This window comes from Peromyscus maniculatus, chromosome 4 (assembly GCF_049852395.1).
Source record: "Peromyscus maniculatus bairdii isolate BWxNUB_F1_BW_parent chromosome 4, HU_Pman_BW_mat_3.1, whole genome shotgun sequence".
Classification (NCBI taxonomy): domain Eukaryota; kingdom Metazoa; phylum Chordata; class Mammalia; order Rodentia; family Cricetidae; genus Peromyscus; species Peromyscus maniculatus.
Window position 1 is genome coordinate 49,489,893 of NC_134855.1, and position 142,895 is coordinate 49,632,787.

A 142,895-nucleotide genomic window follows, 5' to 3' on the forward strand; every position below is an offset into this window, starting at 1 on the left:
AAGGGCATGTTCCTACCTGAGGATCCTAGTTGGAGTGGGTATACTGCAGATGGCATTGAGTGTTGGGTCTCTCTCCTTCAATTCATCATTTCCTGGAAGCATCTGCTACTTTATGGTGGGTTCTGAGTAAGATTCCTTTGGAAGTGCCCCACAGACTAGACAGATGGTTGAAAATTTATCCAGGTTTTCTGGGGGTACAGTAACAACTGCGGTGTCTCTTCTGTGGGGCTGTGGGGCGATGCTTGGGGGAAGGGCGCTTAGTCCAGTCTTGGGGGTGTGGCATGGCTCTGGGAAGGTTTTCCATACAAAGTGACTTCTGAGTAAGTGTAAGGTGGCACGTGGTGATTGTGTGTCTTCTAGGCAGAGGCCCCAGTGTGTGGAAAGCCCCCAGAAGAAGGCAAAGAAAATCTGGTTCCTTCAGAGAAGTGGCAAGGCGGCACAGTGGAACTCCCCAAGATGGCGGTTGCTTGGCTCAGAAGAGAGTCACTCAAGGCAGTCATAGCTGTCAAATGGTTACATTCTCTGCTGGGGGAGAGCCCTTTGTCCCCAGTTGCCTACTCAGGCACAGTCAGCCAGTTGGGAGCCAGCATGAATCTGTATCAGTGTCTTCTCACAGTGAAGGGAATTCTTAAAAGCCAAGAGCTCAAGGTACTTAAGTTTTCATCCTATTTTTATTCACTGTGAAAATGGAAGGGAGGTGTTGTTGTTGATGCTATTGCTAAAGTATCATTATAGGATTCAAAGAAAAAAGGCAAAGGCTGAGTAATTGTTTATGTGATTATTTATGGCTTCTTATCTAAGATCAAAAACTTTTTAGGCCCCCTGAAGGAAAAGGGAAGTGGTTGTTTCCTGTACATAAACTTGCTTCGTCACAATCGACAATTTGAAGACCATAATAAGCAGTATAGGACGTGATGGCTTTTCCCCTTGGAAAGGGGTAACTCTTTTAAAAAGACCTCTGGCAGAGCTATTTGGTTTTGATGGGGCCCAGGTTCCCTCCCTGTGACCATCTTGGTGCTGAAATCTCTTAACGGAAGTTAAGTTTTGCTTGTTTTTGATGCTGGTGGAGGTTCAGTCCTTAGTACAGGAAAACGGGGTCTTAGGATTCTGGGAGGCTGATGAGAAAGAGCAGATTGCTCTGAAGCAAATGTCAGCCTGACTCCACATCCAGTCTCTCAGGCTGGGTCTTGTGGGAACTGCGTTCTGAGACAGTGGTAAGGGTTAAAGTTCAGCAGTGCAACATGGACTGGGTTTGAAGTTCAAGGGTTTGGGAGGCAAGCTCCCCCTCCCCTCCCCTCCCTCCCCCCACACCCAGATCCAGAGCTGCGGTGGAAGGATGAGAAAGTGACAGAGAAGAGGGGACAGGAAGTCCTACACGACCTTAGCTCATCTCTTCAGGCTGCTTTTCTGCTCAGCTCTCTGGCCATAGGCAACTGGGGACAAAAGGCTCTCCCTCTGCAGAGGATTTAACCATGTGACAGTGGGTGACTGTGGTGAGTGACTCACCTCCGAGCCAAGCATCCACCATCTTGGGGCGTTCCACTGCGCTCCCTTGCTAACAATCATCCCAGCCGGGCTGGTTGACACCTCAGCCTGTAGGTGCCGAGTAGGAAGGGATGAGATTTTTCTCCTGAGTGTCCAGCTACTCCCTGCTGCTTGCCCAGGCCGCATGTGCCCTGGCGGGTTAGCGCGTAGAGGACCAGGGATGATTCCATCTCTGTGGCTACAGAGATGCCCTCATCTCTGTGTGATTCAGCCTGTGGGGTTGGGGGGGGGGAAGGCCCCCACTCCTGTAATCCCTCACCTAGACTATGTAAGAAAGCTCAACAAACTCATTGGTTCTCCAGAATGACCTTTGACAGAATTGTGCCTCAGTTTACCTTTGGAACTTTGAAGTGGGGCAGATGCTGCTCTGTTTCCCCCAGGGAAGGAATTTTAGCAACAATGATGGACTAGAACCCTCTCAACTATGAGAAGTCTTTGGATTAAAACACACTGTCCAACATGAGCAGTAGCTCCAATGATTTCATTTTGAGTATTTAAACTTTCACATCTCCCCAAGCCAGACAAACCTGCTGTTGTCTTTTCTTATTTTAAATTTTTAGCCAGGCATGGTGGTCCATGCCTTTGATCAGCACTTGGGAGGCAGAGGCAGGCAGATCTCTGTTGAGGTGAGTTCCAGAATAGCCAGTGAGTATAGAGAGAGACTCCGAAAAAAAAATTTTTTTTTTCTTTTTTAAATATTTTAGGTTGATTTGTTCTATTTTATGTGTTTGAACATTTTGTTTGTTTGTTTGTTTGTTTTTGTTTTTTTGAGACAGGATCTGTCTGTGTAGACTTGGCTGTCCTGGAATTCACTCTGTAGACCAGGCTGGCCTCAAACTAGACCAGATGTCCTCCTGCCTCTGCCTCCTGAGTGCTGGGATTAAAGGTGTGCACCACCACTGCCCAGCTGTGTATGAGCATTTTACCTGCATATATGCATGCACCTAATAGCCATGGAGGCCAGAAGAGGACAATGGATCCTATTGTTGGTTTTTTTACTCTTGGGGGGCCCACCACCCAGCTCCCAAATAAATCCCTGGAAACTTATTTTTACTTATAAATGCCCAGCCCTAGCTTGGCTTATTTCTTGCCAGCTTTTCTTAAATTATCACATCTATCTTTGCCTCTGGGCTTTTACCTTTCTCTATTCTACATATCTTTCTTTCCTTCTTACTCTGTGGCTGGCTGTATGGCTGGGTGGCTGGGTGGCTGGCCCCTGGCCTCCTCCTCTCCTTCTCATTTTCTCCCTCCTCCCTCCTCTCTCTTCTTTCTTCTTTTCTTGAGCCTAGATTTCTCCTTCTATTTATTCTCTCTATCTGGCAGCTCCACCTATTTGTCTCTCCTGCCTAGCTATTTACTAGACTAATCAGGTGTTTTAGACAGACAAAATAGCACAGCTTTACAGAGTTAAGTAAATGCAACATAAAAGGATGCAGCACATCTTTGCATCATTAAACAAATATTCCACAGCATAAACAAATGTAACACATCTTAAATAATATTCTACAACAGGATCCCTTGGAACTGGAGATACAGACAACTGTGAGCTGCCATGTCGTTGCTGGGAACTGAATCTAGGTCCTCTGCAAGAGCAGTAAGTGCTATTAACCCCACACTCTGTATATCTTAAGCTGGTTTATTCTACATAGCTTTCCTGTGGGAAGTAAGGACCAAAAACATGACCTGTCAATGTGAGGGATAAATATTTGTCATGTAAGTACTGATAGATATAGACAGTTGTGTTTGGGGAAAGAAAGAGTCATTTTATCATGGAGAATAATAGAGATTACTATTAAAAGAAGAAAAGAAGTCGGGTGGTGGTGGTGGCACATGCCTTTAATTCCAGCCCTGGGAGGCAGAGGCAGGTGGATCTCTGTGAGTTCAAGGCCAGCCTGGTCTACACAAAGAAACCATGTCTCGAAAAAAAAAAACCCAAAAACAAAAAGAAAAGAATTTTATGTATTTGAATAATTCAAAATAGTTGCCTTAATATTTGGCATCATTTACATACACTTATAATATTTATAACTTCAGAAATATATATTTGCAATTTGAATGTTATGGTATTGTCAAATGTGCTGTGTAGTAAAGTTTATTTTACAAGTGCATCAAGGTACAAGGCTCAATTCTGGAGGGCCTTTGTGAAACCACCTTATATTGTTCAGTTGGGTTAGCTGACCATATTGTTCAGTTGGGTTAGCTGCTCCATGTTGTTCAGTTGGGTTAGCTGCTCCATGTTGTTCAGTTGGGTTAACTGACCATATTGTTCAGTTGGGTTAGCTGACCCATATTGTTTAGTTGGGTTAGCTGCTTCATATTGTTCAGTTGGGTTAGCTGATCTATGTTGTTCAGTTGGGTTAGCTGATCTATGTTGTTCAGTTGGGTTAGCTGATCTATGTTGTTCAGTTGGGTTAGCTGCTTCATATTGTTCAGTTGGGTTAGCTGATCTATGTTGTTCAGTTGGGTTAGCTACTCCATGTTGTTCAGTTGGGTTAGCTGATCTATGTTGTTCAGTTGGGTTAGCTGCTCCATGTTGTTCAGTTGGGTTAGCTGACCCATATTGTTCAGTTGATGTTTTAACAGATTTTTAGAGAAAAAGAAAAAGAAAAACAACAACAACAGAGGGAGGAGTTCTGTCCTGATTGACAGGAGCCTGCTCCCCTGGGTCCTTCTAAGACATAAGAAGCAGCTCTCATGAAAAGAGCCATACAGTGAGAGGCACAAGACGTCCAGTTGGCTGTGTCCGGCTTCGTAATAGGTTTCTAATTCCTGGAAATTCACGTCAACTCTTTTCCTCCTGTACAAAATAGAAATAATGGTAATACCTGGCCATCCATCAAACAAAATGAGCTAATGAGCAGGAAGAACTATTACACACACACACACACACACACACACACACACACACACACACACACGAGGATGCTCTGTTTCATTCTACTGTCCCATTCCGTGAATGGTAACTACTCATCATGGCTTCAGGAAGGAAAAAAGAGCTAAAGAACTGATACAGGACTCAGGAGGATAAGAAGGTAAACAAAATATAAATTAAACACCCTAGAGCTGGCTATGGTGGAACATGCCTTTAATCCCAGCACTCAGGAGGCAGGGGCAGGCAGATCTCTGTGAGTTAGAGGCCAGCCTGGTCTATAGAGTGAGTTCCAGGACAGCCAGGGCTACACAGAGAAACTGTCTAAAAAAAAAAAAACCCAAACCGAAATGAAACAAGACACCCTAGACAACACATACAATCAGATTTAAACCCAATGACATGTAATTTGGATTAGCAATAAAATTTTTCTTTTTCTTTTTCTCTAAAAAGCTGTTAAAACATCAAAAATGGGGGTTGGCAGGATGGCTCAGCAGGTAAGGGTGTTTACAAGCCCAAGGCCCAGATTCAATCCCCGGAACTCCCATGGTGGAAGGAACCACTCCAGAAGCTGCCCTCTGATTTCCATGCAAGTGCTGTGCCCCCTCCCACCATAAATAAATGTCAAAACAATTTTTAGTTGCTGAAATGGCCAATAAAGGAAGGCTCTGGTTCCTCCCTGGGAGCCTTCAAAACAAGAATGGTGCTACCTTAGAGCATGTCGTCCTCAGTGCGGTATGAACAACACAGAGCCGAGGGATAAGAAATACATGGACGATGCTTGGTGCAACTTGAAGCATTCCTTCCGGGGACCACAGAATCCTGAGACTCACATTGGAGCCCCACTCACCCTCTGGATGCATTAGAGGGAAAAGACATCCCTTCACCGTTTTCTTGTTCCTTCGTCAGTTCAGGTGTTTTGTGGCATTTCTGCCCAGGCTGAGGACCATGGAAGTCATTTGCTTCGGGACTAGCCAAACACACAACTATGTTCTCAAAAACACCTGGGTGCTCCATTCCTGCTGTGGTCAACGATTCCATCCCAGCGCCATCTAGAGTGTTATATGGGCCCAGGGAACACATCTAGAAGTTAAAGTCTTGACGTCAGTGGGGTGTGGCTTAGAGATTCCTGGTATATGTTTGGCGTGAAACCCGAAACACTGAAACATAAGGATAACACTTAACTTGGTTGTCTTCCAGATCCCGGAAAACGTGACCAGGCCCTTCAAAATGGCCAAATGCAGACCCTGTCCAGGAAGACAACGAATGGTCTTCCCAAAGGGCCCTACCTGCTGCAGCTGTTCTGGAATGTGCCTGAATAGACACCATGCATTAAACCTAGTTTCCAGTCACAAGAGAGCTGCGAGTCTGCGGCTGAGCACAGACCTACGACATGCTTGCCAATCTGGCTCTCAGTCAGCCTGCCTTACTGTTACTGTTGTAGCCTTATCCTCCTTTGGCTGTGGGAAGCCGAGTCCAGGCCCAGAGAATGCACTGGTGGACCTTCTAGTTTCCAATGGTAATCCTTGAGTCAGACCCATTCCTGAAACGGCACTGCTATTTCTTAGATTTCTTTCCCATCTGGTGATACCGTAGCTTGGAGCATGTACTATTTTTCCAGCCTTCTTCGTTGGCGAGTCTGTCTTTGTGTGGAGCCAGCAGGGAACATGGCAGGCGTAGGAGGGAGTTTCTGTTGTAACTGTCTATTTTTAGTGGCTCATAAACTCAGTATTCCTTGGCCTGAAGCGGCACACGCTTGGTGTCAGCCCAAAGGGGAAGTCACTTTGGAAAGTTTGAGAAAAATCCTCTCCATGATTGCTTGGGCTGGGGAAGGGAGACAGAAATAAGTGGACTTTGGGAAAACCAGGTCTGTAACTTTGGGTCCGTGTGGAAGTGGCTTCTGGAACCATACGGAGGATTTTCTATCAGAACCCAGGTAGAGGAGAAGCCACTGGACCGAATATGTAGGATGCTCTTTAATAGGCTACCTTCTAGCTGGGCATGATGTCGCACGTCTTTAATCCCAGGACTCAGGGAGGTAGAGGCAGGCGGATCTCTGTGAGCTCAAATCCAGCCTGGTCTATAGAAGGAGTTCCAGGACAGCCAGGGCTACACAAAAAAAAAAAAAAAAAAAAAAAAAAAAAAAAAAAAAAATCTGTCTTGAAAAACAGAAAACAAAACAAAACAAAACAAAAAGGCTGCCTTCTGGTCCCAGGAAAGAGGCAGCACAGAGTTGGAGGTGGGAGTTGATACCTGGGCTGTCAACTGGCTACCTGTGATTAAAAAAAAAAGACAAAGAACTGGATCCAAACGTAAGCAGCTTAAGCTCTTCCTAATTGTGTGACCTCCGCGGCAGAGCCGATTCTTCCCGGGGTTCTGTCGGCGTCTCTGTCAAATGAAGCAATGCTTCTCTTAGCTCAAATTCAGGCTTCAGATGAAAGTACTTGGATAATTTGGGGAAATTGTGTTCGTGTTTTATAGACGTTGCTGGCAAGCGGTCCCAGAGACCCAAGCACAGGTTCTTCTTGAAGTCCTTATGTGGGAGAACAGAAAAGTGCAGTTTGAGAGTGCAGATATATGGAGGAGTTCATGTTTCTGAAGGATGGAGGAGCAGGAGCCATCGAAACAAAAATGAGTTTCAGCAGGAGGTCCACGTCGGTTTCCAGAAGTGAAGCTACATGTCTATTAAAGCAAAGGAAAACCAAGCTGAACCCTGTCTTCCCTAAGTGAACAAGAAGTCATTTGTTTACTTATTCATCTATTTATTTCTCCAACTAATATTTATTGAGTACCCACAAGCGGACAGGTTTCCTCCTTGGAATGGAAAAGGATACGCTTGGGGAAAGGCAGACGTGAAGAGAGACCGCTGGTGGGCTGTCTTCTCACAGAAGGCCCTAGAGTATGGAGGAGCAGAGTGACCCGGGAGGATGCCAGGATGGAGACTGAAACAGCTGGCCGGGTGCCATCCCACCTACACCATTATGTCCTCTGTTCCCATGGGAAGCTCTGCGTTCCCACACGGCCTCAGCCAGGAAGGTCAGTGTGGACACATCTGTGTGTGGCAGGGTGTGGCTGATAAGCGCCAGCTGCAGGACCCTGCTTGGCCCGAAGTACAACCTTCTCCATATCAGCTACAGATATCAGCAAAATGGCAGACTGTTCCTGAACCTGACCGGGGCCAGCTCCTGAGAAGGAGAGAAGAGAAGAGTGACCAGGTTTCGTGGCACCCAGGCTCCCCAGACCTGGTGTCAGGAACAGTGCAGCCGGAAGTAGTGGAGGAGAGGCTTGGCCCCAGCAGGGAGGAATATCTATTCCTTCTTCTTTTTCAAACTATAATTATCAACACATCTTAGTTATATAAATGAGATGGACTCACTGTCACACACACACACACACACACACACTACACTGCACATCACTCACTATGATAGTCCAACATGCACATCTGTCACACATCCATCATGTCCTTCCTCCTTCCAACCTTCCTCCTTCCCATCCTCCTACCCCACTCCCTTTCCCATTCCCTGGTAATCTCTCTTTTTGAGGTCATCTTTTTGAGGGCTGGAAGAAATACCTATACTTTCACTAAACAGAGGAAATAATAACAAAACTTTGGTGTGTGTGTGTGTGTGTGTGTGTGTGTGTGTGTGTGTGTGTGTGTGTGTATAAAATCTGTACATATTAGAATTCCCCTTTTCCTTCAGAGTTTCTCTGAGGTGGTGCTCAAGCAGCTGGTCCATGAACAACACTTTGAATAACTAGGTTTTACTTTAGTCTTTCCTGGGAATGAAAGTTATCATGAAACAAGCTGGAGCAAGGGTAACATCTCAGTGCAGACAGCAAAAGAAGGTCATGTGCCCCTAGGGAGTTTTGTTTTGTTTGTTTGTTTGTTTTGTTTTTTTATCCTCTGCCCCCACTCCCATAGACTAGGGAGCAGGTTTGAAACAAAGAATCAAGACCCGGCAGGTCTATCCTCTATTCACTAATGTGTAGGTCAGAGTCACCACAATGCTTCCGCTCATGGGGACTGGTCTAAGATGCAGCAGGTACGTGGGAGGTGGAACAGAGGACATTGATGGTGCTTAGGGGTTGCTTCTTGTGGTCTCTAAGGGCAGCTCTACCTGACCCTTCTGGAGCTTTTTTCTTTTGGGAAAGCAAATGACGCTTCATTGCTTAAACCAGTGGTTTTCAGTCTGGTTGGCCACTGGAGTCTGATACAGGTGCCCCTTAGGTGTGTGTTGCTGGAGGGCTTCTCTCCAGGCTCCACCAAGCCCCATAGTCCCACAATCCACGTATAAAATAATCACTCAGACACTTATATTATTTATAAACTGTATGGCCATGGCAGGCTTCTTGCTAACTGTTCTTTTATCTTAAATTAACCCATTTCTATAAATCTATACCTTGCCACGTCGCTTGTGGCTTACCGGCGTCTTTACATGCTGCTTCTCCTGGCGGTGGCTGCTGTGTCTCTCCCTCCTTCTTCCTGTTTCCCCAATTCTCCTCTCTCCTTGTCCCACCTATACTTCCTGTCTGGTCACTGGCCATCAGTGTTTTATTTATATAGAATGATATCCACAGCAGGTGTGGACTTTGATTGGGCGGTCCACGGTTGGACTCAGATTTAGGTCACCTTTAAAGGTCCCTGGGTGGTCCTGATATGCTGCTGAGATGGACTCCTGTTGACTTAAGCTCATTCGAGCTAGCAGTCCATCATGAGGACAAGGAGGCCATGAGGCGGTCCTCAGTGAGTTCTCAGGAACCATTTACGTGGGAGAGAGGCAGCCTGGGTGGGAGGCTGGGGTGGAGGAGAGTTGGGGGACAGTGCTCCAGCTTCAGCAACTTCCGCTCCCAACAACCAGTCATCAGATGGTGACCTCTGAATTACGGGCAGTGCTCTGTCTTGTTTCGGTTTTTTAGTTGAGGTTGTAAGGTTAGTTCTTATTCCAGACTATGTGTTCCTTATGGGTAGGGCTGGATCCGATACCTCTTTCATTTCTTCCAAAGTACCAGCCACTGTGTGTGTGCTTCTGCTGGCATCCCCAGACGCAAGTGATTGATGGGCATCCAAGCATGTGCCACAGTGGGTTGGCCTCGTCTTTCAGATCTGTGTCTTTGCTCCTCCCTCCCAGCTGATAAAAGAATCTTTAAGGCAGTTAGTTCACTGGGTTCTCAGCATGTGTTTGGGAGGAGGGGGAAAGAGGATCCACCAACTGCTTATTTTATAGTTCAGACCCACTTCTTAGTCAAGGGTGCGTGGAATGTGCCAAGAGGGGGGATCTAGGGGTTCACGAACTCTCTTGCCACTTCAGGGTTAACAGCTTGTTCTCATGAAAGAGAAATAACTGCTAGTTATTTTTTTTCCCCCTCAAGTTCAGGCCCTTTCTCAGAAATGCAGTTGCCTGTGGAAAACTGACACTCCCTCACAAGTCCTCAACAGCTGTCAGCCCCAGAGCAATAATAATTACCCTCAGCTTTCTTGCCGAATTCCAGTGATGGTCCCTGCCAGGGGCAGGGAACAGATGCGATGATGCGCCAGGAGCTTCCCCACGCTCTCTGGGTGGTATCCTCTCCCTGTCCCTCAGGAGGACAGGCCCTGGGCCGCTTCCAGGCAGACCTTCTGCAGTGAGTATGTGTGAGGCATCCCGTGGCGTAGGTGGGTGTAGATAGATAGAGCCCAAGGCGAGTCACGGGGTGGCTTTCCCAGAGCGCAGAGAGACTCAAGCACAATAAGGAGCGGACTGATGGTCAATAGACATTTGCTTTGTCAGGAGAAATATGTACCTGGGAGTTCATTAAGATACAGAAAATCTGCACAAGCACAAAATGCTTTCAGTGTGTGTGTGTGTGTGTGTGTGTGTGTGTGTGTGTGTGTGTGTGTGTGTGTGTGTGTTTGGCCAGGGTGGGTGCTACAGCATACTAAGAGGTTGTCTGTGACAAGCAAGGAACCCAGAGTTTCACCATGGTCTTCCAAACTTAGGTTGCTGCTATATGTAATCTGGGACACCTCAGTTGGCTTCTTTGGGCCTTACATTTCCCGTGACTGGGTACCTACCTTCCTCTAGCAAAATTTTTACAGTCCACCCAATTATTCATTAGTGAAGGTCAGTAACCCTCAAGTGACATTGTGTGGGGAACTAATTACAGTGATTGGAAAAAATGGTAGGGGGCACTTTCCAAGTGACTTGAACCTACGCAGATGCCAATTCTTTTATTTCATGGAGATTTGGCAGAAAGAAAAGGCTAATTGGGAAGAAATCGTGGCCTCCTAGGTGTAAGCTTGGCATATGAAATGACTTTCCCCTTGGCTTAGTGAGATTAGTGAGATAGAGAATTCATTTCCTAACTCATTGGGGAGTTTCTGTTCCTACCCCTGTTTTTCCCTGATCCGGAGGTCACAGGGACAGAGATGGGCCAGTCAAGCCCAGAGGGTGCTTATTGCACTAGGTACATAGACATGCCTGGCCAGAATGTCCCTCCCGGGTCATTCCAGAGAGGAAGGATCTAGCCAGTTCTCCCCAGCTGGCTCTGAAATCCGTTGCCTCGGTGATTGATTTTGCCATCTGACTCCAGTGGACATGCATGCCAGGAGTAATAGAGACATCTTTCAAGAGTGTGATAATCCCACTTCCTGGAAGGGTTTCCAAACACCCCTCTTCACACTTGTACACTTGGCTATAGATCCTTGTGTTAATAGTCTGAAAACATCCCTCAGTGTTATAATAACATGGGCTTCTACATTTTTCTAGAATGTGAAGGATCTAGAAACCATGGTTTATATATACCTTGCTTCCACAGTATTGACATTTGTGTATACCTCTCTGTTGCCATGTATCATTTTATATATATATATATATATATATGTATGTATTTGTGTATGTATATACGTATATATATATATATGATTTCTTTTAGTTCTTGAGATTATAATTACGTCATTTCACCCTTCCCTTTCCTCCCTCCAAACCTTCCCATATTCCCTCCTTGCTATCTTTCCAGTTCATGGCATCTTTTTCATTAATTGTTTTACACATACACACACACACACACACACACACACACACACACACACACACACACACGCACACAAATAGTTAGCCCTGAAAACATACATACAGGTAACAATATATAGCCTGAACAGGTTTGACTTGTGTATATAGTATACATTTTAAAAATTATTGTATTTTTAATTATGTATATGTGTGTGGGTATGTGCAGGTGAGTGCAGGCACCTATGGAGGCCAGAAGAGGGAGTCAGATTCCTCAAGCTGGAGTTACAGGTGGTTGTGCACCATCTGACATGGGTGATGGGAACCAGTGTGGGTCCCCTGAAACAGCAGTATACTCTCTTATATGACCCCATATAGTCCAATAGCAGGTAGTCCCTAACTTCCAGTGGTTCAACTGAGCATGGTTCTGATCTTCAACTGTAAGACAGTATGAAGGCATACCCATACCATTCTACTTTCACTGTTAATACAGTATTTAATAAATTATATTAGATATTCAAAACCTTATCATACAACAGACTTTGTATGGGACAATTTTGTCCAACTGTAGACTCAATGTTCTAAGGCTAAGCTAGGCGAGGCTAAACAATCTTCTCGTAGGTTAAGTGGATTGGATGCAATTTTGACTTAAAGATGGCTCAACTTAACGATGATTTTACTGGCACACATCTCCATCACAAGTGGAGGAACATCTGTTTGTATTTGTGTTCTTCTCACTTAGTAACTATCAGAAGGGCCAGAACAGCGCCTTACTTACCCTGATGCACTTGGCCCTTAACAGTGGGAAGTTCTTAGCATGCTGCAAGTATGTTGTTGGAATGGTCGCTTGCATGGACAACATCACAGACTTTTAGTCATTCTCCAGGAAAAGTGAGACCACTGAGAGTCAAATATAAAGAACTGTGAGGTTAATAACTTAAGACAGCAATAAGGGACAAATATTTGACTGCATCCTTAGAGCCGGAGTTAACTTTTGTTGCTAGAATAATAATAATTTTGATGAAATTAGCTTTGTGTCTTACAAATAAGTTTTCAAAGCTTTCTGTGTTGAAGTAATCTTACAATGCTTAAACTGTGTGTGCACTATCTACTATAAATATTTAATAAAAAAACAAGTTTCATAATAAATAGAGTAAATGTAAATACCTTTTAACTTTTTGAATTTTATTATATCAAACCAAGCTGTGTCTTTTTTTGTTTTTGTTTTTTTGTTTTTGGGTTTTCAAGATAGGCTTTCTCTGTGTAGCTTTGGAGCCTGTCTTGGAATTCACTCTGTAAACCAGGCTGGCCTCGAACTCACAGAGATCCGCCTGCCTCTGCCTCCCAAGTGCTGAGATTAAAGGCATGTGCCACCACCACCTGGCAAGCTGTGTCTTTTAATGAGTTAACACACACACCATGTAGCACATGAATGTTAGCATTTTTATTTTTCCATATAGATGACAGTGGTATTCAGCATATATCACAGAAAATTCCAAGAAGCCCTCTACCTTCTCCTAAATCAAATGTGAATAAAAACCAATTTGTGAAAACTTATCTAATTAATATACAGGAAATTTTCTTGTACCTAAAACCTTTGTAGTCTTTAAAAAAAAAAAACTGTGAATGATACTTTAGTCATTTTATTTATAATTGAAACTCTGGGAATTCAGAACTAATGTCCTTGTTTGTGGGATTCTTACACACATCAGAAACCATTTTGGCCTTTGTGAGCAATGTTGTTTCTTGGTGCTCTGTCTAAACCAACCTTTATGAGCTAGCTGGCTGAGGTCCAATTTCACAAGGATCCTCTTACCTACAATTTCACTTGGGAAGACCAAATTCTCAAGGATGGGCTCATGTACAGCAGTCAGGGTGCTCCTTCTGATCATTTTTGCCTATTTTTCATACTGCTTTTTCAAGTTGGCTTAGGTAGAAATCACCTCAGAGCAAAGCAATAACATCTACATGCTTCCCAATGAACTTTTTTTTTTTCAGTTCCCGCACTAGCTAGACCTAGATTTTTCTGGAAAGATTCTAGCTGGTACAAAAATTGCGATCACTTCCAGATCACCACCAATGTCAATTCGCTTGGTCACAGTGATGCCGAGCTCCTGCCAGCTGTTTCATGGTCTTTAAATAATTCCTTGACATAGTAAGGTAAGAAGCAAGGGCTGTTGGGGTGACTCAGTGCATAAAGATGCTTCCCACTGACCCCGCCGAGTTACAGCCCTAGAACCCCCAGGGGGGTTGTGTCCTCTCTACTGAGTTAAAACAGAGCAAGCAACAGTACCTAGCGTAAGATCAAAACCCAGCGAGGGAGCAGATAGGGTTCCTGTCTGCTGCTCCAGGGTGTGCAAATGTCTTGAAGCTCTGGAATGCTTCCGCCTTAATTCACATGTGTAATGGATTGTGGACAGGGCATGCCTGCAGACGTATTCTCCCCTGACTTGGAAGGGCTGCTCCCTCTTCTGTTAGCCCGTGGGGGTGGCACTACCTGGCACCTCACATCTCCTGGCTCAGTTCTTTACAAGTGGATTGATTCATGCCGGTCTCCCCCCAGAACCTTGAGTTTCTTCATGCAGGGATGTTGCCCTGCTGTTTCTCCCTAGTACGAAGCAGGTGCCTGGCCTGGACTTGCCCAATAAATGGAATAAAAGAAGAAATTGGGCAATGTTTTTGGCTCAGGTAAAATATTTCTGGAAGACACTTTTTTTTTTTTACAGTGTTTTTGTTAGCATGAACTTTGTGCCAGAAATTCTTTAATAAGCCAAAACTGAATGCTCTCTGTGAAAGCTAACTAGGCCCATCTTAACAATATTTCTATTTGTGAGAGTCCGGCATATATAGGATCTGGCCATATAAGGGAGTCTTTAGTCACTGAGCAGAACGCCTGTCACTTGAAACCATTATTTTGGTGGCTGAAAGCTTTTGTTGACTCCATCGGGACCTTTTGGACAGACTTCAGCCCAAGCGAAAAGGAGAATTAGCTCACAGAGCAGGGAAATCCAGGAGCCCTTCATTTTCCCCCGATGGAGTCAATAATTGATGCGGCGCACAACGACCTGCTTTGCAAGCCAGGTAAAGAATGCTTCTGCAGCAACTGCCCCTGAGGACAGCTGACTGCTGGGCTGTGAGTGCATCACAGGCCTGAAGGGACGAGGGGACCTCCAGCAGGCCTGGTCACCATCCTGCACTGGCAGCATAGGAAAGAAAAGAAAGAGTCGCATGCACCTGGCCTGTGTATTCCGCCTTTACCCCAGGAGAGAAAGGCTCCCTCCTGGACAAATGCAGCAAGCTCTAGGAGTGAAGAGGACCATCCGTTCCGCTGTATTGTTCTGCTGCCCTGGACAGCAATCAATCTCCCTAAGTCATCTTCACACATCACTCATGAGCACATCCCTGGTGTAGTTTCTGTTGTCCAAACTGTAGGAAATCTTTCCTGGGGCAATTTGCTTTCTTAGTTCTCACCCTCTCCTGGGCTTGCTTTTCCTTAGTTACTAGTCTCTCCCTTTTCATCCTTGACTCCCTTGCTGGTTTTCATCTGGGTAGTAGCAGCATCATTGTGCGTGCGTGCGTGCGTGCGTGTGTGTGTGTGTGTGTGTGTGTGTGTGTGTGTGTGTGTTATTTTGAGCTGTGGCTATCTTCACTAGTCACTTTTGTGGGGCCTGCTTCTGACAAGCCCCCGATGCACGTGACCTGGGTGTTTCCTAGGGGTGTCTGGCCAAGGAAAGCTGCGTCCCTAGGATGTGTCCAGGGCTTTCAAATCACTGAACATCTGCTTCTGCTTCTGCTGCTGTCTCTGTCCAAAAGGCCTTTGTCTTTCCAGGTTCTACATGCCCCGGAGTGTCTCACCAGGCCTCACTTCCTCCAGGAAGCTCCCTTGTCTTGCACTGGCCTAGAGACAGTACAGCCATTTATGGGGCTGTGAGTAAGGAGGGAGTCAGGTCCAGCTGCACAGTGGACAGTCATGAGTGTCACCTGTGCTTTGAACCCCCCTCTGAGCCCCATTGTATCCAAATGAATACCTGTTGGCCGCTGACCGGTTTTTGTTTTGTTTTGTTTTTAAATCACGCACCTGCTGGCTTTGTTGCTATCCTCCTAATGAGGAGACTGCTAGAAAAGAAGGATCTTTTCAGCTCTCTTCCCAGTGTCTGGGGCATAGGCTGCCTCTAGGGGAGTGTCCCTTGAGCTTATCCTCAGGTCCCTGCTGTCCCCAGCACACGTATCTTTTAGTGCCCCATTGCTATCTGTGGGTACCCCTCACTTCCTCTTTACATTGTGAAGTTCCTGTAGTGACTGACTGTGCTTTTATTAATTCCTGTTACCAGTCACCTAATCCAATGCCTGGCAGATGCAGTTGGCGCTCACTACGTGTATAGAAGACCTGTACACTTACACCTCTCTAAAAGTCTTTTGAGTGGAAGCTTATTACACGCCCCATTGTTTGTATCTCCCGAAGAGCTCGGCTTTTCTAATATTAATGAAAACCACATGACCTTAGTCAACACTTGGCCTGGATGTTCCTTAAATATCCTCGGGTTCCAGACGATTAAGTAGCACAACTGAACTTCCTGCTCTTAAGATTAGGAGAACACACCCAGAGTGGATGAACACAGTCTGGGTGTCCCCAGTATCCCACAGTCCTGTTATATCCTGAGTTATGTCTTGCTGGAGACTGGAAAGAGACTCTGAGCTCAAACCTCTGAGTGGTGATACCTGTGAATGGCGCCGTGTTTGATCCAGGAATGGGGATACAGTGGCATCAGGTCCACACTGGTGAAGAGCTAGAAATGGGAACCCAAGAGGAGGATCCAGAAGAGAGCAGAAACCAGAGAGTGCCCTGGAAGGGGATGCTAGGAAGGTCACTGCAGACAATGGATGCTGTGAGAGCCTTGTCACTGACTCTCGATGTCACCTGAGTTGTGGGAGTGGGGAGATCGTCTGGGACAGAAAGTAGCTTGCCCTCTTAGCTACCTGCAGCGGCAGGCAGAGGACATCCTCAGACACACCGCAGGTGGCCGAGGACTGGCATAGCTCTCTACACCCTTGGCTGCCCTCAGGGCTGTCTTTGCAGGACAAGATGGAGGTTGACACTGTCCTGCTCTCAACAGCAGAGACTCCTCCTCACTTGGGATGTGGCTGAATCTGTTTCACACACTCTGGCGAAACATGTCACTTGCAGTGCTGCTAAGGGTCCCAGCTCGCACAAGCTCTAGTCACCTGGCAGCCATCCCTGCCCACGAAGTGGCTAGCACTGATAACCTGGCCTGTTACAGAGAGGACTGGATTGAACTCGTGCAAGGAAGAAACGTGTCCAGGCCTCTTATTTCTCAAGCAGAAGTTGTAAGTATGGGGAGAGCAGACTCAGGCCACCTTCCTCTCGGAAGGGGATGCTTTCATTTCCAGGCAGCTTACGTCAGCATAGAAGATGAGGCTTTGATAAAACAATGTCTTTATTTCCTATGTATATTTCTTTGTTCCCAAAAGAGCGCTAATGTGTTTTCATGTCAGGTTCAAAGAAGAGATTGTCCTGGAAAAACCGCAGCTCCTTTGGAAGGGCAACCAGGACATGAAACTCTTCCACCAACTCCTCTCTCTGCTAAGCTGAGAACAGGGCTTCCTGAGCCAGGGCAAGCTCTCTGGCTCAGGTGGTTTTTAATTAAAGCAATTTCTATTCAGAGAATGTGCACACAGGCCCAACCAAAATCAATGAAGTCAAAAGAGGAAACAGAAATGAAAATGTAACCAAGAGGCATTTACATGGAAGGGCAAAATAATTTTTAAAATTTAATCCTTGTTTAAAACATTTGTGTACGCAGTATCATTTTTTTGGCCCAAATGTGAACTAGATTACACATTGTTTATAATGCCTGCCTCTCCAGTGCTCTTTGCCTACAAAATATTATTTTTCTTATATTTAAATTAGTGTGCAGTCTGAGTGCCTAAGAGAACACAAAGTTATCTGCAACCCAATGGGAACTGGGTATTAATAGGATCCCCCCAGTTCCCCCACGCCCCGAAAAAGTGCCTTCGTCTGGGCATTTCCATGCAGTTTGCTGGCATATAAATATAACCCCACATTCTTTTATGAAATACATAAATGCAATAAAATAGTTGCTTTGGTTCTTTTCTGGAGGCAGAGGGAGAAAAAAAAATGTCAAGTTCTCATTGTTCAGTGTTCCTAACAAGCCCCTTTTGTATGGCTGGTATGACTTTCCCGCACAAAGTTCTTAAGTGCAGATAATAGCTTAAAAGGCTATCTGAACTCATTCTGTTATGCAGATGAAAGAAAGTCTTTAAAATTAATCTATGGCATCTCCGAAGAAAAAAGAAGGCAGTCATCCAACTCATTTCCTTGGGCCAAAGCAGTGAGCAAAGAGAACAAAAATGCCTGCGTTCCAGAGCCCCACACACCAAGGGTCTGACAGGGCACCAGCAGGGATTAGTGACCAGATTTCCCACTCTGACCTGTCACTGTTTGGAGAGGGGCACGGCCCACTGTCATTCAACGTCATCACCGAACAAAAAGTTAATGATGACATTTGATGGAACCAACACAAGTGTAATGCTTGACAGCCAGATGCATCGCTGTTCGGTAACACATTATTTTATGTGATACAAATATTGAAGGGAAATAAAATAATTCCATCTTTAAAAAAAATACCGTTAGAGTGTCTACACCAAGGGAAGCAACCGAGAAACTATGTGGGTCACATGAGGATGAGTGTCCTGGGATATAGGCAGGCATGACACTCTAAGGTAGCCATGTCACCTGTCAGAATGCATCTCCAGATATTTATATTATGACAATTATTACGTTAAGAAAATTGAGTGCATGTATTACTAAAATAAGTGAGTTAAAAACTTTCTTAGCAAATGACATCATTTAAAATGGCTCTGTTCACTAATGGCATTTGAGTGAAAAGGACTATCAGTACCCAGTTCCCAGAACGAATAAGCATCCGGAGGGATCAGTTATGTAATAACTATGCAAATCAATACTGTTTCTATATGAAGAAATAAAGTATAACAAAATAAAGATCCATCCATAGAATCTCTCTCCTCTCTCTCTCCCTCTCCATACTTATTCAGTGTTATGCCCCAATTTGATAGGGTTAGGACTGAGAGCCAGGGCACGATGATTCCAGCCTCATGAAAGGGATTAGTGGCCTTAGAAAAGAGACCCCAGGGAACCCATTGGTGCTTTCTACTCTGGGAGGAGGCACTGCCTGGGAGTGACAAGTTCTCACCAGATGTTGAACTTGCTAATGCCTTGGTCTGGAATTTCTAGCTTCTAGAAAAAGAAATTTCTGTTGTACGTAAGCCACCTGGTCTACAGTATTTTTACAGTATGTTTGTTTCAGAACTCTGAATGAGACCAAGACTAAGGAATGGATATGCTAAGCCTAGACGTGGGTAAAAAGCAATTATTTTGTTCCTTATTCTGTTACTTATTTCTGCTTTTTTTTTGGGGGGGGTGCTGTAATAGGAAATTTAAATACATGGGAAAATGCATACTATGTTTGCACTGTAAGGCTGTATTACTATTAAGTCAACTTCTCGAGTTAAGCTTTCATTGTTTTGTTGTGTATCTTTTAGACAGGGTCTCACTATGTAATCTTGGCTGCCCTGGAACTCACAGAGACCCACGTGACTCTGCCTTCTGAGTACAGGGATGGAAAGAAAGCCTGTGTCAGCATGCCCAGCTAAGCTTTGATTTTTAACACCTTGCTAATAAAAAAGCCCATAAGATTTTTAGGAATAACATTCTAGCATGCATCTGTAAACAAAATCCATATCTAAGAAAGTGCTGAGACGAAATGGAATCGCTCATGCAGGAGGCCCCCAGGTTTAAAATGCACTGTAACATTACTTTGTTTTCAATACCCTGATGTTCTCTCTCTTTTACTATTTATCTGTTTTTATGTATACAAGTGTTTTGCCTGCATGTATTTCTATGCACCACACGCATGCCTGGTGCACAGGTCCTCTGGGAGAGCACCAGTGCTCTTAACTGCTGAGCCATCTCTCCAGCCCCCTCAACAAGAGTCTCTTACAGAAGTAGATTAATTGGATGCTACCCCTAACATCTGCACTGTGCCTAGAATGTAAACAGCAAGTACTTAATGTTTGCTGAGTAACTAAATGAGTATATGAAATGTGTGCATTTAAAAAGAGAACTGATATTAGGAAAATCTATAAGCTTTAAATCTCTGATTGAAAGTCATCGAGGAGACTCCGAAAGACAAGTACTGCATGTTCTATCCCACATGCAGTTCCCAGCTTCTGATTGTTATAGATGAGGATTTATGTGGGTGTGAGTGTGAGCGGAGGCCAAGAAACTAGAAAGGGCCTATGAAATAAGGGGGAAATCTTAAAGAGAGAGGGGTGGGGAGGATAATAGAACACATATGATAGAAAAATGAAAGAGAAAATGCTGGGACCCAGGGGTGTAATGAGGGGAGGTGACCAGGGAGGTTGGCGAGAATCAACCAAAACGCCCAACCACTGAACTAGTTTGCAACTGCCCCTGCTAGGAAACTGGTTACTATGTTTAGTAATGAAAAATAAATTTTAGGTGACTGAGGAGAAGGCCTAGAGGTTAAAACACTTGGCAAGGGTGAGGACCTGAGTTCAGATCCCCAGAACCCACGGAAAATACTGGGTGGGCTTGGCAGCCTTCTTAACATCAGAGCTTCCAAGGCAGAGACAGAGGATCCCCAGAACAAGCTGGCTGGACTATCCACATCTGTATGGTGAGCTCTGGGTTTGGGAGACCTTGCCTCAGAGAATAAGCTGGAAGAGTGTCCAAAATGATTCCTGACATCAGCCTCCAGTTTCCATATGCATGCACATGCAAATACACTCAAAGGAGTGTGCCCACACACATGCAGAATGCACACACACACACACGTACACGTAGAATAATAAAAATATGTATTTTTTAAATTTGCTGAGTGCCTCTAACCCAGCTACTTAGGAAGAAAATACCTTTAAGTAGTTAACATCTCTTAAATAGAATCAAATCCCACCTAATGTTCCTCAGTGTTCCTCAGGTTTGATCAATTTATAGAATGCTTTTAATGAAAAAAAAATCTGATTAGCCCACATGACAATTCAAATTGTTTTATGGACAACATTATTTAAATATAAACATAAAACTGGTTACGTATCTCTTGGTTTTTGACTCTTGGATACAATACCAAAATCTCTCTTAAATATTCCTAACTTTAGGATCAGTAGATTGAATGAGCAACACCTAACTGTAAAGCATGGTTCTGTGTAATCTAAATTGCTGGTGCGGGGCTGAACAATAGGAAGTTGTGTTCACTTTGCATTTCAGCTGGCGATTCGAGTCTTTTGATCTGGAATATGATGGGCCATTACTGCACTCTTCCTTGTTGTCAAGGCTGATGTTCTGTTTTTATCTACTGATGGGCTGTGTTCGTTGTCTGGTCGATTTAGCATGTCCGGTATACAACGCTGTGTACAATGTGGCATCGACGGTTTAACACAATCTCCTTTGAAACACAAATGTGGATAATGAACTCCAGGCAGCATATGGTTACAAGCTGGTCATCCCGATGGCCTAGAACGTTCGTGGATTACTTTTCTTAGATCACCATCCAAAGGCAAGGCCCAGGTTTACTTTTTTTTTTTTTCTCATTCATTCAGAATGTATTCATCTCAGTTTGAGAAATGCCACTCTGCCTTATTTGAAGTCGTAATTGTTTGTTGGTTTTTGTTTAAATATAGTAGCAGAAACTAGGGAACCTTTTGTAGTTGTTCCAAACGAGACTTGGAGATGTGATCTGTATTTCAGTACCAGTCCTTGGCACTGCTGGTCCTGTTGGGACAGGCACTGCCGACACTATTCTATAGGAGCATCTACTGAGGTGACAGACAGCAGTACCTCAGGGCATCGTGACAGTGCTGACGGAATTCAGGTCAGAGGTCAAAACTGTGCCCAAGAAGGTGAATTAGTAAAATAACTGAAGCTGGTCAGCCTTTAATTTGCTAACTGTCCTTTTGACTTTAACCTTTTTCTTTTCTCTTTTCTTCTTCTTTTGGGCAGGACCAAACTCATTCCTATCTTGGGCCACAGTGAGAAGAGGGTCATCTGGGACTTGTGCTAAGTGCGTTCTCTCTGCACCTCACCCCCACAGGCCCTATTCAACTGCAGGGGTCTAAAGAGAAACTGATAATGGGAGATGAAGAGAGCCAAGCCCTCTTCTAATTACAGGCCCACAAGAGGCAAATGCTTACCGTGGGAAGCTTCTGGTCTTTCCCGAGTACAGCTGTCCCTCAGCGGCCTGTGGAGCCCTGCAGATAAACAGCACCTGGGGATACATTGCCTCAGCTGTGGCATGTGGAGGCACAACCCTCAGGTATCTGGGTGGGAACTCGTCTTAGTCAGAGAGAGACTGGCGAGATTGTTTTTTCAGATCACACCGAGTTCTAGCCACCTCCCTAAATAGCAAGAAAACTTCGCCTTAGCCATAGTTACAATTCTAGCCAAAGGAAGAATACAGGCCACCAGAGAGGCTGTGCAAAATCAATTGGTGAGTGTTAAATAAGATGATAAAGAGTACTAAATATATACGCTTCCCCCGTGCGTAAGGCTCTTCGGCAACTCAGCAGACAGGAACCGGCAAAACATTTTCACGGCTCTTACTGGTAACATGGCCAAGAGCTAGAGGCCTGCTTTTACATGATCAGGTTGGAGCTGTCTGCAGGCAGGGCTGGCTTACCTGCAGAAGCCTCACCACTTCATCCTCTTCCTGTACTTATTGCTTGTGTTTTTAGGCTTCCCAAAGTGGGGTTTAATATACGGTAAGGGAGAAGTTTGACTTACCATGTCTAGCAAGGAGTCTTTTGATATTAGTCAAAGCTGGAGAGCCAAATATTTATAAATATGTCCTGACATGCACAAAAGGGAGGGTGTAAACCTAAACTGCCAACGATGCTTATCTCAAGGAAGTCGTACTGGACAGGGTAGAAAATGTCACTTTCTGTTTTATATACTTCTATTGTCCAGGTTTCTTTGTTTAATAATGAATATGTGACTCATACCTTACAAAGCAACATGGGTTTCCTTTAAAGTAATTTTATTTACTTATAAAAAACTAAACTGGGTCCACACTCATACCATCAGTAGATAAGACTCGAGGAACATTAGAATAAGTTGATTTGAGTTGATGGATGTTAGGAGGGACCAGAGGAAACAGATTATGCAACCCAGGTAGACTCTGTCTACAAACAGGAAGGCTGATTTTTTTATGTTCCTTTTCATCTGACCCCCTGGGTTGAGAAGTATTATGGTACATTACCTGGCAAGGCACTCGGTCGCTGTGCCCTGTGGAAGCAGGTAATTCAGCGTTAGTGACGAGGCCCCAAACGCTGGCCAGGAGTTGCTTACCCTTCACCAAGCATCAGCTCTGCAGCTTTCTGGTTTCTGGACAGAGGCGTCTATGGTGGTGGTCGACTGCAGACCCAATGGGCTCTAGGGGTTGGCAGCTACTTCCATCGTGACTGGGTTTTCTGGGGGAGACATCTGCTGAGATGAAGGAGACAGACTGTCTGGTCCTCAGTCTGCTCATCATTCTTTATGGGCCTCAGTTTCCTCAAGGCAACACACACAACACTGAGCTTTGTCTTATCTCTACAGCCTCTTGTAGCATAAAACCCCTGTGACCTCTAGAATCCCTAAGTCAAAAGTTTTAGGCTGTGAGTATCATACAATTCCTTTGTCATCCAAACAAACAAACAAACAAACAAAAACAAATTAGATACAATAACAGGTAGATGGATAGTTACAGCTATCTATCTTATGTATAGCATGTTATACAGGGATGGATATGGGAGAGCTGACAGAAACGGCGTACTTCGCGTTTCTCCTGAAACAAACACAGACTTTGGTACAAGTTTCTGCTTCCTGCTTCATCCTGGAGACAAGGCTGCCACTAGGTCTCTCTTCACTAGCAATAGTTGAGAAGTAAGGATCCAGCCACTCAATTTCCCTCAAATTACACCTCAGCTGTATGTGACCTCCAGTACTTCTGAACTGTGTGACTTGAGGGACTTTTAAACTCCTGATACCCCCCACACCTCTAATGTATAAGATGAGACCACCAATAATAGTACAGTATATAGTACAGGACATTGTGAAGGTTTTAAAATCCATTAATTTACAATGTAAAGTGTTTTGAACAGAATCTACTATGCAGAAAATACCCCACAGATATTTGTGTTTATTGTCATAGTTGATTTCAAATCTTTTTCTTTTCTGTAGAGATGGGACTCAAACCCAGGGCTGTGTGTGATCAGCATGCACTCTACCACTGAGTTCCAGTCATATTTCTTAAACTAGTTTAGGTGGGATTCTGTGAATTTGATAATAGAGTGTTCTTTGTTGAGAAAATACAGATGGATTGCTTGTGCTATTAAAAAAAAAGGAGGGGGGGGTCTCATTATAAAGTTTGGGCTCAAAGTCTTAACCCGGCTGTCTCAGTCTCCTAGGTGTTGGGTTTAAAAAATGGACCGCCACATCTGCTCTCTTGCACTACCTTCTGTGTGTGCTATATACCTGTGCATTCAAGTGTGTGCATGTGCATGTATGCTATGTACCTATGTACTCCCACGTGTGAATGTGCATGTGTGCGATGTACTCATGTATTCCCACATGTGCGTGTGCACATGGAAGTCAATGGCAGGTGTCTTCCTCGATTGTTGTCCACCTTAATTTTTGAGACATGGTCTCTCGCTGAACCTGGAGCCAACCAAATTGGTAAGAACAGCTGGCCAGTAAGCTCCCGGGATCCTCCTGTCTCTGCCTCGCCAGAGCTAGAACTGCAGGTGCATGGTACCGTGCCCAGGTTCTATGTGGGTTCCAGGGACCTGCAGTTAGGTCATCACGCTTGTGGGGCAAGCCCTTTGTCAACTGAGATGTCTCCCCATCCCTCCCACACCACTTTCCTCCAATCTCTGTGACCCTCATTCTATTATGAAAAGAAATTAGACCAGCTCTTATGCCAAGGTCTCTCCAGAACCACACTGATAATTTCCATCAGATTCATATAGCTATTTGCGACTTTCCTGCTATGAATATTTGCAACTGCCTGGGATCACATTGGGAGCAATGGCGTGGGTTTTTGTTGCCTTCCAGAGTAGTTAGAGACTTAATTTAATTTATTCCAGTTCAAATGTCCTTAATTCAATATGAAATATTTTACAAAGCCAATGTTTTGAATCTCGTAGTGATTTCATTCTTTGTACACACACACACACACACACACACACACACACACACACACACACACACACACTCATTACTTTTAGATACAGTGACTTGAAGCTGTCAGGTTAGTTTATTGGTGGGAAAGTCTGTGCCAAAATAGATACAACATGAATTCTTGGATTCAAGTTCACCGGCTGTCGACAGTTTACTCAACAATGAAATGTGGTGTGTCTAGTGGTCAACTTGGGCTCAGCTGTACAAGTGCTGCTCCCCGGTCCTGTCCCACTGAGTATATTCGTCTTACAGAGGACACCCAGCAGATCCCCGTTGATACTCAGGCAGCCAATCTGAACTAGTGATAAACATTTTGATTAGCGAGAAATGTTTTCACATTTGCTTATTTCAAGGACACGTGCTTCCCCCTTCTCATGGAACAACAACAACAAAAAAGGCAAGGCAAATATTATCAGCCCCACTCACTTCCACTTGTGGCTTCAGCTAGTGCACAGGGCCAGAACATGTCCTAAATTAACACAGCATTCTAAGTGCATTGCCCGGTGCCAGGGAGTGACGGGAAATTGGCATTCCTGGTGGAACTGTGGTGAATATTCATTCATTTTTCCACTTGGAAGCTAAGCATGTGCAATTCAAGAGACTGAAAACGAGAGGAACTCCAGCACTGTAGCCTCCTTGACTTTCCTGTCTTGAGAGAGTGAAATTCATATTCTAAACTGGGTGCTTTTGTAGATGCATGTAAGTGAAAAATAGAACTGAGAGTAAGTCCACTTTTCCGTGATAATCTGGGTAACACATTACAGACAAACAGCTCATGGGTAGACGATCCTGGATTGTACTTCCATCACTATTTTAGGGGCTGTAGGAATTTGGGTAAGTTCTTTGTTCATTTCTTCTTAGTATGCCAATTTCAAAATGATTGCCGGGATCTCCTTAGAAATACAGAGTATTGGGGAAATAGAAGGAAATTGAGTAACCTAAAGAGGCACTTTCTCATGATAAAATGCTGAAGTTGGAGCTTGGACAGTAACACAGCCCCCCCACCCCGGGGGGGGGGGGACCAGCAGTTCATTCCTCTGGTAGAGTTGCTCCCTGGAAGTGAATGGGCTTGGCTTTATATATCCAACTGTTCCGCACAAATGAACCAAACTGGGAATCAGTTGGAGTCAGTGAAGCTGAACACAACTCCAGCTATTGTCTCCATGGCTCCCACGGAACCCTTGTGCCAAACTGATTAGATTTACAGTTCATTCGATAAACTGGTCTGCTCATGGCACAGAAGGCGGAGAACCCTTTCACAAAATGAAGCTAGGGCTGGAGAGGGGAAAACACACAATTCATTTAATGAAGACGGAGGCTTCTGTGGGGATCATTGAGGTTTTTCGAAAGGCTGTCCCATGCTGGGAATCCTTGGTTTCTGTGATGAAATGACATGGGAGGATTTGCCTTTTTGTTTACTACTAAGTCTGCAATGGCAACTTAATACTTTGTAATCACATGTGTGCATGCATAGGCGCGCGCGCGCGCGTGTGTGTGTGTGTGTGTGTGTGTGTGTGTGTGTGTGTGTGTGTGCTGCATGCCTGTGTTTGTGTGAGTACAAATGTGTGTGAATGCATGTGGAGAACAGAGTTTGGAGTTAACTGTTTTCCTTTGGCCGTCCTGGAATTCATGAGGTAGCCCAGGCTGGCGGTAAGTCACAGAGATCCACTTGCCTTTGCCTCAGAAGCATGGGGATTAAAGGTGTATGTCACCACACCCAGTTTGTCCATCTTACTTGTCCAGACAGGGTTTTCACTGGACCTTGAGTTAGGCTGGTAATGGACTTCAGGGATTTACCTGTCAACAGTCTGTTTTGGCACTAGGGTTACGGATATATGCCATAATACCCAGATTTTATGGGAGTACTGGGAATTCAAAATAAGGGCTGTATGTTTGTGCAGCAAGAGCTTTACCGGATGAACCATCTTGCCAGCATGTCATCGTGGGTGTGTTTGACTTGGATACAACCAAGGACAAGAAGGGACCCTTTGAAAATGAAGCGGGTTGGGTAGCACTGGGTGGGTCTGTGGAAGGCATCACCAACCACACAACGAGGCACACAGTTGCATTTGTCTCCAGCTCTCTCACCCAGCCTTATGCTAGAGACTGAGGGAGACTGAACAAGACCTACCCCACTGGCACAGGCTTTGGATCTATTAGTCAGGCAGCCATGACATCACCACCCCAAAACTCTTTCTAGTCACTTTTTATAAATGATGTCATTTCTCAGAGAGAATAGTTCAACAGCTCAGTCTACTAGCCTAGCACTGTGGACTTAATCCCTCCGTGAAGAAGGCAGAGGAAGTGGCCAGTGGAGCAGAGGCTGAGACCCTCCCACAGAGAAGAGGCCCTGATGGGAACATTGCACACATCTGTTTTGGTTATCCACTGAAACGACAATAATTTTATTAATACCTATAATTCTGCGGGTCTGAGATTCAGATAGGGTCTGGCTGGGTAATTCATCTGCTCCATTTAGTGTCAGCCATGGTTACTCAGTGGTATTTAGCTGGTAGCTAGGCAAGCTTGTGGGGTCCAAGATAGCTCCAGTTCACTGCCAGGATCCTGGCATGAACAAGTGGTTGGCTGTGCTCAGTGGCCCTCTCTCTTTCCATATAGTTCACATCTGCTCAACCATGGCAAGCGGACCTCTTAGCTGATGGCTCCGAGTATGAGTCAGTGTTCCAGAAGTGCTGGGAGTGAGTTATAAGGCCTTTTACAATGTAAAGTCTCTTCCAGGAGCCGGGTGTAATGGTGCATGCCTTTTATCTCAGCACTCGGGAGGCTGAGGCAGGTACATCTCTGTGAGTTTGAGGCCACCCTGAACTACATAGTAAGTTCCATAACAGCCAGAGCTACATAGTGAGACCCTGTCTTGAAAACAAGAAACAAAAACAAAAAGATAATCTCCTTCACATTCGCTTCTACTGGCCAAGAAAATAACCAATGCCAGTTCAGGTTAAAGAACAGAGTTAGAACTCAGAAGAAGAATGAATAAATATAATCTATGTCTACTTGATTGCTACAAATCTCTTCTTGTGGCCTGAGAAAAAGAATTCAGGACTTTTTTAATCTCTTACCCATTAATGGGAAAAAGACAGAAGGAAATTCTTAAGAATCCTTTACATAGCCCCAAGGGAAAAAGGCATGCTTCTTTTTTCAAAAGATTCTATATTCCTTGCCAGGCTTGGTTTAAGTTTCTCTGGGAACAAAAGCTCTAAATTTGGCTCTGTTGAGGCCCCTCTCCTGACATCATGGCTTTTAATCCCGATAAACACTAAGTACTTAATAATATTTAGTAACATTTGCAAGATCCATTAAGAATACATGACTCAGAGTAACCACACGGCTTTCTAATAGATAACACCCGCTTGGAATTGTTACTATTGGCCTTGAGTAAATCACCAAGAAAATTGAGTTTGGATTCAACGCTGGGACTAACACATTGCCTGCTCTTGTTACCCTTCTTTTGTTTTTGCTTTTTTGTTTTTTCCTTTTTGGTTTTTTCAAGACAGGGTTTCTCTGTGTAGTTTTGGTGCCTGTCCTGGATCTCACTCTGTAGACCAGGCTGGCTTCAAACTCACAGAGATCTGCCTGGCTCTGCCTCCCAAGTGCTGGGATTAAAGGCGTGTGTGCCACCATTGCCTGGCTCTTGTCACCCTTTTCCTCATGGTATACCATCTTATTCCTGTGACCACACTACGGTTTCTCACGACATGGGTCCCCAGAGTTCTGTGTAGACTACAGTTGTGGCTTTGAACATCATATCACCCTGCAGGTGTGAACGGAAGTCCCTTCAGTCTGTCACTGCAGTAGGAAGTCTGGTCTGTAGTGTTCTTCAAGTTCACCAGCCCAGACGTATTGCTCCTGAGACTCATAGCACATCTCTCCCAGGAAGCCTTTCCCAGCTTCCTTCCATTTGGGCCTGTGCAGTGGTGATAGGGACGGGGCAGGATGCAGGGACAGGCCTGATATTTACTGTTGGGTATGGTGATTGGTGAGGGGATGTCTACGGAGTCTATCATTTGAACCATTTCCTTCCTACATGGTGTCTCTACGTCTTCTCTTTGGCTGCTGCGGAGAGAATGCCATATGCCTCACTGGAGCTGGCAGCTTTGTGGGCACTCTGGGGCAGCAGACTCAAGACTGAAACACTGGCCCTCCCAAGATCCTGCTGCTTTGTTCAGCTCTGGATTTGCAGACACAGTGACCCCTTCTCAAGCACCCTCACCTTCTCCACTCCTTCCAAACTCTCCAAACTCTGTGCTAAGAGTGTCCACTCCAGATTAGAGGTCCACTTCCACTTTTTCTAGGCATCTCTGAATTGCTGGCTGGATGATAGCTTCAGAGACCAAGTCCCTAATGGTGCCCAGCTAACGGGCTGACTTGATGCAGGGGCTTTCCACTTCTCTGGGAATTACTGACCTGGGAAGGGACACTATGCCCTTTGGATACAGTTGGTGATGTTCCATTTTAAGTATATAATACAATGGTGATGCATTTCCTAAACCAGACAACTCCGCCACCAACTTCAAAGAAGTTTTAGTGTACGCAAATCTACACAAGAAAAACCCTGTCTCGGAAAACCAAAAAAAAAAAAAAAAGAAAACTCTTAAGTATAATAGTCACTCATTTTTAAAAAAGTCTTGTGTGTTATGTGTATGTACACATGATGTGTGTGGGGACATTCCTGTCACAGAGTGTGTGTGGAGGCCAGAAGACAATTTGGGGACTCAGTTCTTTCTTTTTACCTTCCTGCTGGGGTCCAGGGGCCAAATCCTCAGGTCATCTTGTTTTTGTAGCAAGCACTTTTACGAGTGGGGCCTATCTTCTTGTCTATCTCATAGGCACTCATTTTTAGACATAATTTCTATGTTCTAGCTCAATGTTGGGCACTGTGGATACAAAAATGACTTAAGGGGTCCCTAGTCCCCCCAAAGTGACATTTTTATAGCATGAAGCCACATTAATAGATAAGTCACACCACTCAATAAGAGGTATCCAGCTTGTCTATGATGGCCTGTCCAAGAATGAAGAGTCTGGAGAGATGACCTACTTATTACAGACTTTTCTCTTTGAATTTTTATCTAGGTGGAGAATAACCAGAACACACACGCGCCCCATATCCATACGTGCACAGAACGTTGAAGCAACTTGAATTTTGGAATGTATTTATAAAATAATATATAACAGCATTTCCTGAATTTTAATTATTTTAAAAATTATCAATGAGCCTGGGCGTGGTGACAGCACTCTTGTAATCTCGGCACTGGGAAGGTTCAGGAGGATCATCAATTCAGGGTTAACCTGGGCTATACAGTGAGACCCTGTCTCAAAACACCAACAAAGCAAACCCAGATGGAAATTGCTTATGACCACTAGACCTATCACCAGCTTACTGTAGCCAGCACCTTACCAAGAACTCAGAGAAATAGATGGCATCTGGATTTCTTACAGAGTAGAAATAAGTCAATTCTAAAAGGCCTTCAAACTCAAAGAGGCAACTGTCTCTGTCTCCAGTACTTTACCCCCATGTCAACAGATGAGTCATTGATCCAACCTTCCTGCAACCGACAGCAACCCAGGGTGGGGTGCTTACTTGAGGGAGGGAAGGTTCTAGAACAGCAGAGGGGAAGCTCTCTCTCCTAGGACAGCCCGAGACCGAAAAAGTTCCCTCTTCTAGGATGGTGCACATCCTGTGTGGGCTTCCTCAGTTTATATCCTTCTCTGAGCAGGAAGATAGATGGAAGAGCATGTGTTTATATGCAAACATCCCAATATACCCTGCTGCTGGTGGCCTTTTTTCCCCGTCAGAAAGCACACTGGATGGAAATCACACTTGGGAAGCGGGTACAATTCCATGTTTGGAAGCAGGAAGTGGGTCTCAGTGGACTCTTCGCCTGCCAAGGCTGAAGAGGGACCTGGGGGAGGGGTCTGGGTTATGAAACCAGAACTCAGGAAATCCTGACTCTTAGTTTGGTCAGACCCAGGCAGCGTCTCTCAACGAACGTTCCAGTTTCAATGTTTCTAGACATAATCCGAGGATGGTAGCTTTTGCCTTGAGGAGATGCACCAACTTAGGGGTTTCTATAGATTTTTGTTTGCTTTTGAGACCGTCTCACGTAGCCTAGGCTGCCTTGTTATATAGCCAAGGATGACCTTGAATTCCTGATCCCCCTGCCTCTACCTTCTAGGAGCTAGGATTACAGGCATGCACCACCACGCCCTGACTTCTACAGATTTTTAAATCTAAAATGTGAAATAAGCATCAGTGAGCCACGTTCTCTCCTTTGTCACCAGGGAATGCCCAGAAATGCATCATCTAATATAGAAACGTTTGGCCCTTTGCTTTTGGTCATGTGGTCTAAGACAGCAAAGCCATTGTTATAGGAACATTCTTAGCTAGTCAGTGGCTCAGCTTTCTGCATTCTTCCCTCTTCTCTTTGTTATTTGTTCTGTGGCATCCACAGTACAGACTCCATTGAGTTGACTTTGAATGTTTTGTTAATGTGCCTGTAGAAGAAGTCTGTTAAGTACCTACTGAGAACTCAATTACTCACAAGCAAGTGGCTTGCTTTCCAGATTCAATTTGTTTTTGTTTTTTCTTTTTTTAAATTTCTGATTTTGAGAGAGGGTTTTTTTTTAGCCTAAGAGACCTCACTCTATGCACTGAGGCCAGCCTCGAACCCCTGTTCTTCCTGTCTCTGCCACATGAGTGCTAAGATTTAAGGCCTCTGTCTTTAAGCCCAGCTTCAGATTCAAAGGTTTTGAAGAAACGTTAAGTGTAAGGTCTGATTTCTCTATCTACCCAATAGCATGTTCTTTTAGTAACGTAGGCTTCTTCGATATCTGCAACAATACGTTATTAGTAACATAAATCTCCAATGAAAATATCGATTTTTCAGTTATCCACGAACAATGCATTGCATAAACTCTTCCCCTGACCGACCAGACTGTGAAAAGAGGAAGACCCGGGAGCTGCTCAGAGAAATCCTTCTGCTTTCGTCTCTTTCTCCCACCAGGCCTCCTAGCCAGCTGGTCCCCCGAGTCCTTCGTCTCTCCTGCAGCTATGAAGCGAGTTCAGTGTGCCTTGTTGCTTCTTCAAACACTGGCAAGATGGAAGCTGTCCAGAACCAGACAGAAACACAAGCTCGTTGCTACTCAACCTCAGGCGCTGAGAAACGATGCTTTGACGGGTCTGTGTGCAAGCTCTAACCACAACGGATGGTTTCTACTTAGAGAAAGTTAATGCGGGTCTCAGTGATCTCATGTCTATATTCTCTGTGTTTAACGCCTGCAGCTGAAGAATCTCCTTTTGCTTCCTAGGGCGCTTTCTGCGCCTTCGTTTTCACACTCCTGCTGTATTCAGTGAGCATTTAAGAGTAGATGCTGGGCTACACATCTCCCATACACAATCTCATTTAATTGTCCCACTGTCTGGTAAGGGAAGCATTCTGAACATTTTACAGATTAGAATCCTGAGTCCTAGGGGGCCGGAGGGGTGGGGCAAGGGTTAGCTCTTCCTGCTCTTGTGAAGACTGGGGTTTGGGTCCGAGCACCCACATCAGGTGGTTCACAACCACCTGTAACTCCAGTTCCAGGAGATCTGATGTTCCCTTCTGGACTCCACAGGCACCTCCACACGTGTGGTGCACGTATACTTAAATAAATATAAAGTAAACCTAAACATTTTCTCAAAAAGAAAAGAAAACTGGGGCTGAGAGATGGCTCAGCAGTTAAGGACACTGGCTGCTCTTCCAGAGGCCCTGGGTTCAACTCCTAGCACCCACAAGGCAGCTCACACCTGTCTTTAACTCCAGTTCCAGGGCTTCTGATACTCTCACACAGACATACATGCAATCAAGACACCAATGAACATAAAATAAAAATAAATTATAAAAAAAGAAAGGAAGAAAGAAAGAAAAGAAAAGAAAAGAAAAGAAAAGAAAAGAAAAGAAAAGAAAAGAAAAGAAAAGAAAAGAAAAGAAAACTGAGGCTAAAGAAGTCATCCATCCTAGGCTCTCAGGTGGGCAGAGGTGAGGCTGAGCTGCCCTCCCGGAACTAACACCCACCACAGAGATTGCTGCTTTAAGACTTAACTCACAACCAACCTGTCTTTTACTTTTTTTTCACGGAGCACATTTTTGTAGAAAGAACGTGTTGGTTTGGCTCCGACCCCAACCCAGAGGCTCACGTGTTCGAAGACTTGTTCTGGAGCTGATTCGGTCACTGAGAGGTGAGGGGGTCCTGAGGGTCTGACTTAGTCACTGGGTTAATCCACTGACGGATTCATTATTTGACGGAATTCTTTGGAGGTGATAGAATCCCGTGGGGGTGGGGCCCACACAGAAGTAGGTCCCTGGGGACTTGTCCTTGGCATGCTTTCCTATTCTGGACCCTTCTCTGTCCCACTTCCTGGTCGTCATGAAGTCAAAAGCCCTGCTCCCCGCACCCTTCACCATCACGCTCTGCCTCATCAGAGCCCAGAAACAATGAGGCCAAAAGACTGCGGACTGAAGCCTCTGAACAGTGAACCAAGGTAAGTCCTTCCTCCTCAAGCTGTTTGCTCCAACAGTTTGTCCCAGAGTCAAAAAGCTGACTGACGCAGCAATTATTGCCCTCAATGAATTTAATTTTAAAATAACTCATTTTTAGCTTTTTTCCAGACTTATATGTGACATGAGATGTATTTCTTTCTAATAATGTCTGGGCTGAAGAACCAAGTTTGCCACGTGGAGATCTCATCTCAGAGTTGGTAACTTACTGTTACATTGAATGTGATTCATTTAAGGCTTAAATTTGTTCCTGGCTGGCAAATTGTGACTTCCTGGCTTAGAAAAATTCTCTGGGGTGGGGGAAAAAAAAGAATCTCCTCCTAAAATGGCACCATGAAATAGTCTACAATCTACAACATTTTAATGACCTCATTGTAAGTGAATTAGAAACATTCAAATACAATTTACTTTAAAATAGATCTGGGTGTTAAAATAAGGGACAGCTGGCCGTTGGGATTCTTCTGACTTCAACCAAGGAGAGATATTTGCCCCAGTAAGATACAATGTAATTTAGAAAAATAAAACAACTTAAAAAACATTACAGTTCTGTATGAGAGACAAAACCTCCTAACACATCAAGAGAAAAAAGGCACCAAGGGAAAACTGTCTTTTTCACAAACAAACATCTATCATTGAGAATAGCCTCACTTGAAACCGTTAAATGTCTATTTTGTATTTACAAAGCTATAAGATGGGTCTGAATGCCTGACTAACTCCTGAAAGGCGTCACATCAGAAAACCTGAGCCTGAATGGAGGCTGGCTCTAGGGCAGCATTATGGACATCTTATGTCTCATCAACTCTGTTAACCCTACTATAACAACGCAAGTGTGAGGCAGTTCATTCCTACTGGACAGCTGGGAAAAGGAAGAGATGAAGGGCCATAAGCAGAGGCAGGTTGTGAGGCAAGGACAAGGTCCCCCGGTGCTAACCTCTGACTTATGGCCTCTCCTTGAGGAGCTCCCAGGAAATATAAGCCTGGGTTAAAATATTTCACCAAAATGCAAGGGTTTCTATGTTGCATAAAAGCAGCAAATTGGATATTCTCTGATAGCAAAATGATGCAGGTTCCCAGGAAGTAGAAACAATATTGCATATGGCACAGATTCCCCATGCTTCCCTATGGGTGACCAGTGCTTTAAAATATTTGAAAATTCCTCTACTGTAGTTTTAAAAGAAAATGGCTAATAGTGATATTATTAGGAGGTGCGGCCTTGTTAGAGGAAGTGTGTCACTGTGGGGGTGGGCTTTGAGGTCTCTTTTGCTCAGACTTCCCTCAGTGTGACTGTTAGTCGACGTCCTGTTGCCCACAAGACGTAGCTCTCTCAGCTCCAGCACCACATCTGCCTGCACGCCGCCATGCTCCCGGTCCTGATGATAATGAACTGAACCTCTGAAACTGTAACTGAGCCACCCCAATTAAATGTTTTCTTTATAAGAGTTGCCATGGTCATGGTGTCTCTTCACAGCAATAAAAACCTAAGACGCCTACTAACTGTGAGATATTAAATAAACAAAATTTTTATTTGGCAAGTATATGGGTAAAACCAAGGTACCAGTAAAACTAAGAATTCCAAAACCCTCATTGGAGTGAACATCTCCACTAATAGCGTTCATTGCCTTTCCAGGGAAGGTTTGCATTTTGTAAAATTTTCTTCTAAGATATTATAATTAGATTCTCATATTTCTTTCGGTTTTCTATGCCTTTTTGGAGGTGAGGAGGGGTTGAGGCAGGCTCATGCTATGTAACCCAGGCTGTCTTCCAAGTCATGGGAATCCTCCTGCCTCAGCCTCTTGAGTGCTGGGATTACAGGTGTATTACCATCATACCCAATTTTTTTTTGAGCCTTCATTTAAACAAAGTAGTTTTACCAGGCGACTGGATTTACAGAGCCCCTTCTTGCAATGTGCGCATCTTATTTTCTGTAGACATGCACACACACACACACACACACTGACCTGGATAGTTAGTAAGCCTTTATCACCAGGTTTGCATTCTCATCCTCCTCCTCAAGCCCTGCTCATCTTTCTGTCTTTTTCCCTCAGCCAGCTCTCTTATATAATGCAGGGCTACCTGCTTAGGGAATGGTAGCCCCCACAGTGGGCTGGGTATTCCCACATCAATGAACAATCTGTGACAGACCTTCCTGTCTCAACTTTTTCCCACTAAAACTGTGTGCTTCCTTCCTTATGTTTTTACCTCATAATTTTTAAGGGTCTCGGTTACTTTCATTCCTTTGACCCCAGAGACTGCAATGTCCTCAGAGGGTACAGAACAATCTTTTAACCTCCACTTCATAGTACACTTCTGTAAAATATCCAACTCAGGTTTTGAATGGAAATAATAACTGAGTCTCAAACTGACTGAAAAACCTGGGAATAAGCCAGGCAGTGGTGGCGCACACCTTTAATCCACTTGGGAGGCAGAGGCAGGGGGATCTCTGAGTTTGCGGCCAGCCTGGTCTACAGGGTGAGTTCCAGGACAGCCAGGGCTACACAGAGAAACCCTGTCTTGAAAAACAAAAACAAACACAAAACAAAAACAACAATCACATTGCTGATACTTCCCACTTTACTAGATGGTCATTTCCAACAATTGCTCAGCCTTATCCCGATGTGTCTGTTCAGACTGTGATCTTCAAGACCATCTGTACTTGGATCCATTACCCCCCACTGTGGGCTAGATTTGACTGGAGTTACAGATTGGCAGGAAGTGTACATCTACTGGGCCACTCACTCCGGCAGCTGCCGCCACCATGAAGACCCCAGATGGGGTTCACACAGCTTTCTAAGCAACCTCCCACCTCCAATGCCTGGATGTTGGGTTGGGAAGAAAGGCCACTATCCTGCTTCAGCAGTGTCCAGCCCATTGTGAATGTTACCCTGCCTTGGACAGTTGGTCCTGCCTTGTATCTGGCTCAACACAGCCGGAAGGAGCACACCAGTAAGCAGCAGCTTTCATCCTCTGTCTCTGCTCCAGGTTCCTGTCTGGAGTTCCCTCAGTGATGGACCTGGAAATAGAGGATAAAATAAACCTTTTCCTCCTCAAGTTGCTTTGGGTTAGAGTATTTTACGACAGCAACAGGAAGCAGAGTAGAACCAAGCACCTTCAGCAAATTACTGAAAATCAAGACCCAATGCATAACATGTACGTTTTAAAGAAGAAAACAGATTATATTAAAATACCTAAAAAAGTTCACATTTTTTTTTTTGCTACATTAATATATCTCTTCTTTATTGACATACATCAAGATCTAGCAGAGAGGCTACATGATAACAACTGTAATTCGAGACACCTGCAACAACCAAATGTCCCGGAGGAAACGATCTTTTCTATTGATGATTGAATTGTTGATACATATTCTCCTGCCTTGGTGGTTTACTGTCTACATTCATAATGAAACAAATGCTAAATGTCAGAGGGTAATAAAAACGGGGCACTAACATGTACATTATTACGTTTTCAGTAAAGTCCTGCCTGAGTGTCCCTGAAACAAGTTTTTCCATACTAAAAAAAGAATGCCTCAAAAGTCAACACCTTTCTGGAAGCCCCACCCTATGCCCGGGAGGCACAAGCCTTCAAGCCACCCTCGTGGACCTCAGAGCTGTCTCTCGGCGGTTCTCCTTCTAACGAGACCAGGAAACTTGGGTAAGAAAAGGGGACAACAGCCGAACTCCAGGTCCCCAAATGGAGGACTCAGAGTCAGCAAGGCTGAGTTTCCTATTCCTCCCCCCCCCCCCCCCCCCCCCCGCTCCCCACTATTCATCTGCAAAGAGAATCCCACTTCCTAGGATTGAACGTGATGGACGACTGTGTTTTTAAGTAATAGAGCACTGTCGAAGTGTGCTAGTGCAACGTCTTCGACACTTGGGGGTCCCTGGGGAGCTACTGAGTATACAAGCATCAATCCATCCGCCAGAGCTGAGCACGGTTAGGCGCGTCTTGAACTCCTGGAGAATGGATGAGCCAAGTAAGACTTTGCACATCGGCCCACAGCTCGGGGAACTACCGGCTTCAGGGGACCTGGACCGCACTTCGGGGTTGGGGGGGGGGAAGGGACAGGTAGGAAGACGCCTGGGTAGCATTCCGGGGCTCCGGGACGCAGGGGGCGCTTCCGGGCAGGTGGCGGGACGGTGGGAGGGCGGCCGCGGGGCTCGGCGCTGCGGGACGGGGCGGGGCCGGTTCGGGAAGGTGCCCATGGCGGGCGGGGCCTCGGGCGGGGCGGGGCGGGGCGGGGCCGGCGCCCTCGTCACTTGATAAAACGCCTGAGAGTCTCTAGAGAACAACGGGCTCATTGAGCGGCTGCTGGGAGCTGCGGGCGTGGGGGAGCCGCCGGAGCGGAGAGCGCGAGCCGGCCGGGGGTGGGGCCGCGCGCAGGGGCGACCGAGGCAAAGTGGCCGCAGCGGCGCGCCAGGCAGCCCGGCCCCGGCCCCGAGCCCGCGCGCACTGCGGCCGCTGCAGCTCCTCGCGTCCCTCCCTCCCTCCCTCCCTCCCTTCCCCGCCGCGCGCGCCCATGGCGGTCGCCGGCCAGCTGTGCCTGCTCTACCTGTCCGCGGGGCTTCTGGCCCGTCTGGGCGCAGCCTTCAACCTGGACACCCGCGAGGAGAACGTGATCCGGAAATCGGGGGATCCCGGGAGCCTCTTCGGCTTCTCGCTCGCCATGCACTGGCAGCTGAAGCCGGAGGACAAGCGCCTGTGAGTTGCCCGACTCTTCCCACCCCCACCGGGGCGCCGCGCTGCGCCAGGGGGAGCGAGGGCGCGCCCTGCTGCCTCCCGTCCCGCGTGCCCAGAGCCCATCCGCGGGCCAGCCCTGCCCGGCTCTGCCCTGCCCTGCCCTGCCCGGCCCTGCCCTACCCGCCTGCACTTCTCCGGCCCAAGACTTGCGGGGCTGGGCTAGCCGCGCCCTCCGCGCCCCTGCGCTCTGCGCCTCCGAGGAACGCGGAGAGAGCCGTGGGGGAGACCCCAGGCCGGGCCCCGGGAAACTCCGCCCCCCGTTCTCCCCCGAAGTGCTTTCCGCGGTCCTCCTCTCCGGGCATATTTTTGCACAGACCCCGGCAGGTGGCACGCTTTGCTGAGCCTCACGTGTGCGCCAGGGACGGTGGTGGGACGTTGGGTTGCGGGAAGTCTTCAGGGGGACCCAGGCCTTTCTCAAACTCTCCGATCGTCCTGTCCCGCCTGCCTGGCTCGCGCGCCCCGCGGAAGTTGGGAAGCCACTTTCTCGCTGTCCTGTGTGACTCTCTCTTTGCAGAGTGAGCTCTCCTACTTGCACAGGCTTTTTAAAAAGCACCTGTTCCGCAGGACTCGATCAGCTGTGAAAATAAGCTGCTTCTTAAGAGCGGTGTGCTAGCTCCCCCTCCCAGCTCCCTGATCGCTCCGCAACACCCAAGAATCCATGGGTCCCAGTGCCGGGTGGGCCCCACCGAGGAGTTAGACCACGGTGACCCACCCGAGCAGGGACTTAGCAAAGAAGGTTCGGAAGTGACAGTCGTCCTCCACAAGGGCTGCTTCCACGAGAAAGCGACTGCCTCTCCCTTTTAAACAGTGTTGGCTCCCACATGACCCAGTTCTTTTGACTAGGGAAGGTTTCTGGAGCTTAGTTGCCTGAGTCGCAGTGGGGCTGCATTCTTGATCCCTGCTCCCAAAGCTTGATTCTGACGACAAAAGATCCTCCGCCCCCTCCCAGGCCTTGAGTTGAACCCCGGTCCTTCCAGGACCAGCAGAGCGGAGAGAGCAGAGTGCAGTCAAGGGGGAAGGAGAGGCCAATATGGTTTTAAACCGGAGAAGGCCCTGGTTTCAGCTAGTTAACAGGGAAATGTGTGGACTTCAGGATCCTAAGGCCAGGTTTTTCTGATAACACCTGCTAGGTGAAGCAGAGAAATCTACTGCGGGTGTAATGGTTCCAGGCAGGGACGGGGGTCTGAGTTTTGCAGACCAGACCAGCCTCTGCTTTCTCTGGAAAATAATTGCTGGTAAGCTGCAACTCTGAAGTGAAAGTTGGTTTTTTTTTGGTTAGCTCAATGGATGGCATTTCATGTCTCCAAACACTGCGGCAGACACACATTACCCACCTGGAGGACTTGAACTTGTTGGTATAGGAGTGATTGTGGGTTGACAGAGGGAAAAGCATTCATTCGCTTTGGCATTTTCTCTGTATCAGAGGACACAGAGACTGGCTTCCTGGACAGACATGTCCAAGCAGACATTGTAATGGGGAATAAGTGGAGCAAGAAATGTCCTTGGGATGGAGATTGCAAATCGTGCCTTTAGCCAGGAATCTCTGTTGTCATTAAGGCGAAGCAGCCTCGGGCCTGCTGAAACTTGTCACTGCCTCGGGGCTTCTCTGCTATTACAGCTGCTACAGGTCCTCCTGAGACTGAGGAAGACCTGAGACGGATGCCGTCTAAAAACTCCATGTGGCTGATGGAAGGGAGTCGCTGGCCAGACCCTCAGAGGAGTAGAGACCCACTGAAAGGGGTACTGTGTCAAATCCTAGAACCCAAGGGGCAGAAACTGCATCCCAGGAGGCTGTGAGCTGTGTCTAGTACCTCTCACCCTGTCCTGAAGTATCCCGGGGTCAAGAGTAGCAGAGCCCCTCAAAGGAGTCAGCATACACAGCCCATATCACCCTCAGTCTGCTTTTCTGTAAAAGGATGTGGGTGTAGAAGACAGAGCCAGTGAGACTGATGGGACCCTGGGCCCAGCTTCCAACGCCAGTGGGGACATCTCAGGGGACTGTCTGGTGGGTGGGTGGTGGTGGTGGTGGTGGTAGGGGTGTGGACGAAAGCTGAATTTAGGTTTCTTCTTGGCCATTTATGCTGTTAGTCATCTGCTTGAAGGTGTGGTTTCTTCACCTGTAGAGTGGAGATGTTCCTACTTCATTGGGTGGTTGTGAAAATGGAAAGAACATGCAGACTGCTCAGTGTGTTTCCCTGCCCTGGACATGTGCTGGTTAGATGGGAAAAGTGATGGGGATGCATTTAAAAGTAGAAACTGTGGGCCTACTATGTTAGGTGTGGGGTACTAGAGAGCGTTTTGTGATTCTTAGACTGACTCACATTAAAACCGAAGGCTCTTACTTGGGTAATTAAATATCCCAAACTCTTCGATCACCTTTATGAACTCCAGAGCAACGTAGCTTACCTCAGGCTTAGCGTCATTGCAGAAGCAAACTTCCTGAACAGTGACTTTGAAACAGAGGGTTATGTGAGAATATCAGATAAATGCACAGTTACAGAAAACCTGCCGTAAGTTTTTTTTTCCTCCTCTGTAACTTAAACTTTGTATGGTGCCATCTGTATATTCAGAAACACCTTTAGTTAAGATTTTTAGAGGGAATACCACTGTGTCTGAAAGCCGCCAAACACCTTGGGTATTGCTGCTGAGCTTTGGGGGTGCTCGGATTGGATGAGGTGCTTTAAGCATCATCCAGGTCTCGGAGATAAATTACGGTAGACTCCCAGAGGTGATTAAGCAGAGAGCTGAGTGCCTGGGGTTGGGTATGAATCTTTCCTGGGTAGGTGGTTGAGTCACCTCTAGAGGTGGAAGGTACATGTCGAGGACTGGGTAAATCCATCCCGTGACTCACTCAGCTCTTCTGGGAAGGTGTGGATCTGTGTATGCTCCCAAGGCGGAGCCTGGGAAGAGGTGGGCTCCTGGAGAGAGTCCACTTCACGCCTAATCTTCATTTTCTTCTTTTGGGTTGGTCTTTTGGTCATTGGCTCTCCTTGCTATTTTCCAGAAGCTTCCCAGGGCGCCTGTTACTTCTGTTCTCGCTGGGTGTTGGTTGTTGGTTTTGCTCGACTGTATTTTCTGAGCTGGAGGTCATCTAGTCCATTTGTCCCCTTTATAGGTGAAGAAACAGGTTGTGAAGTGTCTTACCCAGAGTCTTAGAGCTGTGTGAGCAGAATCTTAATCAAAACCTGGATTTGAAGGTGGTATTTCTGGCTCGTGTTTATGCTGTCCGTAAGAGGATAAATCAGAGATGTCCTTCAGATGTAGAGAAACTGGCAAGCCGCTGACTTCTGGAAATGCATTCTAGTGTGTTGATTCATTGAATGGCTTCCCATGTAGGTCAGGGCTGTCTATTTAAGTATCAGTACGTGGACTCTCTTCCTATTCACCCTTATTGCAGCTGGCTGTGGACCAGTGGTGTGACCGTCTCTACCAGGGCTCCGAGGATGTGCACCCCAACACTGGCGTCCTTGTAGTCATTCCCTCCAACAGAGTGCCGGGTGGCTCAGGGCCATCTTCTGAGAACTGCTGTGTCACCTTGAGGCCGGAGATTCAGGAGAAGCAACCACAGTAGGGCAAAGAGACGTAGAGGAAATATTGGGAACAATACATCACTGTTTAAGTCTTTACAGTTGGGAAGTACTGGAAGTCTATGGTCTGTGGATTTAAAGACCTGGATTGAACATATTTCTGTGACCAATATGGCTTATGAATTCTGCATCTTAATTAGAGACAGTGGGGCTAAAACAAAAAAAATACTGTTATTTGTTTACCAGGTATGCATGAAACACTGGTTTGTGCTGAGTCAGCCCATCTTAAAAAAAAAAAAAAAAACAGATCCCAAGAAATATCCTACCCTAGAGCAATTTCTTTATCCCTTGAATGTGGGCAGCACATGTCTGGCAGTTCTGAGGTTTAAAGCTTTATTCATCTTCAGGGGATGATGTAATCTCTAACTGGGTTCTAGGCTCTGTGAGGGCAGGGACCTCAGGCTCCTCTTTGCCAGAGAACACCTAGCTACGCCTTCCAGATACAAAGAGGTTTAACTTGTGAAATCAGCTCTTCCCGCTGAAGGTAGAGAGAGGGAGCAATCTGCTTTGCTCAGGGCTTGGGGTCTGCAGTCTCTGGGGAAAGGGAAGCTATAGGCTTGATGCAAAGAAATAGAAAAGTTCTTATTTTCCATTTTAATGGCTAAGGGTTTTCAGGAGTCATCCCCCCCCCCCCCAATCACGGTTGTCTTTTGCCCTGAAGGCAGATTTTAGAATTTAACCCCCAAAGACCAGCTGCTCTGAGCTGCTGCAGTGGGTGGGTGCACAGGGTTTTTTGCTAAGTTGCCTGTTGTTTGAGTCTAGGCAGCCAGACAACTAGAATCAACCTCCTGAAAGCACCTGGAGACCAAATGGGAATGCCCATGAGGGCACTTGGGGGTTAATTGTGAGGACAGTGAGTGGTGTTGTGTATGTCTAACTCCTTAGGCGCACTGTTGACTACCTGCTCATCCCTTTAGGGGCCAGAGAATGGGAGTCTTGGGTTGGTTGACACTGACTTCAGGCTCTGGGGAGGACTGAGTGCTGTGAGGGGGAGGCCGCCAGCCCCAGTTGGGTTCAGGTGCAGCCCTAGAATCAGATAACTTCAAACCTGGAAGGCACGTAGGGGCTCTTACATGTCTGTTCATCAGGGTAACTCATGGGGGCTCTTCTTTACAATGCAGTCTTCTGGGATTGTCCCAGATCAATGACATCAATGACCCATAGGTGTGACCCTAGATTCTGCTCCCCCAGAACTCTGGGTTTGCACTAGAGATGCCTCCCTTCTTTATTTGGAGGTAGCTTGTGAAGTAGAGAAGAACAGAGCTTAGGGCTAGCTGGAATCACATGTCCTTGGCTGTGTGTAGGATTTTTAACCTCTGTCCCTTTTCTCTTCTGTAATAATAGCAAGTCTAATCTTGGCCGCCTTAGACCAGTTCTGGCCGGAGGAAACACTCTGTGCTTGTGAAATACACCTGGAAACCCAGGTTGTGAGAGGTGAGCAGGGCCAGTCAGGTGGAGTTGGTCTTTAATTTCACACCTGGGACGAGCGTGCGTCCTTCTTTTCGGCTTTGATTCGGCTAGTGTCGGTGTGTTCATTTTCCTTTTCCTTTCACCCAGTTACCTTTTCCTTCCAGGACCGTTACCTTGTCCTGGACTGTGCATCTCAGAAGAGCCCGATCTTGTAGCTGGGAAGCAGTGAATACATCCTCTTGACGTCCCAGAATTCCTAGGAGATGAGCGGGCAGATGTGTGGGGAGGCCTGAAGGGCTCCGGGCGGCCAGGAGACTGCAGAGAACCCTCGGAGGGTGGATTGGGCAGCAAGAGGGTGGGCTCATTAGGAAGGATTGCCCACCGTCTGAGGGCCAGGACTTGTCAAACCTCTGACTGTGACAGCCCTGTCCTCTATTTGGGGTGGGGATCCTGAACCATTTACACTCTTCCTTGCCAGGGCTGATTTATGTTTCAGAGTCCTTCATTCATCATTAATGTTTGGTAGGAAGGAACTTGTGCAAAAAAATGCATCTAATTGTTGTCATCCCAAGGTTGAGGGATGTGTGGGAAAGTGAGGAAGCAGCATTTTCTGAGATTTGTTTGTTAACCTGGCATTCAGCCTTTAAGCAGTGGTCTCTTAGAACTGACGTCAGAGGCTAATTGTGAATGAGTTACGAACGGGGCCAGGTAGATGGGTCTGGTGTCCAACTCAGTCCCCGGCAGCCTAATTGCAGGATGGGATCACCAGCATTTCATCTGCTGCTGTCTGGCTCTTCTCTTTAGATAAATAAGGCAAGATAAACCACTCAACATGGTGATGCTGTGCTGACGTGGTCACAGGGCAGTGACTTTCATGGGAGCCGACCCTGCCGTCCGACTTCTTGCTGTGTTCTGGTGTTTGAATCTCTGGTCGTGTTATTCAATTCCTAGTTGACAGGGCTGTTTCTAAACCTTCACCCAGCAAAAAGATTTCTGAGAAAACTTTCTAAACCAGCTAATGAAGGAAGAAAACTGTTCTGAGTTCAAACACACACACACACACACACACACACACACACACACACACACACCAAAAAAACCCAAACCCATATTGGATAAAATATAAGAAAAACACTTTAGAGAAATATGCCTTCTAAGCCTAAGAGAGTAAAAGGAAAAATAGTACTAGAAGTAATTTGAGAAAGTGACATAGGTTAGTGACATGGAGACTTGATAACTAAAGGAAGCCCAAGGCGTTGCCTATTTACCAAAAATCTACTTTGCTTACTGATATCCGGGTCACCATGGTTTCTTGTTGACAAGCCTGTTCATTGGTACTAAGATTGCCTTAACTATTTGTGTGCCTGAGTGTCAGGTACATATGATAAGCACTTCAGGCCCAGAGGGTAGGATGTCACTAACCATAAGACTCCCAAGTCAAGTCCCAACTTTGCTCTTTTCTTCAGGACATGCTGCCTTTGACTAAGATGAGTCTTCATGGCTCTTATAAATCATCATGCTAGAGGCCCCCAATCAGGTGAACATAGGCAGACCTGTGGACTGGGTCTGAGGAGGTGAGGCTCTTCTGTTTACCCTGTTGTTGAAAGCCTGTCTGCTGCTAATGCATCTGTCAGATGTTGGCCTTAGCCTACGGCTTATAGGGAATGCGATGCTTGTTTCTGTAGAGTGAAGGTGTTGAAGCAGTTTTTCAAAACTACCAAGAGACTGAAGATAGAGAGGAGAGAGAGGTTTGGGCCCGTGGGCATTTAAGATCCAGACTGTACCAGTCAGGATGATGAGGAGGCTACATGAACTTGGAATACAGAGATGGTTCTGAAGCCTTCTGGGCCCTTCCAGAGGCTCAGGAGCAGGGAGTCTGTTTCCAGGGAAGTTGTTTCTAGAAATAGATAGCCCAAAGGTCAGCAGAACACCTTTTAGTATCTGAGAGGCGTCCTAATGCCAAGGACACAGTAAAGGCCATCTCAGATCCCTGTAAGATAAGGATGTTTAGAAAGAGAAGTCCTTTCAAATGCGTGTACTGTGTTTAGAAAGGGCCTAGGGCTGCTGCTGAGAAAGAATTGTGGGCTTTGGAGAGGCACCCTACTACTCAGGGGATACTCCTAGGGGATACACTCTCACACACGTTCACACTCACACACACACACACACATATACACACACACTTACACTATATCTCCAGCTTAGCAGCAACCTCTGAAGACTGACTGAGGAAAAATTTTTTTCAATGCCACAGGATAAGAAAATGAGCTCTGTGAGGTCGTTTTGTGTGTGTGTGTGTGTGTGTGTGTGTGTGTGTGTGTGTGTGTGTGTGAGAGAGAGAGAGAGAGAGAGAGAGAGAGAGAGAGAGAGAGAGAGAGTCTACACATAATGTTGATTCTCATTTGTTTTCTGATTCAGTTTAAAAGACAAGGATTTTATCCTCATTTGAACATGAGACTCGAATGTCCTCTGGACCTGTCAGAAAAATCATAGCCAACGTATGTTGGTTTTCCTATAGCTGTGGTTCGTTCCACTGAAGACTTAGTGTGTATCAGGCACTGTTCTTCTGATGGAGATATTGCAGCAAATAAAACAGACAAACATCCCCGTGTATCTTCTGATGGAGAAGAGAAACAAACAATGTGAGTAGGGGTTTCGTAGGTGTAATAAATGATAAAGTGGAGAAAGGGGGTTAGGAGTGGGCACAGGGTGGGGTGATTGGCAGCGGGTCATCCAGGTGTAAGGTCACTGAGAAGTTGACACTACAGAGGAAGAGCCTCCAAGGGGGAGAGAGGAATGTGGTCAGAGGCAGAGGCACATGTCTGGCATGTTCAGAGAAAGCTGGGGACCACTGGTCTCCTTGGAATCCTATCACGGGGCCTTAGGGATCAGGTCACTCTTGTGAAGCAGGAAGCCATTTAGCATTCTGATACATATTTAAATTGGTTATCTCTGGCTGCTCCAGTGAGTATGGACTAGGTGAAAGCCAGGCTAAAATAGTGATGCTGCAGTGTGCAGCTGCACACCCCTGTAATCCCAGCTCTCAGGAGCTTGAGGCACTACATAGAGAGACCCTGATTCAAAATGACAAAAACAAAACCAAACTCAGAAGCAATACTAATTAGGAGGTGTCTGTCATAATGCATAAGAGGTGACAGCTGGGACCAGGGTGGGAGCAGTAGTGAAGACAGTAAGAAGACAGTTGGAGCTTTCTGCGCTCCCGCTGGCCTAGCGAGCAGGCACGGCCTGGACGTGCAGAACGACGCCGGCGAGTTCGTGGACCTGTACGTGCCGTGGAAATGCTCTGCGAGCAACCGCATTACTGATGCCAAGGACCACGCATCCATCCAGATGAACGTGGCTGAGGTTGACAGGGTCACAGGCTGGTTTAATGGCCAGTTTAAAATCTATGCTATCTGTGGGGCCATTCGAAGGATGGGTGAATCAGATGGCTCTATTCTCCGATTGGCTAAGGCTGATGGAATTGTCTCAAAGAACTTTTGACCAGAAGAGATCGGGGAATATTTGCTATAAATAAAAGTGAGAAAGAAAAAAAAAAAAAAAAGACAGTTGGAGCTGAGCAGGGTGGCACATGCCTGTATTGCTAGTCTCAGCAGGCTGAGGCAGGAGGATTGCACGTTTGCAGCCAGATGGGGCTGCACAGCAAGACAAAAACAACCAACCAAGTCGGTGGATTCTGACTGTGAGTTCAAAGTAGAGTCAGCAGGATCTCACGTGGACAGTGTGTGAGTGAGAGACACAGAGATTAGGAGAGACTGTCCCAGGTTTGTGAGCAGGAACCTGGAAGATGAGGTCGTAGAATGGTGTGGGGAGGATGGAGGGATGGACGGCTTTGAGGGGCAGAACAGGAGTCCAGTTCGGACATGTCAGGCTTGAGATTTCTAGACACACACTTGCAGTTACCGGGAGGCAGTTGGATGACTCCCAAGCTCAGGTGGAAGGTTGGGGTGGTAGCTGGCTGGAGATGAGGAGCCGAGCTGGAGACAGCAGTTTTGCTGTACAGGAGAGCAGAGCCCAGCGGCCTCCAGGAAATGGCATCGCAGGGTTTTTTTGTTTGTTTGTTTGTTTTTTTTTTTTTCAGGTTTGTTGATGATGGACAGAAAAAAAGGGGGGTTAATGCAGGGAGGGCAGCTTGCTGGTGTGATGTCTGCTACTACCAGGGGATCAGGCTGGTGGGGGGATTGGGGGAGGGGGTGGGGGTTGGCCTTGTATTTGGGGCACCAGTGGCAAGAATGGAAAATAGAATGAGAGGCCCAGGGGCCGGTCGGAGGAGGGCTTGGATATCTCAGCAGGTAATTCGTTCATGAGCCTGCTTAGGCAGTACTTGCGTGGATGGTTTTTGTCAACTCGACACCGATCTGCACAGATCTGGGAAGAAGAAATCTCAGTTGAGAAATTGTCTCCATCTGACTGGCCTGTAGGCAAATCTGTAGGACATTTGCTTGATTGATGAGGGAGGGTCCAGCTCACTGTGGGCTGTGCCACCTGTGGCCAGGTGGTCCTGATTTGATGAAGAAAGCAGGCTGAGCAAGCCACAGGGAGCAAGCCAATGAGCATTGTTCTCCATGGCTTCTGCTCCAGTTCCTGCCTGGAGTTCCTGCCCTGTCTCATGTACTACAACCATAAGCTGAAACAAACCGTTCCTCCCCAAGTTGCTTTTGGCCATGGTCTTTATCACAACCAAAAAAGGCAAATTGGGAGGGATACTGGTGGGAGTAAGACCACGTTGGACAGGCTGATGGACACGTTGGTATCTGTTGACCTGTCGTCAGTCATTTGCATCAGGAGTCAACTGCCTCTAGGGTTGTGAGTCCTGGAGCTCTTTGTAAAGTGCCTGTCCTGTGCCGTGAACAGCAGCCTTCTTGTGCTTGCCCTAAAGTGTGGATGGAGCCCCTCTAGAGGGGGAGGTTTGGGGAATCAGGTTGAAGGTTATATGATGCCCTGGGTAGGGCTAGAGGTGGGAGGCGTTTACAGGCAGATGGGAACCATCACATTGTCTGCAGGAAGGGATGATGGGACTTCAAAGATGGGAAAAAAAAATAGGAACACATTAAAAATGTTTGCAGGTCTTCATTTCCGTAGGCTATGCTTGAACCACAGAGAGCCACAGCTTTTATTGAGTTGAATTCCTACAAGACTCGTTTGGGGGGTAGCGAGAACTTCCCCTGCATGGAGGTAGCGGCAGCCACAGCGTCTGGCAGTCTGATGGTTTCTTTAGGCTCAGGGTGTACCCAGGGTGTACGATGGTGGACACATGCCGTGCACATTGTAAAGTGGGTATGGTGACCCTGTGAGGCCAGGCCAGGCCTCGCTTCCCGAGGTAACCAATTTCGCCAGCACTCCTCACTGCCCAGCATCTTAAAAGCCTCCCTGTCCTGGTGTGAGCAACTGCACTCATGCTGTTCTTTTCAAATGACTTGTGACCTGGCTGAGGTGTCAGAGAGGTGGAAAATGAGGACAAACCAGCAGGTTGGGTTCTGTCCTTCTGCCATTTGCTTTTCTTTTTTTCAAGACAGGGTTTCTCTGTGCATCCCTGGCTGTCCTGGAACTTGCTGTGTAGACCAGGCTGGCCTTGAACTCAGAGATCCGCCTGCCTCTGCCTCCTGAGTGCTGGGATTAAAGGCATGAGCCATCACACCCTGCCTCCTACTGTCATTTTTCAACCTCTTCATTGAAATATAAATGGCATGGGCCTTTAGTAATTCAAAAAGAAACAATATCTTCAAATTACATGAATAATCAGGATGTTGGTATCCGTCGTCCTGGATATGACACAAATAAAATATGGACCATCTTCCAGAAGTGACATAGTGTTTCACTGGTTTTATTTTTTAAAGCCTTTGTCATTATAGTGCAGAATGGAATATGTGGATTTTTAAATGGGAAACATGAAGCTTTTTAGTGGCATTTTCAGCTTCTGACGGTCACGTTTGGCTGTCAGCCATGCATGTTCACCTGTCTTCATCATTGGGCCATTGAGTGTTTCCATGAAATGACTGAGAAGCATTGTCCACTCTAACCTCTGTCTGAAGACTGAAGCCAGTGGCAGGAGGTGTAGTAGTAATGAGCCCTGAAGTCGGATGCCTGGGGCCTCATCCGCCTGGCCCACCACCCTAGGCATCCGCCTGCCTTCTGATGGAAATGTCAGTCTTTAGGTCACAACCTAGGCTCTGTAACCATGCCTGAAGAATAATATCTTCGTTCTTAAAATGTCCCCACATGGTGGCCTAGGAGAGAGAGTGCAGGCACACAGGCAGCGTCTCCCTTCCCCTGCTGATGGGCCGAATTCCGCGTGATCGCAGCACTTTGCTCTGCTGAGTGGCGGAATTCCTCAGGTTCACACTGGCCAGCTCTGCTGCTGCTGTGCAGTGTCTGCTCAGAACAGAACGCGGCCTGCTTGTCTTAAACCCTTCTACATGAAAAGTGCTCTGAAAATGTCTTCTGGAGAGATACGGCCACTCTTAGTTTGTGAGCCTCAGAGGAGCAAGGCTTGTTGTTGATTTTGGGTTCAAATCTAATAATATATCCTCAGCTAGGTATTTCTAGGGCCGTTTGAGTTGATTTAATTTCTCATATACATCTCTGACTCCTAGAAAATGGGCTGACCAGATCTTTAACCTGATACTTATACCCCAGTTAAAAGAAGGATACAATGAACCATAAGACAAAAAGGTTTTCACCTTCCCTATTTCTGAGTGTGCAGTTTGCTAGTGTCAAGTATGTTCACACGGTTGTAAACTTCATGTGGCATGCACACATGGCGTACGTGTATGTGCAGAGATGTGTGCCTGTGCATGTTATGTGTAGAGAAAAGAAGTTGATGTGAGTGACTTCTGTCCCTTTACACCTTATGTTTTGGGTCAAGGTCTTACTGAACCCAGAGTTCGCCATTTAATCCAGATTAGCAAGCCACCAGGGTCCGTCTGTTTCCAGCTGGTGTTACTGGAACACACAGCTCCTGGCATTTATGTGAGTGCTGGGGATCAGAACTCAGCTCCTCATGATTGGGCTGCAAGTCCTTTACCCACTGAGCTCTCTCCTAGCTCCCCGACCCGGTACCGTGTGGGATGTTTAGAAGTGACGGATGACCATCACATAATGGCAGAGCTAAACTTTAAATCAGTCAAGGGCGTTGAATTACCTATTATCTGCTACAGAGTCTAATGCAGTGGCAGGAAAATTAAGCTTAGTACATTTATGGTAGAAGTTGGAATTCAGTCTCATCCTTTCCAACCGGTTCTGCCAAGCTGATAAAGGTTGAAGTCGACAGCTGTCACCTGGTCCCACCTGTGGAGGACCCCAGCATCCTTGGAGAAATTAGAAGCCTTCGTCTTAACAAGTTTTTTATTGTGTTAAAGAGAAAACCGCATTGATAAAAAGTCTGGCCGTCTTGGCTGGTTGCTCATACTCCGATACTACACCTTCCTAGCTTGTGGTGGCCGGCTTTAAAATGAAACTGAAATGTGCCTTTGATTGCACACTGAATGCCTAAGCTGGGCTTCAATCAGCAGTGACACGTTCAGGGGTCAGATGTCGAGAGAAAGTCCCTACCTGTTCCGGGGTCGCCAACTGTACTGGCAGCTGTCCCTCGGCAAGGCCATCCTTAGCGGCTAGGCTCTTACTCACCAGCCCCACCCCGCTTCCTTTAGACTGCGCTAATACATTAACCGGGAGGGCCCTCCCTCTCTCTCTTTTGTCCATTGGTTCTCAAGGGCTGATTTCTCAGAAGTTGTTTGGGATCTGTCAGGAAAAAGCATTGAGGGTTCCCAAATGGGAGGCCTCTGAAGACCGGCGGGGAGCTCGGGCATCTGTGTTTTCTTAGAACCTTACCTTGGAGCTTGACACTTGTCGCTCCTCAGAAATGAAAATGCAGCTTAAGACTCGTGCTGCAGCCCAAGGTGCAAGACTCAGGTGCCCTTGTGTGTTGAGCAGGTGTTTTCCAGCACTGTTGCCCAGCTTCGGGGGAGTTTCCTTACCATTAGAATGATCAATCTCCTGCCCAGGTAGTGGGTGCAGTGGGGGCCTGCTCTGAAACGGCACCTCCACCCTTGTTTGATAGATGAAGAAACGGGGCCTTGAGAGTTCTCCAGGCCATCACTCTAGCTCCCGACAGGCCCAACTGTTCCCACAATCCCCTTCACACTGAAAAGGCGTTCCTACCCTTCTTCCCAGTCAGGCCCCGGCCCCACCTCACTCCAGAGCAGAGGCACACTTAGCCTCTGTGCCCTGTCCTTATAAAACACCACCGTCCACACCCCAATCAGCTTCTGTCTCCTTGAGAGTCGTGGAGGTGACGGGCACTTCTTACTTAGGAGCTAGGCTTGGGTTTGTCTTATGATGAGAAGAAATGCAGACGTCCCAAGCGGGTCCTGTTGGTCGGTCACACACCCCGCTCTCTCTTACCTTGCTGATCAGGGAGTCCTCCCCTCCCCACCTGGCTTTGGAGCAGATGAAAGGTGGGTGGGTGCGGCCTCTGACTCAGCGGGTGACTCAGCTCCTCTGGGAAGTGATGACCCAGTCAGCCCAGGCAGTGTCCATGGTTTCCAGAGACAGCTTCGGACTCCACACAAGGACTTGCCATGCTCTGGCTCCCCAAACGGGGGCTCCCTGAATTGTCTGGCTGCCCTAGAAGGGGGAGGTGCGGGAAGGGGCGTTTGTGTTGAGTGTTTATCCGCACTTGAGCTGCTCTCCGGGTGTGTGTTGGGGGCGGGGGCTCAGACTTTGGGGAATTCTCTCTTCCATGCTGGATTGAGCTGCACCTCACCTGGCTGCGGGACGCCATCGGGACGCCCGCCCCTTAAAGCATGGACATTTGTTTTCTCAGTGTCTTTCAAGCCGTGCTTTGCATGTGCACGTCACTGTTAGGACCAGGTTGTCAGCACAGCCTGTGTCGAGCAGGTATGTGTTCATGTGTTCTTAGCTGGTTGTCATGCCTCTAGGATGGGCCGTAAAAATTAATCTTTGACTTTCCTGCCTGCAGTTGACTCTACAGAGATAGCATGTGTAAGCTTGTCTTGTGCAATTACAAGGTGTAACCTCTGTGGACTGTGCCATTTTCTTTGCAAGATTTCCAGCGACTCCTTTGTCTATCCACGGACAGTATATTTTAATTACATTCTTAACTTATTATAGTTGTATGGTACAAAGCGTTTGTAAAGCGAAAGTCATAACTTCTGTGCTCGGCGTCTAGTCACCCTGCTGGTCTTAGAGGTAGCCATTGTTTCACTCACCGGTTCTTGTAAAACATGGCTTGGCTGTGGTTTGACCCCCAAGGGTACTTGTATGGAAAATGTGGTCCTCTGCAGAGTGATGAGGCATCATCTCACTTGATCCTTATAGCCCCTACTAAAAGGTTTAGACCGTTTCAGATAACCCGTGATGGTACTTAGCGGACAGTGCACATGCTCCTGGAACCCCCTTGTGTTAGTGCCCAGCGGACAGTGCACACACTCCTGGAACCCCCTTGTGTGAGTGCCCAGCAGACAGTGCACACGCTCCTGGAACCCCCTTATGTTAGTCCCCAGTGGACAGTGCACACACTCCTGGAACCCCCTTGGTATTTTTGATTATGGTCTTGCTCTACCTGGCTGTTATGGCGCAGATGCCAAGGTGCAGGTTTTCTGGGAATGGTAGCTGTTACAGTCATGTACCACATTATCTCAGTAATAACAGGCCCACAGACAACTTAACTCAGGAAGTATGAGTGAGGAATACTAGGTGTGAAAATGCGGGACCATTTCCATTCTAGTAAATATTGCTCCAGACAGCCTGACTCCCCCTCCGTGTTGCTCTGTCCACTCTTTGCATAGTAAATCCTGACTCCTATCCCCTAGGTCCCCCAGCAGCCCAGCCACTAAAAGGGAAATGACTCTGCAATAGGTAACTCTGGGCTGCTGAACTGGTTCTTAAACCACTCTGGTTCCTAAATAGTTTCTAAACATCCCAGTGCAGTAGAGTAGTAACTAATGTAATAAAAAAAAAAAAAAAGGAAGAAGAGGAAGTTTTAAGCCAGGCAGTGGTGGCGCACACCTTTAATTCCAGCACTCGGAGGCAGAGGCAGGCAGATCTCTGTGAGTTCGAGGCCAGCCTGGTCTACAGAGCGAGTTCCAGGACAGCCAGGGCTACACAGAGAAACCCTGTCTCGGAAAAACAAAGTATTTAATTATTTAGATGCTTTGTTTTTTGTCACGTTTTTGTAGAGTTTAAATTTCTCTTTACAGTATTCTTCTAAATCTAGGTTTACGAGAAATAAGGCCCAGCTGGGGACATAGCAGAGTGGTAGAGCATTTGCCTACTGTGTGCCAAGGCCTGATGCCCAGCATAGCAAAAAAGAAAAATCTGGAACACCCTTTCTGGATTGGTGTTTTGCTTGGTGCCTTCCTGGGTCTTCAGTGCTGGGACTCAATGTCATCTAATCATTCCTCCATTGGGCCTCAGCCTTGTTAATCCAAGATGGCAGCATGCATATTCTGGCCAGGGGGTTGAGAGGGGTGAAGGACAGAGCAAGGGGCACATGCCCACTCTCCCGCCTCTTAAGGAAGGCCCTCAGAAGCAGCCGTGGGCGTCTCATTCGGCAGGACCCAGTGTGGCATGTCCAGTGGGAAAGGGGGGCTTGGAGCAGTTGTCCTGGGCGCCGCGTTATGCCCAGCAAAAAAGGCCCTTTACCGTGGGAAAAAAAGGAACCTGTGCTTGGCCCGGGCCAGCGGCCTCTGGCACAGCTGCAAACCCTGTTGCTTTAGTTATCGCAGTTAGAAAATAAGCTATGTGATCCTATTAATTTCCTTTTTAAAACACTGAAAAATTTGGATTTCCTAAGCTTCTGGAAGGTATTAGAGTGGGCACGACACTCAGCCGGGTGTGAGCTTGTTACATAGACTTTATCTCTTCCTGGTTTTTATTAAAAACATTTTACTGAAGAATGATGGGACTTCGTTATTTCTTCCTTTGCCAATGAAATATGAGCTGTTTGCTAACATCTGCTAAGAAAGCTAACGCTGATTATATTGCTGCTATGTTTTGGCATATATAAAAATGTCCTGGTTGTGATGTACTTGAATATAAAATATTAAAAATGGTGAGTAATTATAATGTAAATATTCCTTTGGTAGATGTTTGCTAGGCAGCCACCATGTATGTATCAAGTGTGAAGGTCACAGGTCCAGTGTATACGGCTTTCCAGTCTGGTTCCTTGAAAGGAAAATTCAGAGGCTGGACTTGTGTAAAGGACAAATGTGATTTGTGAGCTGAGAAGTCAGGTGTCCGATCTCTAGGACATGATTAAATTCCACATTTGACAAGCTCTGGCAGCCACTTTGTGAATGAAATCCCAGGGTTGCTTGGAGACAGTCCTTACAACTGGGGACTTTCCTGGTTTCCCCTTCCTGATTCCAGAAGACAGCATTTTCATTGCAGACCCAGGACAAGGCGTCTTGTTATTCCGAGTTGAACACTTTTCAGCGAATCAGTCGATTTTTGTTTTTAATGAACTGGTTTTATATTTATACATACACTTTTAGGTTTGTGTTGAGTCAAAGTGGAATTCTTGACCACTTTAAATATGGCCAGTGGATATTCTGATGGTATTCCTTTTCCTAGAGATAACCTAAGAAGCAAGTGTTGGTGGTCCAGGGTCACATCAGAAACAGATGCAGGGGTAGAACTCGAACTCTGTCGCTGCCCCCCCCCCCCCCCCCCCCGTCCCCCAGCCCCTTTAATTGTGAGGCGTCAGTGGTTGTGATCTGACTTCATTCCCACCCGGTGTGCCGTCGGGACTTCTGAGCAGGGCGTCGTAGGGAAGTGAAACACATTTGGCCTTGGATGACCCTCAGTACTGAGCTCCATCGATTGCTGTTACTCAGAGACACGCCCGTAGGAAACAGCACAGGTCAGGTAGGAACTGGAACCCCCAGGCTTAGCTGGCACACGTGTCTCGTGGTCACTGGCACCAGGGGCTTGTTCCAGCGTGTTCTTTCAGGGAGACAGAGGAAGGGCTCTTAAGAATTTTTGGAAAGGCCACAACAAAATGACTGGTTTGGTGATGTAAAGACAGGTCATGTCTTGGGGCTCCTGGTGTGTCGGTCATTAGCACTTAGTAGGCCTTAATTATAATCACCTCTTCTAAAGAAATATTCCTTTAAAAGGTTAGTTGGGGTTTTGAGTGATGCTGTCAAACCAAGCTAAAAGCAGTCTAGGGATTTAGAGGTTCAGCGCGAGCTCTGACGTCGCGGGAGTACTGGGCACAGCTCTGTGATGTCATCTGTCCGGCACGTGACTGGGTGGGTTCTTGCCCTCTTTAAACTCGGGTCCACAATAGGGAAGCCGGGAGGTGATAAAACCCGAGGCGCTGAGGTCTGTTGGGGTCAGAGCAGAGCACCCCACCGCCTGCATGGCAAGAACTCGGGAGCAGGACCGCTTGTGTTATTAGTGCAGTCACAGCTCGTTTGCCCTGAGCCGGAGGTGGGCATGCGTTCTCGGTGGGAGGGTCTAGTGTTTGGAAATGGGAGGCTGTGGCTTCGCTCCGTTATCAGCTTCTGCGTAAACATGAAAACACGCTAGGGGTAGACAGATCTGCCCGACCGCAAGTTTTCGCTCATACTTGTCCAACCAGATCAGCCAGTTAATGTAGTTTAAAAGGTTGTTTTTTTTAATTGTTGTTGGCCCTGGAGGTTATTAAAAACCAAGACCAGATTCCTGCCCTCAAGGAGGTGATGGTGAGTTAGGGTGCGGTGGGAGAGATGAGGGTGGGGTGTGGAAGGCAGACTCACAGGTGAGGCCAGTAGCTGCAGCCTGGGGGTGGTTGGAAGAGGCAACGCCTGTGTGTGTGTGTGTGTGTGTGTGTGTGTGTGTGTGTGTGTGTGTGTGTGTGTGTGTGTGTGTGTGAGGGCCGGTGGATAACAGGAAACAAGCAGAGACGCCCCTGCCAGGGTGTGCCTAGGAATTGAAGAGAGCAGGGTGCCCGGGGTAGATGGCAAGGTGTGGCTCCATCATGGAGGGGTTGTTCCCAGTTGTAGCAGGAAGAGTGTGGCTCAGCAGGAAGGGCCTTGGGCCTGCAGGCCTACCCATGTCGGGAATGTCTGCTTGGGTTCTTTATCTGGAAGATGGAGATGGCTACCCTCCGGCGTCTCAGAGATAAGAGTGTCTGTGAACGTTTGTAGTGGTCCAGTGTTCTGCAGATGTGGGTAGTCTGTACATTATTTGGGCTTTCTGCCAGCCATACCCAGAAAAATATAGGGGTGCATAAGCAACGTGGACCTGCATTCATTCCAGATGCCAAGGAAGTGCTCAGGGCCACTCGAGGTACTGTATTCAGGGGATAAGAGTCCCTGCATCGTGGAACTGAGAGCACTCGAGTAGAGGGAAGATGGATAGCATCGTCCCGGGTACTGGTAAAGATGGGATGATTATTCACAGGAAGATGTGGGGGGAGACTGTGGCCAGAGCCATGGAGGAAGGATCCTCTGAGGAGCGGTCGCTTGAGATGTCCTGAGGTATCCAAAGGGGGGGGACAGGAGGACACAATGCAACTCTCAAATCTAAGGCAAGAATGTTCCCAGACTGCAGTGCATCTGAGGCCGGTGGCTTCCTGGACAGGGAAGGTCTGCTCGCCTCAGGCCCTTGGAGCTGGAAGGGCAGGTGAGGGCTGCTTGCTTACAGCCTTCTAGAGGCCACTGTGGAGAGCCTTTGGAGGCCTGTGAGCCGAGAGGGCGGTGGCATTACTTGGCTGTAGGTGCAGGAAGAACAGGGCTTCTCGTGGGTGTAGAGCTGGGGTGGGGCAAAGCTGGAGACAGCCTGACCAGTTCAAATCATTCTGTCAGGTATGAGTCGGTGGCAGCTTGGATCCTCGTCACAGCAAAGCGACCACTGAGAAGGGGCCAGATAATGAGTAAAACACAGACTGTACTGATTGGAGGGGAGCAAGTCAAAGCTGGCCCCTGGCTTTTGTCCCGAGGCTTGGGTAGATAGTATGCCTTTATCAGCACAGGAAGAACACATGGAGACCTGGCTTGAGGAGAAGCCTGGCTTCTGTTTTGGACATTGAGGGGTGCAAAATGGGGGTAATAGGTTTCTGAGTGTCTGAGTATGGGTGTTTGAGAGGAGAGGTCTGGGATGCAAAGTGTAGAAGTGGAGAGGAGCATGGGTGAATGGTTAGCCACAAGAAGGGCCCTAGGAAAAGTCTGTACAATGGAGAGGGTCTGCCAGTGCCAGGCAGGGTGAGGCCCATCTGCAAGTATTTAACACACACACCAGCGCTGATATCCTTCCTCTGTCACCCAGTCTAGCTCTTTTTTTTTTTTTTTTAAAGATTTTCAAGTTCAACTTTAAAAAAAAAAAAAAAAGATTTATGTATATGATCGATCTGTCTGCACATACATCTTTATTCCAGAAGAGGGCACAAGGTCTCATTACAGATGGTTGTAAGCCACCATGTGGCTGCTGGGAAGCGAACTCAAGACCTCTGGAAGAGCAGCCAGTGCTCTTAACCTCTGAGCCATCTCTCCAGCCCCTGGTCTAGTTCTTAATTGAATTGGATTGTGAGGTCCAATTAAACTCTGTAGGGAAGGCCAGGACAGACCTGCAGGTCTCCTGACTCTCCAGCATGGGCTAAACCGTCTCATGGGGCACGGTGGGATGATCAAAGTGGACAGGGTGTTGCCATGACAGCTAGTCGAACTTTGCCTTGGAGGAGGGACAGAGTGGAAAAGGTACTGTCTGTGTGGTACTGTGTGCCACCACTTGAAATACCCGCGGTGAAGCCACACCCTGGCACTCGTTCTCAATGCCATCTTAGCCCAGCTTACCGCTGCTCCAAAGCTTCGTGTGTGTTTCAGGGGGGCCTTAGCACTGCCCTGAGCTCAGCAAATGCCCAGTATGCTGGCATCTTCTTTTCTTTTTTAGGGATACATTTTTTATTTGATTTTGTACATAAACTATGCAAATGCCTTTCTGTAAGTAAAAGGCAACATTTTAGATACAGAGAATTAACTTGGCATAGTTAAGACCAAAAACAGAGAGTATGCATTGCCTCTTGGCCTGGACCACTGCCTGTAGCAGGCCAGCTTTGCCCCATTCTGAGGCAGTGAAGGGGACCCCCTCCCCCCAGCATCTGAACGTATTCGCATAACCAGTTAGATAGTCTAGACATAAAGTCAGTAGGTTTCGAGGTGGGATTTCCATCCTTGTGAAAAGAGGGACATTCTGGTAAAGATTTCTCAGAATTTTAAATCTGTGAATTATTAAAACGACTTTAAAAAAATTGTATAACTTAATTGGTTTAGTGTGTTCCTCATTGAATGTCCTTTGTGTACCAGACACTCAGCTGCGTGCCGGGGGACACAGGAGTGGAGAGCATGTGTGAGCGTGGAGGTGGCCTTCTGGGCAGGGGGAAGGATGGTGGGCAAGTGCTGTCTCCGGCCACCGCAGGGGAGGGAAGGGAAGTGAGAAGTAAGAGGCAGGCACAGGAAGGATGTATGCAAAGAGCTGCAGGATGCGGGAGGATCCTGGAGAAAGAGGAGCCAGTGCAAAGGTCCTGCGCCAGTAGGGAACTGACCGCTGCAGTCTGAGGCAGGCCCGCTGTGGTGGGAGGGGAGAGACTGAGGGCAGGGTCAGCCTGAAGCATGGCCTTTCGAAGGACTGAACCTACAGCGTTTTCCATTCAGGTCATCATCAGAACTCAAATTCTTGGTACCAGAGTGAAACCAATGTGAATCTGAGAAAGGGGCCATTTTAGAGCTTTAGAAAGGGTAGAGTGACTCCCACAGTGCCCGAGTCCTGACTCCCCAAGACTGTGAGTGTGCTCAGTTAGATGCTGTCAGATTCGCTGCCTTCCATTAGGACAGTGACCCAGAAGGGCTCAGTAATTACAGGGAAGGACCTTCATGGTGGGGAAAAGGGGCAGACGAGACTTGAAACTGTGCTGCCGGCCTGCAGATTGAGGGGCCACGAGGCTGGGGTGGGAGGCTTAGGAAATGGGAAGGACGAGATAGTGTGTTTTAAGCCACTTAGCTGCGGGCAGTGTGTTACAGCCCCACAGAAGACAAACGCAGTGTCTCTTTGAATGTGCATGGTAACCTGACTCGTGCATGGTAACCTGACTCGTGCCAAGAGCAGCGAGGGGTAGGTCCGGGTCTATGTGCCACGCCTCACAGTGGTCACTGCGCCATAGTTGAGAGCAGCAATGACTTTTCCCTAGAGGAAAACTCAAGTTTTGCCAATATGTATGTGCATTTAGCTCCCTTTAAGCTGTTTTGAAATGATTTCCTCGGACTGATGAAACAAGACAAACTAACTGGAATCATGCTTGCTGGGGCACAGCCCTGTGCTGTTGGATTATCCTTCTGTGAGGGCAGAGTTCCCACATGTAATCTCAGACCTCCACATAGACAGTTACTAACATGGGGGCAGTCATGGTTTTGTAGCCCCTTTAAAAATAAGAAATGTGGAATCTAGATTAAAAACATGAATATGTACATGTATACAGATGAATGTGTGTATATATGTTGTATATGCACACTCGCACAATTATATAAAAGCAGGAAGGGGGACTGTTTTGAAGGAGGAAAGGGACCCAGGAATAGATAGGGAAGTGTGGATGGGGAATATGACAAGGTAAAAAGACGTATGTATGAAAATGTTAGCATGGAACATTAAAGTTCAAAATAATTCAAAAGTAAAAGTTTAATTAAAAATGTGTATGGTGGCTGGGAAGTCTAATGCGTATGGCTTGGTGTGGGCAAGCTCGAGTGACTTCTTTACTTCCCCCTAGGTGAGAAAGAATTTTGGGGGTGATGGTGAAGGAAATTAATTTTAGAGAAGGGAGTAAAGGCAGAATTTCCCATGAGTCTGACTAGGCTAGTGGTTATGCATACAGACTGTGGCCAGGGGTTGGTGAAGAGGTAGGGTCATTCTTGATAGCCACTGGTCCTTCTGTTGCTGGATTCCTGAAGAGCCTCAGCTGTGGGGAGGGGGGGGGTATGTGTAAGGTCGGTGGAGCTTTGGTGACTAGATAATTTACCCTTGGGTAGTCCAGTCATGAAGAAGCCTGGCCTGAGGGCTCCTGGCAAAGCGCCGCCAGTGCCTGTGAACCCACAGCCAAATTCCACCACACGGTGTGACTTGGGCATGGTGCTCACTTTAGAATAGATGTTGCATGGGGCCCGTGCCACAGCCAGCTTTATGTCTGGGGCTGGACTGACCTGACCATCACTAGTCTTCAGCCTGGGACTTTTTTGAGTGGGGGAAAAAAGAGGGGGAGGGGGGTATTGAGCTTTCAGGCCATAGGTGTAATCAAGGCTTGCCCTGGAACAGAACTATTTCATGGGACAGTTCGGTGACCCCAAATGAACGCAGTACAAATGCAGCCTATGTGGAAGGGTATAGTTCCCCCCCCCCATCCCCCTTTCCTAACATGCCTCTCCACACATTGAGAGCTCATAGAAGGGTCTTGGAAAGATGTCTTCCTTTTGCCCTTGAATAGCATGCAGAATTTATATTTTACTCCCAAATTATTTCTCTGCTCTAGCCCTTACAAAAATGTTCTCTTAGGAGAATTGCTCAGGCTGACCCCCAAATCATAATTTAAGATCTCCTGCCTCAGCTTCGTGAGTGAGTGCTGGAATTCTTTTTCTGTGAGATGACTGTCATCTGGATTACTTCCCTTTGAATCACAAAGTTCTGTTCGTAATGAATGTATTAGCCCCCGAACACCTCAGTCATTCTTAATTGTGTATAGTATAGAGGCTAACTTTTAAGACATTTTAAATGAAAATAAACGCCCAGATTGACTCAGAGGAGGAGGAGGCCCACGTTCAGACTTAGCTGCAGTAAGTACTAATTCCAAGGTTTTGACACCGTGATTGTAAATCTTGGATATAAACTATTCTAGAAAATTGGGCTATACGGTATTCTCTGAAGTGATGTCAAAGAAGCTTATGGATTCAGAATAAAACTAATTTATATGATACAAATAAAAGTGTCGGGCTGGAGAGATGGCTCATTGGTTAAGAGCACTGGCTGTTCTTCCAGAGGTCCTGAGTTCAATTCCCAGCAACCACATGGTGACTCACAACCATTTGTAGTGAGATCTAGTGCCCTCTTCTGGCAGGCAGAACACTGTATACACAATAAATAAATAAATAAATCTTTAAAAAAAAAGATACAAATAAAAGTGTCAATAAATGAATGTGGTTTTAAATGTTTAAGTTGAATGACCAATCAGATGGTCTCAATTGACTATTTTATTTACATCCATAGGAGCTTAATATAGATGTTGGCCAAGATGCCTTTCTTGGTATTTTTTCCCGCCTTGGCATTCATTTAGATGTTTGATATGCACTCACTGTGAGAAAGACACTGACCTTTAACCATGTGGAAAAAGGCTGGATGATCAGAGTCCTTACAATATGAGTGTATTATTTATTGCCTGTGGTCCTGGATAGCTAACTGGTTGTCCAGGTTTGTCCCAGGCTCCTCAAACCCTGCAGAGGCTACAAAATACTAAAAAGGCAGAAGCAGGTGGGATCTGGTACCTTAACAGGGAGAAACCTGGTTAATTTGGACCCTTGGAACAGGGCCTGGTTAGAGGAAGAGCGTGGTCTGCTCTGTAATGACCTTGCTCCCAAACCGGAAATGATGCCATAAGAGAGGGGCTGGGAGTGAGGAGTCAGACTCCATGGGTACCAGAAAAAGCCGCTATCACTTTGCTAGGAGTGGGTGCAGCAGGAGAGATTCGCCTGTGTGTCCTACCAAGGCCGCCTCTTCATTTTCTTTGCTGCCACTGGCGTTAGTGGCTGATGGCCAGCTAGGCTGTTCTTCCCATCATGGCTTTGTGGGTCCTAGAGGAAGTGTGAACAACATCAGCAAAGCGTCACTGCACATCGAGAGCATCTCTAGCTCCTTGACACAGTCAGCTGCACCTTCTGGAAGCTACTGTGCATGCAGCGTGAGCTTTGCTTTCTTGTTGCTCCCAGGACCAGGACCGAGCATGAGGCTCTGACCCTGAGTCTTCTTGCATCCTATGGGCAGTACCATAGGATGTACTACCAGGACTGAGCATCAGGATCTGACCCCGAGTCTTCTTGCATCCTATGGGCAGTATCATAGGATGTACTACCAGGACCGAGCATGAGGATCTGACCCCGAGTCTTCTTGCATCCTATGGGCAGTATCATAGGATGTACTACCAGGACCGAGCATGAGGATCTGACCCCGAGTCTTCTTGCATCCTATGGGCAGTACCATAGGATGTACTACCAGGACCAAGCATGAGGATCTGACCCCGAGTCTTCTTGCATCCTATGGGCAGTACCATAGGATGTACTACCAGGACCGAGCATGAGGATCTGACCCCGAGTCTTCTTGCATCCTATGGGCGGTACCATAGGATGTACTACCAGGACTGAGCATGAGGATCTGACCCCGAGTCTTCTTGCATCCTATGGGCAGTACCATAGGATGTACTACCAGGACCAAGCATGAGGATCTGACCCCGAGTCTTCTTGCATCCTATGGGCAGTACCATAGGATGTACTACCAGAACTGGGCATGAGGATCTGACCCCGAGTCTTCTTGCAGTATCATAGGATGTACTACCAGGACTGAGCATGAGGGTCTGACCCGAATCTTCTTGCATCCTGTGGGCAGTTTCATAGGATGTACTACCAGGACCGAGCATGAGGATCTGACCCCGAGTCTTCTTGCATCCTATGGGCAGTGTCATAGGATGTACTACCAGGACCGAGCATGAGGATCTGACCCCGAGTCTTCTTGCATCCTATGGGCGGTACCATAGGATGTACTACCATACTTAATTTTGATGTGTCAGTCTGACTGGTGCCAGATGAACTTCTGGGTCCTCTACTTGTTGCTGCTCAGCTTCATGAGAATCTGGGGGTTAGCCATGGTGCAACAGGGGCCATCTGGAGCCTACATGAGTGTGGGTGGCCAGTGACTGATACTGCCAAAAAAGTGCTCTTAGGTAGGAAAGGCCAAATACCAATACCAACAAAACCTCCGTGCTCTCATGATGCACAGGATGAGAGCTAGCCGCTTAAAAAGCAGGGGGTGGAAGGGAGCAATGGAAAGGGTGGAGAAGCCTTCTGGAAGTGCAAAGGGAGCTTCAGGACAACTTGCAGATAAAATGCACAGAATTTTGAGGACGTACCAAACGCACAAAAAAATGGTTAAGTAAAAAGCACACTTCAAAGAGAGGGGCCTTCCAGGGGTTACAGACAGGACTGCAGAAATCTAAGATGCCAGCAGAATCTCTGGAAGTTCCCACTGAGAAGAATGTGCGGAAATATGGTTGATTACTCCAGATGTCGAGCAACTAAGTAGCGGGGATTCCAGAAGGAGGATGGGACGGGATTCGTGCATGGTAGGAGGCATGTCCTGAGAGTGCATGTGTTGTGCACAGTGTGAGTGAGGCTGTATAGAACTTAGATGTTGATAAGGGCTTTTATACAGATGACTGCATTCCAAGATGCCTGGGGTTAAGTGGGGAGCTGAAAAGCCACCCTCAAAGGAAAGCAGCTCTGGATGTCAGCACTGCCATCAAGGTTCTCAAGAGATGAGTCCTATGCCCTGACTCCCGTCTGAGGTGAGAGCCAATAAGGACAGTTTGTATCCGTAGGCTTGGCTTGTCCATCATACTGTTAGAACAGTAAGAAAATCCAACTAAGGGAAAAGCATGGGATCCCAGGTCAGAGTGCGTCCCCCCAGGGTGACAGTGAAGGGGGGGGGTCTAGCATTTCCTGTAGAGCACAGGACAGGTAAACAGGAAGAGGAGTCTGAGCAAGGACATGGACTTGATTTAATACAAAGCATGATTGGGAGTTTAAGAGATCCAGACTCCAGTAAAGGTGAATGGGGTCAGAAACAAGAGAGGCACCGAGCAACGCCAAGGGAAACAGAAGTTGCGGTCTAAACCTGAAGCACACCACACTGACAGAACGGGAGAAAAGCAGGTCTGCTTGACCTCAGTGTTAGCTACAACTCCCTTTGAGGAAACTGACGTCTGATCCGGTACTGGTCCTCCATCCATTTATAGTTTGGTCCAGCACTGGATAATACTTACCTGGCTATGTAAAAAAGAGGGGAGTGAGTTGAGGTTGCCAGGTGACTTAGCTCTGACTGTGTGAAATCACGACAGCGGGGTGGTAGGACTTGGGAAATCAGGAGGAGTCTTGGGGAGGAAGGGCCAGGATGTTAGTAGCCTCGACTTACTAACTGGAGGAATTGAGATTTTTATCCAATGTTGAAAAGAAAATAGAAGAAGCCCAAGAATGTGAAACTTGGCAAATAGAACCAGAAGTAGCGACAGGCTTATTAGCTTCCCTTTCTGATTATAAGGCCAACATTGCCCAGAACTGATTAATCAAGAAGGCAGCCTCATAATCTATATTTAAGGAGGAGTTAAATCTAGAAGAAAAGTAAGAGACTTGCCCAGTTTTGGGGGCTTGAGATGACTTTAGAATCTGTTACGACCCTAAGTTCTTTATTTTTTTTTATTTCTTACCATTGCCACTTACTACTTTACTAAAAATTTGACATTGAATTTAAAGATGCCTGACATGTCGGTGATGCAGTTCCCTGGGTAATGCTGTCTCCTGATTTTTCAGGCCTTCATAGAAATGAACCGAGAAGGCTGTGTTTTAAATTAAGCAATAATAGTGCCCTTGTTCTAATGAAGCATTGGTTCACATTTCCCGAGACAGAGTCGAGTAGCTAGAGGCACAACCTTTAATCCTTAAGGAAATGAATTATTGCCAAGGACAATGAAGCAAAGCTGCTATTGTCCTTAAGTTTAAAGAGAACCCCGGTGTTTGTAGCATTTGATTGAAGTAGTCACACAGGAGTAGACCAGAGGTCGTTGGGGGAGATGTGAAAATCCAAGTGGCTGTGTGGCTCACTTGATAGACTGTAGACTAGCTCGTTCACACCGTGGTAGTGGGTCCGGAGCCCTTAGCCTGTAATCAAAATCTCCTTTGAGACCTCAATTTATGTCTTATTCTGAGTTAGGACCATACTTTTTGACATTGCCTTTCACTATGACAAAGTTTGTTTTTTTCCTGTTAAAGATGATGCTGTGGTTTTGTATCTTCAGATGTTTTTTATTTTAGTTAATTTTTATGTGTATGAGTGTAGATGTAATGGTCTTATTAAATAAGAAACACAGAGCCAAATGCAGAGTTAAAAGCCCAAGAGGTCAGAGCAGTAGCCAAAAGATGAGACTTAAAACCACCTTCTTACCACCCACTGCCACTGCTGTCCTTCCCTTCAGAAAGAGACCTACTTCCTGTGTATCTGTCTTTTTATTGACTTTCTGTTCTGCCTTCTCATTGGTTGTAAACCCAACCACATGACCTCCTCATCACTGCCTGTCTATACAGACCTCTAGGTTTCTATGGTTGGTATTGAGATTAAAGGCATGTGTTTCCATGCTGGCTGTATCCTTGAACACACAGAGATCTGCCTGCCATGTGATTGGGATTAAGGGCATGTGCTACCACTGCCAGACTTCTGTTATGTCTTGCTATTAGCTCTGACCCCCAGGTGTAGCTAGAGTTTTCCTGCCTTACCCACAGTCAGGACAAATCTCTTGTCACTCGTCAGTCCCACAGCCGCTCAGACCTGACCAAGTAAACACAGAGACTTACATTGCTTACAAACTGTATGGCCGTGGCAGGCTTCTTGCTAACTGTTCTTATAGCTTAAATTAATCCATTTTCATAAATCTATACCTTGCCACGTGGCTTGTGGCTTACCGGCGTCTTCACATGCTTCTTGTCATGGTGGTGGCTGGCAGTGACTCCTTCCACCTTCCTGTTCTTTCTTTTCTCCTCTCTGTTAGTTCCACCTATACTTCCTGCCTAGCCACTGGCCAGTCAGTGTTTTATTTATTAACCAATCAGAGCAATTTGACATACAGACCATCCCACAGCACCCAGGCACTTTTATTTATTTACATACAAATAAAATCACATTTCAGCATAAATAAAATATCACCATATTTGAGTGTTTTGTTTGCATGTATAAAATGTCCTGTGTGTGTGCCTGGTATCTTTGGGTGTTAGAAGATCCCCTGGAACTGGAGTTATGGCTCGTTATCAGCCAACAGTGTGGGTCCTGGGAACCAAACGTGGGTCCTCTGGAAGAGCAGCCTGTGCGATTAACCACTGCGCCATCTCTCTCCTTGAGTCTCGCCCTTAAATGTTTTGCATTATGTTGAAATCTTCAGGGAGCTATTTCAGCATGACTTTGGAACTCGGTGGAAGGTGACCATGGTGGTTCAAGTCTAGTCAGGCCCTGGGAGGCTGAGGGGAGATGGTAAATTAGACGACAGTTCTGTCTCAAATCTTGCCCCGCCCCCAGAAAAGGGGAGGCTAATAAAGCTCAGTAGAGCTGTCTCCTGGCTCCGAGGCAAGCAGTTCAAGGAGCGACTTTTCCTGGTGCCAAACTAGACGCTTGCACCAGGTTCCTAGCCTTTCCTTCTTTGGACCTGATAGAGGAATAGACTTTTGGATGCTGTTCTGTTCATTTCCAGCACTTCCCTCCCTACAAGGCTGACTCACTTCCCCACCCCAACCCCCACCCTCAGCCTGTCTGAATTCAGGGCTGTCTCTTCTGAGAGAGAGGGTCAGAGCCGCCTGACACCTGCAGCCCTGGCCCTTGGAGTTGACCTGGTGGTCATTGGCATGGTGTCCACAGAGCACACATCCCTCTCATTGAATCATCTGGGCAGCCTGGGGCCCAGCCCTTACTGGGAGAAACCGGGAGGAAGCTGGGATTAATGCAAAAGCCAGATTTTGGCGTGTTTTGAGGGGCTGATTGGAACGGGCTGTCCTAACACCTGCAGGCACCTGGCAGCTCAAGAATCTACATGTGCTTGGCATTTCACCCATACCGTGACCTAAAATGACTTAGACTAGAAGTAGACGGCAGTCCCCTAATGTCATTGTTTGCATACTGGTCTAGATTCGTTCATTTATTTGTTCTTCACAGACATAGCCTCGGCTAATAGACCGTGACCTTCTACGTTTCAGGCTGATTCCAAGTGGGATTAAGATTAGCCTTTTTTTTGCTAATTCCCGAACCGAGCAGGGCACCTGTGAGAATGAAGCCTCCACCAGTTAGTTGCTGAGTGTTGGGGTGACTTTACTCACACGTTTCTGGGATCCACCTGGTAAGGGATTAGTGCGGTGCAGCCTTGGAATGCGAACGGTGCAGAGGGCGCCCTCTGCTGACGAGTGCTCCTCCCTGCAACCTCCCAGGGATCCACTGAAGGCCTCCCAGGGCACCTCTCTTCCATCCCTTCCAGAATGCATCCGAAATGAGGATAGAATGCTTAAGGACCCGTGCAGGCAGAGCCCGGAGCAGGCACTGTTTCGGGTGGCAATAGTCTCCGTAGATACGTGTCTCTTATCTTGTGATTTCTCTTCAGATTTGTCTCTATCCCCCAACAGCCCTGCTCCTTCCTTCATTCATCCTATGCAGTCCCCTTCCAGGGATGAAGGAGAGAAGGGTTGGAGAAAGCCCATGGCTGGAGGCCGGCTGCTGTGCATGGAGCAGCCTCCACAGTGTGTTGGTTAGTGTGTGTGTGTGTGTGTGTGTGTGTGTGTGTGTGTGTGTGTGTGTCTGTCTGTCTGTCTGTTGTGTGTGTATGCCTCGTGTGCAGGTGTCTATGGAGGCCAGAGAAGGGCTTGGGATCCCCTGGAGCTGAATTGCAGGTAGTCTGGCTGGGGGTCACAGCATCAGGAAGGTTGCGAACCGCTGGTCTAGCTCCTTCCCCGGAAGCAAAGCCAGCTCGCCTGTCTCGGGCTGCCTCCCCCATGTCCGCTCCGCTGTCACTTCCTGGTGACACCCCTTCCTCAGGGCACCTGCCCTCTTGATGCCTCCGCCTCCGAGTCCTTTTAGGAGCTGCTTGTGGTTCGGGCACTCCCACACCTGAGTGTGAGAGGTGGACGGCGACCTGGGAGGATGAAGGAGTGGGGTAAACAGGAAGCAGCCTTCCTGCCACACTTAGCAGCCTCCTTGGGTGTGTGTAAGAGGAAGTGGTTAGAGAGGAGAAAACAGTGTGGGTCGTCTGAGCGCCCTTCGGGACCTCTTCGGGCAGTTGGTTACCTTTACCCGCTGGCTACGGTTGGGCCTGCGTTCTCTCTCTCCCCTCAGCCTGGTGGGAATCGGCCTTAGGTCTGTCAATATACAGGGCAGTTTTTATTTCAGTGTGCCATTGGTGTAAGTCGGCTCTTTCAGCCCAGTTTTAAACTTTCCAGGGGTCGAGTTTTGTTTTCTGAAGGATCGGAAACATGGCTGGTGATTTTGGTCCTGGCTGGCACCTAGCTCTGAGACCCAAAGGCTTCAAATTAACCTCTGCCTAGGCCTCTGATTCCTCTCAGATCAGAGGGTGCGGCCTCCTTAGCCTCATTTGTGCCCGTGGTTCAGCTCCTTGCTTGCATCTCCTGCTCCCCAGCTCGGGGTCCATCCCGCCTGGCAAGCATCTCACCTGTTCACCTCACAGTCTAGACCGCTCATCTCTCAGGTCTTCGTGGGAGCTCCCAGGAGCAGGGGCAGCGTTACTCAGACAGATAGATCCATGGCGGTCTTTGCAGACCTGCAACTTGGCCTTCCCTGTCCTCCCTGTTGATTGAGAAATTTGAGGACCGGGGCACAGTTCCTAAGTCTCTGCCTCAGTTCTCCGCCTTGGTGTGTGCTGTTCGCCTTTTCCGATGTAGGATAGACTTGGAAGTGGAAGCTGGCAGTGCCAACCGCCTGGGGTATGGGAGGAAGGGCAGCCAGTGGTCCCCACGGAAGCCACCATTATTCTCCTGGGTGGATGTAATGCTCTCCACTGGTTACACCGGCAGCAGTGTGTGTCTGCTGGTACAGTGACTCCCTTTCTGGGACCCATCCCAGCGAGGAAGAGGTCGTGGGGGGGGGGTGGAGGGGGCGGTCAGATGGGTTTTGTGTGTTCCTTCTGCACCTGGCTCTGAGGGCTTCTTGTGGCCAAGTGTGACTTGCTCTCTCTCCACAGGGTGGCTTGCTCTCTCTAAACAGGGTGCCTTGCTCTCTCTCTCTAAACAGGGTGGCTTGCTCTCTCTCCACAGGATGGCTTGCTCTCTCTAAACAGGGTCTGTTGTTTGCATTGGCTTCTGTTCCCAGCTGCTTTTCCACTTCCAGCCTCATACCCCCAAACTCTGGCCTCTACTTCTCTGTGTGGTGTGTCAGGTGTGTGTCCTTCTCTTTGTCCCTTCGTCAAGCAGACCCCAGAGGTTGTAAGCCATCTGGCGCGTCAGCCCTCCTGGGGTGAAGTAACAGAACTGAGGATCGTGAGTCTGGCTTAGGAGCTGCTCCTCAGGGGAAATCTGGGGTGGGAGGGAAGAGGAGTGGATTTCACCTGAAGCAGTCATTTCATCCCACGTCGTCTGCAGGAGACTGGGTGATAGGGCAGAGCTTGTAGCAGGTACCAGTGAGGCAAGACGTCAAGTGTTGCCCTTTAAATGAAGACAGTTTCTACTCCTCAGTTATATCCTCAGGAAAGCTGAAGAAGAAAACGGGGGGGGGGGGGGGGGGAAGAGACGGGGTGTGAGCCCTTGAGCTGGGTTCTAAATCTGCAGATAAACTGCTGGAAAGCCGGGTGTAGTCAAAGCTACGTCAGGGGGCTCCAGTGTGGGAACCAAGGTGTACTTGCTGGATGGAACATGATGGCTGCCTGCCACCCAGATCTGGGAGTGCGAATGCTTCCGTTGCGTTCCACGGTCGGAGCTTGTTAGTGTCTTCCAGCACAAGGGTCGCACCCAGCTACTGCTGCCGGTTCTGGGAGGACGGGCTCACCTTCTGTGTTTGATGTGGGCATTACTGTCCTCCGTGAGGCGTATCTGCCCCTGCTACAAGAGCGTTTGCTGTCCCCAACTCCTCAATTACGGACTACATGACAGAGAATAGTGCCCATGGCTCTGGGTTCCGGCTCAATGTTCAAAGTACATTAAAAACAAAAACAAACAAAAAACAACCCAGTATATTCCATGGAAGACCCTAACCGCCTTCTCTTTCATCTCCAGGTTGCTGGTGGGGGCACCTCGGGCAGAAGCACTTCCACTACAGAGGGCGAACAGGACAGGGGGCCTGTACAGCTGTGACATCACCTCCCGGGGACCTTGCACACGGATTGAGTTTGATAATGATGGTGTGTGTGTGTTCTGCTCTTACTTGTTCATTTGGTCAGCCTGTCTGTACCATGCTTTGCTTGCTGTGAGCCACAGGGACAGGAATCATAAGCATTTAATCTTGCAGAAAGGACCACTTTTAATTGTGTCAGTCTTGACTGTTTTATTGGTCCTGAAAATACTTTTTTTTTTCTAAACAGTGTTTTTTCTAAAACACGCTGAAGTGGGTCAATCTGCTACCTTTGTTTAATCCGGTATAACTAAAATGGTGTGTTTATGTTGCCACCTAGTGGTATGTTGAGACTATGGCAAAACTGAATTCATAGCTGTGAAGAAAATTAAATGTGCCTGCCATATATCTAAGCAGGCAAAACATTACCTGCTGTTAAAATATTTGAGGGAAAGACTATTTTGTCTGTCTTTATTATTTATTTTATTCATGTGTTTATTTTGTTTTTGTGATGTCCGGGAATCTAGCCCAGTGCCTGTGTATCCTAAGCGAGTACTCTACCATCCAACTGCATCTCTGGTCCTGAAAAACCTTTAACTATGAGAGTACTCAAAAATGAGAACTGATCAGCTGAATAAAGTCTTCCCTAAAATTGAGATACATTATTTGATGAGATAGGGTGCAGTCAAAATAATTTTCGAAGAACTTCAGGAGCGGCCAGTATTGGAAATCGAAATGCTTATTACATGCAATGTGATGATTTTTCCCCATGGGATGTTGACAGTGTTACCTGTTCTGCTGTTGAGTCCCATACACTGTCACCGCTCTACAAAAAGGTCTTTTAAACATCAGGCTCTTACCCAGCTAAAACGGGTCACTCTGAAAGACAGCCTTCTTTCCTTCTTATTTTAATATCCCATTTTAGAAGCCTCTGCGTAGCTGGAAGATGCCATAATGGAGTCCAGATGTGTCACCAGCTAATTTACCTGGTTTCCTGTAGATCGAACAGAGCCATTAGTGTTCTGAGAAGCTTCTAAGAAACCCAGTTTGATGATTGGCCTACGTAGACATGCAGGCTCATGCTTGCATCTCGTCTGTGTCCTTTAGGAGTAACGTGCTGTCCTTATGGTTAGGAGATATTACATGTTAATTGCAGAAAACGTAAAAATACGCAGATACAGAAAGAGAAAAGCCCAAATGTCACTAGTAGTCTTAGTGTCTAGACAATCCCCCCAGCATATTGATTCTTGTTTAGAAAGGCAAAAATGCGGGGTCATAGAGTAGATTGAAATTGATACTAAAATGAGTACATGGTGATATTTCTGTGCATTCGCTCTCCCCCCTCCCTCTTTCCAGCTAAGAAGAGAATAGTTTGCACTGTTCTATACAGAACTAGGGAGTGAGCAGAGAAGGACCCACTCTCTGTTTAGATGTCATAGTTTACATTACTGTGGCAGAGGGCAGCTGTTGGGCGGCTCCCTCTCAGTTACACAGTTTTCAGATGTCTGATTACAGAATTTTTATGAAAGATTCACTCAACTCTTTCTCTCTTTCCTTGAGATAAGAAACTGTTCTGGATTAATTGAATTTCCTGAGTAGCTAGGCTTGGAGTCCAGACAGTTTGAAAACCGCTTCTTAGGTTTGTTTGTTTTTTATTAGTGTCTTGGTTTGGGAGCCTTTCAGTCACTTGGACGCACTAACTGTCTGCCTAACCACGTTACTTCCCACAGCCGATCCCATGTCAGAAAGCAAGGAAGATCAGTGGATGGGGGTCACTGTCCAGAGTCAGGGTCCCGGAGGCAAAGTGGTGGTAAGTATTGAAAAGCACGCCCTCCTCAGTGTTGGCTGGTCATGGACTGACAGCACTGGACATAACACAGAACTCCCGCCTCAGTTTACCTTTGAGCAACAAACACCCTGGCCTAACGTAGGTCCTGATGCCGAGACAAGCCAAAACTTTACTTCTCCCATGATGCCTGCTAGACTGTGAGTTGGTCCAGCAACCTGTGTGTCTTTAGAACGTCCAGAGCCAAAGAACTTAATAAATAAACATGTTTTGAATATCCCTAAGACTAGCTGCTCTTCAGACAAAAAGAACAAAGCCAAGTAGACAGTTTCTACCCTGGGAACTCTTTCGTTTTTATAGACAAAATTATTGCAAACCATAGGATTCAGTAGTGGACAGTAACACCAATTTTATTCTCATTCACCCCTGACCTCTTCAGGTAGGGGCGGCTTGTTAGGTGGACTGGTCTGGGGCACTTATAGTTGGAACATGGTGATCTCTTTTTGTCTCTCTTGTACAGTCTAGTTGCTATAACAGCGTTTATATAGAGACTTAGGAAAGATGGAAATCTTGGTGACCACTGATTCTTACACAGGGACAGTATGTGTAATGGACTTGGAGGTACTGACTTCAGATGCTAGACTGGGTTACATGGAAGGTAGCATAAAGACTCTGTAGAAACAGAGAGTATTCTGTCTCTTTTGACCGGTCATTCCTTCTGCCTTGTAGAGATAGGAAATAGTCCGAGAGCAGAGGATGTAAGCTAGGGCTCATTGCAAGGAGATGATGGTACCAGTGGAAAGGAACTGTCTTTGTTTGTGTTTATCTCCTAAGAGCAAGTGGTCCATGCTTCTGTCTAGAACAGTTATTTACAGCCACTAAAAGCCAATTAAATCAAGAAAGTGCGCCGAGGTGGTGGTGTCTTCGTTTATGTGACAGGTGAATTTACAGACGCGTCTCCAGTGGGTACGAACTGGCGTCTTAATATTTGGAATGGGGCTTTGTTCTCTGAGAGTAAGGCAGAAGCCCTGGGTCCTTTGTGGCGCTGATGGCCTCTGAGTGAGGCATTTGCCGGTTTGCTTTGGGAGCCTGGTTGGCGAAGCGCCTCGGTTCTGTGAAGTCTGAAATAACAAGGCGGTACCGTTTGCAGACGTGTGCACACCGTTACGAAAAGCGTCAGCATGTGAACACAAAGCAGGAGTCAAGAGACATCTTCGGAAGGTGTTACGTCCTCAGTCAGAATCTCAAGATCGAAGACGATATGGATGGGGGAGACTGGAGTTTCTGTGATGGCCGGTTGAGAGGCCATGAAAAGTTTGGCTCTTGCCAGCAAGGGGTAGCGGCCACCTTCACTAAAGACTTCCATTACATTGTGTTCGGAGCCCCGGGTACTTACAACTGGAAAGGTATGACCTCCGTACTTACAGAAACACATTAAAAGAGACAATAAAATTCCTCTCATATGCCCCATGATTTAGTACATTTTAAATGGGCCATATAAGGTGTTCATAAAAGTGGGTGGGATATTCAAAGCTCTACTGTGAATTTTAACGGTAATGCAAATGCTTTGGGGTTGAGTTTTTCTCTAGTATGATAATAGGGTCCTTTTGCTGTTTTATATTTGTTACTCGAAGAACTGTTCATTTTAAGTCAGCGATGTGAACACAGAGTTGGGGTAAATGGTATACACAAAGAACTCTGTTAACATGGGCATTCCATTGCATATTATCTTAGAAGGTCATGTTCTACCAATAACATAGTAAGCTAAAAGAGCAGACGGCTGGCAGATGGGGGGCTTGAGACAAAAATTAGAGGCAATTTGAGGTAAGGTTGCTCGGCAGGATTGTGAGAAAAGGAGAAACTGGGAAGGACAAGGAAAATGACCCATTTTGTGATGAGTCTGGTCGATTCCTTTAGTGAACGTAAGTTTCTCTGAAAAAGTTAGTGAGGTATACAGCAAACTGCTGTATCATAAGGTAACCTAGCTCGAATCCATGGGGAAGAGAATCCATGATCATTTGGAAATAAAATTTTTTGAGATATGAAAATTAATCGTATTTCCATAGCCAGGAAAAGATTACTACTTGGAAGGTTGAGGCATGAAAACCAAAAATTCAAGGCTAGCCTTGACACTTCATGAAGAGCCTCTGTCTCAGGGTAAAGCACCGGGGTGGGGGTGGGAGTGAAGAGCTGGCCCAATGCTTAAGAGCTCGTACCTACCTGTCTCAAGTTTGGTTCCCAGCACCCACATTGGGCAGCTCTCAACTGCCTGTAACTCCACCTGCAGGGATCCAGTGTTCTCTTCTGGACTCTATTGGTGTGTGTGTGTGTGTGTGTGTGTGTGTGTGTGTGTGTGTGTGTGTGTGTAAGAATTCTTTTAAATCAAATTTAATTTTGAAAAGAGTAGGGGTGTAGCCCAGTGTATAGCGTTTGCATAATGTATGTGAGGTCCTGGGCTCAGTCCCTTTCCAGTGTCTGTCTCTCTCTCTCTGTCACACACCCACACCCATACCCACACACAAATTCTAGTTTCAACTGTTATTAGAAAAGGTTCCTGAGACCCCTCTGGATGTCGTTCCTATGACACTGGGAAGTTATTTCCTTCGTGCCCACTCTGTCTCTGACAGTCTTTCATATAACCAAACGTATCAGGCTATTTTGACCTCATTGAAGGAACATTTTGTATTTAGAAATGGTTTTATTTTGGCAAGAGCAGATGACTTTATACTGTAAAACAGAACAATAAAAACACCCACTAGTTAGGTTCATTTTAATTTCTTGGAAAATTTATCTTCTGACTTAGCAACACTGACTTAAAATGTCATGGGTTTTGTTGTCCCACCCCACCCCCACCCCACCTCACTCAGGGTTTCTCTGTATTAACAGCCCTGGCTGTCCTGGAACTCGATTTGTAGACCAGACTGACCTCACAGAGATCCGCCTGCCTCTACCTTCTGAGTGCTGAGATTAAAGGCGAGCACCACCATTGCCCAGCAAAATGTCACTTTTAAAACGTTATATTATGATTTTTGTTTTAATGTACTGAAATATTTTTAGGAATTATGCAATTCTCCTAGAGAAGATGAAATTTTGGTTAAAGCAGTTTGAAGAGCAGATGGATATATTAATTTCACTTTACGTTAAAGAAGAGGAAATTTTATAGAGGATTAAAGAAAACAAAATAATCATTTATTTCAAGTTCATGTCATTCATATTTAGGTTTTTGCAGATTTTTGTTGACTAAGCAAACATTCCATTTTCCATCTAGCTTCTTGGTGTTATAAAGATATCTCATTAAAATGCATGGGTCACTCTTAAGACTCTGAGCACAGATTTTCTTTCACATACAAACATGCATGACCGTGTTGAACAATCTTAACATCACCTCTTCCATCTCTCTCTGTCCCTCTTCCAGGCGTCTATTCTTGATAACACGAGCGATGTTTACTAGGAACCATCTATTTTATTTTGTTTCATCTTTATTTTTTGTTGTTGTTGTTTTTGTTTTCCATTTCATTCCTTTAGGGATTGTCCGCGTAGAGCAAAAGAATAACACTTTTTTTGACATGAACATCTTTGAAGATGGGCCCTATGAAGTTGGTGGAGAGACTGACCATGACGAAAGTCTTGTGCCCGTTCCTGCCAACAGTTATCTAGGTAGGAACAAGCAGAGGTACCTTACCTGCCTTCTCAGACACTGTGTGACTCCCCCTCTGAGGGCCCACAGCTGAGAAGAGGCCAGGTGGGACCCAGGGGCCTCCCCGCCTGCTTCAGTCTGACCCTGGTGATGGGAAAGCACACGGCCTGCCGACTGACTGGCCTGAGCTTCCGCAAAGTCAGGGAGAGTCTGCCGTCACTCAGAAATCATCCCCTTGGGAAGGCAGCTGTGTCTCCTGAACTGATGGCAGCCTGTGTAGCTTCGTGAAGCAGTGAGGAAATGCTCGAGTGTTCAGTGTATGCTAAGTGGTCCTTCCTTTCCCTTCAGGACCTCTTTTAGACACACACTTAAGAGCTCCACTTACAAAGTTACTCTTAAGTGGCAGGTCAGGACTCCCCGGTCTGTCCTTGGTGATTGCCATTCTGTAAGGCCTGGCCCTGCGACTGCATTGGGGCTCCATGTCAGAGGGCCCAGCGGGTGGCACAGGGCTCCCCAGATCAGGCCAACCAGGACTGCTAACGCAGCTTGGAGGACACCCAGATTGTGCCTAAGTGCCAGTTCCTTAACTCCTGAGGCTTGTTTGCATTACTAATGGTGTCCTAAATTATTCCTGCGCATTATGGTAATTACACAAAGGCTTTTAAAAGCTTTAATTCTTGGTGGGAGTTGACATAAAGAATAATTACTGTACATTTCTTGGAAAAATGTAAAAAATCTTCTAAACCTACATAGTAACCTATTTTTAAAGATGATGTGGGAGCAAAACATGCATATACTAGAAAGATATTACTGGAACAATGGAAGGTTAAAAAAAGGGGGGAAAAGCAGATATGGATAAGTAAATAATTCTAAATAGTATGCTAGAGTACACGTAAGGTATTCTAATTGTGTCAATACACGTGAACAGTACTGCTTATTAAAAAAAGAAGCCCTTTCCAATTCATATACCATTCCCACCCCCTGGACAAACTTGATAAGACAGTATCGAACAGAACATTTATAGCAGCTGCTTATTAAACACCTGTCGTGTGTGAGTCAGGTATTATGTTCATTGCTTTATGTAGCTACAGTGCTGTTAAAAGTGGTCACCCCTCCCTGTGTTTACTGAAGGAGCTTAATTTTCTAGGGTCATACCTTTAATAATTCTCAAGGTCATAGCATTAATAATTCTCCAACCAAGAGAGAAATATTCATGAAATGATGGGTCTGGACAGTGGCTGGGTGCATGAGGTCTGTTAGTGGATTTGTAGGACAAGAAAGGATCTCTGACAAGGAAAATAGCAACAAACCAATATTTTCCTTGGACATATACTAGCCAGCAACCTCTGGTTTTCATATGTGCCATGTAGGGATTGTTTTGTGATGGGCTGTATTTATTATTCATTGTTCTGCCTAAGAAGCCAGTAGTTTGGTCTTTCAGATGCTCCTGGGGTTTATAAACACAGCTACTGGTCGGGAGATGTGAAGGGTTTTATTTCCTCAAACAACTTAACCTCTTTTCAGCATGGGTTTCCTCAAAAGTAGACGTCTGGGAAAGAAGTCAAATGTGTGTTGTGACATTTTTGCTGGTCTGTGCTGTGAGGGTCTCATTTAAGAGATCAGTGAGTGTCGGGTCTGCCCGTGGGCTAGCAAGGAGCTCGGCCCTGCCTCTTCCCAGGCATAATTGTCTTTCTCCCCTCTCTCCTGTCCCGCGCATGCGTACAGGCCTGCTGTTTTTGACCAGCATTTCCTACACAGATCCCGATCAGTTTGTTTATAAAACACGGCCTCCCAGGGAGCGGCCAGACACATCCCCTGATGTGAGGATGAATAGCTACCTAGGTTTGTGACCTCTGAGATGACAGATAAATTGCCTTGGTCATGGTCATTTAAAAAAATTTTTTTTTGATCCATACAGAGCATAAATCTTATTTTCTATTTCATTTCCAATGAAACACATACAAAAAAGCATGCCATGGTCGAGCTCAGCTGCCCCATGGTTTTCAGCACTGGGTTCAATTGTATCGCCTTGCTCTAAACTTGGGGCTCATCATATTTTCGGTTCACCTCACAGTTTGAGAACTGCAACAGTAGTGGTGATGCCTCTTATAAATAAACCCCAATAAAAAGGGTGAACTTTATGCTGTTAGTCTGCCTCTGCCACTTTTATAGAGAGAGACGGGGTTAATTTGAAGAGTTTGGGCACTGGATAAACTTCTATTGGCTTTTCTAGCAAATCTCAGTGTGTAACCCAAAGGGCTACTTCATGCGTGATAATTGGACATTCCAACGTTGTCTACCCTTTGAACAGTATGTCACCGATCTGAGTGACAGTTGACTCACCTCCATTGTTGATGTGAGGTTCTCAAATAACTGTGAACCACCATGCATGTTTTTGTTTTGTTTTTTGCATGCTTGTGTCTGAGAACTGAGCTGGTCCAAAGTAATGAGATGCCACCGAGGGTATGTTAGCAGCATTAACGTTTGTTCTCACCTGACCACCAACTAGACTGACAAGTGTAGGTGCTGTTCATGTAAACCCCTGGCCAGTGCAGAACCCTGTAGTACCTTGCACTCAGTCGTGAGCATGTGATCCAGCATTCCCAGGTGACTTCTGTAGCCAGCTTGCTCTTCCTTTGTCCTGGTTTGAATCATAGTTCCAGCTATCCAGTCCTAAAAGTCTTAATAATAGCCGTAGAAAGCGGCCCCATAGCTGGGGCCCTTTGTCGTTCCTCAGTCCCTGGGCGCCAGGACTCCGGTAGTGAATGTGAAGGTAGGAGGGCCAGGAGGAGAGCTGGGGTGGGTGTCCCTCCTGAAATACAGGATTGATGGGAGAGACTGTGTTTTCTTTTTCTAGGCTTTTCATTGGACTCAGGGAAGGGTATTGTTTCTAAAGATGACATCACTTTTGTTTCTGGTGCTCCAAGAGCCAATCACAGCGGGGCTGTAGTTCTGCTAAAAAGAGACATGAAGTCCGCCCACCTTCTCCCTGAGTATATATTCGATGGAGAAGGCCTGGCTTCCTCGTTTGGCTATGATGTGGCGGTGGTGGACCTCAACGCAGATGGGTAAGCATGTCTTTGGTTATCATGTGCGGCTAACGTTGCTGTTGACTGGCTTCTTCTGTATGTCTAGGGAAGAAGTACAGGTGAGTTGATTGAAAAGTTTGCCATCCTGTCTCGTCTCGATGACCACCATTACCCTCCCAATAGCACAGTGTCACCTTCTAAATGTTACGTCTTCGCTTGGGTTTGGGGATCACAGTTTCTTGCGAATTTAAATTTGAAAAAAAAAAAAAATCACTCAGAAAATGGCATTAGCTACATTGACTGTTCTGCGGTTTCTTGAGGGTGGGGGCTGTTGGAGCTTCCGGGATGTCTTAGAGGATGTCGGAAGTGGTGACCATGTCAGTGTGTAGAGGACTCAAAGGTCTGGGTGCCAGCTGGAGATAGTAATGGACTAGCAGGTCCTCGCTGGCGGTCCTCCTGTGCTGTGGCTTGGACTTGAGAAACTGCCTTTAAATTGCTACTTTCGCTCTTTTCCTTGGCGTGGTGCGGATCTTCTGTTAAGTATCTTAGTTGATGAGATGTAAGTTCTTGATTTGGGGCCCTTTGTATTGTGTTTGTATTGTGTTCTTGGAGTCTAGACTGTTGGCATTTTAGGCAATGGTTCCTAGCTCTTCCCTTCATTATGTTTTTAGGTGGCAAGACATAGTTATTGGAGCCCCACAGTACTTTGACAGGGGTGGTGAAGTTGGAGGTGCCGTGTATGTCTACATTAACCAGCAAGGCAGATGGAGTAACGTGAAGCCCGTTCGTCTTAATGGGACCAAAGATTCTATGTTTGGAATTTCGGTAAAAAATATCGGCGATATTAATCAAGATGGCTATCCAGGTGGGTAGTAGATCGTGACATGGTTACCATCACAGATCAGTTGGTTGGGTAATGAGTGTTTGTGGCATCTTTGAGACATTGGAGTATTTTTTAAATGATGTTTTTTAAATGTGATGTCAACAGATATTGCTGTTGGAGCTCCCTATGATGATCTGGGGAAGGTTTTTATCTATCATGGATCCCCAACTGGCATAAATACCAAACCAACACAGGTAACCAGATCTGTCTCTACTATAGTGTCAGCTTTTTGCCTAGTGGTATACTATGTAGGTTTAAGTAAATTGTCACACATATTTCAGTTCCAAGTACACAGTAGTATGGATTTTTAATAATGTAATTATTTTTATTTTGTGTTCATTGGTGTTTTGCCTGCATGTATGTCTGTATGAAACTGTCAGATCCTCTGGAACTGGAGTTACAGACAGTTGTGAGCTGCCATGTGGGTGCTGGAATTGAACCTGGGTCCTCTGGGAGAACAGTCCATGCTCTTAACCACGGAGCCATCTTTCCAGCCCAGTATGAGTTGCAGAGTATCCCTGGAAGGTGGCTTTGACACACTCACACAGATGCAGTGACCTGCTTGTTTTAACCGTAAGGTATCTTAGCTAGTTAGGAAATCAGTGTGACCCAACGTGAAGACTATTCTACGCGGGGAGAGGGAGGGGGTGGCCTGTCCTCGGTTTCCCTTAGCCGCATGCTTAATAGACTCGAAACTGGGCAGAGTAGAAGGCCGTAATTACCCGGAGAATTGGCACACCAAAAGTTCTAACTGGTTTTTAAAATAAGGCTGGGAGAGGAGGGGTGGGCACTTAGATTTGGTTTTAAACTACACAGATTAATTTAGTAAATAAAATAGGCTTTTATCCTTTGGAAACACTGTGTGAATCAGATGGCTTTTTATGAATTATACGAAGTAATAGATATTGTACATTTATAAGTAATATAAAAATTTTTATAAGAGAACTGAAACTCTGGTTTCCTATTTTCCCTTGCTTTCTTTCCTTTTCCTCTGTTTGTGGTTCCAGGGATAGCCCCCCCCCTCCCCCGCGGTCTTGTCCGTGCTGGGGAGGCACTATATCACCGAGCTTCGTTCCTTTTGCGTCTTGCTCAGTGTGTGGATGGCCAGCTCATTTAGTGGCTCAGAATGCATTCTAATGCCCTGTGTATTTCAGGTTCTTGAGGGCACGTCGCCTTACTTTGGCTACTCGATCGCTGGGAACATGGACCTGGATAGGAATTCCTACCCTGACGTGGCAGTTGGCTCCCTCTCAGACTCGGTGACTATTTTCAGGTGTGTGTGTCTTTGACTTCAGTTAAGCAAGCTCCAAAATGATCTTACACTAATATTTTGACTCTTTGAGGCAAAGGGTTGTATGAATTTGAAGATTTTTCTTTTGGTGGGTTATATGATAAAAATTGTGTAAGATCTCGCTAATGTTGCACTAATTCGGAGTAAAAATGTGTCAGAATGAATGGAAGGTTTGGCTTCTCTGTGCGTCTTTGGAGCCTTTTGTGAGAGAGGCTTGGAGAGACCGATGGCTGAAGGCACCACAGCGCTGGCCAGGTGTGATGACCCTCCTGCCATCCCAGCCTGGGAAGGGATCCTGAAGCCAGCTAGCCAGTGAGACTAGCCGCAGGTCGCTCTGGGTTTAATAAAGACCCTGCCTCTGGGAGTGAGGTGAAAGAGTGATCAAGGACTCACTTGAGTCCTCAGAGTGAGCCTTGGTCCTCCGCATGCACAAACACTTACACATGTGCAACACACACACACACACACACACACACCACACACACACACACAACACACACACACACACACACACACACACACACACACACACACACACACGTAAAAAGCAAAAACACATAAAGAAGAAAATCTCTTGTTATTACCGTATTTTTCCCCTTTTGTTTCAGTCGGTTTCACCATCCAGTCTTCAACTCTGAAAGATGGATTTTTAGTGTTTCCGGTCTTCCACATCCCATGTTCATACATAAATACTCCATGATGCACATAGTGTTTGCAACCTGCTTTCGACCCTGTGTGGCCTTAGGAGGCCTGTGCCTGCCACTGAGTCCTTAGCTGTGGATAAATGGGTTTGTGCTTTATCTAACCAGCTGCAGTATTTTAAAAACAGCAGGAAGGAGTCACACCTTACAACAGGGCCCACCTAGGAGGTTTATTGAGGGGAGGGGAGAGAAGGAGCAGAGAAGGGGGCAGGGACCGGTCCCTGGTCCCTGGGGATGAGGAAGGAGGAGACTAGAGGTGGTAAGGCCCGCCTTTTATAAGGAAATGTAGCAGATGCAGCTGAAGTCTATCCTGTCGGGACCCTAAGGGCAGCCTGGTACAGATGCCTAAATGCTAACATTGTCATTGGTAAAGTACCTCCTTCCCTCCAACCCCCGGTTCAGAAAGCAGTGGTAAACACTCTCTGGTAGGTCATTTCCTGACAGCAAGTTTCTGTAGCATGTCCTCCTGGTGTGTGCCGCCCAGCCAGCTCCGTCCACCGGGTCTCTGAAAGGGAAATTGTGTGCATCTGAATTGATTTGATCTAGGTTCATGCAGACACACTCCCCAGCTCTGCCTGCCCAAAGGGTGTGGCTGTGCTGAACGGGCTGCTGGGAGGTGGGGCCGGGCTTGGAGTCTCCTTTCCCTGTTTCCAGCACTCGTGGCAGTCACCATTTTTATAACGTTTGATTTTTAAGCAGGAGGTTCTTGGGGTTTTGTCTTGGGGTTTTTACTGACAGCATTAATTCGTTTGTACAACATCAAGTTCCTAAATAACCGGATCTCCCTCTGAACAGCTTGACAGGTTTGAGCAGCGGGGTTTTAGGATCAGTAAAAGACCACAGGCGATGCCCAGCTCTAATCTGGTTTGTAAAAATTTCACGTCTAGCCAGGCGCGGCGGCTCATGCCTGTAATCCCAATACTTGGGAGGTTGAGGCCAGCCTGATTTACATAATAAATTCCAGGCCAATGAGGGTACAAGTTTTTTAAAAAAAATAATATATAAAAATTAGGCCAGCAAGCTGGCTCAGTGGGTCAAGGCAGTCGTCTCCAAGCCTGGCAGCTGGGGGTCCATCCCTGGGTAGGAGAGTCAATCCCTATAAGTTGTCCTCTGACTTCTACGTGTAGAGGTCTACATGTGATCTCTGCATGTGCCGCAGTGTGACTTAATAGTAGCCTGTTAAAAACATGCTGAGTTAGTTCTTAAAACTCAGAAAATGTAGATAATGTCTGATTTTTATTTAAAGAAATGTGATATGGAACATTGTATATGTCCTTCCCTATATGATGTTTTTAAAAGAAAAGTTAAAAGTTCATGGGATATAGGCTAGCAAACATTTGCATTAATACATATATTTTCGGAAAAGTTGTATTAGTTTGTATTCATTGAAAGGTTATTTTCTCAAGACTTTCCAGTATTAAATATGATGACTCTAATTTTTCTAGATAAGTGATCTTACTTTTTGATTTAATTTATATTTCTTTGAAAATGAACCGTTTGAAAGCCAGGTGTGGTGGCGCAGGTTTTTAATCTCAGTGCTCAGGAGGCAGAGGCAGGCAGATCTTTTAAGTCCTAGGCTTCCTTCCACTGAGTCATGATAGCCCTTCGGAGTAGTTAGTAAAAGGCAAGTTTAACCATGAGTCAGATCAGCCGGTAAATGTTGCCTTGTGCGTGAGAAGACATTTTCCATCATGCTTAATACTGTGTCCCTGTGTGTGTTAAGTGTTGAAAAATAGACATTCAAGCAGACTTACAGCCAAGTGTGTTCAAATATTTTGAAATGTATATATTAACAAATTAATACTGTGATTGTAAAACCTTATATGGCAACTTATTTTAAAATACATAAATAAGTACAATAAGTAAAAAGATACAGATTTTTAACCTTTTGGGTATACCGTCAAAAGTCAAGTTAAAATTGTGTCTAGTTAGTGTCCCAGAAATCCACAGCTGTCTAACTGAACCTTAGAAACAGAAGGCTAAAAAGTCAGTCAGGAAAGTGAAGGGGAGTGTGGGGGTATTTACCCTGTTACTGTGCCCGCCTTCCCCATGAATGGGCGCATATCCTCTCCAGCTACCAGTAGATTGATTCCAGAAGGTTGAGCTAGCTGGCTGGGCTTTGGAAGACATGTTCCTATTAAAAACGCGTTCTCCAGGATGTCGGTGTTTACCACAAGCTCACCAAAGTCCTGACTGGATCCTCATGGTCCTGAAACCGTATACCCACTCTCAGTTCTGGAGGGGAGCAGTAGAGGTAAGAGGTGAGCCAGGATCTCCCTATCATGTTCCTCCAGCCCCCTGGCACACAGCCACCACATCCTGGTGTTCCTTGTGGCTATGACAGGCTCGGGCCAGAGGCCTCTGGTGTCTTCTTTGTCTGCCCCAGAGCCAGGGAACACATAAGAGGAGAAAAGATGTTTTCACGTAATGAGCAGAGCCAAAGGAGGAGGACTGAGAATATTGTTTGTGGGCTTGAAGCCCAGCAGATGGGGAATGGTTAAGGGTTCAAGTTTCTGCTTACAGAGATACTGTAGGGCCAAAGGAAAAAAAAAAAAAGAGTTTTACTATGTGCCCAGGATGGCTTCAAACTCATGATCTTCCCGCCTCAGCCTCCCAATTGCTAAGATACCAGATGTGTGCCACCGTACCCAGATGTATGCCTAGTCTTAAGGTTGGGAGTGAAAGATTCTAGTAGATAAAGAGGGGCAAATGTTTGTGAGACACAGACTAAATAATTCAGGATTGCCCAGTGGTCGTAGCATGCCTTTAATCCAGCACTTGGGAGGCAGAGGCAGGCAGATCTCTGTGAGTTCGAGGCCACCCTGGTCTACAGAGCGAGTTCCAGGACAGTCAAGGCTACACAGAGAAACTCTGCCTCAAAAAAACAAAAACAAGTTCAGGATTGGCAGTCTTACTAAAATTAGCATACAAGGAAGACACTTGGTAGCCGCCAAGTGTTATGTGTCTCTTGGTATAAATCTTTGGAGGTTATTAAAATTATTTATCGTTAAAATATTTATAATTAAAAATGCATATATTACTGTAGCCTAGTAAAAATAGCTTTTACCAGAAAGACAGAGGTAATGAGTGCTGGCTAGGATATAGAGAGAAGGGAATGCTTATTATGCTGGTGGGAATTTAAATTAGTCCAGCCATCTTGGGAAGCACCCTGGAGGTCATTCCTTAAAAAGTACAAGAACTCCCCTATGACCCAGCAGATGCATTCGCTAAGGAAATGAAGTGAATGCTGTAAAAGGCATGCACGCTTGCATGTTTTTTGCAGCATTATTAAACACAGCCGAAGCATCAGCTTATGGGAAGTGTACACATGCACGGTGGAACACAGTTCAGCGGTTAAATCCTGTCGTCTGTGACGGCATGGATGGAGTTGGGGATCGCCGTGTTAAGTGAAACAAGCCAGGCACAGAACGACAAGTGTTGCCTGATCTCGTTCATCCATGGAATCCAACATGATTGAACTCAGCAGCCGTCGAGGATAGAATGGTGGTTACCATTGGGGGTGGAGGCCTGGGAGGGGGAGAGAGGGATCAGTGAGCACCGAGTTACAGTCAGGAGCTGCTGCACACTAGGGTAGCTGATTGGAACATCATGATGTCTCAGATATTTGAAAAAGGATTTTGAATATCCCCACCGGGAAAAATGATTTGTGTTGAAATAGCTATGTTTACCCTGATTTTGAACATTATACAATATATAAGTGTGTAGAAAATCGTAAGGTACCCCATAAACATGTACAGTTAAAACTGTGTAAGGGGGGGGGTAATTAGGGATTGAACCTAGGACCTCACGCATGCTAGGCAATCAGCTGTACCACCGAGCGACATTTCCAGCTGCGTGCGCATGTCTGTGTGTGTGTGTGTGTGTGTGTGTGTGTGTGTGTGTGTGTGTGTGTGTGTGTGTTATTTTGAGACAGAGTCTCAGTAAACTGCTTGAACTTGATATGAAACAAGCTTTAAGGTTGCAGTTTTCCTGCTGCATCCTGTTGAGCACCGCCTGGCCTTGAACTTACAGGAAGTCCTCAAATGTGCAACCCTCCTGTCTCAGCTTCTTAAGGGCTGGAATTCCAAACATGTGCCATCATGCCTGGCTGTTTTGTACACACACACACACACACACACACACACACACACACACACACACACACACACACACACTAGTTTCTAAAATGTAAGTGAAACAAAGTATATTTATTTGTATTTGTCTCTGTATTGAGGCAGGTTCTTGCTGTGTGACCCCAGCCAACCTGGAACTCCATATATAGGCCAGACTAGCCTTCAGCTTACAGCAACCCTCCTGCCTCTGCCTCCTGAAAACACTGCTTTGAAAGCTCTGAAGGCTCCGCTGCTGGGGACTTACCCTAAGTAAACTCAACGTGTAAACATAGATTTCTGTATGGTGGTGTCACCATGACTGCTGGTGGTGATTGAGTGTATAGAGGCCGTTAGGTTGTTACAGTTCAGCATCACTACAGGTGAAGAAGGGTAATGCATCATATTTATGTGATAGGAGGAACCGCCCCCCACATGTTAGGGAATGAGACACACCTCCACAGAGAACAGTGAACATGAAATCTACTGTTGAGTTGAAACTTTATTTTTATGTTTGACAGTAGATGATATTTGTAACAGAAACAAATAACATATCTGAAAAGAACATGTAAGATTACTTGGATGTGAGTATTTTATAATGGAGAGAGATTTGCTTGAAGACATTGCATGCATTAAGTCTATTGGTTCTTTGGTTTGGTTTAGTTTTTGGTTTTTCAAGACAGGGTTTCTTTGTGTAGCCCTGGCTGTCCTCGAACTCAGTAGATCTGCCTGCCTCTACCTCCTGAGTGCTGGGATTAAAGCTGAGTGTGGGATTAAAGGCATGTGCCACCACCAAGCAAGCCTGTTGGTTTTTAAATATAGTACAATTTTCAATTTGTGTGATTTAAGTAGCGTAAGTTTATATCCATTAGCTGTTTGCTTTGTTCCAACAGTAGGGAAGAAGTTGTACACAGTCATTTTCCTGCGTTTTTAAAGCTGCTTTGGACTGCGGCAAATACTGCCTACTGTGTGACCCACCCATAGGTTTAAGATAGCAAAAGGCTTAGGTTCTTCAATCCTTTTGTCTCCAGATCCCGGCCTGTGATTAACATCCTGAAAACCATCACAGTGACCCCTAACAGAATTGACCTCCGCCAGAAATCCCTGTTCGGGTCACCTAGCGGGATATGGTGAGTTCGTTTTGTGGTTCTGGGGGCAGTCTCAGGTCTCTGCTTTGTGATGATGACCCACTTGACCTGATGGGCCACAGGGAAGGTAAAGGGTGTGCTGGACAGAGGGACAAGAGTCTGTTGAGTGAATGTATCATTTACTCATCAGTGGGCAATGGGGACATTGGAGGGCTGGGGGGCGGGGTGGGAGTTTCCACTGCTACGGAGCATCTTTTAAGAAATATGTGTTTGATTTTATGCAGCCTCAAGGTTAAAGCCTGTTTTGAATATACTGCGAAGCCCTCTGGTTATAATCCTCCAATATGTAAGTGCCTAGTACATTTAAAAAACCACAAGTTTTTCTCTCTACCAGGTTGAAAGTTTTGCATAAATAACAGGAAGACAAAACTGCAGTGGCCAAAGTGAGCTCATAAATTCTTGTCTTAGAGGATGAAGTTTATCCGTGGTCTCCCCTTTAATCAGGAGGGCACAGCATGGCGAGGGAAGGAACATTCTCCACTTAGTCCCCATTTGAATTTTCCAGAGCAGATGGTTTGGGACAGAAAGCCTTGGAAAAGCACTTATCTGCTGTCACAACAGCGTCTTCCTGTTCTGTCTCTGAAAAGCACTGTGGAAAATTGGCCGTGCGGTTCTGCGGTGGTGGGTGGCGGTCGTGGGAAGCTGGCTGTGGGAGCCAGAGCACAGCTGCAGCTGCTGTGCCTGCCAGGTTAACTAGCCTCACCGCCCCTCCCCCAGAGGCTCCGGCCCCATCACCCAAACCGTGCTCCCGAGTGCAGGACCCTGAGCATCCGAAGCCTTGTCCGGAGGGCAGAGGCCTGGCTGCTGCTCCTGGCTTCAGCATAACTCTAGTTGACTTACAGCAAAGGACACGACCGTAGCCTTTGAGTTTACTTTTCCTGTCTGATAAAATAGTGCCTCTAAGTCATTGTCTAGGGTTGTGAAGCTGATGAATGACAAAACCAGATAGACGGTACTTGGCCTTTTAATTCTGCTTCCTTTCTCTGGTACCCAAAGCAGGATAGTGTGTGTGTGTGTGTGTGTGTGTGTGTGTGTGTGTGTGTGTGTGTACATCCTTGTTAAAATGAGTGCGTGCACATGTGTATAAGTATGTATGCATATGTGTGTGGTGACCAGAAGTCAACTCCAGGTGCTCTCCTTAATTGCTGGCTGTCCTCCTTTGAGATAGGTCTCTTGTTGAAAATGAAGCTCATTGCTTTCGAAAAGCTGGCTGACCAGTGAGCCCTAGGGCTAGGCTTATAAGCACAGGCTGCCATGCTTTCTCGGCTCTTGGTGTGGTTCTTGGGATCCAAACTCGTGTCCTTAGGATTGATTGTACAGTTGCAGCTTTATGGGCCGAGCGGAGTCCTCATGTCTCCGCCTCTCTAGTGCTGGAATGGCAGACCTGTCGCCATGCCTGGCTTTTTAAAATCAGCAGTCTGGAGACGGAGCTCATCATCCCTCGACAAACTGAGACATTTACCCAGCCCCTTGTCCCATGTTTTTTGTTTGTTTTGCTTTTTGTTTTTTGAAACATGGTTTCTCTATGTAGTCCTGTTTGTTCTGGAACTCAGAGATCCGCCCGCCCCTGCTGGGACTAAAGGCGTGCTCCATCACCACGGCTGTGGCATGGTCTTTAATGATGAGAGAACACACACCTTGCTCACTTGGATGCCAGCCCTTTTATCTGTATTTGTAATGACTTTGAGAATTGAGAATAAACTGGATTCTTGAGCAGGGAGAAGAAACGAGAGAACATTTGGTGCTATCTGAATGGTTTAGGTAGATGTCAGGTCTCACTGGTGTGCTCCTGCCCCCCACTGCCCTTAAGACAGAGTCTCTTCTCCTAGCTTTAACCCAGCGTCTGATGCTCTGTGCATCTCCTCTATAGTATGTAACTACTCCATTCCTCAGGTGTTCATGGATGGCCTTTGGTGGGTGGACCTCTTCACCTGGCAGAACTCTTTCACTGTTTGTACTTCCATAGTACTGGGAGCTTTAAAATGAAATAAAACAGAATTTCCCACAAAACTGCCCCTGTTTAATGCTTTGAGAATCCTTCCCCAGTATCCCACAGGCGAGCTTACCGTTGGCCAGGATGCTCTAACGCAGCAGTCCCCGCTCGCCGTATTGCATACACATGGGCATTTATAATGGAGCCTTAATGAGTATTCTTGGCTTGCCCCTCAGAAGGTCAGCAAAGGTGACCTGCGAGGATTTTAAGATGATGTGAGTTGTCTGGGGGGTTACAGGAGGTTAGCGTGGGTTTGGTAGATAAACGGTTTTAATGTACCCACACCCTCCTGTACCTTTTGCCATGAGGGGCACTCAGCATGGGCGCCTTCATCTGACTCGTTGTGAAGTTAGAAGCAGGTCACTGGTAAGTGGATGATGTCAAAGCTGCAGAAGGCCAAAAATGAGCGTTCCGTCTGGCAGCTCTGACATTTAAGAATATTTCAGATGGACAGAGAAATCGCTATTGAAACTGTCAGTGCTTCTAAATTTTGGTCTTGCGTATCTGAATATCTGCCATTTCCATGTAAAAATTACATCACACGGTGTGTACACACGCACATACATCGCGCTGTGCACCCAGCGGCATGGAGCCGGCGACTCCATTCCATTCGTCTGTCAAGTGTTGTGGTAGTTCCTAGGGATACAGTCTTTGTCCTTAGTTCCTCTACACTGTGGAAGCCAGTCAAGTCCCAGTGCGGTGGCCTCCGAGGGCTTGGAGACAGAATTTTCTCAGTGGCTCAGGAGGAACCAGGACAGGCTTTCTGGATAAAGTGATGTCTGGGTCAAGATCTGAAGAGGGAATAGAGGAGCAGAGCTGGGGAGGACAGAGGAGAGGAAGAGAGGGACCAGTGCGGAGGGGAGGGGCAGTGAGACCTGGCATCCACGCCACTGTATAAAGCAGCCAGCTCTTGTATTTCAGGGAGTCTTAGAACTGTTGATACCTCTGTCTGTCCCTTGCTGTATACATGATTCTGAACCTCCTTGATTTACAGAGAGCATCAGAACAAACATTCTCCTGGCTAGGGGTGTAGGTTGCTCAGTTAGTAGAGTGCTTGCCGAATTTGCACAAAGTCCTGGTCCAATCCCAGGACTTTTTTGTAATTATAAAGTACTGGTTCGATTATAGCACCGTATAAAACCAGGTAATGTGGTGCATGCCTGTAACCTTAGCACTCAGGAAGTGGAGGCAGGAGGATCCATTCAGGTCATCTCTACTTCATAGCCAGTCCCAGGCAACCTGGGCTACATGAAATCTGTCTCAAACGAACAACAAACTCACAAAAGGATTTCTTTCACCGAAGCTTGAATAATAAATTGTTTTCTACGTTTTCTGGAACGGAGGTTTTTTTCCCCTGGAGGCTATTTTCTCTGACTCTCCGTACATGGTCCTTTGCTTTCTTTCCTCTCTGATGGTCTCAGCGAGTGCTTAATGAATGTAAGTAATTTAAATATTGGCCCATGAAAAGCATAGTTAGCAGCCTCATCCAGTGACCCATTGAAGAATGCCAGAAGTGAGCTTCTGGTGGTCCAGATCCTGGCCTACCTCCAAGCTGCATTAGCAGAGGCGGTCAACAGCAGGCCACCTCTGCTGCAGGCTGGAGACTTACCTAGGAAAGCTGTTAGTTAGGCTTACAAACTAGTTTCCAGCTATGGAGAGAAATGTCAATCAAATCTCTCTCTCTCTCTCTCTCTCTCTCTCTCTCTCTCTCTTTTTCCCTTCCCCCCATCCATCCATCCATCATTTCAGACAGACTCACACTGTAGCCGAAACTAGCCTTGAATTCATGGCTGTCCTCCTTCCCTTTGCTCCCAAGTGCTGGGGTTACAGGTGTCTCTCTGATCCTACTCTCAAGGACTTTATCTTTAATGTGTGTCTGTCCCCCTGCCCTGCACGCCCCTCCCCCACCTTGCTTATCAGCACTAAAATGCAAATGCCAGTTCAGCTGCAGGAAACTGCTTTCCCAGACACCTTTTCAAAAAGCAAAGACCCCTGGCCACAAAGCACAGACTGAGAGTCCTGAGGCAAGCGCATTGGGTGTTTCCGGTTGTCTTTAGTGTTCTGTGGGTTCCTGAAATTCAGCCAGAAACGGATTCCTAGCTGCTGCAGAAGGCTCTAGCTTGTTCTTGAGCTCCCCCAGGTGGTCCAGTGAAAATTTAACATAAAATAGTAACATCTGTGGGAAGAACAGTTGGATTTAAAACTTCACAGTTGGCCGGAAGGTCCCCTGCCAGGACATAAAGAGGAACAAAGGCCATGGGCCAAGTGCTACTGTGTGGCATTTAAAATACTGTAGGAGAACTCATCCTTTTTGTAGCTCAGTGAGTAGACGCACCTTTAAGTTAATACAAGTTTGTTCATTTCAACCTAGCGATTCTGGGTATACTTGAAGCTGAAAAGGAAAGAAGAAAGTCTGGGCTGTCGTCACGGGTTCAGTTTCGAAACCAAGGTTCTGAGCCCAAGTATACTCAGGAGCTAACCCTGAACAGGCAGAATCAGCGGGCATGCATGGAGGAGACCCTTTGGCTGCAGGTGAGCGAGCGCGTGGCAGGCTTCTCCACGGTGAAGAGGACAGAACTTGGGTGTCTGTCCTGGTGCTTAGGTTTCTGAACAGCAGCCCATCCCTCAGTGCGCTGCCATCATTTTGGAGGTCCATATTTTGACCACGCTCACCTCTGTCCCTCCGCACTTGGCAGGAAAACATCAGAGACAAGCTGCGCCCCATTCCCATCACTGCTTCTGTGGAGATCCAGGAGACCAGCGCTCGCCGGCGGGTGAATTCACTTCCGGAAGTTCTTCCCATCTTGAATTCAAATGAAGCCAAAACCGTCCAGGCAGATGTAAGCCTTCCTGGCTTCTGTTTTGCCAGTGTTTACCGTATCTTAATGCAGAACCAAGTGTCTCTGGAGGCAAATAGAAATAGGAATTTGTTTTACTTACGGCCAGATGTGGTGGTGTCCTGTGTGCCTTTAATCCCAGCACCCGGGAGGCAGAGGCAGGCAGATCTCTGTGAGATCAAGGCCAGCCTGGTCTACACACCAAGTTCCAGGCCAACCAGGGTTCATGATGAGACTCTATCTTAAAAAAAAAAAAGGTACTTATTTTTGTATATGTAATTGGTCTATGAGATGGAATATAACAGTATTATCCTCATTATTCTTGTCCCCTGGGCCTTCTTGAGACTAATTAGCCAAACTTTGATTCTCCTGCTGTTTCTTCCTATAGTTGACATACTTTATTTTACCATTGAGAACAGCACAGTGTGCTAAATATGTTATTAAAACATTAAATGCATGGAATAGCGAAGGTTGGCAAAGCAAAAGAAAAATATTCACAATGAAATACTTTAGTGAAGAATGCAACTTTAGGTCATTATAGGAAGAGCATGTATATTCTGTGGCCTGCTAGACATGTTATGTGAAGCAGGCTCTGTGCTAGGCCAGAGGTGAGCCTAGAGAAGTATGACATCTTGATCTGGCATCATTATTATTATTATGTTTGTTTTGTTTTTCGAGACAGGGTTTCTCTGTGTAGCCTGGATGCCTTGGAACTCACTCTGTAGACCAGGCTAGCCTTGAACTCAGCGATTTGCCTGCCTCTGCCTCCTCTGTGCAGGGATGAAAAGCATGCGCCGCCACCACCCAGCTTTATTTGATTACTGTTTTGGTGCTGGGAATTATATCCTGCTGCCTTTGACATGGTCAAAGTGTCTTGCTAGAGGACAGAGCAGGAGCCGGTTGTGTGGCACGGGAGGGTAAAATCCCACAGGAAGTGAGCCGTGAAGAGCTTTAGGAACTGACCTCTCTGCGTTTGGTTGCTTACAGGTACACTTCCTGAAGGAGGGGTGTGGAGACGACAACGTCTGTAACAGCAACCTTAAGCTAGAGTATAAATTCTGTACCCGAGAAGGCAGTCAGGACAAATTCTCCTACCTTCCAATGTAAGCATCGCGGCAAGTAACTGACCTCCAGGCTTTGGTTAGAAGGAGAATTGCGTGCGTGTTGAGATCCCCCTTTTCTTCTTCTTTCTTTCTCTTTTAATAGTCAGAAAGGCATCCCAGAATTAGTCCTGAAAGATCAAAAGGATATCGCTCTGGAAATAACAGTGACCAACGGCCCTTCCGATCCACGGAACCCCAGAAAAGACGGTGACGACGCTCACGAGGCCAAGCTCGTCGCCACGTTCCCAGACACTCTCACGTACTCGGCGTACAGAGAACTGAGGGCCTTCCCTGTAAGTGTCTCTGAGAAGCCAGCGGGGAGGGAAAGAACCAGACCGCACAGCCCGTGAACGAACCCTGACCCCAGTGCCTTTTCTGCCCCAGGAGAAGCAGCTGAGCTGTGTGGCCAACCAGAACGGCTCCCAGGCTGACTGTGAGCTCGGGAACCCTTTCAAGAGAAATTCCAGTGTAGGTGATGCCTCCACGTGCTCTGCCCTACTGTTCTGAATACCGGGACTGTACCCAGAGGCCTGGCCCTTGGTAACAGCTGTTTGTGTGTATTTTTTTTCTAGGTTACTTTTTATCTGATTTTAAGTACAACGGAGGTCACCTTTGACACCACAGATCTGGATATTAATCTGAAGTTGGAAACGTAAGAGTTACTTCAGCCTTCCCATTCATACTTATTTTGTGAGAACCCTGGAGTCACTGAATTAGCACTGATCTAACTCATAAAAGAAATGTAATTGTAATGAGAAAACTGACTGTTCAAATAAAACCCCATTGTTTCCCCTTTCATTTTCAGAACAAGCAATCAAGATAATTTGGCTCCAATTACCGCGAAAGCAAAAGTGGTTATTGAACTGCTTTTATCGGTCTCCGGGTAAGTGTTGTGTTTGGCATAACAAATCAATGTTTGAAAGAACCATTTATAATTCTCACTAAAACGGGTGTTTTTTAATTTGACAGAGTTGCCAAACCTTCACAGGTGTATTTTGGAGGTACAGTTGTTGGTGAGCAAGCTATGAAATCTGAAGACGATGTAGGAAGTTTAATAGAGTATGAATTCAGGGTAAGTCAGAGCAATTTGGTCCAAGATGCAGTCTTGATATGTCATTTTAACCAAGGATCAATCACAGACATCTTCAGGACGTACTCAGTTGAACGTGCTTGCTGGTTTTTAAACAGTGAAAACTGAAAACTTTATCTTCCCACGTAGAGATCAGCTGTCACTCAGCAGAGACTTTTGGTTTGGAATTGAGTCCTGCTTACCCTTATTATGGAATTGTAATGTGTGTGTAGTGTAGGCACAAAGAACACTTCATCTTTTGCTCAGTCTATAAAACAAAGAAAAAGTTCTGAGTAATTTGTAGTTGACCTTAGAATGTGTAATTCGTTTCTTCCTCTGTTAGGAAGTCATTTTTCTGATGCTCTTGGCTGAAGGAATGTTCACATTTATCCCCCCACCCCCCCCACAAGCCCAACTTTGTGTTGGTGACAGTAGCCTTGGTATATGCCAGCAAAGGAGGCCGATGATGGCCTCACGGTGACTCAGGGTCCAGTTTAACAAACTTGAACACAGACTCTGATGTCTGCCGATGACGCATATGGATTTGGGTCTCCCTGGTGCAAACTGAGTTCCTAAAGTGCTGGTGAGCGTTAAGGTTAAACCCTGGAATGGCAAGAATGGACTTGGCCTCATCCAGCACACTAACGAGGCACGTTCTCTCAAGGAGTGCCAGCTGGTCTGAGCACTGTGCAGTGAGTCAGATGAGGTTCCGGAACTCTGCACTGTAGTACCGCAGGCCGCTCTGCCGTCCCACCCTGGGCCCTGCTGGACAAAGCCCCTCCGCTCCCAGTGCTCGCCCAGAGCTGTCCTGCGCTTCTCCGCAGTCTCCCTGTGTACAGATGGCAGAGACTGCTTCCGTTTCACAGTAGGGAGGTTTTCCAGAGCAGGATACGGGTGCCACTGCCAAAGCAGTCTTTGTCGTCTGCCAGGCAGGATGCTCACTGAGCAATGCACAATCCTTGTACTTTGGGGAACATGTCATACCTGCACTGTGGGTTTTGTTGTGTTGGTATTTAATCCTGGTTGAGCTAGCAATCCTTTGCCTTTTTGACCTTTTCTTTTTTCTTCTATTTTTTTTTTTTTTTTTTTTTTTTTATGACAAGAATCTCTTAAGCACAGCTGTCTATCTTGTACACCCCGTTCCTGGTCCGTTTTGGAGACTTGGGCTTCTGTTGTAGGATGATGCTGGGTATCTAGCCAATAGGCAGTAAGAAATGCTCCTTAATTTTATCTTAAAAGGATTCTGTTGTAGCAAAATGTGTTGTTTTCTGACAGGTGATTAACTTAGGTAAACCTCTTAAAAACCTCGGCACGGCGACCTTGAATATTCAGTGGCCCAAGGAAATTAACAACGGCAAGTGGTTGCTTTATTTGGTGAAAGTGGAATCCAAAGGGTTGGAGCAGATCATCTGCGAGCCACACAGTGAAATAAACTACCTGAAGCTGAAGGTATGGTGATGCGTTTCCTGCCGCTTCCCAGGTGTGCGCTGCTGACCTTCGAGGGGTCAGCTTGACTCTGCTTAGGGAAGCCGCCTTGCGGCGTGTAGACTTTTCCTCTGGCTGTCACCGGTTTCTCATTCATAACTGAGTAACCCTGCCTGGCTAAGGCATTTTTTGCGGTTGAATGGCTGTTATGGAACATCCACTTGTTGAGATGAAGGACATTTTCTTAAGTGTTAGGACCCAATACAGTATGTAAGGCAAGCTGGGAGAATCTCCTGGGGATGAAGCAGCCAGCATAAACTGCGGGGAGCTTTAGGAGGGTACCACCAAGGCTTTTGCACCTTAGCTGATGACCTGGAGCACTTTCGTTCTCATTAATAGTAAATGCTCACTGAGTCCCTCACTTTGCCAGTACCAGACTAAGCACTTTGTGTCTTCTCCTGACAATTTTGTGAGATGATTTTTATTATCTGCCTCACCACAGATGAGTGAGTATACTGAGAATCAGAGACATGAAGTGACCTTCTCCAAGTGGCTCAGCTGTTAAGAGATGATAGACTCTGCATTTAAGCTCCCACTGATTTCCGAGCCCACCCCCTCTATTGCAGCATGCTTATGTAACCAGATGACTTGAGTTCCAGTGTGATGAATGGTTGCATTGCCCACGGATGGCTCTTTCATGTATTATAAATTCCCGGGGTTTGGGCTGTTGTTGGTTGGTTGTTTGGCTGGTTTGTTTGACAGGGTTGCTCTGTGTCGTCTTGGCTGACCTGGAACTCACTCTGTAGATCAGGCTGGCCTCGAACTCAGAGATCTGTCCCCCTGTCTCCTGAGTGCAGGATGAAAGGCGTGTGTCACTGTGCCCAGCTTGGCTGTTTCTTTCTGAGGCAGATCGTATGTAGCCCAGGCTGGCCTTGAACTCTAGGGTAACCAGCAATGACCTTGAAGTCTTGACCCTCCAGCACTGCCTCCCCAGTGCTGCTATGACAGCATCTGCTGCCTGCCGTACAATGGTGCGTCCTACGCAGCGCTAGGGCTCAGACCCAGGGCTTCATGCCTGCCAGGCAAGCATGCTACCAATTCAGCTGCACCCCAGCCTTCTTTGGTTTTAAGTTCCACAGTAACTGGGTATCCTGGGTGTTCACAGTCGGAGGCTTACAGCACGCTCCTTGACGCATCACCATTGGAAAACATGATGGATGGCCTGTTATTCCTACTCTTAATTTCAAGTTGACTGACTGTCCCTTTCCAATAACCCTAAACCCAAAATGTTCTAAACTCTCAAGCACTTTTCTAATAAGGGAGGCCCACCCCATATAAGGAAGGCACAGGTTAAAAGTTCGCATGTGGCTCAGTTTTCAGTATTCCTCTCGGAGTTGATCATCCAAAGGGTCTTGTGCTTCCTTATGGTCCTTGCTGTCATTTTATTATTCCTGTGTCTGGCTGTTCCTGTGAGTTAGACATGGAGCTGAGTGCTGGTGCAGATCTCAGGTCTCAGTAGATGTTGGGTGCTGTGTCTGTCTGTCTCCTGTGAGTTAGACATGGAGCTGATGCTGGTGCAGATCTCAGGTCTCAGTAGACTGTTGGGTGCTCTGTGCTGGTAATTCAGTGGAGACACAAGAACAAAGGTAGCTTTTTCTTTCCCTGAGTTTCAGTATCACACTAGGAATAAACTACTTAAATAAACAGACTTAGGATACCATCGATGAACCTAAAATGGCCATAACTCTTGCTGGTTTTAGACTTGCTCTGCTTTTGCTGAGGGAAGATGTGATGGTTAATTATAGCCTTGGCAGAATTTGGCATCTCTGAGACTCTATGCACACCTAGAGGGATTATTTAGCTTCTAGCCATTCCTGTGAAGGATCATTGTGATAAGGTTTCTTGAGGTAGGAAGACCCACACTCAGAGTAGGTGGCACCAATCCCTGGTTGGGGTCTACCTGGAAAGGAGAAAGTGAGCTGAGTCCCAGCATTCACTGCTCTCTGCTCCCTGACTGTGGCTGCCATGTGACCAGCTCCTTCACGTCCCCGCCATGGTGGAGTGTAACCTGGAACTGAACCCAAATCGGCCCTTTCTCCTGTGAGTTGCTGTGTCAGGGTGTGTTACCACAGGACAGGAAAAGCAGCCAAGACAGAGTGGATATTAATTGATGATGTAAATTTGGCTTTTATTTGTGGGGCTTATAGGGCAACGACAGAGATTTTCATAAAGTGGGTCTGTTTTGGATATCTCTTTTAGGAGTCTCACAACTCAAGAAAGAAACGGGAAATTTCTGAAAAGCAAATAGATGACAGCAGGAAGTTTTCTTTATTTTCTGAACGGAAATACCAGACCCTCGTGAGTATTTTTTTCCGGGCTGCGAATGTGGTCTGTATAAACAAGGAATGGCTTCCCAGAACGATGGATTCTCACCACCGGTCTCCTCCTTAGAACTGCAGCGTCAACGTGAGGTGTGTGAACATCCGGTGTCCGCTGCGCGGGCTGGACAGCAAAGCCTCTCTCGTCCTGCGCTCTAGGCTGTGGAACAGTACGTTCCTAGAGGTATGGCTCTGCCCGCCCCCACCCCGGGAGAATTTGCTACTGCCAAGGACGTTCGTCGCTCTCCTAACACGTCTCGTTTTTTCACAGGAGTATTCCAAGCTGAACTACTTGGACATTCTCGTGCGGGCTTCCATCGACGTGACAGCTGCCGCTCAGAATATCAAGCTGCCTCATGCAGGCACTCAGGTGAGATCTGGTTCCCTCAGACTCTTCGCTCGGCTGACCTCTTCCTCTACACACGGCCCGCAACTGGGGTCACGGTCATTACTCATACCCCTTAGGTCCTGTTGTTCCTTGGAGGACAGTTTTAGATTCTGCCACATGAAGCTCTATTTGAATGGAGTTGTTGAAAATAAAGGTAAACCTGAGCCCCAGGCCTCGTAATGCAGGCCTGTTGATATCCTAGCCACTCGGGAATCTGAAGCAGAAGGACCACTGATTTAGTCTGTCTGGAGTGAGTTTAAGGCCAGCCTAGGCAATCTTGGGAGGCCCTGTTCCGAAGTAGAAAGTTTAAAGGGCTGGTATGCAGCTCATGCTTCCTGCTACCGCACAAGGCCCTGGGTTCAGTCCCAAGTACAGCACCCACACCGAGGAAAAGAAGCCTGGAGTCCTCCATCAGCAGAGGGAGCAGTGCCAGGGTGAGAGGCCCCGCGGTGGAAGAAGAGCGTGCAGCCCAGCAGAAAGTGAGAGATGAGCCCATCCCTGATGCTGCAGCTGTTCTCAGAATGCCCGTGCTGTGTGTGGCCCGTGGCAGTTTCTAGAGAAGTTATTTCTCTCTAGAAATCTGAAATGTATATGGGAGCCAAGCATGGCGGTTCACATCTGCAGTCCCAGCACCTGGGGGCTGAAGCAGGAGGATTGCCGCAAGTCTGAGGCAGTCTGAGCTACATCGTGAGCCCCAGGTTAAGATGGACCACAGTGAGACCCTATCTCAAAATCCCTGTGAATGAATGAATGAATGAATGGTCAATCAATCCATTGGTCTAGAATTGAATTTTTTAAAATAAATCCCTGGTGTGTCCTTTGGAACAAACCTTGACCATGCAGCATCCTTTCCAATGACAGTGAGAAATTGTCCTCTCTCCTTGGACACCTAACTGTCCCGTGACTCGGGTCTCAAGTTCTCTTCTTTTTCTGGAAGGTGGTAGAACTGAGAGGCCTGATAGCAGGTCTGGCTGCCTAGTCCCAGAGGACAATCCTTATCTCGGGCATTCTATCTTAACCAGACTCCGGGTGGAGATGGGGTCTCCGCCTGATCCTCCTTTGCTTAATCCTTCGTAGATTGGTGGATGATTTCTACCTTTATCTAGAACCCGTTTCTTTGGAAAGTGGAGACACTTTCTTATTGCTAGTCTGCTGCTGCCTCCAGTTTTGGGTGATTTCTGGGCTACGATAGCTCAGCCCCCAGGCTGGCACTTCCCTTGTGTAGCCGAAGGAAGGCTCAGGGTTCCAGCCTGAAGTCTGGAGCTTACTGTGAGCGTCGGGATGCCTTCCTTCCTGGTTCCCTCACTTACCGTGGGGTACATTTTCATCTTCTTCTCAGCTCCCCCTTTCTGGTCTGAAGATCATTTTCTTTGGCAATAGACGCGAAATACATTGTGTAATTCAGTCTTTTTTTTTTTAACTCTAGTTCTGCTTTACAAAAAAAGAATTATGTTTATTTATTGCCCGATTTCAAGAGTTTAGTGTTTGCCACTCAGTAAGACATTTTTAATTTAGACAGTGTCAAACAGGTGAAAGCAGAAATTGCACAATTGTGCCAGGGAAGATGACTATATTTTGACATCAGCTCATTTAAATCTGCGTGGCAAACAAGCACCTGTTAAAACACACGGGTGCCTCCCCCGTGCTATAGTGCTAGCAGCGCAGTTGAATGAAATTGAGTGTCAAGAATTTCAGGTTAATCCCAGAAAGAAGGGAGGAATGTGTACGTGCGTGCACGGGTCTCGTTTTATTCCTAAGCCTCAGGTAGGTAAATAGCCAAGTCTCTTGCCTTCTGAAGATGGAAATCGTAATGGGTAGAAGTAAGTGCCCCGTTCTTCAGGGCAGTGGGAGTTTCTCTCTGGGGGCCTCTAAATTCAGAGAACTTGAGATACGTGTGCTTTTAGAAGATGGGCTCGTATGTGCAGAGTGCTCACTGGGGCGGATGGCGCCTTTGATACCGAGTTTTGTAAAAGGTGTGACAGCCCCTTTGCTGGGTGATGTATAACCAGTAAGAGTGGGCTTTACGATGCAGAGTGATTTGGGGCAGGTGCTTTGGCAGTTGGCAAGCTGATGTGGTCTCTGTACTGGTCACTGGTGATGCGATTGAATGGACCAGTTGAGCGTGAACCCTTTCTGCCTTGGGCACACAGTCAACGAGGTAGCTATGGAAAGGCACCTTTGGAAATGCATAAAGTTTAATGAAACCAAAAGGGAAAATTGGTCTTGGGGATTGTAAAGCTCTACAGACCTTTCTAGTGAGTTGTTACAAATTGCTGAGGCAATCTTTTTAGGATTTGGAGTAAATGCTTCGTGGTGGGTGTTTGCCATTGATCACATGCTCACAGTTTAAGTCTCTCGGTTACAGCTTAAGCACTAGGCTACATCCGAAGGAACCTAATTTGTCCATACACATTCTTTTAGAGTATGGCAACAGGTCATTTCAGGAAATTGTATTGCTATGAGGGTCTTTAGTTTGATAGCCTAGGGAAAAAAACGAAATGGTACCTGTTTGTTATATAGCCCACCCCTATTTTACAGCTACTTTGGAATCTGAGGTTTGTGGAATAATTGTACCCAAACCAACCCTTTTCTTTCCATTGCTGAAAACTGACTAAAAGAAAGTGTGATCGTTTTCAAAAGGCTGTAGGCTGAAGGCTGGAAGTGGAGCTTGGAGGTACAGTGTTTACAACACATGTGTGAGGCTTGACCCCCAACACAGCAAGATTAGAAAAACAAACAAAACGAAACAAAAAATGAAGTAATTGGTGAAACACAGTTCTCTGCTGATAGCTGTTCAGACTTAAAAGGGCATGGTGGAAACTTGATGGTTCATTGTATGGTTTTCTCTGCTTTTCTTTTAAAAAACAAAACAAAACGTAATTTAAGAGTTAAATTAGCAAGGAAACACAACCCAGACCTTTCCAGGTTCTGGATAAAGATCTTCAGGAAAAGCCTATTGAAGGAATATTCTGTTATTGATAAAGAGGGTCTCTCAGGAGAAAGTGACTTGTCCATCCATACACTTTTTCATTTAAAACATGTTCAGGAGCAAAATTGAGCAGAACTGAAGCCATTGATGCCTGATGGCCCCTAGCATCTGGTTTATAGTGGCCTCTCTTTTGTGTCCTGTAGGTTCGTGTGACGGTGTTTCCCTCAAAGACTGTAGCTCAGTATTCAGGGATAGCTTGGTGGATCATCCTCCTGGCTGTCCTCGCTGGGATTTTGATGCTGGCTCTGTTAGTGTTTTTACTGTGGAAGGTAAGTCACGTCTGTCACTTGAGTTTCCGGATGTAAACTTTACTTCGTGTTTTTAAAAAAAATGAGGATTGACATTAACACGTTTGTGGTTTCTTTTTTCATTGTTTCTCTTTTTTCCCCCAATACTTGATCATGAAACTTTTCCAATATATGGCAAATCTTAAGAGAATTTTACAAGGAATATCTGTATATCTACCTAATAATTTATATTTAGAGATTCTTTATTTGCATGTAAGAAGTGTCTGAAGAAGTAATTTCGAGGTCTAATCTCTAATTCAGTGTGTTTGGTAAATAACAAATTTGCATTTTACTACTTTACTTAGCATTTTCTGTACCTAACATCAACCTTTAAATCTCAGGCAAATTGACAGATATGAGTTTAATTTGAATGTAAGTTCCTGTGAATTTCCCCTTCTGTAAAGAAGCCTTCCTGACCGCCCCTGAGAAGTCATTACCCTTATAGCTAGATTGGGAGCAGAAAAAGCATGACACTCCATCTCAAGGCTCCTTGGCCTGAAGCCAGCGTGATGAACATCTGGGTTCGGTATAATGTTCGTTGTTAGACTTTGGTCTTCTGACCATGCACAGTGTGTGATATCTTACCCTGCCCCCTACCTATCGAGAGGCTGTGCCATCAAAAGACTACGAAGTAGATGGTTATGAACATCTGTCAACAGATGGCAACCTCTGTAGGTCTTATGTGAGTCCCACGGAGCAATGGTGGTCCACAGTCTTTATCTGTAATCCCAGATTGCAAAGAACTCTGGAAATTGCAAGTTTGACTGACTTGTTAGAACTATGCTGTGAAGACACGGTATTTACAGTCTTGTTCTTTTATTTCATGAGTTTCATTGCAGAAATACTAGGATATTCTGACTTTCTGATTTTGAGGGTGCTCCCAACCATTCTTCTGAACGACTTCCTTTGCCAAGCCGAGATACTGGCGTTGAGGCTTAGTATCTGTCTGTACCAGCAGTCTTCCTGACATGCAGATTTTAGTCAGCTTTACTCAGGTGTATCACAAGCAGTAGGTTTATCTGGCAAAGACAGCCAATCACTATTAGAGCTCTCACCATGATTATTTGATAGTGAAAAATTAATTTGGGGTTTTGATACTTGAGGATGATCTTGTATTCTCTGGAAGAGCTCCCAGGGTCAGTCTTTGCCCAGAGCAGATCTTCCTGGCAGTCCTGAGTCCTGTGTAGTCATGGCAGTAGATTGAGAGTTTCGATGCCTGAGCTGTGTATAATGTGGGGTGAATCATTTCACCTCCCTGGAACTCAGTTGTCTAATAATTGGATGAGACTAAATTATCTCACTGGGTTCTTTGACATTGTTAATTTTCAGAGTCTGAGGTGGATTCTAAACAGATCCTCAGACTCCACACGGAAGTCAGCCATATTACTTCATGCTCTTCTTTATAAATGAGATTATTTATATTTAAAAACCATGCAATTTTAGGATCAGAAAGAATTCTAGGGTTCTAAAGCTGCCGCCTTCTGGTATATATATGTGGCTCTGGATTCCGTCTCCAGCACTGTGGAAAGAGGGAGGATGGATGGATTCTAGTTCAGCAGTCTTTACATTGAGCTTTGTCCATCTACATCAGTGTCAAAAGCTACAACAGAGGACTCCACCTTAACCAGAGGAGCCCTGGCTTTATCTGCTTTTTAAATACTGGCTTATGCACAGGAGTTCTTTTGGAAGTAAAGGAGAGGAGTCCTCAGACTCTTATTTAAGACTATTCATTTTTGGTTAACTTTTCTTCCTGCTCTGTTTACTTAGGACTGCAGCTGGGCTGTGTGCATTCAGTGTGTGGGAGGGACCCTGATAGCCACAAGTGCGTGAGAACCACTGGGCTGTGTAAGTGCAGCCCAGTGGAGGGTTCTGTAATACGGAAATATTCTGGAGTGGCACCATCCCATGATAGCCAGGAGTCACCTGTGACTAGTACAGTGGAAGAGTCGCATCTTCAATTTAAATTTGTCTAAACTTGAATAACCATGTGTAGGCAGTGGCTCCTAACCCTGTGACTGATGGTCTAGATCTTCATGAGTTGCCAGACTAGGAGGCATAATTTCACTAGGAGATTGGTTTGACCAAATTTTATTTCAGAAGATAGTTCCTATGAAGTAGATGAAAGTAAGTAGGAAAAGGTCCCCATTGTTGAATGAAGAAAATAACAGCGGAGAGTAGAATTGCACTTTTATATTCATTCAGGGTGACCTGCACTGAGGAGCATGGGTTCCTCCCACTTAAGGCTTGCATGGTGGTTCAGAATTCAGGGGAAATGGCGGCAAGTATTCATTCATTGGAATTTATTCTGTGATTCTCCTTACCAGTTGGTTCAGAGGCCTCCAGTAGAGAATATCGTTCCATAAAACTTACTGCAATAGCAAATAGATACACTATATCTATATTTTATTTTGACTTGTGCTGAATTTTACAGGATTTATATTCCATTCTTTTTCTCAGCAGACTGCAGAAGTGAATGTGTTGACTTTTAATTTAAGAGTATGTTGTGCAAGAAAAAGATCACCCGAAGTTCTAGTCAAATGTGCGTGCGTTTTCCTTTTAGGATGACCTCGAGACTTCTGCTGCAGATAGGAAAGTCAGTTAGCCAGTGTGTGTCACCTTTGTCTCAAGCCGCTGAGTGATGGACTGTTAAATGCTGGCACCAGGTGACAGCGTAGTGACTGCTCACCTGGGTGAAAACCTGAGGTGGTCTTTTCTCTAGCTTTTAAACACAGAACTGTACAATTGACTGAATACCTTGCTTCCTTGTAGTGTGGTTTCTTCAAGAGAAATAAGAAAGATCATTACGATGCCACCTATCACAAGGCTGAGATCCATACTCAGCCGTCTGATAAAGAGAGGCTCACTTCCGATGCATAGTATTGATCTACTTCCGTAATCGGTAATTGATCAGTGTTTTTCATCGCTAGCTGTGGGACCTGCTGTGGTTGTGGTGGCTAACTTGAGAGCGACAGCTTGCTGTGTGTGTGTCCCATTAACAGATGTTCCCAAGTGTCCACACTGGCTTGCCTTGCTTGGATCTGTTTATTTATTTATCTACCTGTTTATTTATTTGTCTGTTTATTTATTTGTTTATTTTGTGAAAGCTCCGTTGTCTTTTTGTTAATGCGCAGAGGCTTGTGTGCAGGTGAGTTATTTTGTGCTCTTGTTCAGCAATACCCACAGCCGTGAAGACAATCACGCTGCTGGTCTAATGAGGTGTTAAGAGCTCCATAGCAGCCCAGTGTGCCATGTGTTACGTCGTGTCCCGCTCGGAATTTCAAAGGTGCATGAGAAATCAGCCCAGATTTCTTGTTCATTTTGGAATTTCCCAGGGATAGAAGCTTTGTGACTGCCTGCTTTCCCTGTTGCATGTGGGAGACGACCCTGCGTTTCTCCTGGAGAGAGGCTACCTTCTACTTAGCGTTTTGTTGTCCTTGCTCTGGAGCGCTGGGCCAGGCTGGGTGCTTCCTCCTGTCGCTGGACGTGGTTTATGCTAGCTAAGCATGCAGCTCCCCCTTCCTTTGTATCTCTCCTGGGCCATTACAACAAAGGGATTGTCAGCACAGTGGGCTTCCAGAGTGCTCCAGGAGGTGGTCCTCTGCCCAGGTGAAAATCTAGGACCAAAGTGTTGTGGGTAGTTTATACTTCAGTATGTTGTAATGGAGTTTGACCGTGTTTTACGTCCAGAGAGACTTTAGTCCACCTTGGTTCTCAGCTGAGTTTTAAGTTCACGTTTTTTTCCCTACAATTTGTAGACCCATGGAAACAGGAATTGTTGGTGATTCCTTTTTCTTTTCTGCGGGTGAGGGGGCATACAGTTATTGCTCCAGTTCCTTTTCTGTTGGTGTTGACACAGTGATCCCAATGTAGCCGTTTTGATTTTACATTTCAAACTTCATTTCCTTCTGTTTTTGAATGGAGCAGACAGCAGTCATGTTTTATAATAAGCATGTTGGCTTTTCTGCGCAGAATTACAGACGAGTCTGCATAGTGATGACCTAAACAAAACTTGTTGGCCCATTTTGGCCTTTTGACTTGTGATTTTTGTCTTGCCTCCCGGCATTTTTATCACACAGAATCTTCATTCCTGCTGCTGTCACAAAGTAAGGGCAGTGACCAGCCACTCCACACAGACCCCACTTCTAAGCTGCATTTTTAAACTTGAAAATATTCCTTTTTGAAAAAATAAGAAAGAAAAAAAGTGTGTCTTGCTTGTTTTTAAGTATTTTTAATCTGGTTTGAAAATTTCCAGTATATTTTTAAAATGTATTATAGTTCAGATTGATTTTTTTTTTAACTAAATAAGCTTTAATAATTTGGCTTCTCCCTCCCCTCCCCAAGCCTCTTCTTTCTTTCTTTCCTTTTCTGTTTTTAAAGGAAGAGGAGAAATTGGGGAGTACTCCAAAATTCAAAAGTATGGTGATGCCGCCTGCCCTTGAGTCCTATGCGGTTCATGACTGAATGATTTTATTACACAGCACAGTTACTTTGTAACTTATTAACAGAGCAGCTCACTTGGAAGCATCCCAGGGAGTCTAGCCAGGGCAGTGATGTAAAGCTTCAAAGGGAGGGAACAATGGATGGAAAACTGACCCATAAGAACGTGGCATGCCAAACAGTATTTGTAAAATTACTTGTGATCTGATTACAGTTTATGAGTGGGAGAGGAATAGAAAGTAACTTTTTTTTTTTTAAGCCTGTAGAGAAATGCTCTTAAGCCGAGTGTGGTATGCACATGGCTATCATCAGGGCTAGGGAGGTTCAGGTAGAAGGATGTTGAGTTTGAGGCCATCCTTGGCTTCGTAGCAAGTTCCTGTTTCTTTCTTTCCTTTTTTGTGGGGGAGGGAGTATTTCTCTGTGTAGTTTTGGTGCCTATCCTGGATCTCGCTCTGTAGACCAGGCTGGCCTCGAACTCACAGAGATCCACCTGCCTCTGCTTCCCGAGTGCTGGAATTAAAGGCCACCACCGCCCAGCCAAGTTCCCGTTTTTTTCACACACACACAGGTTCTTTTATAATGGTCTAGTAATATGAAAATTAGATCTTTTATTTATATGGTGTTTTTTTTACATAAAAGCACTGTTTTACAAAATGCTTAAATTTTTAGTCCAGAAATAGCTAAAGCTGTAAAATGTGAAGAAGATGAAATTGACGTGTCTTCCAGCCCCACATCCGTTGATCCCCACGGCCTGCTGTGTCCCTCAGGAAAACAGTGTCTGTGGTCAGTGGTGCAGAGGCAGAGCTAGCTGAACTGAACGCTGAGATGTTAGGTGTAATGCCCCTGTCTTCAGATTGGCTAACTTCCGCCTTGTTCTCTTCTGTCCCCGCTTCTCCAGTGTGGATTCTTTAAGCGCTCCAGGTACGACGACAGCGTCCCCCGATACCATGCTGTCCGGATCCGGAAAGAAGAGCGCGAGATCAAAGATGAAAAACACATTGATAATAACCTCGAAAAAAAGCAGTGGATCACAAAGTGGAATGAAAATGAAAGTTACTCCTAGAGGGGCCAGGAAAGCGTCCCACTACCCCAAATCCCGTTTATTTTTCCCAACTCAGAAATTCAGTGGGTCCGAAGGCTGCTCGGCACCCACCGTGTGGTTTCAGACCACCGACACCGTGCGGACCCACCGTTTCCGTGGTGGATATTGTTACACCCAAGGCTCCGGTTTTGCACAGCCAAATTTAAGACTTTTGGTGTGGATTTTTCTTTGACTGCCTTAATTTAACTTTCCAGATTGCCTTTGTTTTTGGTGTGACTGGCTTACATTACATACACTGGGGCAGGGCCTGCCCACCTGCACTCCTGGGATGTTCTCTCCTCATAGCACAGGAGGAGGAAGGCGGCCCCCACCATCACCCGGGCTCACGAGTGGCCATCCCGGTCTGCCCCCCCGCAAGCATCCTTCTCGTAAGATCGGAGAACCTGCAAGTCAATTGCCCCCTGGCTCAAGACTGCCATTGGATAGCTGTGTCTCTGTTGAAAGTTCTGTCCTAAGTGTGCAATAGAAGGTGATGTTGCCATCTTGCCTTCTCTCTCCATTTCCTAAATGAGGATCCTTGCTGATGCCAAGCGCGCACAGGTTCCTTCACCCTCGTCACTGAAGCACAGGTGTGACAGACTTGAATGCTAGTTACACTTGTTGATATATATTTATTTTTCTTCTTCAAGCCATCTTGCTATTGACTAATAGGCCAAAGATGCTTCAGGTTGGTTTAAGCAATCAGAATGAAAACCTGGGAGGTCATTTGTTCTGACCTTGAGTATTTACCGAAAAAAGAAAGTTCTTTATAAACCTGCAAGGGTTGTTTTAATCACTTAAACTTATCTGCAGATGATACCATCTCCTTTCTGGCAGGCTCTCCCTCAACCCAGAAAGTCTGACAAAGGGTCGAATGTAAGATGTTTCATCCTTACCCAGCATTTGTTCCATATTCTTGAGCCCTGTGTGGAACTTGTGAACTTCGTGCTGTAACTTTCAGAACTCTTAGAGGAAGTGAGTTTGCTCCTTGAACTCGAGGGTCTGTGCGCTCACTGCTGTCAACACTGTATGTTCAGGACTTGAAGTGAGTGCGTGGGTGGATCCAGACCAATCCAGTGTGAGACTACTGAAGAGCATCTGTTGCCAAAACAGCTGTACCAGACAGATGGAGGGCCACGGCGCTTAGCTTCATAAATAACATCGGGACCATTCAACCAGGGAGTCCATGTTCAAGTTTGTTAAATTGTTCACCCCAATCTAAGTTCCTCCAGATGACTTGTGACTACTTTAACAAGACCTTTAAGCCTAGAGCAGGAGGTTTAGCTCGTTGCTAGAGTGCTTGCCTAGCATGCCCGGGCCCACCTTGGTTCTTGTTTGCTAACGTGATAGGAGGGGGAAACAGTTATTTCTCTATATATTCAACAGAGATTGAATATATTATCAAAGCTGATTTTTTTTTAAATTGTGCTTTAAAATAAGTTATATGGAAGCAGCAACAAAGAGGTGCTAATTTGTTTGGATATTGTATAAGCAGTTCTCTGTCTTTTTCAAAACTGGGTCTCAAGTAACCCAGGCCGGCCTTGAACTTCTTAAGTAGCTGGGGACAGCCTTGAACTTCTGATCCTCCTGCCTCTCCTCCTTGACCCCCACCCCCAGGGCTAGGATTGGAGGTGTTTGCCACCACACTCAGTTTTATGCAGTGCTTGAGATGCTGGCACTTTGTGCATGCTAGGCTAGCACTCTTCCAACTGAGCTATAATCCAAGTCATTTCTCAGTCTTTTAAAAGAACAAAACATTGCTAAATGTACCATTGTTGCTTTGGAGTTTTAATTCTTTTTTTTTTTCTCTTTCATAAAACATTATACCCTTAAGATATTAAAACCTTTTATTCTGGTTCTACTTTGGCATTTTCACTCATAAAAATAATTTTATAAATGATACCTTGTTTACAAAAAGTTCTCTACCACGGGTCCTAATAGCGTTTAAAGTCTCAGTTTCTTGCTTGGGTAACTTGGAGCCAGACGTACTGGCTTTGGAGGACACGACGAAGAAGCTGGTATCTTGACAATGTCTGTAGACCTCTATTATAGAAATGAATGTCCAGAAGAGGGTTGGGGGGGCGGGGGGAGGCAGCAGCAGAGAAACAAGAATGTGATGTCGTTTAAATTTATAGTTGTTAAAAATGTCATCTCAAGTCAAGTCACTGGTCTGTTTGCATTTGATAGGTTTTTATACTAACTAGCATTGTAAAATTATTTCATAATTAGAAAATACCTGTGGATATTTGTATAAAAGTGTGAAATAAATTTTTTATGAAAGTGTTCATGCTTATTAACACAGCATTATGTATGTGAAGCAAACTCTAAATTATAAATGACAACCTGAGTTGCCTTTCTTTGTATCTTATCAAAGCCAAAGTAAAGTTTGCAATATTTTGTTAGTGTCCCATATAATTTCAGAACAGCCAAAGGTGCCTAAAGTGGTTACAATATATAAATGTGACGGAAGGCTTTTTAATTGATCTGTTTTAGTGTGTATGCTTGCATGTGTGTGAGTGTGCGTGTGCCACAGAGCCCTGCTGAGGTCAGGGACAGCTCCTGGGAGTTGCTTCTCTCTCTCTCTCTGCCTTTCACTAGCCAGCCAGCCAGCCTGGGTTTTTGGGCTTAGCGGTAAGTACTTGCTGAACTGTCTCACTGGCCCCTGGAGTTGTTTGGGGAATGTTTTTGTTGTTGTTTTTAGCCTTCTTTTGAATCTCTTATTTAGCTGATGGCATGTCAGCTCTATCCGTCAGGAAATAGTCTTATAGGTGGTTTATTCACAATACCTACAAACTGGGAGCGGTCTCTTTTCAGTGATACTCTACTTTAAAGGCTTAAGCCTGGCAAGGTATTATTTTGCGATAACACTGTGGCTTAAAAATATAGATTCTTGTAGCCGAGTTGTTTCTTTCTTAGAATACAGTGTGAGTGTGAGACTAGTCCAGCAATGACGTGACGTTCAGTTCATCTCTAGGGCTGGTTTCCCAGAATCCACCAGTCAGAAAGGGCATTTCATCCAGGCTTAAGCAGTTTTCTAAAACTTCTCTAGATTATCACAATCAATACAGAAAAGAAAGTGCATGGATAGTGTCTTGACAAAGTAGCATACCCTGACCTGAATACATTTCCTAACTGTATGTTTGCCTGCTCTGTTGACTTGACTTCATTACAATTGTTATGTATTGAGCCTTGCCCTTCTTGGTTCTTTGAAAACAAACAGGTGCTGCTGCCCAATGAAATACATAATTGGTACTTTGAATGATTTATGCCAGTGCCTATGACCTTTTCATAGCCCCAATTCACATTTCCGTGCTGTGGATCTGCCATACTAAGCCACGACAGCAATCATTCTAGCCGTTGAGTCTATCATTAGCTGTAGTTTCACTAGAGCTGTGATACGGGTCACATGTCCTGGAGGTCCTGATGTCAGAAGTCACACCGGAATGCCCATGGACAACGATGGCATTGCCGGGTTCTCCGCCACAGAGGGAATGTTGCAAGCAGGGACACGTTATTCCTGTTGCAGATTGCTTGCCCAAATGTCACAAAGGGTCACACACAGCCGTGGTTTATGATGATGTGCCCTGTGGCTAAGAATTAACATTCCAGGATGTGGAGAGGATCTAGGTAGCAGGTGCTTTCGACTCTCTCTAGACTAGGAAAGCAGGGCTGAGACCAAGCTTTTAAGTGACGTGTCGTACTGAGACACGCACAGAAGGACAGTGTGCAAAGACAGTGGGGAATTGAGAGAGTAATGGGTTTTCACTGAGGAAGAGAGAAAGGCTGGATGTGGTAAGTTTCCAGCTAGTGTGTTCTCAGGGCTGGTGATCCCAAACCAGTTCCTAAAGGCCAAAGGAGAGGGGCCACTGGGGAGGAAGAGACTGTTCCAAGAGTAGAGACCAGACTTCTGGTGGCTTCACAAGTGGCTCTGCAAAGCCAGTAGGGGTCTGTTCTTCCCTCTGGTCCTGATTATGGTCAGGGACAAACAGCCCGCTTCCAGCTGCCTGAATGTAGGAGTGCGCCTTTTACTAATTTAATTTCTTATATTTACTTACTTATATGTGTGTGTATGTGTGAGGGGACATACTCGGGTCACAGCACAGGCGTGGAGATCAGAACAACTCAGGAGTTGGTTCTTTGCACCATGTGGGGCCTGGAAATGGAACTCAAGTCATCAGGCTTGGGGGCCAAGCGTCTTTGCTCCTGTGCCATCTGGCTGGTGTGTGTGTGTGTGTGTGTGTGTGTGTGTGTGTGTGTGTGTGTGTAGTTACAGTTGGTATTAGCTGGGAATTAATCCCCACTTCATCTACAAGTGTCTGGCCCTTTTTTAAAAAAATGTTTATTTGTAAGGAGTGTTCTTGATTAGGATTCGAGGCCAACTGTAGAGGTGTTGGCAACAGACTTCATCTAGGAGGAAAATCATAAGGGGATGCATGGCTAAGTACTCTGAACATAGGCTGTTACAAACAAACAAAACCCAGACCAGGAAAGATGGTTCAGTCTAGCACCTCTGTGGGCCAGGTGCCCAAAGGGCAGAACTAACCAGGTAATGGGTCATGATTACTCAGGAATGGAGGAGTCAAGTGCAATTTGTAGTTGTGAGCAGAGCGTTAAGTGCCTCAATCTTGCTGCCCTGGCCTGATGCACCTTAGTCACACAACCTCTGAGCAGACGAGGGGAGGGCGGACACAATTTCTCACTCTTTATTCTTCTAGAACATCTGCCCTAGGGCCTCAATTGTAGGGTCAGAATGTACTGCTTTTGTTCTCAGAGCCTAGCTGGTAAGTGTTCAATTCACCAATAACCACTAGATAGATGTAGGTGGGTGTTCTATTAAGGTACATCATTTGCCAGCTGAAAGTTTAAAAAAAAAAAAAATGTCTGGAGATGTTAAATTAGGTTCCGGGTTACACAGAGAAATAAAATTTGGTCTGGCCTTTCTAAAGGGCTATTTCGGGTTTTTTTGTTTTTTTTTTTTTTATTAACCCCCTACACACACACACACACACACACACACACACACACACACACACACACACCTTTCTGATGGGATCTTACCATCTCAGACTCCTAAACTTAAGGGTTTTCTCTGACACTATAAGAAATAAAAGCTAAAACAGATGGTATTAGCCAGATATGGTGGCACACCCTTAATCCCAGCGCTCGAGAGAGGCAGGAGGATCTCTTGAGTTCGAGGCCAGCCTGGACTATTATATAGAAAGTTTCAAACCAGTCAGGACTACATAGGAAGACATTGCCTCAAAAAACAACAAAGAGAAGGGCTGGAGAGATGGCTCAGCGATTAAGAACACTGACTGCTTTTCCAGAGGTCCCAAGTTCAAGTCCCAGCAACCACATGGTGGCTCACAACCATCTGTAATGGAATCTTATGCCCTGTTAATGGTGTGCAAACGTTCAGACAGAGCACACATACATTAAAAAAACAAAACAACAAAAAACAATGAGACAGCAAACAACAAAAAACAATGAGTGTGAGGGAACTGTCTTGCTTGTTTTTTGAGACAGTCTCATGGAACCAGGTTGACATGTAAATTATTAGGTAGCCAAGGATGACATGAACTTCTGATCATCTGACTCCACCTCCCTAGTGCTGGGATTATAGGCATATGCCCGCACACTCAGTTTTATTCAGTGTGGGGGTCTTCATGTACACTATGCAAGGACTCTATCAATTGTGCTTCAATATCAGCCCTGAACTAACTTTATAATTAGCAGAATTAAGGCTGAGGTGGAGGAAGACGCTGCCAGCCACCGCCATGAGTATCAACATGTAAGATACTGTTAAGCCATGAGCCATGTGACAAGGTATAGATTTATAGAAATGGGTTAATTTAAGGTGGAAGAACTAGATAAGCCTGCCATGGCCATACAGTTTATAAGTCTCTGTGTGTTTACTTGGTTGGGTCTGAGCAGCTGTTGGGACTGGCAGGTGAGAGAGATTTGTCCTGACCATGGGCCAGGCAGGACCAGGAAAACTCTAGCTACAAAATACTGACAGTTGAATTGTATAAGGTTGATATCTGAGCCTTTCTAGGTGAATCTTAATCTTGTCAGAGTAAAACATTTCCTTTTTATTTAGACAAAAAAGAATTGTTGCAGAATAGTCTTTGTACACTGTGAAGATTTGTCACTTGGATTAGTTTAATAAAAAGCTGAACAGCCAATAGCTGGGTGGGATTTGGGGCACAGAGAGGACACTGGGAAGAAGGGTGGAGTTTCGAGGAGAAGCTATGAGATGCAGAGCAAGCAGGATGGGCAGTACTTAGATGAGGTAATCGAGCCTTGGGGCAGGACATAGATGAATAGAAATGGGTTAGTTTAAGTTATAAGAGCTAACTAAAAACAAGCCTAAGCTATTGACCGAGCTTTTATAATTAATAAGAAGTCTCCATGTCATTAATTTGGGAGCTGGCTGGCAGGACAGAGAAGTCCACGTACACCCGGGAGGAATCCCATTCCAATAAGCTTTCTGAGTACAGCCACAGTGGGAACTTCCTTAAAGATCATCAAGTGGCCTGTGTCTCCATGCTCTGCCCATGGAATGAAAGTACCTCTTGTTTATGGTACTTCTGTGCCTGAATAAACAGTCAGAGGTGCCATCCTCAATGCAGACAAGTAGGTGGTACCTAAGAGCACAAATCCGAGGTGATTCAGCTTCACCCCTTATATTATGACCCTGGGGCTGGGGAAGTAGTCATAGGTCTGGGCTGTAGTTCCTCCATCTGTAAAATTTGTAAGAGAATTCTTCTCAGAGGTCTGTACAGGGAGGAAGTGTGACCATTTGGAAGTGCTTATTAGTGTTGCCTGATTTTTACTTACACTCTTTATTGTACAGAATTAAAATGTTCAAGTAGGAAGGAAGCGAGGAAGTGGAGATGTAATTTTTATTACTAGAACATTTTGTCTTACTCCCTTTGGATAAAAGTTGTGTTTTAGCCGGGCGGTAGTGGTGCACTCGCCTTTAATCCCAGCACTCGGGAGGCAGAGGCAGGCGGATCTCTGTGAGTTCGAGATCAGCCTGGTCTACAGAGCGAGATCCAGGACAGGCACCAAAACTACACAGAGAAACCCTGTCTCAAAAAAGAAACAAAAAAAGAAAGAAAAAGAAAGGAAGGAAGGAAGAAAGGAAAAAAGAAAGAAAAGTTATGTTTTATGTCAATACCTTTGTTCTCCCTTGTAGAAGACAAAGGAAACCATATCTTTAAAAGCTATTCCTACTTTTAGGCAAATACAGGGAAGGCAGACCGCCATGCTGAATGCACTCCATTACTCCATCGTATTGTGGGGAAGCATGTTCTAGTCTTAGACTCTTTGATAGTTCAGAACTCAGCAGGAGATTGTTTGACCCCGTGGAGAAACATTCTAGTCTTACATTCACCTCAACTCAAAGGAAGAGAAAAGGCCATGCCTTCTGAGTTAAGGTCTGAAAGGGCAGGCATGTTCACCAGCGGAGGTTGGCAGGTGGATGCATGTTGAAAGGAAGAGTGGGGAGATTGAAAGAAATAAGAAGGAAGCCCAGAGTGTCAGGGGCAGCATGCTTAGGATTGTGGTCGTTATCTGAAAAAGAGATAGAAAGGGAAAATTACTCTTTTTAAGTTAGAACTGAGAAAAGCAGACGTTCCAGAAGCAGCTGCCTCATGGGAGAGGCTTCTAGAAAGTATGAGAACACTAGCTCTCTGAGGGGATGATTATTCCTCCCATCTCCTTAGCATGTCTTCAGGCATTAGCTCCTGCCTCTGAGTTCCTGCCCTGATTCAGTTTCTGCCCCGATTCCTCTCACTGACAGACTGTGATACAGATGTGTATGAGGAAATAAAACCCTTTCCTCCCCAAGTGGCTCATGGTCATGCTGTTTATCACAGCAATAAAAACCCTAACCCAGGCAACCAGCAAACCACAACCCAACCCAGATAAACAGTAAGACAAAGCTCAGGCCTAGTCGATAGAAAAACTACCAATTAGCCTCTAGCTAGGTTCTTCCCACTGGAATGAACCAAATACGTCACTGTTTCAATTTAACCAGGATCTTCTCCATCTTCCTTTCCCTTCTGTCCCTTCTGTGGAACCCAGAGCCGCATGTACAATGGAGCTGTTCAGTTCGTAATTGTTACCTGCTCAAGTCAAACCTTTACATTTTTAATGTGCCCAAGCTCATGGTTTATCCCTTTGTATTTTTTTTCAATGAATTTATTTTTTTACTTACTGTTATTTATTAAGCGGCGCTGTTTACCGTATGAGAGAAGCCACAAGGCACAGCAAAACCCACTATAAGAGTTTATTAAGGGAAGGGAACAGAAGGGGTGTGCATAGCCTATGGAATGATCATGCAGGAAGAGGGGAGAGGAATAGATGGAACTCGCTTTTATAGGTCCCCCACCCCACCCCGCACATGTGCATATGGGCTTATGTAGCTACGCCATGCATGCGCATAGATTACATGATCACGCTGCTTGCAAATTATGTGATCACACTGCACACGGATTATGTAGGATGTAAGACCCTGGGATGACTAAACATCTTGCCTGGCTACTGGACAGCGCATGTGCAGTCATGTAGCTGGGCGAGTGTCTGGGAATTCTAACACTTACCTATTTATCTGTGATTGTACACACATGCAGGTGCACATGTAAACACACATGCCTCAGCGTCTATGAGAAGGACAGAGGACGACTCTCAGGAGTCAGGTCTCTCCTTCCACCAAGTGGGTCCTGGGGATTGAACTCAGGCCATCAAAGTTGGCAGCAAGAGTTGTCTCACTTGCCCCCAAAATTGATCTTTTACCAGCTCCAATCCCAGTGTGTGCAGAGTGCTCTTTATCTGTGGCCAGCTGTAAAAACTTTATTATCTCCTTCACTTAGACTCATGTGCAGATGTCCCTATTGGCTTCACTTCTTAGGGGAAAATTCATCTTTTTAAGTTTTTTTCAATTTCTACAAAGGCATAAAAGATCTAGTCTCAGGGGCTGGAGAGATGGCTCAGCTGTTAAGAGCACTGGTTGCTCTTCCAGAGGTCCTGAGTTCAATTCCCAGCAACCACATGATGGCTCACAACCATCTGTAATGAGATCTGATGCCCTCTTCTGGCCTGCAGGCATACATGCAGACAGAACACTGTATACATAATAAATATAACTTAAAAACAAAACAAAACATTTCAACAACTGCATTTTAAAATTTAAAAATAATTTTTTTAAACTATTGAATGTGGTTATTAAAGGGCTGCTCACAGCCCCGTGTGGTGGTACATGCCTTTAATCTCAGCAGAGGCAGGGGGACCTCTGTGAGTTCGAGGCCAACATGGTCTACATAGCTAGTTCCAGGTCAGCCAAGGTTACACAGAAAGATCCTGCCTCGAGAAAAACAGAACAAAACGACTACTGAACGCTGTAAACGATCCTGTTTGTGGCCTTCTGCGACTCTTCCCCTTTGCTTAGCACAATGGATTCTTCTCATGGCTTCCTGCAAACTTCCTGTTTGTGAACCTTACTGGGGGTGTGTGAGGGGAAGGGTCAAGTTGGGGGTCAGGGGTTGGGGTAGGGTTGGGTAAAGAATTTCCTACTCTGCTTCAAAGTACTTTCTCTGCATAAAGAACAATGTTTCTGAGGCCAGTGAGGTGGCCCATGCCTTTAATCCCAGCCCTCTGGAGGCAGAGACAGAAGTCCAAGGCCAGCCTGGTCTACATAGTGAGTTTTAGGACAGTTGAACTACATAGTGAGATTCTGTCTCCAAAACAAAACCAAAACAATGTTTCCCCTCAAACAAATCCTGATGAATAGATGGCCTCCACACCATGCACATTTACATTTCCTGTTAAGAAGGTTCATAGTGCCGGTGGTGGCGCACACCTTTAGTTCCAGCACTCGGGAGGCAGAGGCAGGCGGATCTTTGTGAGTTTGAGGCCAGCCTGGGCTACAGAGCGAGTTCTAGGACAGACTCCAAAGCTACACAGAGAAAACCTGTCTCGAAAAGCCATACACACACACACACACAAAAAGGTTCATAGTATGATGAAACTCTGAAATGCTAGATGTTCTATGAGGCACCTCCACCCCAGAGAACTGATTGCCTTCCTAAAAACCTAAAAGCTGTTTCCTAACTCTATAAACCATAGAAAAAGTCAACCTGTTAGCCCAGGGACCACCCTTGCTGCTTCCCAGCAAAAACCAACTTTGCAGCCTTTGCAAATTCTTTTTCCTATTCCCTGTTTGACTTTGGCCTAATTCTTAGGATTGGCGATACGGTTTGTTGCTGTTTTCTGGGGCTTTTATTCAGTTGGTGTGTAAATGAGAAGTGTGACACATGGTAATTTACTGCTGCATGATCATCTTAATTTCTATCCTTTTCCTTGAAAATAATTTTTCTAGTGCATTAAACAGACGTCTCAGGCAGGAAATGACAGCACACCCAAAAGGGAAATGGAATGGGATTTGGTGAAGGAACTATTTTTAGGGGTGTGAGCTGAGTGAAGCCACTGGGAACTGCAGCCACACTGGAGGAACACAAAGGCGGCCAGCAGGAAGGGACAGGGGAATAAATGACCTTTCTCTCCTTTTGTACTCCTGGCCCTATGAAGGCAGAGGGCATTGGAGACAGGGTCATACTGTCCAGCTTCCTTTCCGCTGCTTCCCCCACGCTTTCCTGCTAAGCGCGTCCCTCATGGATCATAAATTCTTGGTGTAGTTAGAGTCTGGCTCAAATCTGCTAAATTAAGGTGTGTGTGCATGGCGGAAGTGTAAGTATGGATCTGGGCATTGTGGCCGGTCAATCTCTGGAGTCTGAGGCCAGCCGGGGCCCGTACATGGTGAGACCCTGTCTGGAAAAGAAAAAGGTGGAGAACTTGAAAGCATGATTACATGAGACACTCTGCATGGACAAGTAACGCAGCTCTTCTGTGACGTCCTCTCCAGCTTCCGGACAGGAGAGAAGGAAGGAGAGGAAGGGAGAGGGAGGAAGGAAAAGTTAACACACTGTGTGTGACCCACAGGCTCGTTCCCTGTGTATCGTGTGGAAGCGTAGAGAATCGACTTTGAGGAAGAGAAAACCCACTTTGTAAAGCAGTGATGGAGCTGGTGAGATGGTGAGTGGGTAAGGGTACTTGCTACCAAGTCTGGTGACCTGAGTTTGAGCTTTGGAACTCCTACACTAGAAGAAGTAGTCCCTGTAAGTTGTCTTTCCACAAATGTGCCACGGCACCCTCCCTGGACACCCCTGCAACCACCCTCTGGACCCTCTCCCCAAGGGCGCACATACTACAATCAATCATTAAAGTAATAATAACACCCCAAGCATAATAATAATAATAATAATAATAATAATAATAATAATACCCCAAGCAGCAGCAGCGTCATGATCATAATATACCCCCAAGCATAAGAATAATAATAAAACCCCCAAGCTGCTAATTGGGCCTGAGGAGATGTCTCAGTTGGCAAAGTGTGAGCCATCTAAGCATTAGGATCTGAGTTCAGGTCCCCAGAACCCACATTAAAAAATGTTTACAGCTAAGTGGCCTGTTAATTCCAGCTCTGGGGATCAGAGACAGGATTATTGGGGTTTGCTGGTCAGCTAGTCTAGCCATATTGGTGAGCTCCAAGTTTGGTGTGAGACCATGTCTCAAAAAATAAGGTGGGGAGCAATAGAAAACGACACCTGAGGCTGACCTCTGCATTCCACAGGCGTGTGCACACGTGTGCACACACACGTGCACACACACATACACACACATGAACATGCACAGACATAATCACAAACATAAAACAAACAACAACGAAGATGACTGTTTTCTGGGATAACCTTGTTTCTGCCGTTCCATTGTGCTCCCACACAGGTCACCGTCATTTAGGCATCTTGATGTGCTCAGATAACAGCAGCAGAGATGAAGTGGGTTTGAAGCAGGAAAGAAAGATACAGAAAAGTAAAGGGACATGAAAAGGAAGGGGCCCTTTATCCTGGAGTGTGGTTGAAGATGCTCACCCACTGATTCATCGAGAGAGAGAGAGAGAGAGAGAGAGAGAGAGAGAGAGAGAGAGAGAGAGAGAGAGAGAGAGATATTTCTCAGAAACTCTTAGAGATATAATTTAAGAGCCACCAAATCCTATAATTGGTTACTGCCAAGACACAGAAGCAGGACTCTCTCCTGAGAAGGCCATGCCCGCACCTCCATGTGTCTTATCCATTCCCGGAACATCTCTCTAATAAACCTCAAGGCTGTGTTAAACTTTCTTCCTAATAAACTTCAAACTCTGCTTCGTTCCGGCCTCTCCTGAAATCCTTTTTCTGCAGCAAAATCAAGAATCCCCACGTCACTGGAGTTCTCCGAGGAGAACTCTTCGGCTGCTATGGCAGGCAATACACAGGGAGTCCAGTCTCCAGCCCATGTCACATTGCTGTTGACAGGTCGAGGGAACTGAATGCTGCTGTGCTCGATCTAGTAGAAGAATCTGGAGCTCAGGGAATGACCTAGAAAGAAGAAGAGGAAGAAGATGAAAGAAGGCAGCGGGAGAGGTTAGAGTTAGTGTAGCAGAAATGGCCAGCCATGGTGACACATACCTTTAGTACCAGCACTTGGGAGGCAGAAGCAGGTAGAGCTCTGTGAATTTGAGGTCAGTGTGGGCTGCATAGTGAGTTCTAGGCCAGCCATAGCTATACAGTGAGATCCTGTCTTAAAAAGAAAAAATTAGCGGTGGTGGCGCATGCCTTTCATCCCAGCACTGGGGGGAGGCGGGGCTGGCGCAGGGCAGTGGCAGGTGGATCTCTGTGAGTTCGAGGCCAGCCTGGATTACAGAGTAAGTTCCAGGACAGGTTCCAAAGCTACACAGAGAAACTCTGTCTCAAAAAGAAAACAAAAACAAAAATGAATAGAAATGGATAAGAGAGGAGTTGGAGAGATGGATTGATGGCTAAGAGCACTTGTTGCCCTTGTAGAAGACCTGGGTTTTGTCTCAGTACCCACATGGAGTCTCATAATGATCCAGAATTTCAGTTCCAGGGTATTGATGCCTTCATCTGACATCCACAGCACACACATGGTACACATTCATAGATACAGGCAAAACACCCAAACATAGTAAAATAAAATAATCTAAAGAAGAAAAAAAGATAAAGAAACAGATAGGAGGCCATCTGAATGATGTTTAATATTCAACTTTAAATTGTTTTCTCCTAAGCCCCTGGAAAAGTCTACAGCAAGCATGCTATATATGTGAATGGTTCTCATAAAATCCTAATAATGAGATGCCATTTATCAGCTATTTGTAAGGCCTGGGTGTCGTGTTAACATGTATAGGTATACTATTTATGCTACAGTAACTTAGGAAGGCATATGTTGTACCTTTCCTAGGTAACTAGGTTGAGTCTCACATATAGCCAGTACAGCACAGTCAAAACATTAAGCCAGACCCAGGCTCTTTTCTTAACACCACACTGTTTGCCCACAGCCTCCCTGGGCCATTGTTGCGGGATATTTGTACAATTCGTGAAGATATATTGCTGTGATTGTGTAATAAAAAGCTGAACGGCCAATAGCTAGGCAGGAGGAATAGGTGAGACTTCCAGGGAATGAAAGGAAGAGGAGGAGGAGGAATTGAAGTGCTCAGGAGATGCAGAACAAGCAGGACATGCAGGAGGAGAGGTCACAGCCACGAGCTACGTAGCTGCACATAGATGAATAGAAATGAGTTAAGTTATAAGAGCTAGTTAGAAATAAGCCTAACCTAAAGCCAAGCTTTCGTAATTAATAATGCTCTGAGCCATTATTTGGGAGCTGGCCGGTGAGACAGAGAAAGACTCGTCTGTCACAGGCCATCCTTCTAGGGCTGTTTTCTAGACTCTTACCTAAAGGTCACTGAGGAAAGCCCCTCCTCTATGGTGCTCATCTCAGTGACATGACTGTAACCAACAATAGCCTTCCATGTTGAATCAGATCTGTTACTCCATAGTTTCCAACTGCTTTCGGGGTCACCCAGAACAAACCTAATCTTTTCATATAACAGCCTCTCTTATTTGAAGTTATGGTGTTGAAGGGTACCGGAATATTCTGCCCCAAATACATCCCCTTTGGCAAATATATTATTTTGAGCTACAGGCAACTTGGAAAAAAAAAAGGAGTAGACAGAGGAGTGGCTATAAAAACAGGTCCTTTTGTAAAGGACATTTTCATTTAATGACCAGTCACTTCTCTAAACAATCAGTTCACTGTACTGGGCTGAAGATGTATATGCTGGAATTCAAGGCCCCTTTTTGAGAATTATCATTCCCTGGCTATACACCACTACTGTATGAAATAAATGTCTTCTTCTTGTTCCTCTGTCTTTCTTTACAGGGTCTGTTCCAATAAAGCACTTAATGTTAGAGTAAAACTAAAAGCCCATTAAGAAAAAAAATCCATCTGACCAAAGGAATAGAACCTCTGGCCTGGATGGAGATCTAACAGTTCAGTTGGACAGGGTCATTCCCCCGGCCAAGGACTCCTAGGAAAGCAGACTCACGTTAAGCTATGCTAAAGACATAGAGGTAATGATTTTTCCTTTAGTGAGATACTGTACTCTTCCTTCCCAGAATTCCTCCTCCCCCAGCACAGTCCCTACAGATCACCATGAGGGTCTGCTGGGTCTGCCCACCTTTCTGAGGCTAGAGTCAGAAAGGCACAGCTTTTAACTTTCCCCTCCCTCCCTCTGTGATGCTGGCCAGAAGGAACCTAAGCATGCTTTTCCTGATATTTGGGGCTTCTTTTCTCTTTTCTCTAAGGTCCTCTTTCCCACCATGTGGTTGACTGCTGCCACCCCGTTGACTTCCATTCTGGTAAGCCAACAGCATGGCTTTTTTTCTTCCTCTTCTCCATCCTCCTCCTCCTCCTCCAGGCCACTGCTGAGATGGACACTTTGTCTGCCCTGGAGTTTTTTCTTTTAAACTCTAATAAAATTATCTTTGACCTTCCACTTTAGTCTATTCTTTTATAAACAAGACTCTGAACCCCAAGAGGGGACCACAGTTTCTGCTGTATCATCAGGATACTTGAAAAACGGTTTCTCGTCCTCTGTAGTCAAAAGCACCTGTTTCCAGGTGGACAATGTTCCTTTCCCCTTTGTGCCCCACACAGTTTGGTGGATACAAAGTAACAGCTCGCTCAAAAGGGCGCACATCTAATTTCCCTCCCCTCCCCTCCCCCCTCTCTGTTTGGGGGCAGCTATTAGTTTCTTTGTTTTGAGACAGGAGCTGACTTGTATTGGACGATGACCGAAAACGTCTGACCTCCCCGGCTCCCACCTCCATCTGCGGACTGCTGAGGTTACAGGCTTGGGCCAACGCAATGTTTGGGGTTTTCTTTGCTTCCTTGTGGTGCTGGGGATGGAACCCAGGGCTTTGGCAGACTGACAATCATTCTACCAATGGAGCCATGTCCCCAGTATTCATTATTTATGTATTTTTACAAAACCCAAGGATGACCAGCATGGAGTTGGTGTTATTCTCTCTTACATGGACTTTACATAATTGATAAACTTCACACCTGTTGGGGTGTTCTGTGTAGCATGGGTCAGTTGAAGAAAAAAGGCACACCAAGATGAAATTTAAGGCCTATGTGGCAGCAGAAAGGTCCAGCCTCTCTGATGGACAGAACCCCCAAACAGCCGTACAAAGGTGTATTTATTGATTGTTACACAAAGTTGTTTTTTGGGTAAAGTATTTCCTTACACCAAAGTCCCTAATCTAATCTAATCTATATGTCTCACTAAAGGAGAGCATCACATGCCCTCATGACCCCAGTCCTTTATTGTGTATCGTTTGCAGTACACAATAATACAAGAGCTTTAGGTGTGCCGAGGTGTCTTTTTGGACCAAGGTCATGCAAAGGCTGCAACACCCCTTCAGTAAAACAAGTCTGCAAACCATGGAAAACAATCACTGTTTTTCACAAAGATTCTGTACTGTTTACCGCAATGATTCTTCAAGGCCAAAGTACTTCTAGAAAACAACTATTCGTTCTAATGTTTACCCTGGACACCGCAACTCTGCCAATTTCCTACAACACGCACCCATGATACAATAATTTTCTTGCACCGAAGACACTGCAAATGTTGGGGTGTTGTATGGGGAAGTAGCAGTGGGGAAGACAAGTGCTTTTTTTAGGAGGAACTGCAGACTGTGCAGTTCTGTGGGATTAAATATTAAATATGCTCTAATCCTACATTCACCATTTCTAGACATTGAAAAGGCAGAGCAGGCACACTGTGACTTTAAGATAATGAATTAACAGAAAGGCAGAGAGTGGAGAGAAGTTTTAAGGACTGTGCAAGTCTGCTCGCAGAGAGTGCTTCAAGGTGGGCTGCCGATGCGCTCTTCAGAGGACTGTAGTCGTGATATCTTTTAGAGCCATATCCCCAAGTTCAACTCCTGTACCACTATTTGGCCAGGGGTGAGCTCTCGAAGCTCTCCGAGTCTTCACATGCAAATCGTGGGGCTTACAGGATTCAGGGACGTTTCTGGAACAGGTTCATTGGCAGCGACCATGCACGTCCTAGCGTCTTTCGGCTAGGACAGGGAGGGAGGAGGAAACAGGCAAGTGGGCGTGCGAAGGGGGGTACACCATAGCGGTGGGGGGTGGGGTGCGGAAGGTGGATCGTAAGATCCGGTTAGCCACCCGCGGGCTCCCTGGGAATTAGCAAAATCTTCACCGAGCGCTGTCTTCCGAGTGCCAGCCAGGATTCTGGCGGCTTGCTCGGGATGGTTTCTGCGGCCCCACCAGCTAGGCTGAGGGGCGTTCCCCGTTTCCCTTTCCCCGCCTCCGTCCTCCCCGGGATCCGCCCAGAGGAGGCGGGGCTTCAATGAGGGGCGGTGGCTCGCGCTCCCTCTTTCCTCCCGTCTCCGTCCTCTCGAGGGTCCGCCCACGTGGAGGCGTGGCTTCAGCAAGGCGTGGCTTCGGCGAGGCTGGGGTTGGGCAGCGCTCCCTCTTGTTCCTCTCCAGCCTCCATCCTCTCGGGGCCCCGCCCACAGGGGCGTGGCTCCAGCGAGGGGGGCGGTGGCCGCGGCGCTGACAGCAGCTCCCCGCCCCCGTGGCCCGCCACGTCCCGCACGTAGCGCCCCGGCCGCGGCACAGAGTGGCAGACTGGCGCCCGGGGCTCCGGCTCCTCCGGCGGGGCTCGGGATGAGGCTGGCGAGGCTGCTCCAAGGCGGCCGGGGCGTCAGGCCGCGCTGCGCGGTCCCCAGTGCTAGCCGCAGTCTGGCCTCCGGCTCGGCCTCGGGCTCCGGGCCGGAGTCCGAGCGCGGCGTTCCGGGCCAGGTGGACTTCTACGCGCGCTTCTCGCCGTCGCCGCTCTCCATGAAGCAGTTCCTGGACTTCGGTGAGGGCGGCGGGGCCTTGTGCACGGGACCCCGTCCTCCCAGGCGCACCCCTCCTCCCTCTTGTCGCCTCCTCTGTGTCTTAGGTGCTTCCTTCCTCCCCGGAGGGTGCGGGCGCTGGCAGGCCAGGCACCTAACCGGGGCTTGAGGCCAGAGTGTGCGAGAAAAACAAAGCAGGGGGCCCGCGGGCTGCAGCCTTCCGCGCACGTGCGCAGGTGCGCGCTTGGGACCCGGTGTCTTCCGGGGAGCCTTGCTCCGGTTCAAGGCCAGAGCGCACACTGCTTCATGGGTGGCGTTCTGCAGAGGCGAGATCAGTGCCAGCACAGCGATGATGATCTAGAGTGGCGTGATGGCAGGGAAACAAGTTGCTACTGGCCCAGTTCTTTCCTCGGCAGTGTTTCCACCGTGAGCAAGTTCGTTTCATCAGCAGTCAGCCACAAGCACGTGTAAAGTGCATGATCTTGTCTGTGTGAAACAGATTGCAGAAGGAACTGCAGAATGAGTCCTTGGACTTCTCATCAGGAGTAACGGGGGCATGCTTAATATAAATTCTAACATTGGAATCCAAAAGTTCTGTAGTAGAAAAAGTTATCTCTGTGTCATGTTGTCAGGTTATAACATGGTTGGCTGGCCTAAGAGATTAAGTGGCGGCTGGATGCTTTATCTTAAAATTGTGGTTTGCAGTGACAGGTGGTTTTCTTGTATTTCTTTTTTAAGGGAGTACACAAGGCCCCGTTTTTTGCTTTTGTTTTTAAATGCCTGTGCTGTGGTGCAGTGATGTTCACCTTGTTCATGGATATGCTATTAAACTTTTGCAAGATGTTTTCCTTAACAATACTCCTACTGTTGATAAGATAGCTTCTGCTAAGGTTTCATCTGCAAGATTGAATTAGTGAGGGGATCGCTGAAATAAGACTTTAGTTCAAGTGAAGTTGTTTGCCAAGGGATGGCCGCTCATCAACTATTCTGCCGAACATCTGGATGCAAGAGTGGAGAAGGGGGCAGGTGAATTTCCCAGGAATCAGACCATTGAGTAGGTTCTACCTGGTGGTTGCTAACAGGGTGCTGGTGGCTTTGCCTCCTTTTGCCTGAAAACCTTGTCTGCACTGACTCTATTCTAGTGAATTGTGTTTGTGTCTAGTCAATTTTGACATACCTGGGTCAAAATTTACCCCGAGTCAGGGATCAGAATGTCTAAAGGCTAGCAGCAGTGAGTCATATAGAATGGGCTTTTCTCACCTCTTCTCAGGCCCCCAGCCTTAGCAGACACATGCAATTTATTTTAATCCTAAAATAGATAGTAAGTGCAAAGTATAACAAAGTACCTACGTTGTTGTACCGAACCACTGGAATAGCAGGAATTGGAAAGTCCTTCTGGAGTCAGGGTTACTTTGTAACAAGTTAGCTCAACCTTGCCTGGGTCTGGCTTTGCTTTCCTGTCCCTTCCTGCACTATGGAAATTCTACCGTCTGGTCGTGCCAAGGGACTCCCTCCCCTTTCTCCTTGCTTCCTGGCTCCTGAAAGCTTGTGTCTTCTACTTACTGCCTTCTCCGCTGTGCTTGGTTTCAGGATCAGTAAATGCTTGTGAAAAGACCTCATTTATGTTTCTGCGACAAGAGCTGCCTGTTAGATTGGCAAATATAATGAAAGAAATAGGCCTCCTTCCAGACAATCTTCTCAGGACCCCGTCCGTACAGTTGGTACAAAGTTGGTAAGAGTCCCTTCTTGTGTTTACAGTTTCAGTGGACTTGTGGACTTTGTTCAAGGTTAAAGAAAACACTTTTATGTATGTATGTATGTATGTATGTATGTATGTATGTATGTATGTATGTATTTATTGAGGCAGGGTCTCATATAGCTCTGCCTGGCCTGGAACTCTCTATGTAGACTAGGATGGCCTCAAATTCAGAGAGGTCCACTTGTCTCTGTTTTCCAAGTGTTGTAGATTAATATTTATCTGAGATAGGGTCCCACTATGTAGTCCTGGATGGTCTGGAACTTTATGTAGATCAGGCTGGTCTCAAAAATAAAAAAGATCTGCTTGATTTTTTCCTCCCATGTGCTGGGATTAAAGGTTTGTACCACCATGCCCTTTATTTTGTTTTTTATGTAAATGTGTAAGTATAGATGTACCACACATGTGCAGGTGCCTGTACAGGCCAGAAGAGGGTACAAGATCCCCAGGAACTACAGTTGTGAGCTGCCTGTTGTGTGTGTGGTGGGAACCTAGTCTGAGTCCTCTGCTAGAGTGGCAAGTGTTCCTAACTATTGGGCCACCTCTCTTGCCCTGCACATGCTCTTCAGTAGAATCTTAAGTCAATCGAGGCACTCCTCTGCTCTGTGTGTCTTGTCTTCTCAACACTGTACTTGATTAAAATTCCTTGGTTTTGAAGAAAACCAATCAGGCCTTCACAGAAATACTGTTACTAAGTTTAAGATTTATGGTACAGTCTCTGCTGGAGTGTTATTTTCTAAAGAGAAAGGTATCTACCATTTACTGATGGCTGTATACTTACATACATTTCTCTTTATTCTTTTAACCATGCGTAGTAGGTGTGGTTCAGTCCTTTTACTGGTGAGGAAGCTAAGACACTCTACAGTCCTTTGGGTGTGAGCACAGACAGCAGGGGAGCCCTGGGTTTCAAGCCTGGATTTGTCTGCTGTTGCTATATCATGGTGTCTTCAGAATGATGACATGAATTCAGGGCTGCATGTATTTTATTATAAAGTGAGTTTATTTTGGTGAAGTATAACTTTTTCTAAATTATAAAGACTGGAGGATGGAGATGTAGTGTAGTTGATACAGTGATTGCTGGCATGCACTAGGTCCTGGCCTCGACCCCCATCACTGCATAAACCAGAGGAAGTAGTACACAGTTGTATTCCCAGCACTCTTGGGAAGTGGAGGCAGAAGGATCAGAAGTTCAAGGTCAAGCTTGGTTACACAGCAAGTTCTAGGCCAGACTCATCTAAGTGAGATCCTGTTTCAAACAACAAAAATCACAAAAGTTACAACTCTTATTCTGCTTTTTATTAACATCTGTATTAGTGAGTTCAGTGTGATGATGTAGTGTGTGCACTGACACTTCCTCCCTTTTAAAAATAAGTAGAAGTTATTGTAATTATATAGGTACTACAATTTCCCCAAAATGATAATAAAAGGTTTTTAAATTTAAGTTTTTTTATGTGTATGGGTGTTTTGCCTAGATGTACATCTGTGCACCAAAGGTGTGCATGGGGCGTGTGGAGGCCAGAAGAGGGCATCGGATCCCCTGGACCTGGAATTACAGATGGTTGTGAGCTGCGATGTGGGTGCTGAAAACTGAACCCAGGTCCTTTGGAAGAGCAGGCAGTTCTCTTGACTACTGAAGCCATTTCTCTAGCCTAATAATAGAAGTTTTAAGGGTATATATATATTTTTTTTATGTGGCCACCTGTCCGAATCTTTTATTTATTTTGAGACAGTCTTCCTGTCTTCATCTCCCTAGTGCTAGGATTATAGGCATGTATCACCACAGCCTACTTGTTAATTTTAAAGTGTTATTAACTTTGTTTTAAATTATATTTTAAACATTCTGTGTGTGTGTGTGAGAGAGAGAGAGAGAGAGAGACAGAGACTGAGACAGAGACAGACAGAGAGAGAGCACAAGAGCGAGAGTGAACGCGAGTGCACACATGAACCCATGTGCTCAAATTCCTGTGGAGGTCAGAGAGCAACTTGCAAGAGTCAGTTCTCTCCTTCCCATGTGGGTCTCAGGTATCAAACTTTTTGTTAGGCTGGTGCCTTTACCCACTGAGCCATCTTCTGGTCCTTGGTCCTTGTTGTTATTTTGGAACACTGCCCTGGGCAGCCTGGAGCTCACTGTGCTGCTGTGAATATTGCTCTGTATGCTGTGAATGTGTTGCTCTGATTGGTTAATAAATAAAGTGCTGATTGGCCAGTAGCCAGGCTGGAAGTATAGTATAGGCGAGACAAGCGGAGAAGAGAATTCTGGGAAGAGGAAGGCTGAGTCAGGAGTCGCCAGCCAGACACAAAGGAAGCAAGGTGTGAAGGCAGAGCTGAGAAAAAGCACCAAGCCATGTGGCTAAACATAAATAAGAATTATGGGTTAATTTAAGTGTAAGATCTAGCTAGCAAGAAGCCTGAGCCATTAGGCCAAACAGTTTTAATTAATATAAGTGTCTGTGTGTTTATTTGTGTCTGAGAGGCTGCAGGCCCTGGTGGGACTGGAGAAAACTCCAGCTGCAAATGGCACCCAACAGCTCGAGTTTCCACCTCTCAGAAGAGGGGAAGTGCTGGGGATGTCTTTCTGTATGCTGTGAATGTGTTGCTCTGATTGATTGATAAATAAAACGCTGATTGGCAGTAGCCAGGCAGGAAGTATAGTATAGGTGGGATAAGCAGAGAGGAGAATTCTGGGAACAGGAAGGCTGAGTCAGGAGATGCTGCCAGCTGCCACCGCCATGAGAGAAGCATGATGTAAAGATACTGGTAAGCCACGAGCTATGTGGCAAGGTATAGATTTATAGAAATGGGTTAATTTAAGATGTAAGAACTAGATAGCAAGAAGCCTGCCATGGCCATAGAGTTTATAAGTAATATAAGCCTCTGTGTGTTTACTTGGGTCTGAGCGGCTGCAGGAGCCGGGTGGACACAAAAAAACTTTAGTTACACTGCACAGACCAGGCTGACATTGAACTTGCAGAGATTCTCTTGCCTCTACCTCCTTGGAACTGGGATTACAGGTGTTTGCTGCCATGTCCAAATAAAAGCCGATTTCTGTTGTTTTTTTGAGTCAGGGTCACTGTGTATTCCTAGCTAGCCTGAAACTCACTATGTAGACCAGGATGACCTTGAACTCACAGAGGTCCCTCCTGCCTCTGCCTCCCCAGTGCTGGCATTAAAATCATAAGCTGCCATGCCAGGAGGAAAAATATTAAGCAAAATTTTTGTTTGTATGAATGGCCAGAGTCAAGTATTAAGTGGGGGAAAAAAAGTAACTGCAAAACATTTCCCCATTATGATCAATGGAGATGCTACTTTTCTATTTGTAGATATTATAGTTCTTTCCTCAGTACCCACACTGGGGGCTTCTCAATCACTTGTAACTCCAGCTGCAAGGAATCCGACACCTTCTGGACTCTGAGGACCTCTGTACTCACATGTGCACATATTCCCCAACATATGTACACATAATTAAAAATAAGTCATTATCAAAAGGAGATAAACAAGGGCCTGGGAAACTGGCTTAAAAGTGTTCACTGCTCTTCCAGAGGACCAAGGTCAGGCCATGCATAACTGCCTGTAACTCCAGCTCTGGGGATTTGTCAAGCTCTTGTGGCCTCTGAAGGAACACAAACACACACACACACACACACACACACACACACACAGGAAATAAATAGTAAATAAGCAGAAGAATGACTGCCTCGTGTTGGTCCCCGGAGGTTGGCTAGTTCATGTAGTTAAGTGAGAAAAGTAGCTTAGAGAGTATTGTGGGATACACAGGAGAAAATTTAATCTTCTGAGGAAGCCTTTCCCACTCCTGACATGAAAACTAGCTTATCCTGCTTTTTGAAATCTGGTTTTGCCTCACAAGGGGGAGAGATTTAAATACCTCCTAAAGACAAGACTTTTCCTTGCCAACACAGAGAACTTTCAGGGCTACGGCAGGGTGGCAGCTATGAGAACCACTGGGCTTTTGACTGCAGCAAGGCCACTGTCAGGCTGGCTCAGGGATTTCCAGATGTCACAGGTCCCTTCCTTGTCCCATCCCCGCAAAGTTGGGGCAGTGTGAAATGCTTCCAGGCACATTGTGCGGGATTTACACTGTCAACATACCCGAATGGTTGTGGAGGTATTTTCAGCCCTGGCTCTGTGGTGCCCTATGGCCTTTCTCATTTTGTCTTAAATAAGTGCTCTCCTACCTTGAATTGTTGGGTAAATTAAACACTTACATTTTAATGGCTTTTGTGTTTTGTATATGGTAGATTGTAGGCTTTTGGTAAGTACTTGTTGACTGGATCTAAACATTTACAATTAAGGTTTTAAAACACAAACACTTACACCTAAGTTAGATTCTTAGAGCAAGGTGTACCCCTCATTTTGCTGTGACTAAGACAAACATTTACCCATGATCACAGTTACGAGTGACAGTTCAGTTCTCATGATGTGGTATTTATAATCTAATATGCAGTGGGATATGAAAGATTAAAGAACTTGTAGGGTTTAGAATGTAAATCTTAAACTCCTAACTCAAATCTGAGCTACTGACCTGTGCTTATGTGTGTGTTGAGGGGTATATACTGGGCAAATGCTTTACCACCAAACTACACCCTCCAGTCCTTACCTGTTTGTAGTCAGATTCTTCTTTGGGCCACCAGCTCACAAATAAGGACACTGAGACTTAGTAATTATGAAAGCTTGGTCTTAGCTTGTTTTCAAGTAGCTCTTAGAACTTAAATGAACCCGTTTCTATTGACCTACATGCTGCCATGTAGTGTTGCCTTTTCTCCATACTGTACATCCTGTTCTCCCGCTGTCTCCTTTGAATCCGCATGCCTAGATTCCTCCTCCCAGTCTCTCTCTCTGCCTGGAAGTCCCGCCTACTCTCTTCTGCCTAGCTATTGGCCATTTAGCTCTTTGTTAAACCAATCAGAAGACGCCTTAGGCAGAGACACATCTTTACAGTATAAACAAATATTCGGTAACATCTGCTTTTTAGTTTTTGTTTTTGAGACAGCGTCTTACTATTTAGATCTGTCTGTCCTGGAACTTGCTATGTAGACCAGGTTGGCTTTGAACTCACAGAGATCTATTTGCTTCCCAAGTGCAAAAGGCTACCACACCTGGTCCTTATCTGTGATTTTAATGGTAAAAATGTGTGCACTTTCCCCCCTTTTTTTGTAAAGAGTTATTTGTGTGTGTGTGTGTGTGTGTGTGTGTGTGTCTGTCTGTCTGTCTACATGGTTGTATGCACTGTGTGGATGCACACAGAGAACAGGAGAGGGTATTGGGTCACCTGGAACTGGTGTCACAGTGGTTGTAGGCTCTCCTCTGTGGGTGCTGGGAACTGAACTTACGTTGTCTGAAAGAGCAGAAAGTGTTCTTAACCACTGAGCCATCTCTCCAGCCTGAAGATGTATGCTTTTTACCATGTACCTAGAACTTGGTTTAGATGCTAGTGGGGTAGAAATCCTAGTTCAGGACCGGTCTGTAGCTCAGCTGATAGAGTGCTTGCTCGGCATGCACAAAGCCCAGGTTTGATTCCCCATACCACCTGAAGCAGGGCTTGGTGGTGTATGCCTGGCCTGCATTTTACCCTGTCTCAAAAAACAAGCAAACAAAAAAAGAAAGAAAAAGAAAAAAAAAAGAGAAGAAAAACCCAGCAGTCCTACTTCAACCATAATTTATAGAAGTATTCTAATTTTAAAATTATAAAATATTAAAAATATTCTTTGTGCCAATTTCATACTATGAATAAACTCAGCTCTCTGATTTGTGTTTTAGGTATATCCAGAGTCTTCAGGAGCTGCTTGATTTTAAGGACAAAAGTGCTGAAGATGCTAAAACTATTTATGAGTAAGTGTAATTGTGTGATCCTATTCTGAATACAAGTTTTATGTGTATATACATTTTGTTTTTTTTCATTTTTATCTTTTTGGTTTTTTTAAGACAGGGTTTCTCTGTGCAGCCCTTACTGTTCTGGAACTTGCTCTGTAGACCAGGCTGGCCTTGAACTCACAGATCCACTTGTGTTTGCCCAGGTTTTATACCCTTTAAATAGCATTTAAAGTGTTGATGTGGTTAGCTCAGTTTGCCATTGGCCCACTTTAAGGAAACTGATTAATATTGAGGCTTCTTTTTGTTTGTTTGTTTTTGTTTTTTTAGTTTTTTTGTTTGTTTGTTTGTTTTGTTTTGTTTTGTTTTGTTTTTTTGAGACAGGGTTTCTCTTTGTAGTTTTGGTGCCTGTCCTGGATCTCACTCTGTAGACCAGGCTGGCCTCGAACTCACAGAGATCTGCCTGGCTACACCTCCTGAGTGCTGGGATTAAAGGCTATAAAAAGCAAGGCTTCTTTTATAGCATAGTTACCATATCCATTTATAGCAGCCCACACAGATACTGAAGACAAGAAGACAGTATAGACCACAGAGCTGGCCTGGATGTAAAACACGCTCCAGGTCCCTTTTACAGTAAGAAGAGGCAATTCGGATGTGATGATCAGTGAAAGTCTAGATGTGACCTGCATGCCACCCGTCTGTTAATCTGAGGAGGGCGTGCCAGTTCCAAAGGGACAGCCACCCTCTGCTCCCTCTGCTCATTGACGTGTGCAGATGCCACCAGGATAACTGGAAATTTTCTGTTTTTGAAGAAAAGCTTACAAGTCTGTATTTTCTATGTAAGATCTCTAATTTTGAAACATGACAACTGCTTATGCTTCTTTTGTTATCTAGAAGGGCTATTAAAAACAGCTCCGGGTTTCTGTGGTCTGTGCTTTACAAGATCATGTAACTCCTGGGCCCACCTTCACAGCCCTCACGCCAGAGTTGATAAACCCAGCTAGTTACTTGGCAGTGATCTGAATATTATTAGAGTGTAAAGACCATTGTCCTCGGACTGTGTCGTACTTTATTTTTGGACCGTCTTTTAAAAGGCTGGCACTGCTGCAGGTTTTCAACGTGTTTTTGGTTTGAAAGTAATATTCAGCAGAAGATCACTCTCGAGGTGAGTGACACCATTTAGTGTTTAGAACAGCTCTACTGAGATAGGGTATTTATGCACAAATAGGGTTGTGGCTTGGGGGCTTGTAGCTAGTTATCGGTGGGACAGGAACAAAGCAAAAGGTAAATGATAGAATATTCCGTCAATGCTACCACTACTGTTCTTTTTTATGGTTGGCGGGTGTGTGTGTGTGGGGGCAGAGGTTTCAAGACAGGGTTTCTCTGTGTTGTAGCCCTGGCTGTCCTAGAACTCACTTTGTAGACCAGAGTAGCCTCAAACTCACAGAGATCCGCCTGCCTCTGTCTCCTGAGTGCTGGGATTAAAGGTGTGCACCACCACCACCTGGCCTATAGTCTTCAAAAAAATTTTTTTTAAAGTTTAAAAAAAGTTTGTGTGTGCATGTTTATGCATAGGCAGGTTCCTGTGCATGTGTGTGGAGGCCAGAGGACAACCTCAGGTGTCAGCATCTAGAACACTTGCCATCTGCCTATTTGAAATGGGGTCTCATAGTGGGTACCTATTCTATCTATGACCTTGAGGTACCAGCCCCTAGGGTGTGGTCTCTCAGCCAGCTTAAGACCTGAGGGCCAGGTGTGCAGGCCCTTTCGCTTTTCTCCCTCGTGGGCTTGGATGGTGGGGACTGACTGTGAGATCGGCCTTCCAGGACTCTGCAATGGATTTGCCTTATCCTGTTTAGTGAGTTGTTCTCAATATGATATTTTTAATAAATAGTTCCTTTATCAGTAATCTGTGGGTTATCTGAAGTATCTGGCACCTACTGTGGCTTAGGGAGTCAATTAGGCTAGCTTGGTTGGCCAGTGAACTCCAGGAATCCTTCTTTTTCTCCAGGACTGGGATTACAGATGTGTGCTACCATGCTTGGCATTTTCACACGAGTGTGTGTGGACTGAACTCAGGTCATTGTGCTTGTGCAACAAGCACTTTACCAACTGAGCTGTCTCCCAAGACCAGTATTGTATTCTGAGACAGGGTCTTATGTGTGGCCCAGGCTTTCTTGGAAATCATTGTGTAGCCCAGCCTGGCCTCTAGTCCACAGTGATTTGCCTGCTTCAGTCTCTGCCTGGAATTGCAGCTGAATTGCTGTGTAGCCAGAGTTTCCCTGTCCTGCAGCCACTCTCAAATAATCACTCAGAGGCTTAAATTTAATTACAAATGCTCGGCCAATAGCTCAGGCTTATTACTAATTAGCTCTTACATTTCAAGTTAACCCATATTCCTTGTTTATTCTCTGACACTTGGCAGTACCTTTATTAGTATGGTGTGTTCATCTCCTGCTCCCTCTGTGTCTGTCTGGCATTTCCTCTGACTCTACCTTCCTCATCCCCTCATTCTCAGTTTGGCTTTCCTGCTTAACTTTATTCTGTTCAGCTATTGGCCAATCAGCTTGTTTATTGAACCAATCATAGTGACATATATTCACACAGTGTACAGAAAGATTATTTCATAGCTTTTCCCCCTTTTTTTCTATCAAGTAAGAATTACAATTATAATATTCAGTCTGTTTGTATTTGGCGAAATTTATCCATCCTGTTTTGGTGAGTCCAAAGTTTTATATCTAATTTACCCTTTCATCATTAATAAGAAAAATTATAACTATGACTATCTAGTCTTCAACTCATTCAAAGACTCCAGAATGATGAATTGTTACCTAATGACAGGGACATCAGGCTGCCTGGACAGTCACCCAAAGTTTCTCTGCAATGTTGGGGCATCCATCTTCAGCCTACAGGCCTAGCATATCTGACAGATGTTTTGGGAAGCAGGGAAATTTGAAGGACTGTCCAGCCTTGTCTTGACAAAATTTGGCAGTCACCTTTCTCATGTCCTGCTGGTCCAGTTTGGACAGTAACTGTGAGCAATTGAGGCAAGGGCAATTTCTTTGTCCATATGGCTAGCTTTTGCCATTAAAAACAAAACAAAACAAAACAAAACTCCATATGGAGGTTCTTTGGTGCCCATCATCTTCTCTGGAGTACATTGGTGCTGCCAGGAGCAGACGTGTCTCACTGTCATGAAAAGTCTAAGTTATTAAAACATTTTAAATGTCATATTCTATAGGTCTTTGAAGTGTTTGAAGATTACCTGTCTACCTGAAATATTTTTTGTATACTTAGAAAACCTAACTAACATGACTATAAGTTTGACTGTTATAGATGACTATTAATCCATATTTCTTAATTATATATTACATTTTAATTGAGCTGCATAAATGTAATACCTTAAACAAGAGTAAAAATATACATACAGTGTAACAAAATTAACTTTAAATTTGTATCAATAAACTAAAATCCATACCAATGTAAAATGTTTTGAGATTAACTGTTGTTTTTTGGATTAAAATAGAATCAATAATCTACCCTTTTCCCCCATCATTTCTATATCATATTCCTCTTTCTTCTTTTAGAAAGCAATTGACTATGACCTATAACAATTTCTAACCAACACCCCTTAAATGAAAACAAACATTTATAACCAATATTTTGGGAACGTGGACATAGTTTTCTAGACTACTTCCTGTTGATTGATGGGCGCTGGTAATCTTTGAGGGACCCTGAGAAAAGTCAGGATAATTGTTAAGTCTTGGCTGGACTATTCCATGAACCTGGATCATCTCAGTCAGCAGCCTTGAAGCTGTTTTGGATGCTGGATCACTTGGACTGTTTTATTGATGTCTGGTCCTCTTGTTCTGAAAATATATAAATTTTTAGAGGTAACATACCTATCTATATAAACTGTGTCATACACAAGTCAGCCAAAGATGATATTTGTTATGTGTTTGAGCAGGTAAAATATACATCACATGTCTTGTAGTTACTTTAGGTTTATTTTCCCATGTCTGTAGTCAGGATTTCAGGGGGTCTTCCTTGGTCAAACCTGATTTTCCTTAACCTGGAATGAATCCATAGCCTCTCATTTCCTCTCCCCAATGGGATATACCTTTTGACTTAAATTTTGGAGTCAAGATGTTTTTAAAAAATATAGGTTGGTTTAATTTAGTAGCTTTCACAATCAAATGCCTCTCAGCAGTTATCATTCAACCCTTAACAGTCAAAAAATCCAAAGACAAAACGATAAAATATAAAGTGCAGACTCTCTGTGTATTTCCCATCTTTGCATGGCTTACCATTTTTTTTTACTGTATTCCCTTTTTAAGGATTTTACTATTTTTAAATCATTTTTTCAATCTATGAGTGTTTCTACCCTTTCTCTTTTCTCAAGCCTTCACACATTTTTTGAACACACTACTGTGACCCATTCAGAGGCCTTTTTGTCTGAATCTGCCCTTACTGTGTATCTCTAACCCTTTTCTGTGTGCATGAGCAAAAACCCTAAGCCCGCCATGCAGTACACGGCTGGCAGACACCTCTTTGTACCGTGGCCCGTGTGAGACTGCGGGCATGGGCCATACTGCAGCTCAGGTTCAAACGCCACAGCCAGGGGATGAGTCTCTGCAACGTGGCCCACTACTCCAGGCTCTGGCTTTGTATCTAGAACCCTTCTCTTTTTAAAGCTTTCTCAGGCTTTATGTGGATGTACGTGCACCACATTGGAATGCCATATGTAAACAGCGCTTTTTGTCCTGACTGCCTGGTCCGAAATAAACACACAAAAACTTGTATTAATTACAAAATGTACTATACTCTGCTCAACAGTTTTTGTTTTAAAGAGAGAAACAAGCAAGGAGGGGATTATAATTTCCAGTTGTTTGTTGTTTTTGAGGAATTTTTTAAAATTATGTTTTGTCTTAATAGCTTGCTTTTGAAGTTTATTATCAACTAAGAATTCCAAGTGTTTTAAGCAGTGAGAAAATCATTGGAGTAAGTTAAATAGTACTCAAGCTGATGCCTTGGGAAAGCACTCATTTGGAAGTGTGAATCCTAATGGCTAGGTTATGAGATTGGTTTTGTTACATCACAATTAAGACTTCTGTCTTTTGTCTTTTTCCCTAAATTGACAGAAATAAGGAAACAGTATGATTTGAAAATCTCTTTTAATTCAACAATTTTCTTTTTCTCATCCACTTTGTAAATTCAGGGTGGATAAAATCAGAGTTCTTTTTTTTGCTGTTCTATTCCTAGTGGTTTCTTCTCTCTGACTCCAGGGAGGAGATGCACAGCTGATTCTTTTGGCTTACTCATCCTGACTCACTGTGGAGTGTTTCCCTAGAAGCAAGGGTCCTTTTGTTGACAGTGTGTCTTTGGAATGCTGTCCTCTTTAGTGAGCCTCAGATGCTTAGATAACAATGGATAAGGGGAACTCTTAAACTGTTCACAGTAGTGTGGCAGCCGTATGGGTTTTATATTGGAGATCCTTGTACCTTATAGATCTAGTGTATTTTATGACCTGAAATGTATTACACAAGTGTGGAAAAGCCTTCACTGATGCTCCTTTCTCTGAACTAGTGGTTTTTTTTTTTTTTTTTTGTTTTTTGTTTTGTTTTGTTTTGTTTTTTTGTAGCTACAACTTGTATCTTAAAGTCACTTGTCAAAATATTTGGATGTTTAGCCGGGTGTGGTGGCGCACGCCTTTAATCCCAGCACTTGGGAGGCAGAGGCAGGCGGATCTCTGTGAGTTCGAGGCCAGCCTGGGCTACCAAGTGAGCTCCAGGAAAGGCGCAAAGCTACACAGAGAAACTCTGTCTCGAAAAAACCAAAAAAAAAAAAAAAAAAAAAAAATATTTGGATGTTTTGACAGAGAGGTTTGTTTAGATTCACAGACACAGTGATAAGGATCAGAAACCGGCACAATGATGTTATTCCAACCATGGCCCAGGGTGTGACCGAATACAAGGAGAGCTTCGGGGTGGATCCTGTCACCAGTCAAAATGTCCAGTACTTTTTGGATCGATTCTACATGAGTCGCATTTCAATTAGAATGTTACTCAACCAGCACTGTAAGTGTCCCAGAGTTGAAAGTAGTAGTTAGTTAATGTGTGTTGCACTCTTAACTTTATTTAGAAAATGTCCCTTTAAAGTGAACATTACTGCTGTACAAAGAAGGCATTTTATTGACTTTAAAATGTCATCTTTACGCTTAAGGAAAATATTTGTTCTACTGTTTGGTACCATTTAGAGCAACATCATTTAGATCTGGAAAGGGGTGTTAGGTAAATGCGCTTCATCTGGCTTTTCACTTTTGATAGCTTTATTGTTTGGTGGAAAAGGAAGCCCATCTCATCGAAAACACATTGGAAGCATAAATCCAAACTGTGATGTAGTCGAAGTTATTAAAGGTAAGTGCATTCGTCCTTTCTAGAAGGATGCGAACATCACCAAAGTGCCGAGTGTTGTTCTTCCCTTGTAACCATTGCTTATGTCCTGAGAGAAAAATGTTAGGAACAAACGTTAGCTTTGGAAAGCACTTCATGACATGAATTGTGCAGTACGTGAGGGAAATGCCCTCCTGATAGAATTCTCTGTTAGTAAGTCAAGTTTGGTGATATGACTAAGTGTATTTAATCTGTTTTGCTTCAGAAAATTTAAATCTTTTCCCCATGTCCCCTAAAAAAAGGGCCACTGAGATGGCTCAGTGTAGAGACACACGCAGCCAAGCTTTAAAGCCTGAATTTGGCCCCCAGGCCCCCCTAGTTGTAAGGAGAGCACTAGCTCCCAGAAGTTGCCCCTCTGACCTCCCTATGTGCCCCCTGACATGCTCATGCCCCCAGATGCACACACATACACAGAAAATCAATGTAATAAAATATTCAGTTCTGACTCTGGCCTTTCTAGTTCCCAGTGAAACTAGAAATTTGTATCTTATCAAGCATTTTTTATTGGCATCACATGCACAATTGTTTTATGGTTTTTGTTGTTTTTAAATTAAAAAAAAAAAGTTAAGTATCTGGGTGTTTTGCCTACAGTTATGTCTGTACATCATGTACATGCCTGGTGCTCTTGGAGGCTAGAAGAAGACATGTGATCTGGAACTAGAATTAAAGATGGTTGTGTGCTGCCATGTAGATACTGGGAACTGAGTCAGGGTTTCTCTGTGTATCCCTCACTGTCCTGGATCTCACTCTGTAGACCAGGCTGCCCTGGAACTCAGAGCTCCGCCTGCCCCTGCCTCCTGAGTGCTGGTTTTAAAGGCGTGTGCCGCCACACTTGGCTAGCAGCCTGTGTTCTTAATAGCTGAGTCCTCTCTCTAGCCACGGTGTGTGTTGCTTTTAGAAAATGAAGTGTCAGACATTTTGCTACAAACTCAGCCATATGGGCATAGCCCACATTTTCGAATGGCTCTGTAGATGTAACACAGTGCTATAACCTATCCTCCTTATAATATGCACTTAGGTTGTTTTCATTTTTTCCTTTTGTTACAGTATCTCTGTGAACATTCTTAAATATATAGTGATTTGCTAGTATAAGGCAAGAATCTTAGAATTGCCAGGCATGGGGGTGGACACCCTTAATCCCAGCACTCAGGAAGCAGAGGCATGTGGATCTCTGTGAGTTCAGGGTCAGCCAGGGAATTTGAGATCAGACCAGCTGGGGTTACACAGTAAGACCATTGCCTCAACAACAACAACAATAATCCTAGAATTAAAAAACATTTTTATGCATTTAAATTTCCAATGCTTCCCAAAAAAGTTATCAAGTAATAAAGGTGTCCACTTCCTAAACTGTTTTTGAGATGTCTCAAAAACAAATGTATAATGTAAATATATATTTAATGTACAAATAACGATCTCTTTAGCCTGCTGTTTTTTCTTATGTTTTGTTTATGGTATGTGTTTCCATGCTGATGTTTTTAAGTTTTTGTGGCCCTTCCTGTCGTTATTTTCTCACGGCTCAGAGGGCTCTGTCACATAAGACTTCCCCTCACTAAGATGGTTGAAGTGTATTTTCTTCTGCAGAGAATTTTAAATTTTCCTTTGTCATTGCTGTTGGCCTCTTGTTGCATAAGACAGAAGTAAATTTATTTAATGCTTCTTTGTTTTGTTTGATTCACACTAGATGGCTATGAAAATGCTAGGCGGCTTTGTGATTTGTATTATGTTAACTCTCCTGAACTAGAACTTGAAGAACTGAATGGTAAGCCTGCCTGGTGGCGTCTGTCCTCAGTAATGCGTGTTCTGACGACCAAGGAGCAAGTTGAGATTGACTTGAACAGTAATGGACTCTTCCATCAACTTCTTCACTAAGTGTGAAGGCAGAAGATACCTGTGTGCAGTGCACATCTACACTTACATAATTTAGTCTGATTCTTAGGACAAATATTTTGTTGTTTTGTTTTTGCTCTATTTTAAACTGATAATTTTGATTCGTTGCTTTTTTTTTTTCAGAGACAGTAAAAACCAATACCAGGAAAATTATGTTTAATTTTTGTGTATACCTCAAAGCAAAGTTTAGCCTTTTTCTACTTCTTGCATTGTGAGTCAGTTTTTATTGTTGAAGTCAGAGGCCGGGCGTGAAAGACAAAGGAAGCTGCTCATCCTCGTCTCCCCGGTGGCCTCTCCACCCTGCCTTTGGATAGAGGGTTCAGGGTTTTGGAAGGCGACTGATGGAGGTAGTTTAACAAGGAAAACCTCTCCTGGGTTAAGATAATCCCTTGGGAAGCTGATGGGAGGAAATACGTTTTAACAGGCTTTAACGAAGCTGCATTCTCGACCTCCAAGACGGGAACAATGGCGTAGCTACCCAGTTGAGGTAGAATCTCTGTGGTTTCCTGCCACGCTGATTCTTCTGATGGGTGCCACCCAGGAAGGAAGATGAGAGTTTGGGAGCGTGAGCTGTATGTGCACTTTCAAGATATCCCATTCGTGTTTCCGAGTGGGAGGCGGGGTTCAGAGGAGAGTGCGGTTTATTGTTTGAATTAGAGCCCGATTACTTATTGGTCAAAGTACTCTAAAAATATGATGTCTTACCCCTTTGTTCTCCTAGAGGTCTGTGTTACATATACCCCCTGAGAATGATGCTAGCTTTTTAAATTTTTTTAGTCCAGTGCTGTATCCATAGAAATATCTGAAATAAAATAGACATTGTTCTACCTAGGTGAAACATTGTTTTTCCTAAGCTGTCCATCTTAGGAAGTATGGGTTTACGTGAAGATTGAATTCCTTTGACACTTGCTGTCATAGAAAAGCATGGGAGGATGGGTGGCTAACCTCTTACACCAGATTGAGGAATAGCAGCAGGGTTCTTGTCCCCATCATCCATAAGTGTGAGTACAGCGTTCAAACTCTAAGACAGTGAAGAAATGGTGTGACAGTCCCCCACCCATAGTGCCGTCCTCCAAAGCTAATGTTTTCTCCACATCACTCCAGTTTATTCTTAAGAATGCTTTAAGCGCATCTCTCTGTACTTTCATATTTTTCTCTTCTGCTCTGTAGCGATTTCACCAGGACAGACAATACAAGTGGTTTATGTACCATCCCATCTCTATCACATGGTGTTTGAACTGTTCAAGGTTTGTAAAATAGTATTGCATAACCTTTGCCAGTCCTTTCTTGAGCTTAGGAATCTGTTCTAAGACCCATATTCCTTTGGACTTCCTATTTCATTAAGATGTGCTGGTTCATGTCAGTAGCATGCCACTTTGCTGGAAGAGAGCCCATGTCTATGCAGATGGGTGCCTCCATACAGACCCTGGAGTCAGACCTGGAGTTGAATCTTTATTCTGTTGCATAATATGTGACTTTGGGCAAATGACTCAACCTCTCTGAACCTCGGTGTCCTCTTTGAAACTAGGGTAATATTCTCCAGGGAAACTTGTGAATATTGGGGAAGATGTACTGAATGGCCATAATAGCAGAGCATGCGATCATTGCTTAGTAGAGTTATATTCATATTTTCATAAACCAAAATATTTAGAATAGTAATTCCCAACTTTCTACCCTTGAGCCAGCCCCCACTTACATTGCCTTTATTCTGTTTTTTTTTTTTTTTTTTTTTTTTTTCTTAGAAAGTTGTTTATGCTGGACTTAGAGAACTAGTTGCTGTTTATAACAGATTCAGAAAACCCAATCAAAGCATGCTGGTTATGTTGAGAATTGTGTCTCCTGTTCCCCACCCCCCGCTTCCTCCCCCCACTTGTTAGTCAGAAGGAAGTGGTTGATAATGGTATTTGGTTCCTGCAGTTGAAATTGGCCATCTTAGATCAGGCTGAATCGTCTCCTTTAGCTGCCCGCTCTTCAGCCAGCGACAGGCCAGAGGAGCAGAGAGATGGCTGGCTGTTAGATAAGGCAAAATACCAACAGGCTGGCCAGGTGCGGTGGCACACACCCGTAACTCCATGATGCCAGTGCTGGCCAGGTGCGGTGGCACACACCCCTAACTCCATGATGCCAGCGCTGGCCAGGTGCGGTGGCACACACCTGTAGCTCCATGATGCCAGCACTGGCCAGGTGCGGTGGCACACACCTGTAACTCCATGATGCCAGTGCTTTGAAGTGGGGACAGGAAGGGTGCAGGCACTATCTAGCCAGCCTGAGCTCCATAGCAAGACCCTGGCTGAAAATGCAAAAGAAAGTAAGAAAGAACTCGTGCCATGACACAGACAGCTAAGAAAGTAAGGGGGGGGGATGCACTTTGTTTGGCAAATTAAGAATCTACCTAACACCGACAGAAACCCACCAGTGGCTAAAAAGTGTTAGAACTGTGTTTCCCCTTGAAATTTCAGTCATGTAAAGCTGGAACCTTACGATACTGAATACAACTTTATATAAGCTGTGACGTATTATATAATGCCCATGACAGTGGGTTTTGTCTAGAACCTAGTGTTAAACTGTGCAGTCTCCTCTCCCCAGGGCTGCTCAGTCCTTGGCAGCCAGGGCTCCCACTCTTAATTCCACATCCGGTCGCAGATTTCTCTGGCCTTCATCAGATCTGCTCCAGTGCCACGTGTCCTGTTCCTATTCCATGCCATGCTCAGGCAGTGCTGGCCTTGTGTGCCTCATGTCTTCTAGAAACTGGTCAAAACATTTTATGGTGTAAATTCTCTTAGCTTCAAACCAATGACAAAGAAAACTTAAAATTCAAATAATGTGCCTGTGTTTCAGAATTATAAGGAGTTGCTTTTTTTTTTTTTTAAACTGTACTTTAATGTAATCCTAATGTATTTCAGAATGCAATGAGAGCAACCATGGAGCACCATGCTGACAAAGGTGTCTATCCTCCAA

At 45.7% G+C, this 142,895-nt stretch overlaps 2 protein-coding genes and 1 pseudogene across 6 annotated transcripts in view; all 3 read left to right on the forward strand.

Moving 5' to 3' along the window:
- The first annotated feature begins 37,572 nt into the window (after positions 1–37,572).
- Itga6 (integrin subunit alpha 6) lies at positions 37,573–109,080 on the forward strand. 3 transcript variants are annotated; one of them, XM_006972423.4, is made up of 26 exons: positions 37,628–37,947; positions 70,058–70,182; positions 71,843–71,922; positions 73,049–73,304; positions 75,424–75,555; positions 78,393–78,603; positions 79,236–79,429; positions 79,553–79,641; positions 80,602–80,720; positions 86,580–86,678; positions 86,921–86,982; positions 91,061–91,221; positions 91,386–91,529; positions 92,514–92,629; positions 92,733–92,922; positions 93,014–93,097; positions 93,202–93,281; positions 93,435–93,512; positions 93,599–93,701; positions 94,974–95,147; positions 97,383–97,481; positions 97,575–97,685; positions 97,773–97,871; positions 101,022–101,147; positions 103,935–104,064; positions 106,501–109,080. In XM_006972423.4, exons 1-25 carry the CDS (start codon positions 37,766–37,768, stop codon positions 104,040–104,042), a joined length of 3,222 nt encoding a protein of 1,073 aa, XP_006972485.1. In that variant the 5' UTR covers positions 37,628–37,765; the 3' UTR covers positions 104,043–104,064; positions 106,501–109,080. The 3 variants fall into 3 exon arrangements, with proteins under 3 accessions (XP_006972484.1, XP_006972485.1, XP_042131389.1); XM_042275455.2 differs by lacking the exon at positions 103,935–104,064 and adding an exon at positions 77,261–77,377 and having other exon boundaries at positions 37,682–37,947; positions 106,501–108,968; XM_006972422.3 differs by lacking the exon at positions 103,935–104,064 and having other exon boundaries at positions 37,573–37,947.
- On the forward strand, positions 44,500–46,548 carry LOC143272802 (small ribosomal subunit protein eS21 pseudogene; annotated as a pseudogene).
- A 14,629-nt stretch (positions 109,081–123,709) lies between the features above and the next one.
- The window catches only part of Pdk1 (pyruvate dehydrogenase kinase 1), a 34,063-nt gene continuing 14,877 nt past the window's right edge, over positions 123,710–142,895 (forward strand). The window contains exons 1-8 of one of the 3 annotated variants that reach the window (XM_006972424.4): positions 123,710–124,039; positions 125,607–125,748; positions 131,548–131,619; positions 137,491–137,675; positions 137,925–138,014; positions 139,732–139,809; positions 141,108–141,184; positions 142,841–142,895. The exon at positions 142,841–142,895 is cut by the window's right edge and continues 44 nt beyond it. In XM_006972424.4, coding sequence (XP_006972486.1) covers positions 123,844–124,039; positions 125,607–125,748; positions 131,548–131,619; positions 137,491–137,675; positions 137,925–138,014; positions 139,732–139,809; positions 141,108–141,184; positions 142,841–142,895 — 895 coding nt within the window. In that variant the 5' untranslated portion in view covers positions 123,710–123,843. The remainder of the gene's footprint in view (positions 124,040–125,606; positions 125,749–131,547; positions 131,620–137,490; positions 137,676–137,924; positions 138,015–139,731; positions 139,810–141,107; positions 141,185–142,840) is intronic. The other 2 variants (XM_042275456.2, XM_015987965.3) reach the window with 2 other exon arrangements.

Excerpts from the sequence above, each read along its gene's own strand:
- Itga6 (XM_042275455.2), top strand. The coding sequence starts at position 37,766 with ATGGCGGTCGCCGGCCAGCTGTGCCTGCTCTACCTGTCCGCGGGGCTT. Across the intron at positions 79,430-79,552 it reads TAATCAAGATGGCTATCCAG|ATATTGCTGTTGGAGCTCCC; the intron begins GTGGGTAGTAGA and ends TGATGTCAACAG. Across the intron at positions 101,148-106,500 it reads TAGTGTTTTTACTGTGGAAG|TGTGGATTCTTTAAGCGCTC; the intron begins GTAAGTCACGTC and ends CCGCTTCTCCAG.